We start from the raw sequence: 107,937 nt of genomic DNA on the forward strand, positions 1-107,937 counted from the left end.
TTTCTAATGACTCATGCAGTGGTTAACTACATTTTCTCCTGTCTGCACAGCCACATAAAGTCAGCCTATGTAATGTGGGGGATGAGGAGCAGAGCTGAATATGTGAGTTGTCCCCATGAAAACTTTGCCGAATCTGGTTCATGACCCATGCGGACCGCAGTGCGGTGTGAAATAGTGGTTGGAGAGATGCCAGTTCATCTCCTGGGGACTGCCGACGTCCTGTTGAGCAGGTCACCCAGATTGCTCCCAGTGGGTCCTCTACACGTGTTAAAACCTTTACCCTGTGTGGGGGGGGGGGGGGGGGGGGCTACATGTTTTCAAAAAGTGTGCAAAGATTTTCCTTCATAGGGAGCAATATAGCAACATTCTTCTTCTCCTTTTTATGCCAATGCCACACAGCTTTTCTTTCTACAAACTTGTGTGTGTGTATTCACACACACGTTTATAGTTGGAGGCCATCTCAATCCACAGAGCTGTTTAGATGGAGGCAGTGGCAATCCCATACATGCAGTCTGGGATCAGACTCGATGCTCCAAGTTGAGAACATTCTCCCCCCACAGAGTGGGGCTTGTCGGATACTTCCTCCAGAGTATAGGAGTGGAGATCCTGGAATGACCTGCCAGCAGTCCCGACTTTCAGTCCCCTTTCAACACTTGTGGGATCAGCTTGGGTTTGCTGTTGGTGCCAGAGCGACCGATACAACCACGTTGGATGGCTTTCGACAAATGATGGTTGAAGAATGGGATGCCGTCCCATAGCAGCGTGCGGCCAGGCTGGCGACCTATTGCTGATAGGTGTCGTTTCTTCAAACTTCAACCAATCCACACAAAAAACAAAGGAGTCCACAGAAAAGAAAAGCCGTTAGGGAATGGCAGAGAAGATTTGGCACATTTTTCGGGGGTACATCCCAGAATACTCAGCTCTGCTGCTCCTTCCACAAATGAGCTCCATTTAAAAGGGAAATAAACTGGCTTATCAAACGCATTTCCTCACTTTTATGCATATCGACATGCAATTTTTGCAAAGTTTGTTTTGTATAATACTTGCAAATAACACGATTTATAATATGAATCCAATGGCCTAAATATTAATTATGGACAGCTTAATGTTTTAGGTTTGTGAACTTCGGTTAGAGCGGCTGTGAAGTGAAACTGAGCTTGCTTTTGATTGGGCGGCAGCATCGCTCCACCTGCTGTTGCTGTTGATGGGCAAAGCCCTCAGGATGCGTGAGAGTCTGGATGTTGTTTTTATATTAGTTAAAGGTGCTTTGTATTTGTTTCACACAGTTTTTTAGTGAACCATCATAATGCATTTGTAAAACATGTTTTGTTGTTCTGCATGAAATCCGTTCCACCCGAGCTCCAGCTGCATCTGTTGAACATTTTTATGTTTTTGTGAGGCATTTAGTCACCCAAGGGAGCCCAAACGGTGACAAGCAAAAAGATGCAGAGTGCCAACGACAAAATTAAGTGGGACAAAGACTAACAAAACTGCACTCACGACTCCTCTAGTGAGATTCAAACGTTCTTAAATACCAGAAAAGAAAGCTGACATACAGCACTTACCCCGATCCTATCATCATTCAACACACCATACCTGTATTTTTATTTAAAATGAAGTGTGATCAGAGCGGATGGCTTATCATGGACTTTAAATAGAAGGAATAGCAAATCAAGACTTCAGCAAAATCTCATTTGATTCATGTTTTTGTTGACAGAATACAACTGCTGCCACCTGCTGTCAAGACACTGCATTGCAGTACATACGATATACGTGTAACACATTTTAATTTGTCTTGTGCACGCACATCTACCACAAATGTGGTCTAAAGATTTAGATCCGTTAATTCACAAAGATAAATCTTACTTAAGCACAAGTTGCACTCAGTAGCAGATGAAGACAAGCAGCGATAGTTTGCATACATTTTTATTCATCTTAAATCTTGTAGAAAAAAAAAAACGAGAAACAGACATTCTCTTTTGCTTCAGCCAATAGTGTTTCTCAGTATTCACAATATATAGATAACAAAAAAATTCTTACAACAGCATTTACAAAAGAAAGTCAAAAGGAAACCTCAGTCTAATAGATCATTTCAATAGAAACTCAAGAGTTGGAAGGCTATGAATAATTTAAACACATCAAAATCCTCATAACAAATGTGACAAAAGGAGAGAGAGGAAAAAAAGTCTGATTAGAAGTCGCTCTGTGAGGTGTTCCAGTGGTAAAAATGAGGCAAAAGTCAGACCACAAACACTAAAAAACAAACCCATCCTGATCTCATACCAGCACTAACCGGATCACAGCTGTTTTCAAAACTCTGAACCACATCCCAAATCAGTGACACTCCCAGTTTGAAACTACTACCGAACCAGGGGAGAAGGAGGAATTGTGGAATACGAGAGGAGTGAATATGCATTTTAATGGGACAAGGATGGTGCTGGCGACAGGTCTAGGAACTTTGCCAGAGTCATGACATTGTGGTAAATAACCTGTCGACAAACCCATGAAGAGGAAACCAGACGTCGTCCGCTTGTGGCAGACTTCCCTTTAACTGATACGTCACACGGTTACATTCAATACTGATAAATAACAAACAGCTACCAATAAGGAGTGAGGATGGAGAACTCGACACACCGTTAACAGTTAATGCCTCATCATTTCCACTGTGCCAAAAATCCCTTAAATGTTTCACGTGCATAAAGGAAATCTGACGAGCCTCAGACAGACTTCAGGTTCCTTAATGTTCTGTAGAACAGGCAGCAATGTTCTCCAGCACTTTGAGTCGAATGTCTTCATTCTTGTGCCGTGTTCCTCCCTCCTCCTCCTCAAGGATGGATCAGTTTGTGGTGTGATTTATTTTCTATATCAACAGCACTCAGTGAAGTCATCACTTCAGCTAGACAACAAATAATAGAACTTTTGTCTTTTCTGTACATAAAAATAAATTGAAAAGAAGTGAGGTAGATGGATGGTTGAAGGGCAACAAAACCTTCCGCCCAAAAAGGACAAAAGAACATCACAATATAAGCGAAAAGAAGACAAAAACAACGACAACAACAACTTGTGGGTATTTTTATAAGTTCCACGTCATTAAAACAAAACAAATAACCAAGGAACTTCTCGGCTGGGAACACAAACCTTTTGAGGCGACTCAGGCTTTAATATCTATACCATGTGGGCCTCATCTTCATGTTTTAAGTGAGAAGCGTTTCTTTTGTAAACCTAAAAGCGTTTAATGCTCAACTGTTCAGCACTCGCACCTCGAGTTCGAGTTAACTTTCTGATTTAGTGTTTTAATAATAGAACATGTTCAGAAAAAAGAGCCCCATGAGCATCTATTTAGTGCCATCCCCAGTTGTGAAATCTTATTTCTTTCGAAAAGCATGAAACTAAAAATAAATCTCAGTGCTGTAAGTTCATTATGCTCATTTCTCAATGCAATTTAATTTCAGCAATCCTCTACTACAAGACATGTTGGAAAAAAAAGATCAATAATGTGAATTCCTCCAGCAGCATACAGAAAACTACCCTTGATTCAAGAGAACAGTTGATCAGCAGAAAGTGAAATTATCCTATCAAGGAAAAGAGAATTAGCTGTGAAGGATTGCTGCTGCTTTTAATTAAATTCTATGTTGCATTTAGTTTGCACCAGGAAGCCGGGGTCATCACGCAGCACTCATGAGAACCAGCATCTGACAGCAGGTCAGACAAGTCAAAGTCAGACAAGTCAAAAATAATTGGGATCACCAAATGATCTGCTACAGTCAGTAAAGAGAAACATAAAGCTTTAAATTTAGCCCTCGTAACATTTATTGTCATTCTATTTTAGGAGTTTCAATCGTACCAGAACTGTCCTTTAGTCAGGTGAGAGGGGAAGATCGGAGTGTTTCAATCCACACGGCAAATAGTCGCACCCTTAAACAAACACAGAAATGAAACCATTTCAACTGATCAACTTTACAGAATTACGAGCATTAAAAATGGTCTGTAGTGGAAATGTTCATAGATCCAACCTGAAGGCTTTTTTCTTTTAAACCTCTTTTTATATATAGATTTTAACTATGTTACAACGACAAGAGAAGTAAGGAATAGCAGCTTCTTTCTGTACAAGTGTCTCAAACCATAGAAAAGTTAGAAAAGTGACACGAATTACTGGTGCGCACATAAATGCTCTGCCCACATAGAGACGGTATTAACATTGGAGACAAATGACTAGTCTATAAAAATACATGTGTGTGTACAATGAGGACTCTAAACTTGGAGAAAACCCCGAACGATGTAATATTCATAAGTGCTTTCTTCTTGACTCTGCAGTCCTTCCTTCAAAGATTCTTTTTTTTGCCTCTTAATGGACTAGTTTTAGTGTTTCAATCGTAACAAAACAGCACTTGGTGAGATGATGTGGCTCAGCTTCAGATAAACCGACGTAACCAAGGTCCATGACATGAATCCGATATCTACAGTGGCTGCAAATCGAGAGAAGTCGTTCAGGGCTGCAGAGGATCTTTTTTATCCCTTTGATCACATTTTTCGTTGTTGTTGCATTTTAAATGCAGATAATTTTAGAATTCCGTTGCAAAACCACAGCAGAGAGAATATAAAGAAAGTACAATTTTGGCAACAAATTTGGCAGATTTGTCCATTCTCCCTCTGGTTGTTTTGGCAAATTGTCGGCTGACCCAGCTCCCACCCTGCGGAGCAGAGAGACGACTGACCAGACACCCTGATCTCTCTTAAGTACTTTTTTATGAGATATGCTAAATAGTTTAATCATAATGCCCACCCAAAAGTGAACAACACGCTGGTCATTTACAAAAACCAAAACGCTTTGCTTACTCATTTGGAAATACATATAAAATAGTAACAAACTATTTATAAAATATGTTCAGTCACGAAGAGAGGGCGCTCCTTCAAATGATTTGTATTTTTTCTTTACTTTACCGTGCCGAGTCTTCTCGCTGAGCTGCCAGGGCAGTGTCACGTCTGACAGACACAAACCAAAATGGCAAAAATCTGAAAAAGTGTTTGGAGACAGAGGGGAAAGTTTCTCCACATACTCTTCTTCAGAGTCTGTGCTCCTCTAGCCATGCCCAGCTGGTGGACCTGGCTTTTTTCTCTCCTTCTTCTAGAAAGATGTTGCACCCACGGAGACATCAGGTTCCCCAGAGCAGCAGGTGGGAGAGCTTACAGTCTGGTGGACGTCTCTGTCCAATCAGCAGGCAGAGGACTGTGGGAGAGGCACGGCTCGTTCGTTACTGCTTCCTCCATTCATGTGCGCGTACGGCGGCAGTTCATCCAGAGATGGCCGTGTTGTGACACTTGACCCGGACCCTGCTGCTAGGCCTGATCCTGACAGCCCATTGGCCGCCTGTTGCCCAGAGAGCGGTTTGTCCATGGCAGCAGTTGATGTACAGGGACTGGAGGGAGCGCTGGGGGCTAGTGGCGGGGTGGGCGGAGCCTCTAAACTCGGAGAGGGTGGCGTCTGTTGTGGGACTGTGGTTTGCTGTGTGGATGTAGAGGGGTCCAGGGGAACGTCATCGATGTCGTCCATCTTATCCACGTGGAGCTGCGGCGCGTCGACTGGCTTGTTATTGGAACTGTAGAAGAAACTGACTTCCCGGAAAGACGGCTCCAAGTCGTCCTTTATGCTGCCGATGATCTCGATAAAAGATGGACGCATCTTAGGGTTGTACTGCCAACACATTCGCATCAACTCAAACCTACGGACACAAACAAATGAGGTTAACCTTCAGCGACAACACGTCTTTCACAATGCAAAGTATCCAGAGATACTGCACATTCTTACCAGCAAGCCAATATTCACTTCAGTAAAAGCCTTAAAAATGCACACATGCACGCACAGAAGAAAAGCAAGGCCGACGGATTGCAAGCTTCATATTTTGCATACAAATCTGGCATCGGAAGCGATCTAACAGTTGAGGTCACTGATCACTTGTGATTTATTTAGCAAAGCAGAGCCAGTAAACTGTGTCTTACAACATGTCAGGACAGTTCTGTGGTTTCTCCAGCAGGCCTCCCTCCATGACAAAGCGGAGGACCTGCTCATTGGATAGGCCTTGATAGGGCTGTTCCGCCAGTGAGGCAATCTCCCACAATACAACCCCAAATGACCTAGAGAGGGAAAGTGGGAGGGCTTAAATTGCTTAAACTACCATAATATGGGGATATGCAGAATAAATAGTAATGTTGGCGTCTGTCTGTGTGAGGCACCTACCAGACATCAGAGTTGGTAGTGAAGACTCCATCCTTCAGAGACTCGGGTGACATCCAGCGAACAGGCAGCAAACCTTTACCACCTTTGCGGTAGTAATCTGTCTCATAAATGTCTCTGGTCATGCCAAAGTCTGCCCAAACAGTGAAAAAGTGAAGCATTAATGCCTATAAAAAAACCTGCATTCAAGTAGTTAATGGTTGTTTGGGTCCATATATTCCACAGGAGGGCACTCTGGGATTATAGAATCACAATCAGAAAGATTCTGTACTGGGATTACAGGCAGAGCCACATTTCTACAGCGACTTCCTTACTAATCACTCCATGGCAGAGTTACAGACCATTAAAAAGGCTGTTACAAAATTGGTTGTACCCCCAAAGAAGGGAAATAAATCTGGAGAATATGCCTTATTTGCAGCAACGCTGATTCTTCTGGTTGCAACCTTTTACATTTAATCTTAAAATATTTCCATTCTAATTCATTTAAGTGCTCAAAAACATCTTTCCTTTTTTTAACAGAACAGATCTTCCGTTTTTATGAGCGCAAATTAAATCTAAAAGACGAAAGCCAGGATTTACAAAGAAAGTTGATAACCGACACCCGTCACCTGCGACGGAAATGTTCTCATTTCGGCTTCACGACTGGCCGTAACCTCCGCCCCGCTGACATTCCTTTACCTCCTATCTTCACGGTGAAGTCTTCGGCCACCATGCAGTTCCTGGCTGCCAGATCCCTGTGGACAAACTTGTTGGCGTTGAGGTATGCCATGCCGTCAGCGATCTGCCCGGCCATCTGAAGCATCTTCTTCAGAGGAGGAAGAGACAGGCTTGACCACTGTTGCTGAAGAAAGACAGGCGAGCAGATGGATGAGTCACTCCTCAGAAATGATGAATGCTTGCATAATTAGTCATATTAATTACACGAGGCGGCTGCGACATGAACTGAGGCTAAAATATCTCATCTGCATTCATATTAATCTTACTAGGTGTTAGTTGTGTTTAGCAGCATAACACAAAAGGTTATGGACGGATCTTGATGAAACGTTCAGGAAATGTTGGGAATGTTACCAGGAACAGATGATTATATTTTAGTGATGATCCAGGAGAGATCCTGGATTTTGGATCACTTTGAAATTTTTGTTAACATTGAAGTAAATGGGGCATTAAACTTTGTTCCTCAATACTGTATCTCAGTTGTGAATAACTTAAACTAATAATGATATCAATGTGAATCCAATTTCATAAAGATTCATGGTTAAGGAACCTAAAAATATACCCTAGATAGATAGATCAATACAACTCAGTTAGTCCTATCACAGGAAAGGAATTGGGGGAACAAGCAGTGGGAGGCTACAGGTCAGACAATACCTCTTTAGGTCGGAGGGAGCGTAAATAGCTCTTCAGGTCTCCTTTAGTCATCAGCTCCATGATCACCAGGGTGGGCTGGCCCTGAGAAACCACTCCCAGCAGACGAACCTGCACCGAACACAGCGCTTTACATCGGTGGAAAACTTTGGTTCACAATCTTGTCTTTTTTTTGATGATGAATGTGTTCAAAGAATTACCCATCACTGCCCATCACAGCATAAAATGCAAATATTATTCAAACATATTAAAAATAGTATAAAGAATGACTGATGATCTGATTTTGAAAGCCGTCTCCTTGAATAATTTACATTTACACGATTCAATCATGCTTATCCTTTCTGACATGCAGTTTAGTAACATTGAACCATTAGTTATTAGTTATTCATAGTAAGTTTATAAAACAGCAACATGAGAGTCTAAGGTTGCTTTGTGTTAATCCTACAGGCATGGAAGTTTGCGGTTTCCTGTGACCCCGTTGTGTTGAGTGAAACTAGGGAGGGATAGATCACAACTCTTTTGACAGTGTGTACATACCACATGGTGACAGTTGAACTCCTTCATGACAGACGCTTCATTGAGAAACTCGATTCTGTCCCTCATGCTGGCTGATTCATTGACGGTCTTAATGGCGACACGTATCTCTGGTTCATCTTTCACCACACCCTTTGCCAGGCCCTCATACACCATGCCGAAGGACCCCTGACCAAGTTCACGACTCAGGGAGATTTTCTCCCGTGCCACATCCCACTCGTCCGGTACATACACTTTATAGAATAAATAAGATGCGTATAGATTTTTTCAGTCAGACAACTTATCCCATGTGTTTTTCGTCCTTTCATTTATTCTCACGCCTCACTCACTTTCTGCAGCGCTGAAATACTCTGGGTTGACTGAGGCATACAGGACTCCATTTCCAAGCCGGTCGCTATTCCTAACAGAAAAAAATAAACAAGTAAAAGTTTAAAGACACAAACACGCAGGTTTACTCAGTAAAAAATAAAATAAAAAATCTTCCAAAGAAAATTGTGGAAATATTTGACTATCGACTAGCTGCTAGAAGCATCTCACTTCTGCTTGTGCACCTATCCTTCCTGATGTAATCACACCACTCACTAGCTAAGCTTTCTGTTTCATCTTTTTCTGTATGTTAAGTATTGCTTTGTTTCAATTTATTCTATGCAATTGCAGGGAAACAGTTACTGCTCTAAACACACCTTTTCCTGTTGAAGACCACCAGGATTGAGACGAGGACACAGATGAGGAAGACGATTGCAATGGGGATGAAGATCATTGCGTAGAGAACGGTTTCATATTCTGATGGGAGAAACACTTGGATCACTTTGATTCACTTCAGAATCATTTCTCTGCTTTAGGAAATAAAAAGGGAAATATGAAGGTAAGGGTTTGGATGATCTCGCCCTACCTTCAGCCACGTAGAAATCCAGAGAGCGAGTCCAGGAGCCGTTGCCTGCCAGTGACGTAGCTCTAACTCGAACAGAGTAATTTCCTGGACTCAGATTGTTAAGACGAACTCCACGCTGGGTCCGATAAATTTGACCAGATACACATTCATGCTTCTCAGTCTGACAAACAAAACCACACATAGAAAGAAAAAAAATACATCTTAGATTCAAGAATCACACTGTCTATACTTTACTGAGAAATAAATGGCAAAGACAGGATTGACAAACCTGGATTCACCCTCACTCATAAGTACTAAACAACAGTGGAATATATTATATACTGGAAAGTGCACTTATAAGATCTATTACTGTGACTGCCTAACTTGTGGTTCTTTTGTTTTAATTTTGGCCATGTTTAACACCTAACCACTGCTGGGTCCGTCCTTTAACACAGAACAGTCTGTCGCCTTTAGTCTGAAATGCATAGACGCTGCAGCTGTCAGACAACTAGAACTCACTTTCTGCAAAGTTTGTCCTCAACTAACCCTAAAACAAATTATTACTAATGGAAAAAATCCCAGACTATCATTTAGATTTTTAAGTACTGCCAAAAACCAAGGGAAAAAAAACAGAGACTTAGACTCTGAAACAAATATAACTTAAGATACGCCTAAGGGGGATATTGATTTGTCTCTTCTCTCTTACTAAATGAAGATTTAAGATGGATAATTGTTGTTTATAACTATGAATCTGAATCTGTTTTTTGGCTTCCTAGTTGCTGTCAGAAACAGGAGTTCCCCCACAAGAGAGCAGGTCTATGTATTGATCTTATCTTACCTCAGAAGCCAGTCTAAACTTGATCTCATACATGAGGATGAGTCCATTGGGGCGATGTGGCTCTGGCCAGCGCAGAAACACCCAGTCCTCGTGGCCCTCCCAGGTCACAGGGCCAGGTATGTCATCAGCCTTTTCTGAAAACCACAGGGGGGGGGGGGGGGAGTAAAGCATGGTGAACACAGACGTCCGGACACGCAACAACCTCACGAGTAAAGCGTACTCTTCATCATACTCAGTTTCAACATTCTCCAGCTACCATTTTGGCAGGAATACACACCAGGTGGACAACTGCAATCATACTTGCATTGCATCTGTAAATAGCTCATTTCTCTAACCTGCTGGCTTTGTCCTAGAGAAGACAAACTCCGAGGCGCTGCAGCGTTGGACCTGTCGATTGCAAGCATGAATGTCGATGCGATAAACTGTGAACGGTTGCAGACCAGCGATTTGAAGCTCCCGCTCCACGACTGATTGCTCCATGAACTTGAACTCTCTATCTGCCAGCTCCACATTCATGGTGCTGCCATTTCCCGCAGTTTGGAGAGGAGGAACAACACTGCTGTTGGCGTGCAGCTGGTTGCGGCGGGAGTGAGTAGAGTTGGCTATGCCAAAAAGATCTCTACGGCGACGATCCGGAGGCCTGTGGGTGGGGGAAGGAGACGGAAGACCGAGGATGAGGTTGGGAAAGAGGGTCTTTGTTTTCTTTGTTATCTAAATACTAGCAGCTGCTGAACTTCTTTTCCTCTGCTAAGTGCTTGACAGGACATCTGGCTAAAAGTAAAACAAAAGATGTAACATTAACAGACTCAACAAGGTTTGTGCAAACCAGTGGATGAATCCCTACATAGGACCGTCAAATGGAGGAGTAGTTACAGCCTACAACAGTTCCTTGTTGATCCCAGTTATTGGAAAGCCTTCCTGTTCAAACCTCATTCTTTGACCCATGTGGACGTTGCAGAGCTAAAACTTGGAGTTACATTTCAATATATCATTGTAGCAGTGGGGTTTCGGTTAGCCCTTCATGAGCTGAGGGAGTGTGTTGGATGGGGTTGGGAAATGGTGTCAGGGAGACAGAGCTTATTAGCCCAGGTACTTTGTGTTGAACTGATTGGTCTCTCTCCCTCAGTTTCCCATGTGCTGCCTATTAACTCTGCCCAGAGTCTGAGTGACAGCCTGGAACAACTGGAAGCTGAAATAGTTCGATGTGTTGAATTATGGTGGGATTTTCTGTAGCAAAATCTTCAAAAAAAACGTAGACTTTTTAAGAGATTTACAGACTTACCGGTATTTTAAATGATATATATATTTTTTTCATACACAATATGTGTGGTTTGATGCAAGTATGCAGCAGAAGGCTGACCCTGTAAATTAAGCAGGAGTTATAAAAGGGGCAAAGAGAAAACCAAGAACCACTCACTCCACTGGCACTGATTGATTTGGGTTTAGACTCCTGAGCATAATATTCAAAAGTGAAGACAGACTAACGGCGTTAACAACAATTGCACTAACATTTTGTCTCAATCAGGATCATACAACAAATCACTGATGTGCACCTCGGTGTGAAAATGGAGTTGTGCAGAAAGTTTTCAAAAGCTTTTCGGTAGCGTGCGTCTGCAGCTTCAGCATCCAGGTCCTCAGCTGACTTGGGACAAGGGCAACATGGGCCCTTGTCTGCCCCATCAAGCTCTGGCTTAGTGGGCTTGGCATCCTCTTCATGGTCTTCCACACCTTCTGCAGCGATCCTTATGGGGATCTTCAGCTCTGAAGGAGGAAGAGGCAGAAGATGTGTTTTTTTTTAGGTGAACTCTAACTCAGCAGAATGAACCGGCATGAGTGTGCACCTTTAGAACAGTAGTTGTGCTGATACAGCTCCCGGTCTTCAGCTTGCTGCTGCCATCTGACCAGGTAGTAAGTCTGGTTCCCATTTGGTGAGACAGGGGGTGACCAATGCAGCACCAGCTGTGTGGATGAGTTAGAGTAGGCTCGCACATCCTGAGGCATGGAGGGCACTGAAAGAGAGACAAAGAACTAAATTCTAAAGATCTCACAGCCCCGCTGCGACTCAGAACCGGAGACCTGATTTTTAATTAGGAAAAGCTTCTTACCCTCTGGCTGAGAGGCAGTCTGCCAGTGCAGATGTGATTCTGACATCACAGCAGTGTTACGACTTTACAATGCAGCTGGATTTATTAAAAGCACTCTTCCATTTTGGCTAATTACATTAGTGTTTTTTTTAAATCATTTCCCTCCATCTCTTTGACTTGCAGCTGTGTTTACTAAAGCAATCTTTCTCTCCATCTATTTACAACATGTTTGAATCACACCCATCATGAAACCATTTTAATGCATTTGAAAACAAGTCTAAAAAAGTGGCTTTGATATTTACCTGAAGGGCTAGTGCGGATGTAGACAACCTTGCTCTTGGCACCAGGCATATGTTTGTCCTCCACCATCAGAGTGATCGCCTTCACAAACACAGCATACTGCGTCCAGGGCTTCAGAGCAGTCAGCAGTACTCCGGGGTCTGAGTCCTTTTCTGCTCCAAGTTCCACATCCACCATATTCCAGCTGTTAGAGCCACATCCATCCTGCCCCTCAAACTCTGTAATGTTCTGGAATGGCCTGTGAAGAAGGAGAAAAATGTCAGGGCTTCATCATTAGGTCAACATTTTTGGCTGAATTAATTACTGCACTACTCAAACAGACTTTTGGGAATATTTTTGGAACAGCGTAACATTTTTAAAAAGCAAAAAATCTTGCAAAAAATAGAGGAAATGTTCAGACAAAAACAATGAGGAACTCCCCCAATTAAAAAATATATATAAAACAAACAGGAAAGTCGTATTCCCACCCTGTTTTCAACGACACTGTTGTTACCAGTCAATTGATTAGTCTGATTTATTAGTTGGCAGCAGGATTACACAATAAGATACGCTTTTATTCAGTTTAGTCATTATTGTGGACTCAAACATTTAATGACAGATTTGCACGCAACTTACATCAAAGATAAGAACCTGGGTTGGAAAGAGGTGATCACATTTTATAAAGAACTAGGCTAAAGGAAACGTTGATTACGTACACTGGAATGGCAATGACAAAAGGTGAAGTTTGTGAAATAACCTATAAATCCGGGTGTTAATTACTATTCGGAACATAATTTAGAGAGAGGGACCCTCAGCCAAGTTTCAACATCAAGTCACGACTTCTTCTTGCTTATCATTCATTCATCTTCTTGACTGATAATATGAAATCTGGGTTGCGGGATGTACTGGAGTCTATCCCAGCTGTCTATGGGTGGGAGGCGGGTACAACCTGGATGAGCTCATTTCATTGCAGAGCTTCTTGCTTATCCAAATGAGCAATTAGCACCATGTATTTATCTCATCATGGGAATATGGATAATGGAGAAGAAAATCCTACTTAAATCTTTGCTTCTCATCAGTTTAATATATTTGTACAGAAAAACAAAAATCACTAAGATTCTGAAACACTTACGCCTCCTTATAGTAGAGAATGAAGCTGATGAGGTCTCTGTAGTCGGGAGGATGATAGCGCTGCCAAGTCAGTTTGATCCTAGTACTGCTGGTGCGGTTGGACTTAAACTTGAGGATAGTGCTTTCACCTGAAGAGAAAGAGTGCCGTTATAATGACACTTATTAATAATTATACTTCTGTTGAATGAGCTGCATGTTGACAGATTATTGTGGTTTATCCTGACATGTGGTTCAGAACAACATCAAGCTCAGATACGTTGCTTGCTTGTTAGTAAACTACTGTAACATGTACCGGGCATAGCAATTTAAGTTTCTGTGGTTCTTACAGCTGGCTCGGTCTCCATTGTTTCGGAAATCACTCTCAACAAAGCGGCTCTTGACGCCCGTCTTCTCCCACATCTTGCGGATCTCAGACATACACAGCTTTGGGTTGGCACTGAAGAACAGCTTTCCTGCCTTGATGGTGAGATTGTGCTGCTTCCAGTCCCAAAGATACTGGAGCTGGTGGTTGTCAAAGGCTGAGAATGCATACATGCTAAAAAGCAAAAAGAAGAGAGGACAATTATTCCAGGTTTTACTGTATGAGGCCTATGTGTTGGTTAACTGTGTGTTCACATCAGTCTTAAAAGGGACATTTACTTTTCCCCTTTTTGTACAGTCATATTTTGGTGGTTTCGGGTAATTTCAAACCAAAAAACTGCTAAATTAAGTCAATCCTGTGTAGTTTGCGTAGCTCTGTAATCAAGTATTGGTTCAAGTCTCGGCAGCACTCATTTCATCTGGGAAACAGTGGGGGGGGGGGGGGGGGGGACGTTCACAAGATGTGTGTACACGGTCCCCGTGACTGCGCTCAGCACATCCACGTGGCTTGTGCATGAGTCGTCACGAGTTGCTCAGGAGCCTCCACTTGCTCATTTTTGTTGATGTTGGATTCTGGTTCAAACATGTATGGTTGAATCTTTTTAGCCAAAAGTCACGGGTTACCATGGTAGTGTGCAGCTGCACCCGTGCCCGCTATGAATTTAGTTTCGGTTTCATTTTCAGAGGCGTTTCTGACAGAACTGTTTGAGACAGAAAAGAGGGACGCGTCCTGCAGCATCTGTTTGCTATTTTGACCAAAGACCGTCACAGATATTTCATATAAGTGTCTGGGAACTGCGCTAACTTGTGGAAAAAGGGTATAATATGTGACCTTTAAGGTATCATGGACAATTATTTAATTTCAGTGCATAGTAGAAAATGACCAATCAGGAGTCATGATTCACATATAACTACTTTCTGTGAGTGAAGAGAGGAGAGGTCCTTTTTATGAGTCATTGGATAGCAGACATCCATGAATGACTGTAATGTGGGCTATGAGAGAGAAATTCCTGTGAACTCAAGATAGAACAGATGGAGGTGGGAGTGAAGGCCTCTCCATGACCCTGACAGAACCTTTCCTTGGACTCCTGGATGTTATGCTGCTGTCAAGGCCTCTAGTAAAAAAGAGATTGAGGTTTTTTTCCTTCTTTAGGCAATAATATTACTGTGTACAAAAATCTGTTGGCTGACAACATTAGGCCTGACTGTGAGCTGCTGAGGACTCAAACTGAGAGTTTGTGTCTCTGTGCTGGAGCGTGTGTGGTCTCACTCATCCAGTAGCGTTTCTCCATCGATGTATCTCAGGCTGCGGAGGAAGGCCAGGGAGCTCAGAGTGTGGGAATGTCTGATTCGCACATAACCAGTCACTCTCTGGATCAACCCTGTGAAGCTCTCCAGCTCTGCCACCATGTTGTCTAAACACACACACAAATTACTGTTAGTACTTACATTTCCAACAGTCTTATTAGCCTATGTATTTATACATTTATTTATTTTTTACTGAACTTCATTTATGAACTTTCCTGTCTTCCCTTTGAATTAATTGTCCTCCATCCCGGCTCCATCCTCCTCACTATGTGTGTTTACGATCTTTTAGGAAATACCGGTACCTGAAAATTAGATCCCTTGCAGAATCTCAAGGACTTCTAATCATCCTTGGTCTTGACTACTCCTGATGTAATTTCTGCCTTGCAGGACAGGTTGCTGGTAATAATGCAAAGCCCAAAGCTAGCCCAGTGAATCAGTTTGTTTTTTCAGATAAGGAAATCTGGGACAGATGCCTTATGGGATTTTCCTGGTCATGAGATATCAGAGCGACTAACAACCCTCTTTCCTTTCTGTATTGTGGTAGTAGAGATTAAGTAGAAATGGTAGCATTAACTGCAGTGCAGCTGTGGTACAATGCAGTACTTACGGCCTCTGCGGATGTTGATACACAGGCTGCCTTTAATAACAGTGCAGCCTTTGAGAGACTGAGCGGCAACCACCGAGTCGATGACCTTCCCCTCGCACACTTTATCGCACAGACCGTCACAGGCTGTGCAGAATGTGCTGGAGACAGACAGAGGGTGATAAAAGACAATGTAAACTTTTGTTTACATTCCTGAAAAATCTGTCTTAAAGTACTGGTTAAATGATGTCTTGGAGTGATTCGCATATTTCGTGCATTTCACCTGTTGGGCGCGGTGCGTGTGTACCCAGAAGGGCATTCAGACATGCATTCTCCCCCATGGATGATGATGCTGTCATAGTCGAGGAGGTGGGCTCTGGAGCAATGCTCAGCACTTATGCAGAGCCAGCCCTCAAACCTGTAGGTGTGTGGTGGGCAGTCAGCCACGCAGCGTCCTTGGTGGTAGTAATGCACACATGCTGCGCATGCTGTGTCGCTACCAGGGACTGTACAGCTGCCCAGACACTGAGGGTGGCAGCACTCTCCACCTGCTGTGCATGCTCGCCGCTCACACTTCTCTGGGCATTCTGTTGGGAAGAGAGAGGCGAGGTATAAAACACCTGTGCGGATGATTAAATATGTTGACTATTTTCTGAGATGTTACTTTTTTTTGTAAGCCTTATTCACACACAAAGAAAAGTATACAAAATTCATATCCTATTATGCAGCTCATATTAGGGATGCCTGCTAATTTGTGCTTAATTTCAATCCTATTCTGATATTCACCTTTACATATCACCGCTACAAAGCTCTCTCCGAAAGAGAATAGTCTGATTTATTTTCATACACTGCATTGGATCAACAACCAGTTTTGAAAGCGCATACCACTGACCACGATACGAGTGTGTAAAGGCCCTGCTTATGTCAACTTCTGTATTAGTAGCTCCACTTAAAGGATACAATTCCCTTATCTGCTGGTAGATCAAAATAAAAATAAATACATCAAGAATTTTATGTGCAGTAAGTCATGTTACATAAAACTAATTTTGTCAGTACACATCCAGCCCATTATAACATTAAAACGTTAAGAAATTATACTTCTATAAACATAAATACGGGACGAGAAGCATTTCTATTCTTCTCTCCTTCCTACCAAATTCGTTACAAATATGAATGTAATGGATGCAGAACCCATATGCAGTGCAATCAACTATTCAGCAGTCTGTTTACACTCAGCAGGGGGGAGCCAGAGCTGTGTTTCTCTGGCACAGAGCGTTCTCCCTTGAGGCCGAGTCCCGACCGCCCCCTGACAGCATATCTCCCCTCAACTTCTGCAATGGGGTGATGGCAGCTATGTTGGAAAGGTGCTATTCTGCAGCGTGAAATATATATGGCCTCTGGCCCTTAGTGACAGGAAGCACCTCAAAAATTGTCTAGTGCATAATAGTGTATGTGTGCGTGAGTGATTGTCCCTCTAATGTGGCCCCGTAATGCGCCAGCGACGCATCCAAGATGTACTCCGCCCCTCGCCCATAGCAATATTGGATAGGCTCCAGCAGACCCGTGACCCGGGTCCTTACATGTCTTCCGGGGAACCATAAATACCAGCTCAGCAGGAAGGTGAGCTGGGAAACTTAGAGCAGTAATCTGCCTAATGGTGGGAAAATACCCGGGTTGTTAGTTCTAAACAAATTACCCCACAGCAGCCACACCCAATCAAATAGCACTTCAGAGTCATAAGACGGTAAACATCTTCTTGGGTGGTTTAAAAAAGACAGTGGCAGGTGGGCTGATTTCCTTCCAACCCTCCTGCCTGATCAACTGATCAATTAATAATTATGGCACATTGTGAATTGTTGTCCACCGGTGAGTCTGCCTCCCTACACAGAAAGGGAGGCAGACTCACCTAACGAAAAACTATTATTTTATAATAAACAAATACGCAACAATATTTTTGCCCTATTTGGATTCCCACTAGCACTGTGCAATGGTAGGGGTCACACTGTTATTTAAATATCTTCTCGAAAAACATCTATCTTTTGTCTACTTTTATCAACTCTCCTCATCCACAACACAACAGGAATGAACAAGAAGGATCACCAGCTATTAAAAACATAGCTGCATATCATAAACCTTGGCCTTAACTAAGAGATATGCATCTTAAGATAGCCTAAACACAGCCACCGGATAACCTTGTGGGCAAAACATCTGCCAGATCAGCTGACCCTACAGGATGAGGACAGATAAAAGGAATTCCTGGCATTCTCCTCCCGCCTGACCTGGAGAAGACAAGACAAATCAAATATGTCTGCCCCCTGTGCCTCAGCAGAGCCCAGCCAGTAACAGGGTGGATGAGGCTTACAAGCTGCTATCACGCTGGCTTCTTCCCCGACACCAAGGCTACGACTTCCTTCAAAGGACAGACATCACATATGTTAAAGTGGGCAAAAAGCCAAAAAGGGTTGATGAAATATCTGTCAAAAATAATGAGGTTTATGTCGAGGTCACACAACAAGACTGTGGAAATGTTACTCCGTAATGAACCAAGTCAACTGAACTTGAAGGAAAAGCCTGGAGATGTTTTGCCTCTTATCCAAGAGCTTCTTCAGTTCCGTCCCTTGGATGAGAGGGAGGGGAAACATCTTTCCTATAGTTGGTTATATCCAACACAGAGATCCACCAATACCTGGAGGACTGAGAATCTCAACAGATGACACAAGACCTATATCATCTACTATGAAAACTGGTTTGAAATTGGTAGAAATGATTTCTCCTGTTTGACCTACAACTGTCTCGGGAAAATCGGCAAGTAACTTTCACATTTTGGGAATTATATGCAGCACTGAAAGCACAATACACTGTGATTATTTCAAACCTATTGTGGGTTTTTTAATTCTATTTCACAATAGATGCCAGGGTGACTTAATAGAAAATTAGGCTCCATCAGAAAATAAAATATTCCGACAAGCCTAAAATCCACCAGCAAGAGGCACGTCTCAGCTCCTGGTCACAGCACATCCCATTTTGACAGTGTTAACAGAGCACAATTAAAGGCCACATAATTACAGTAGGCACTTCAACATAGCCAAACCCGTAATATTCTCTTCCAGGAATTCCAGGGATGGGTGTGACTGTTGACTAAAAGTAGTCATGGATGTGCCTGGTTTACAAAGCAGAGTCCCTGTAATTACCAGTCCTGACAGCCTCCGTGTTCTGGCTCAGGGTAAGGGGTGTATTACTAGTGATGGATCATCGTGCATTTTTATTTTTGCTTTGATGACCAATGCCAGATTTTAGAAAGTCCACAATACCTGAAAAACAATGGAAGGGTTCATACAATTCTGTCAGAAAAAGATGACCAGAGTTAACTGTCTTTATGTTTGTCTACTGTAATAAAGACATTTTATAGATTGCTTCAAAAAAAAAAAAAAAAAAAGTGGGTTACAGATCTAGTAATTAAACATGAGATACATCAAGTTTCAAAGTCGAGGACAAAACCACAAGGATGACCACAACAAATATGACTAGTTGTGGCGTTTCCAGCATAGTGATCTTTATATAGCACTGTTGAATCATATAAAAATAGGAATGGCCGTACCCAAGTCATGTACAGGCAACACATATTCTTTCGATGAATGTAGAAAACAGTTTGTTCACACAAAACAAATTCAAGTCATTAAAATAGAAAGGGTTGTGTGAAAGGCAATAATTTAATAAAACATACAAACACAGTGCAAACCTGTTAGGTGAAACAGACGTCCCTCGAACAGAAGCAAATAGAAAGGTAATACATGTAATAACTGCAGTTCTTGGTATAATTAAAGTTATTACAAGCTTGATATTTATTTTTCCAGTGAATAATTTTCAGTAATTATTAAGTTTCCTATATGCACTGTGTTTGGTCCGGTGAGCTTTCACACGGCATACAAACCAAACCAGAGTCCACTTTGAAAGCGACCCGAGACCCACGTTTTCATGCGGCCCAGAGTTTGCTTGTTTGATCCGCACCAAACAAAAACAAACTCCAAAACAAACTCTGGTCCGTTTAAAGCGGGCCAAACAGCTCTGGTGTGAACGTGACTTAAGTCATATTCTGACAATAGATTCAAACAGGCAACCATATGGTCCAAGATCAGTTGAATCCGTTTCATCTGTAGCGTGCGTGTGGAACGACAGAATGGGTGCCTGCACTCGGTACATGATGGTATTGAGCTAATAATAGCAGCGATTAGACAGACATCAACGGGAGCTGGTAGACACTGGGCTTCCTTAAGCCCTCAGCATGAGGTCAGCCTGTCTGGAAACACAGCCTGGTTGCTGGAGCTGGGTACCTCTCTGTTTTCATTGTTTCTAAACCAAATATCTCCATCCTCATTTTCTGATGTGATGATTGTGTATGTGTTCCTCTTCACCTTGATTCATGCATGCAGATACAAAGACATTCGAATGTACTGAAGCATTTTTGGTACCTTATCTGACCCTCAACAGCTCGGGGGGGGGGGGGGGGGCATGGATGCATTCCCTTACCCATACCCTTGATCGTATCGTATCGTATCTGACTTTGTCATGGTAGCAGTGTCAGGTCATGTCAAAATTGAGGGCTCATTGTTTTTAGCCTGCTGTGTGCCAGATGATTCTTTTGTTTACGGTGCTGTGAGTCGTTCTTGTACACTTCTTTATTTATTATGGATGTTTGGAGCGCTTTAATCGGGAGATTTTGTGAATTAATATGACGCCATTGTCTTTGGGATTCCCTTTAGGGCGATTCTTCCTTGACCGCTGTAATCTGCTTTATCACGGGCAATATACTGCATGTTTGATTCAGTTTAGGAGACGCAGCCGAGTCTCTGCAACAAAATTGTAATTCCTGGGTGGTGTGAACCAAGGCAAGGTGAGGGCTGTCTTCCTGGTGTACATTTCAAGTGTTTCCCCTGTTATGCTCAGTGATCTTCCCCCTTTGGGTTTCATCTTGTTCGTTATTTGTGTCGTGGTGACCGTGGTTAGAGCATTTGCTCGGAAGAACATCCGTGGTCCAGGGGGAGTCGCCAGCTTCTCTTTGCTTTTCATCGCCGCTGGGCTAATGTGCATAAATACCCACCACACATTTATGCTGCTCGTTTGATTGTAGACCCTGCTGACATCCCTGTGTGTTACATTGGTTTCAAGAACACTTTTATTAAAAAATTTTTTTTCTAGAATTATGCCAAGTGTGGAAAAATCATTTTCTCCTCCTGCAGACGGAGTCGCTCGATGCACAAAGGAGCAACTGCTGAAAATCGATGTCTGCAATAAACGCTTCAATAGTTAATATCCGTTTTGACATTGGATCTAACGAAACAAAGACTTTAGTAGAAACAAACCCATGTACCAGTTAGGTCTCATGCCGCCCGCTATTGACAGCAGGTTTGCTGTTCAATCAGGAAAACGAGCTTTTCATGTTTCAATTTGAGCAAAATAAATTTAGGTCACCCAAAAATCTAATATGATCAATAGGAGATGGAGAAGGATGTGATAATCAGACTCATACTTTAGATGTGAATCTTTTGTGCAATAACAATTTTTGCATTTTTATTAAATATATAATAAAGCTATTGCTCAGAAAATTGAAGTTGGGAAAACTACATGCATGGGGCAGTGTTTATGCACTCTAGTTTTGTCCTTTAAGAGCTTCTTGAGAAAACAGAATGTTCATTTGTACTTTCCATTGTCCCATCAGGAACACATCTAAATCACTGATCAGAAATGAGCACGCACTGACGAGGCAAGTGCAGCAAATTAATTCAGCAGCAGGCTCAGCGACAACCCTGACGACAATCCTTTAAGTTTAACGTGTAATACTTCAAGTCAGGGGTTAACAAAATATATATTTTTTAAACTTCCAGTAAATATATTAAGACCCATTTAGTACTTTAATGATGTGCTTTCATCTCTTTAGACAATACAAAACACCGGAAAAACATCCCCCATGCTGTTCAGTGTGTGTGTGTGTGAGAATGATGGAGACAATGTGTTTGCTTCCCAGCGTGCATGGACATGGGACTTTTCTTTAGAAGAGGCCTGTGAGCTATGAACGAGACAAAAACACCCAAACCAGACTCCAAAAAACAAACGAGGGAAGTAAACACGAGAAAATGCAGAAGAATCCCCACTTTCCCAGAAAAGCAAACAAGCTTTGAACACTCTTTCTTTGTATTAGTTATATGAATGAGTGCATTTAATGAATAAAATGCCTTTGAATACAAAATTACCATTCATACCAGCAGAGGAAGCCTGTATGAAAGACGCATCAAAAAAACAGGCCCCAGATAAGATCCCTGAAGTTTGATACGGGGCATTATCAGAAGAGAACAACAAACACCATCATATGGGTCAGACTTTCCTGCAACGGGTAGAAAGCAAGTAAGAAACATCAGGCTTCACTATTCTTTCCTGCCACACACACTCAGGACGCTAGCACATGCAATAGAAATGCAGCCTCTTGGGTTTGTTTCCTTATGCTGTTGTTTTAGGCCTATCTCAATCATAGACGACTCTTAAATGATTCAGGCTGTCATTAAAAATAAGACTTCACATGGCTTTCATTTGTGGCTGAGAAAACTGAAACGTGGGTCAAAAAGTTGAGGTTTTTTTGTGTGACTTTATAACATACTAGTATCTACACAGCAGAGACAGATACCCTGTTCACAGTGTTTTCACTGACGGCCTGGAAATGAACGCAACGGAGGAATAATGGGGGGTTCTCCGATTATAATGTGACATTAACCTACAAAGACATGCAGGCCCTAAAGGTTCGTCACATGTCCAGTTAGCCAGGTTCTGAAAGTAAACAGTAAAAATAATTTTAGCTTTGGTAGTCATGGTCAAAATTAGCATTTTCCACTTGTAAAATGTGCACAAAAGTCTAGCCGCCACCAGGTGTCTTTGCCTTTTCCATCACATTTGTTTAGCAGCAGCGCTGCATTCATATTTAAGACCACCAATCGACTGACTGCCACTGCTGTAGTATCTACAATAGCTCATTGTTCCCATGGGTAACATTTATCCATGATAAACAGACAAACAGACAACAAAAAACAACCGACCAGTGCGGTCGTAAAGTCGAACAGTCGTCAGTCGCAAGTCCACATATACTGTAGATCTGTTATTGTGTACATTATACAAGTTCATTATTAGCAATGCATTTCAGTAAAAGCTACATTTGTTTCCTGTTATATTAGGTGGAGTTCACTGAACTATTCTGCACATGACTACAGGTTAAGGATTAATTTCCTTGTCGAATAATCGGCTGAATTCTCAGTCAAACATTTAGGAAATAGAGAGTATTTTATCCAAATGTTACACTAAACACCGATCATTATGTTTGAAGCTACACTTTTGGACTCTGGTTGGCGTTTTGCTAGGAGCAGCAGACGTCCAGAACCGAGAGAAACAGTAGCAGCAGCAGCTGTTAAGCACTAGCACTACTAATAGAAGTGCTACTAGTCCACACGCTAGCTGTTGGCTATTTAAAACATTAAGAATAATGACAATAATAACTAGAAAAGTACTCGGAGAGCGCAGACCTCCGCCGAGCAGTTCATTCCACTCATAAGTATTTTTATACACCAACCATGAAAAGTAAAAGTGAATCGGAGCCGATGTGTATTTTTAACAGATGTTTGAATCGGTAAATTCTGGATCTGATTCAGATGAAACTCGGTGGTAGGATAGAGCTCTCCACCCTACAACAAAACATTGGTCAATAATCAATCGAGATATCCAGCAACACATTTTGATGCTCCATTGACTGCAATGCCACTGAAAATTTCAAACTGATCCAGAGTCCAGGATCTCTATCACCAAACATTAACTGAAAATGTCATCAAGATCCACCCAGAACCTTTTGAGTTATCTTTCTAACAGACGGATGGACAGACAACCCCCGCCTCGGCGGAGGCAATAATGATAATACATTCCTGTTCTTCACAGCACCTGCAAAGTTCTAGCTGCTCAAATGTTAATGTCCTGTAAACTGCACCATATCTGATGGCTGATATTAATTGGACATGATCAACATTAAATCAACACAATTCTCACGTCCTATTTGATTGAGGAGTAGTTGAAGCAAGACAGTAGGTTGTTGTTAAACTCGGTACGCACGAGCATGCAGATGAAGACAGCTGCACGCAGAGTTTCTTGTGGACACAGGAGGTCACGAACCATAAGATGACTGATTAAGTCATCAGGATTGATGATGTGTCTTACTGGATGAAAGCCTCACTTCTCAACAAGCATACCAATTCCCAAACAAATAGAGAGAAAAAAATCCAGATTTTATTGTGACCTCACCACCACATTTTCTTGCTGACCACTCAACACGACAGTAACTCACAGAGCCAACCAGATTCTGTGCATACGGAGATAGCTGAATCCGTGTTTGAGTGTGTATGCCTGCGTGTGCACGGGCATCTTATCCAGGCCACGTCTGCAACAGTTCTATGTCACATGACTAAAAACATCAACACGCTGAGTCTGCAGTGAGGCGCCAGTCACCAGGGAAACAGGTCAGCCAGACACACGCAGACAAAACACATCCTTTGAAAAGTCACTGAGAAAGCTGCATCGTAAACACAAAATTAAAGGGAACGTTCATGCTCACTGTGCATGGAAGAGTTTGATTCAAATCTGAGCTTTTATACCCTTAATTTACTTGATTTAATTCACCTTTTAGAAAGATGAGCGAATATGAGCTGAACATTCACAACACCTACAAATGTCACAGAACATCTTGAATGCATGGTGAAACGGGTGCCGTTTGTATGCAAGAGGTGGAGAGCTGACAAAGTTTTTAAATCCAGAAAACCGTGCTCGATAACCTGGGCTGACTTACTCTGAACCTCCATCTAGAACTTTCTTCTTGTTTCCATAAACCTGAGCTGGATTACAGTAAAGATCTACAGACAAGTCAGTCATGAATGGCACCTCCCCCTACCATGCCCAGGTAGAAGGCCACAACACAGCCATTCATCACACTCCCAGATTACTATCTGCACATGGAGCTGAAGGAACAATCTGCTTGACACATTTGCAATTCAAATTGCTGGACGAGCTCTCATTTATGATGGACAGTCAGCTTACCTTTCTGGCAGTAATTGGAATTCCAGCAGCGGTAGTTGTAGTTGTTGTTGAACATGGTCTTTCTGCACTGAGGGTTGTTCTCCATGATGCCTGGACAAATATCACTACACTCCTTTGACTGCTTGTTCCCAGCGATATAATTGTTGAACTCTGCATCCATGATTAGCGACCAGTCTATGGAGTCCAAGTAACAGAGCTCGGGGTTCTTTTCGATACGGATGGCGCCGCGGGTGACGTTCCTCAGGTTGTACAGGCCTATGTCCTTTAGGCTGGTCATCTCAAAGATCACAAGGGCATAGTTGTAGAAGAGGTTTCTTCCGCGTATGACAGTGAGATTCGGAAAGAGCGTGCTCAGACTGTCAAGGCCGGACACTCGAAACAGCAGCAGGTAGTCTGTGATAATCGTCAGCTTGGGGAAGCTGAGGTAGCGGAAGACTTCCTGGTTGTTGATGTTGTTGTTTTTGTCACCGATGAGGAGGATATGCAAGTAACCCTCGACCACCGTGCAGTTCTCTAGACGTCTGAATTCACTGATGTCATTGCCAATATCAATGCTGGGGCCACAAACTGCAGGGGGTGACAAAAGGACACAGTTAGGGGTCCGCATCAATTAAATTCGACAGTAGCAGCCAACACTTCATTAAAACTGGTCTTGATCATTGGATGTATCCTTGGTGCGGAACAGTTTTATAACCACAACACGAGTTAGATAAGAAAAACAGCAAAACAAATAACAGTTCTCAAAATGACACACTACTTGGTTAACATATGCAGACAACAAATAGATGAACACAACATTAAAGAGAACTAAAATAATGCCCTCCATTGTCTAAATATCATTATTTAATTAAGAGACGTGCATCATACGTATATCAAATGTTGACACTCGAGCTGTGCCATTATTGACAAAGCGTGTTTGCGATACTAAAGTAAACAATGTGTGACAAAGTCAACACTTGATCCGGATTCTATTCAAGCACGGGTTAACCTCCAGGGTTTATATTGATCTGCCTTCGAGCTATTGTTTGTGTGAAGCTAATGTGACCCCAAGTTTGGTTCCACTGTTTGGTTTTGTCAAGCTTCCGTAACAGCTATAGCACTTTGAAGAAAAACACACTGGACTAAACTAGAAAGAGAAGAAGTCTCTTGAATGAGAGGTGAAACATCGTGAAGATTGTCCTAACAGTCCAGTTGACTTTAGTCAAAATGAAATCTACCATGATGGATGACTGAGAATCTCCATACCCATCCTACAAAGAGGAGTGACAAAAGTTCTCCTCTGAATTATGTGTGGGGAATAATGCGAACCCTCATCAGGAACTTTGACCCACCATGATGGGAGGAGCGCTTGCTTTCCCGACATTTACTCTCACCTGTGTGCGGTGCTCTGAAGAATGCACTCACAGAAACATGGGGAATTGTCACACACCACTGTGGGGAGGATTTAGACTTCAAATGTCGGAGGGTAATGAGTCCTGGAAAACTCACACCAAGCAGCTAGCAAGTCATCCCTCTGCTTCTTTGATGCTGGTCGATAAAGTTTTACAGTATGAATGTGATGGAGAAAGGTTTGGAGAAGTTGATTCAGTCCCAATAAATCATCTTTCTGAATTTAGACATTTCATAATTACAAATTGGGCCTGATGAAGCCACATGAATGCATATAAATGAATGTATACTTATGATGTTTGCAGCTCGATCAAGAGCTAAAAACATCACTGTGTGAACTAATAAAATAAATTAACAAATTTAAACAAATAGAATGTTATTTCCTTTTTAATCACATTGTTAATGTCTAATACATTTATGATACTGAATGTAAATGGTAAAGATTGATTTTTTTCCAATGCAGAATGTAATGAAATCAGTTACAGAGAGTTCTACTAATACAAAAAACTCTTGTTCCTGACGAGATATGCGGCGTTCTTCTAGAAAAAAATAATGGCACTGAGGCGGAATAAAGTCCAATTTCCAAAAGAACACGACGGATATTTCTGTTGGCAATGGAAGTTTCCCTCTGACCTCTCAACGTGGTTTGAGATCAGAGTACAACACGAGGCTTCACATTGCATGGTCTCAGAAAAGAAAAACCAATGTTCAGAGATGAGCTTTAACGGTCATTCAAAATTATCTGTTGGCGCAAAACAATAAAAAGATATCTAAACGTTAAATTATGGTTGAGGCCAAATATGACCACAAAACCATGTTTTCAAAAACAAACAAATCGCTATTAGCCATCAAATAAACAATAGTGTCAAGTCAGTATTTTTGTCATGAAGCGTCGTTGCTCTAAAACTAACCACAGAAAATGGTCAACAAAGGTGGACTCACATAGCTGGATCCAGTGTCAGTGACAAAGGGACTATCTCGTATAGCATCAGCGTTTTTATATACTGGGTAATAGAGTAGCTGCTCCCTGATACTCTAGGTGAACACAACGACTGCTTTTCCACAGTTCCGTTTTAACATACAAATTAAGTTTCCTGTGCAAGACTCACACCTGTTCAACGTGACCGAATGCAGCCAATCGCCGGCTCCCGTCCAGCCTTAAAAGATTAATGGTGTGTATAGGAAGTAGTATAAAATGAGATTTTATTGAGTCAATTCATAAAGTATAACTACCGGTACATAGAAAGTGGTACATTTCTATATTTATTTTTGCAGGCTCTATTTCTAATATTTAGGGAGTGGCACCAAAAAAAAAAAGAAATGGGAAAAACAGAATCTAAAAAACAGTTTGTCGAAATCAATTTTAAAACCATTGCATAACTTTCAGATTAAGGATTACAAAACACAATATTCATTTTGTTTTTATTGAAATAAGGATTTTTCTGCAGATTGTTCAGTACGACCAAAAAGCATGATTTATCGCCGTTAACTCTTTCAACCTTCAAAGTTCACTAAAGCTCATCGTTTAACTTGTAATACTTTGAATTCAGCATTTTAATAAAAAAACAGTTTGGTTCTGAGTGTTCCTATAAAAAGGCTTAAGAACTGCATGCTTCTCTACTAAAACTGCGGAACGTTTTCGTTTGGCGGATTCGATGAGCCGTTTGAAAATGTCTTTGGTGTTATTTAAAGCCAGCATTGTGCTCGTGTGATGGCTCCATTTTTCGCTATAATCTGCTTGGCAGTGCAAGCAGCCCTCATCAGGCTCCATTCCCGCTACTACGATCCCAACATACAGGACTGGAAATACACAAGACTTGCGTCGTTACATCACCACGGCCTCGGCGCCTCACCTTCTGTGGCCTCCCTTTGACGCCAGCATGCTTATCTTTCATGGGAACTGCTCATGAACTCGCTTGTGAAGATACTAGATGAAGGTTCCTGATCTGAATGAGTGTCTTGTGCACCACTGGAGTGAAAATGCCGTACCGTTAGCAGGTGTAGCCGCTTAACGCTCCGCTCCTCGTGCACCGACACATTTTAAACAGCTGAGTCCACAAGCCTATCGCCGTTGCTTTGATGAGCCTCCACATCACATATTTACTTTTGATAATGGTTTCCCAGCTGGTCGCAGCACCCTGACTAGTCACAGACAATCAGAGGAAATCCACAAGGAGAGCCATCAGAGAAAACACGGGGCGCAACACGTCTGCTAAACTGATACATCATGCACTGCAACGAGACCGCAGCAAGTCTGCTTGCTCCTCATTCCCATCACAGTGAGGGGGGGGGGGGGGGGGGGGTGCTCGTAAATATTTTTCCACATGACAGATGTGGTGGGAAGAAATGCATTGGGAAGCCTTTCTCTAGGATCTCTAGAGGATTTAGAAGGATCTTTGTTGGCAGGTAAAAGGTGTTTAGCTCATCCAGGTCTGCAGTATTACAAGTGAACCTGGTTAACCCAGACCAATGGTTCCAGCTGCCCTTTGGTCACAACTGATATAGTAAGCCAGCAGGAATGCTCCGAGTTTAGCCACACAAGGAACCTTCAGACAGCTCCCCACCGGAGGGAGAATAAATGTAGAATTTTGATGGGAGCACCTCTCTGCTGCTCCCAGGTTTGTCCTGTCACCACTGGGGCTAACAGTAAACCCCATGACACGCAGCTCACAAGCTCCTCACTCTTTCCAATCAACAGAACTTAGTCTGTTTTCCTTGCGAATGTACTTTGGCTTGTTCTATTTTAAAACCCAGACCCTGGTTCAAGCCCCCACGCCACCCCTCCCTAACGTTATAATGAATGGGATGAATCAGGAAGCCAAGTTTACAGGATAGATGGAGACATGGAAAATGTTCAGATGGCAACCCCTAAAAAGACCGTCTGAATAAACACAGGGGCTTTAAACTGATTAAAGTTAAATGTTTACGTGCTTATAGAAGCTACGGGCTTCGTGCTATATGCAGCAGTTAGTCATTACTTTAACATTCACTCAATTTCTTTCATAATTCAAATAAGTATAATTTAGTTCAATTAATATTTCTGGACTACCATTTTAGAGCCCCAGCACTTCTGGACTATTTTTCCAGATGGGAGACAGTTGCTGTGCCCCGATCAACTGCTGCTGCAGCCATGAACAGATCTCCAAGTTTGTTCCTTAAAGCAGAATTACCGTAATTAGCCCAAGAAAAACGCACTGAAACCTTTGCGTAAAACAGGAATTAATGATGTGATTTCAGCCAGTCTTTACAGAGAACATGCTTGCAGGGAAAAAATAAATCCTGAAATGAAAGTCAAGATCGTGTTAAATTCACTAAAGCCCGGCTTGAAAAGTGAGAGGACATGACAAAATAATAAGTCTGAAATTAAATGTAAACCCAAACCTTCACTGTTGTTACTCCACTTATTATATGATGATGGTCAATTTTTATCCCATCTGATGCCAAATCACAAATTCACTGAAATTCTTTACGTGATCTACATCCATCAAACAAAATACTGTGTTCTGTTAACTTTGTAAATATGGCGTCTGCCAGCTGATGCAACACTAACAGTTTACGGTACCGCTTCCTCACCTCAGCATCAATACATCGGATCTCAGGATGCCAACGAAGACAAGCTCAAACAAACTAAGTGAATTACACAAATCAAATATTTTTGTCAGACTGACGGATACTTTCCGTGTTTCCTTCATCATAAATGCAACACACTGTGACTAAGAGTTGACAGTGTGGTATGCAGAGCATACAGAGCTTGGTCGACTCATGCTGATGTATTTACAGACACAGTGACTAATTTGTGTGACTTATTTTAAAGCCAATTTACGTCACAGCTACTCCTAATCTGACCAGTGGAATTCATCCAGACCAAGTTAACTAAAGCTCATTTCACTTCTAGCACAAACATGTATCGTTTCCTCTTACATATGAAAATTAAAGTGACAAATCCATACATCATATTTAATGTCTTCCATTATCGTGTAACCACATAACTACATTGTCATATGTCTTATTTCTTAATCTGTATTTTTTTTTCCAGATATTTTTACAAATGCAGAAAACGTTTTTTTTTTTTTCCTTTTTAAACTGCCACAAAATTTGTTGGCCTCCAGTGAACTATAGATCAACATATGACGGGAAAAAACATTCATGCATTAACATCACTCCCGTAACGGAACACATTTGTGGAGGCGCGTTACTTACTCTCTGCTGCGGCGGGCCGGAGGCAGGACGACAGACCCAGCATCAGACCCCAAAACAAGGTCAAGCGGCTCCTTCCCGTGCGAGACCCCATTCCTGGACCAGGAATCCCTCCAAAATCCTGTGAATAAGTATGTCGAGGGTGAAGAGCCGTATACAAAACCTGGTCAAAATGATGTTGTTACCCCCCCCCCCCCCCACCCCCCAGCCTGCACAATCTAGGCTAATGGGGCTAATGGCTACTGCGCAGCGGCTAGCCGGATAGCTCTCCCACGGGTTCTAATTGGACTCTAATCCAAAAATCGCCGATTAAAAAAAAATGTAAAAAATAATCTCAGATAATGTGTCGCGGTTTAGTCACGCCAAAGACGACACCGCAACGAGATGAAAACCGACGCAGCTACACTGACGGCGGGGATTCCTCCGGAATCTTCTTCACGCTCCATGTCTGGAGGAAAACAAACATTGGACGTCCCGCTGCTGCTGTCGGATCCACGGGAGACAGAAGGCAGGTCACCCCGAAAGGAGATATTCGATCAATGCACAGTCCCCCTGAGTGCACAATACAACGGCTACTCACGAATTACCCAGGATAAAATCTGGGTTCAGACCGCAGCAGCCTCCTCCTCCTCCTCCTCCTCCTCCTCCTCCTCCTCCTCCTCCTCCTCCTCCTCCTCAGCCGCGCGTAACGCACACACACGCAGCGTTGTCGTGATATCTGCAATTCGCCTTCATATCAACGGAAAATTCAGCATTTCACCCAAAGGCTCCGGGTCAGATCAACCAAACGTGTCTTCGTTGACAGCTAGCCGAACAGGACGCCTGTTTGGGTATTTATTTGTACATGTAGTCCCCTCCGGCCAGTCTGCAGCCCGCCGTGTTCGTGTTCACTATAAACACGGCGCCGTACGCAGAGATCGTCTCTATTTGAAAAGATGACTCACTCCAGCTTCTGCCCCGCCCTCCAGTCTGTGACGGTGTGTGTCCCTAATGCAGGTTGAACAGTTACCATAGTGACTGCTGGTTTGCCCGACACTCGTCTTAAGATCAGCCTTATCGTTCTGTTTAAATATTGAAAGTAGTGTAATGATCCTTAGACGCTAAACCGTGTCGCACAGTCTCCATTTTTTATCATTTTCATTGCCAAAGCATAAGATGTCGCAGCGTTATTTTTCCTCCCATGAATACCAGAGGTAAATGTTATTCAGTGGGCCAGCAGCCAGTAAACACAATTGTTTACCAGTTTCACGAAATCATTAATTTGTAATTTGTCACCTGCGACACTCCAACGCGCCAAAATGGCATACAAAATCTGTACAGAGTGAGATGTCGGAGCGCCAGTCTCCTCTTTGATCACAGCCGCAGAGACTCTGTTTACGACGCGGTGCGAAGGAAATCCGGGATGCTGATCCAGGACCAGGGATGTTCGGCCTCACGAACACACGGCTGAAAGGCGGCGTCCGTTCGGGACTGCTGTAATTACACTCTTAATTTGTTACAGGCGTGTTTTCATATGATGCGCTGTCTCGTGTTTTAGGCCTGTCATCAACACATGTTGTCCACAAAGGCTATTGCAAGGCTATTAAGAATTTAACCAACTGCAATAGAATTCAATCAGATAATTAATAAAATAAAATAGGATGCCACTCGGAACAAGCCATGCGTTCTCTTAAATCCGGAAGGGTTCTTTAATTCACTCTTTGGCAGAGGTAACGATCACATTTTTTTAATAATCCCTATTAGTCCAATCAATGTTCTACAATTTGACCACATCAAAATGTGAAATATATGGAACATTTTCACAGAAAAGAAATCAGAAATTTGGGGAAGTAAATCCCTCCTCCCGTGTGGTCGTGTCTTGAGGAGCTTGGTAAACACCAACTCATGCGACCCGAGATCCTGGAAAGGAACCAAAATGCTGCCATCTTGAGGGGGGTGGAACCAACTGCTGATTTATAATCTCCAGCATAATAAAATAATTAAAGCACGAGTGAAACGTAGAAACTACACTTTTTCCCCCAAGGAAACTGTGAAAATAATAATATAACACTAAACATAATTTTTTTCTATGCATCTCTTGTTCTCTAGAAGGCTGCACCAGATATACTGAAGGTTCTGTCATCCTGACAGTTTTGATGCTTTGTCTGATTTTTCTTTATTTCTTTTTTCTTTTAACCCTAGGCTTTGTTTAGTTTGCTAAGATTGAAACAATTCTTAAGACTTAGGAGAAAATGAACATCATATTACAGCCTTGAGCTTCATAGATATGGAGAAAAGTTGCATTTGCACATGTCATATATGGGCGTTTTACACATTGTCACATGACTTTAAACTTTTCTTTGTTTGAGACCTAGACAGGTACAATTGCAATTATTGCTTTATGTCTTAACCCTGTGCTCAAAAAAATAGTTCAATCAGCATCCTTTGATGCTCTGAGAGAATCACAGTAAACAAAACCATCCATAGAACCCCCCTGATGGTTTTGATTATCCCTGTAATTACAGGCTGCTTTTATCACATTACAGACTAGAGCACAGAAGCATTATTTGAACGCCGCACATTACCTCATCTCTGGCAGACAGCATTTGGGCATCCGTCACAATCCAACAATTAGCACTGAGAGGAAAAAAAAATTCACATTACAAATGAAGTGAATATCAGTGGCCACCCAAGAGTCCACATACAGTGAGTCACCCACAAACAAGTGCTCACTGTACCAACCTGACCTCCCTGTTCCAGAGAATGTTGTGCCTGTCCACTTGCATTTGTTAAGTCCCTATTAAAGTCCCCATGAAGGCAGCCGACGGGCCCACCTACCTCGACTGTCCTGGTGGAATCCATTCTCACACTGCACTCATGTGGAAATAAGCCTGTTTACCACCAACCGGTCACACATGCTAATGAGCGTCTGTTTGTTTTCCACCGTGCTCATGCAGGAGGAAGGGAATTTAGAGAGAAAATAATAGGTGATATGCAGACAACAGCCCAGGTGGCTGTGCAGCACTAATGACGAGAATTACCGGTAATGGACATGGAATCAGAGCGGGAAATGTGGCCTGACATTTTGATGTTGCTGAGTCGATCACAATACAGGATGTCAGTTGGCCTGTTTTGAAAATTAGTTCTTGGGTTGTTGCTCAAGAGACCCCAGATATACTGACAGCAGACCACACAGCAGCAAGCTTACGTTTGATGAAACAACAACTGACAAGTTGGGCATGAAAGAGTTGTTTATATGATCATACAGTGATCTGGGATTAGAAAACCTATTTGTATCTTCCCCCTTTCAAAAGTATGCAACTACAATTGAATTATACAGATGCCAATTTTTATTACGTTAAGAAATAATTAGCTTATATAAATACATTTTTACTGTTATTAAATTATGCACGTGTGGTTTTTGGGAACCACCCCTACAGTGCATCATATAAACTTAAAATTCTGCATTGACATGCTGTTAATGATAAATTCACATTCATTATTTTTGCTGTACTTCCTGACAATTTGTCAAAGTAGGAAAACCAGAGGTGTCAATAATATCACAGGACTGCTGTGTTCTATAGTGCCGACGATCCAGTATGCTGCATGTATGTCACAGTAAATCATCTGATAATTCACGTGTGATTTTTCCACTGTGCATATCAAGTAGTGTTTATTGAAAAAATAATTGTGAAATAATATGACATTTTTATGTCAGCGGGCAGAAGGTTAGGACTCCCGTAGTAATTTCTACTGTATTGAATACAGCTGCTCTGAGATTTCAAGGCAGCCTGAAGGTGCGAACAGGCGTTGAGCAATACATGGTGCCTCAGATGCTGGTGTACTAATATAGAAACATTGTGTCAGATATTAAATAAAAGACAAAAAGAGAAACACACTCATCATTGTAGAAATTTGTGGGATATGAACTTTATGATGCTACATATTTCATCTTTAACAAAGTGACACAAACCCCAGGTAGTCTGAGACCCTCTATTTATTATGCTTTCCAAAATAAAGACAGAATAAAGAAAGATTTTTTTTAAACAAATGGTACACATTACAGACAATGCACTGCCTGTGTTCTATGAGATTGATTTGAGGGAATTTGTCACAATTTATGTTACAAATTTTCACGTACATCCAGCCACATCTCTGCCCAACACAGTATTTTAAAATAACTTTTTGCCATTTAACGTTGTTAATTACCACCCCAGTTTCGAGCTCTCTTCTGGTTTTGATCTTATCGGTACATTTATTTTAGAAACCAGCATCTCGGATCATTTATGGTGATCCTGGGTGTTGGCGTCTTACAATATCAGTCACCAAAACGGAATGGTCAGAAACCGAGACGAAGGCTTTAAATTCCACATCACTGTGTGCCAATTTCTTTCAACACGCTCCAGTACTTTTTAGAGCATCCTGAAATCAACACATGACGTTCACCCGCATTCTACTGGAAGACTGATCGTAATCAGTTTGTGAACACACGTGATTGAACTCGATGACCCTTCCGGAACTACGATTGGAAGTGTTTGTTCAGGGTCGGCTACTCGGTGTGGCAACACAACCGGATGTAAACTTGAGACATCCGGCAGCTGGAAGAACGAGAAGCGCAGCGCTAAAACCACTAAACAGACAGTCTCGATATTTTAATCATTACGTCACACTGCGACTTGATAAGCCCAAGAAGTAGACATGATTAAAGCCATCTTGATATTTAACAACCACGGAAAGCCAAGGCTGATCAGATTTTATCAGTATTTTGTAAGTACTTTTGCTATTTGATTATTAACATTCGCTTTCCCTGTGATCTTTTCTTTTTAGCTAGCTGTGTTGGATGATTGTTGCTAATAATTATCCTTTAACTGTTAAGTCATCAAGAACAAGACAAGTGCGTTGTCTATCGTGTGTGGCAGCGGCCTAGTTCCAACTCAAGAGTTAGTTGTTGCTCGTTTTGAGTGATTGTAGCATAAGAGGAGCGATCCAGATAGTGTTTTATTTCATCTTCCTCCCAGTTCAGGTAAAAAGGCATTTGTTAAGACCGCATATAATCCTATGCAGTATAAACCAGACTAGAGCTAGTTAGGGTTAAACATTATCTTCGCAATATTCCATACCTGTCTTTTTATCTTCAGACTGCAGACACAAACCGTTTAGGCCTTTCAGAATCCATCAATTCATCCATTTTCTTGTAGACGAAACAATTACAATTGTCTGCTCTGTGGGTCATGGGTCTGCTGGAGCCTATCCCAGGTCAAACAACATGTATGCTCACACACACACCTTCGGACAATTTGTTGTCGACCAATTCACCTAAGCAGTTATTGGAGGCGGGAGGAAGCCGAAGAAACCACGCAGACTCGGGAAGAACATAGAAACGCCTCACAGAGAGGAATCGAACACGGAACCTCCTTCCTGGGTGCTACAGCACTACACACTGCACCTCTTTGCTGCCCAGTCTGAGCACAAAGAGTCAGGATCATAACAACCTGATTTTATTACATTTCTGTCTGGTGAGATACGTCTGCGTGAGATCTCTAACATTATTACTGTTTGTTGGTTTAAATGCATTAAGTACAGGTGGATTGTTATGCTTTGTGACTGTCAGAAATCTTTATTTCTTCATTTTAATTTCACTTATCAAGGATCTTATCAATCGGATCTAAAAATGAATGAGGTGTGTCTGTTATTATGTCGCTCACCTGTGAGAGTTTCAGAATGCATGAAAGGAAAAAATACTTGATAAATGTGAGACATGTTTCCGGCTCATGGTCTCAAAAGGTTCCTGTGCAATTTGCATGCTACTGTATTTTTCTCTATCAACTACCGGTAACTAAAAGCAACACTGACTGTAAATAATGGTTTGGTGTCTGTAGAGTCTACATTTCCTAGAATTGTTGACGTGTTTTCCTGCAGGCGGAGGACATGCAGCAGCAGATAATTCGGGAGACGTTTCACTTGGTATCTAAAAGAGATGACAATGTCTGCAACTTCCTGGAGGGTGGGAGGCAAGTAAAACTTTTTGCTCTGATTGTATGAATAACACACGAGTAGTATTGATCTTGGGAGGGGAATTCTATCCCTGAGGAGCAGTGGGCAGCTAGGCACTTGGGAAGTAAGCTGGGGTCAAGTATCGTGATCAAGGGTACATCGGCAGGTAGACTGGGGCTGTGGATCAACAGCAGAGAATAAATATGTTTTTGGTGGCATGAATTACTCCCTTAATTTCATGTTGACAAAGACGTATTAGCGCTATGAGCTTTCTGTAAGCCACTGTGAGCCACTTTTCTCAATTTGGTGAAGTCACCCATCAGCAGCTGCCTTCAGAAGCAGCATCACGTATTTGACCAATAGAGGGAGGCAAAGTCCCAGAAATTAACTTCATAGCATGTAGTCATTTATTTGTCAAATTTAATCTAACTCATTTGGAAACACGACACAAAGCCAGACCTGCGTTTTCCTCTAAATGAACCTTTTTTTTTCCTGCTTACAGTCTTATAGGTGGCTCAGACTACAAGCTGATTTACCGACACTATGCAACTCTTTACTTTGTCTTCTGCGTGGACTCGTCTGAGAGTGAACTTGGCATCCTGGACCTCATTCAGGTCAGTTTTATTTTTTCTACTGCTTTATTTACATTTCTGATTTGTAAAACAATATTTCCTCTTTTCCACAACAACCCTCTGTTCACGCAATGGTCTAGCCTCGGAAGAAGACACCTTTTCTTTCCTTTGACGTAATGAAAACCATTCTTCCCATTACATTATGCGCTATTCATTTATTAATTTGTTGGGGAAAGCTTTTAAGATTTGTCTTCTTTTAATTCATTGCCTCCTTACTGCTTCATGTCAGCACTGCTGATCTGAGAACTGAAACCTGCTCTGCTGTGGAAAACGTTCTAAATGAAGCAGATACAGATAAGAACTCATAAAATGTGAAACAAGGAAACACTGACATCATGGATGCTGGCCATACAGGCAGATAAAATGAAGTTATCTCTGGGAGAGCTGATACGTCCTTTTTAATCTGAACATTGTGCATGTGGGGACATTTTGTTGTACTTGTACTTTTGGCAGCTCATGAGAAACATAACTCATCCTCACACAAAATAGTTAGTTGCCTTAAAATGTTAAGCAACATCAGCTTTATGTAGCAAGCGACTCGGCATGCTCAGTTCTTCCGCTCATCACCGACGTCAGGTCTTACCAGCAGTAAAGGAGAATTGTGGTACGCAAAAACGAGCACATGCTTGGTGATAAAGATTGAATATTACTCTGAAGTACTTGGTACGGTTTCACAAATATGTCCCTAACACTCCTTTTGTCTGCATGAAACCCAAATGCTTGCGTTGATCCAACTTTATCACCTCATCCTTATTGTAGTCAATACTATAGTCCAAAGTCGGTCACCAGTTTTTCGTGTATGTATAAAGCTTAAGTCAAACAAACCACTGACTATTAGCAGGTTTTCGTCGTCATCATCTTTCGTCACTTATCTCATAAGAACTGTTTAGACAGCTTCTTGACTACATTCCAGCATTTGTTATGTCCTCAAAGTTCATCGTTCGTCTTAATCTCCAAAATGCTTCCCATGGACATTTATTTGACAAATGTCACAATTAATCGTCCCAATCCTGTCCATTGCAGGTGTTTGTGGAAACGCTTGATAAATGCTTTGAAAACGTCTGTGAACTGGACCTCATATTCCACATGGACAAGGTGGGTGCAGACTGGTTAGAACCTTTTCTGTTTGTTCCAATCAATTGTTTCAGGTTTTCCGTCTTGATGCTGAATGTATGCTTTAACTGTATTTGAACTCCAAACTGTTTGTCTTAAGTGATAAATAAAGTTGTGGTGAGCAGAGTTTTATGTTTAGAGATAGAGAGAACTTTATGAATGAGCTGCACGTTGACGGCCCTTTTCCGGTGATCCTGCTGCCTTTCAGGAACATCTGCATTCCCGTTATGTGTCTCTTCTGTCTGTGTCCTGTGAGCAACATTTGTAACTTTGACTGCCTATCATACATGGCGCCAGTCCTGAACGTGGCTGACAAATTCCACAGAGCTGAAATACTTCATTTACTTTTTAGCCTCTGGAGTGAAATCTACACCGTCGGAGGGATGTATTTAGTTTGGAATGTATTCAAGGAATGATGGAGACAAGAAGTTTCTCCTCTAGGGGCTTTTATAGGATAATTAATTTAGAAAAAGGTTTTTAGCTCTGTCGGTTTCAGGCTCCAACAAGGTCTCCTGAGCTGGAGCTGGAAGCATTGCTGGAAACTAATCGGGGCATCTACGGCCATCTTGATTGAATTTTCTCAGCAGGAAATCGATTTCATGTGGTGCAGCGGGGCTTGGCCTGAGGAATGTTCCAAGATGAACCGTGGAAATATTTCTACTAGACCGAAAACCCTTCACTCTGAGGATGCTCCTCGAGTGCAACAAAACTGAACACATAACAAAATTTAATTTTTACACAGAGATTTAAAATAGATTTACACGGACATGAGAGATTTAGGCAATTTAATTCTTCTCATTTCTTTGTTTTACTTCATGCAGCAATTGCTGCTATATTCCCCCCCCTTAAAAAGAACATTTAAGAATACAGCGTTATGAATGGAAAAGTACACAAAGTAGGGTTGCAACAGAAGAGAGACTCATGATTCTCACAATAATTTACAAATCTAAACTTAAGAGAGAAGTAGAAAGTGTTGCCCAGTGGGTCCTAAGAGCTGTCCTCCAGAGAGGACTGCTCTTTGTGACTTGTGTCTCGACTGTAATGAACACAGCTAGAGAAGACATCATTTCAAAAATGCATCACGAAACTTCCCACTGCCTCAGACAATGAACTCTGATCACAATTGGTGTTTTTTTATAATCCATCTTTTTTTAATTGTATGTATTATTTAGTCTTCTCTCTGACACAATTGTCTAGCATTGAGTAGTTTCCTCTGAATGTTCATTGGCTGCAGTCAGGCCTAAACTGACTGAACTTGCCAAATACTGGTGTATGTGTACTTGACTATATCAGCTGCTGTTTTGTGTTTGTAGGTCCATTATATCCTGCAGGAGGTGGTGATGGGTGGCATGGTGCTGGAGACCAACATGAATGAGATCGTAGCACAGGTCGAAGTGCAGAACCGCATGGAGAAGTCGGAGGTTAGTCTAGTGGGCACATTTAAAGGCCATGCCATTGTTTTTGCGTGTTTTGGGCCGTAGAGTGATTTGTGTGAATGCGCCGTTGGTGTGGATCATCTTGTGTGTGTGTGTGTGTGTGTGTGTACACGCCATAGATTCTCAAATGGATGAATGTGTTTATTTTCCTTCCCATGCAGCTGCACCGGTCACCATTCACTTTGTAATTAAAGTCAGAAAGTTTACGTGAGAGGTCATCCACCACATATACAAAAAACTTTCAAAACAGGTTGGTGTCATCATTAGACACATCATTAGATAATTATTAACTGTTCGGAACTTTACAAAGTAACACTCTGCTGTTGCGATGCCAATTTTCTTTGCTTATGGCTCACAATCACTCACAGTGAACACAGGTAAACCCCCCCCCCCGTGCAGCTCCCACGCACCACCTTGTGACATTTGACACGTGTCCTTTTTTCTTACAATGTATCCTCCTTTCAAAACAGGTTGGTGTCATCATTAGACCTTAACAATGATAATTATTAACTATTATGAAATTTACAAAATGCTGTAAAATGTTGGCCAGCCAACTGAAGACACTCTGCTGTTGCGATGCCAATTTTCTTTGCTTATTTGCGTGATGCCGGATTTGAGATAAAAATGCTATGCAATCCCGCACGATGCGGGACGACTGGCCACCGTCCATCAGAGTCTTCCTCACTAAGGCTCTGAAGCAAGGCTAAAGCCTCCATAACTTTCGTTTTATTTCTACTTGTCATTTTTGTCTCTTTTGGGTTAAGAGTGAAGCTATAACGAGGTTTTAGCTTCACAGAGCCTAAAAAACAAACAGACAATAGAGCAGGAGAAAGAGCAGGACTATGTAGCAAAGAGTGACACGTGACGCCCTGTAAAACGCACGCAGTCAATCTGACTGCTATGGTCAGTCGAGGTAGTATAAAACAATGTTATAATAATATATACACACATTTAGGAAAAGTCAGGATCCCATTGGTACATATATTTTTTTTTAATCCAAGTTATAACGTTGCAAATTTTGAAAGCAGTCCAAATGACTGCCTTGGTCGTTCTAGTGTTAAAGAATTGCATCTCCTTTTCACTCTGGCGTGCTGAGATGACCTCACTGCCCGTTTGTCTTGTAATTATTATGTAAATAAAGGGTCAACATCAGCAGCACGTCGCATCATAAGCGCGTCTTCACTCCTCATCAGCCACGCCGCTTTGTTTGCTCAAACACCTGTGGCGGCGGCGCATGAGGACGGCCGTCGATGGCGTCGATTAGACGCACGTGACTCTCATCGTTAGCTGCAGCAGCCGGTCACCGGTCACTCACTGGCTCACATTGAAAAGTAGCACAGGATGAATTTTTACGTGTTTCTTTTATTTTCAATTCAGGTTGGATTTTGTTTTTGTGCGCTGCGCATCAGCTGTGCGCTCACAACAGCCTCTCTGGCACCAACAACCATACCGTATCCCAAGTCACCTTTCTCCTCCATTCTGATGCTCAGTTTGGACGGCAGCTTGATAGTCTTGACCTTGTTTACGGGCCTAAACAGCAGGGCATTGAGTTGCTGCCACGTGATTGGTTGATTCCAAATATGCTTTTGCAAGCAGGCGAGCGATAAAGTGGCCGATGAGTATATTCTCTTTTCTGCATGAGTGGGTTTCGAGAATTCATGTCTGTACAATAAATATGACGCAGGTCTGGACTGAAGTTTCTACAAAAGTGAAAAAGCACATTTTCCAAAATGTTTAATCCTGTTAAAGTCGAGCAGTCAAATGTGTGTTACATGTCTTGTTTAGACACTTTTTGAGAACATAGAACACACAATGTACTATGGAACGAGGCAAGTTCTTAATTTCATGACATGCTTTCGAAACTCTGCATTGTTCTTAAACGCCTTCTTTCTTAAGATAAAGACAAAAACAAAGGTTTCTTCCATGTTCTTTTATTTTGACAGGGAGGGCTATCGGCGGCCCCCGCTCGCGCCGTCTCTGCCGTGAAGAACATGAACCTGCCTGAGATTCCCCGCAACATCAACATCGGAGACATCAACATCAAAGTGCCGAGCCTCTCCCCATTCTGAGGAGCATTCCAGCGGAGCAGGGCTGGTGTGCTACTGGTGCAGCGCCCCTTCACTCGCTTCTGTTTTTAACGTGGCGAAAACCTTTTTAGACGTCCATCTTGGAGCCGCAAAAGCTCGCTCTCTTCTCATCTTTTCACATGAACAGGAGCTCAGCTGTGACCTGTTTTAGAGTTCTGCTTGTGAACGATGTAGAGATGACTAAAGTTGAAAGATTTGCACAATAATGTAAAGTAAATTCTGTAAAGCATCAGTGGGAATATTTACATCCGTGTGTATTATGCTCTTCTTGCTGTCTTTTCTTTCCAAGTTGATTTCCAGATTTTTCCAAAAGAAAAACAATCCGTCGTTCCGGTGACTGTTTCTGTCCAACACCTCTGACTTTCCTTCAGAGTTTGACTCGTCCAAGGTTTGAAAACGCTTCCTGGCCACGGAGCTTTCTCCTTTGGCATCTGCATTAGGTCACAATTATTCAAACTACTCTGGGTCCCGTGTTCCCAGTGTGTGTCCGTATAGTCTGGGCTTCGACTCGCTTTTCTTTTTCTTTCTCTGATAAATCATGCCTGGGATCGCTGTAGCCTTTTGGGTGATGCTGTTCTCCTGAGTGCAGAAATGGTCCCATTCAACGAATGTTAAAGATGTTCGAGCCATTTTAATGTGCTGTGACGGTATCTTGCTACTTGCAACACTCAGTTTGAGAGGCTCTTGTTCTCCTTTTCGTGTCTTTATTTGTTTGTGTAAAGTATTTTTGTGTCTTACTTGGTGTTTTGTAGTAACGTGTGATAGGATTTGGTTAAGCCATACGCTGCTCCGGGGTTTTCCATGAAGTTTGTTGATTTCCTCAAGGAAATATGTTTCAAAAACATTCCTAAATGAAATAAAATCAAATCTCCTTGACGTTGCCTTTTTTGTCTAACAGCTCAAATCAGCTGATATCTTTCCTCCTCATAAGTAGTTTGGTTGTGACCACTCAGCTCTTTCTGCTCTGCCACGATGGGGTTGCAGCCTTGTTGATAAACCCACATTCTTTCAAGCCCCGTCCTTTCCAGTTTAAATATTTCTTTTTTAAAATATTTTTTAGGGAAGGTAGTCAAGGCAATTGTTCCCTCCCTACATCCCCAGAAAAACCTGTGGTGAGTATTTCCACCTCCCAACTCCGCCCTCACAGATGCAGCCGATGTTTCAGATCGGCCAGGATCATTCCAGCTCAACTTCTGCATCTCATTCAGACTAAAATCTGAGCTTGCTGATGACATCCAGCTGCCCAAGTTCTGGTATGTACAGTTTCCATCACGTTTGACACTTTTATCAAACATGCTGCATGGCGGAGTCTCTTCTTTTGTGTGGTTTCCTACAAAACAAAAGGATTTCTAATGTCCCACAGCAAAGACCGTATATTGGCTCTACAACATGTCTAGCTTTTCTATCGGAAATGATTACTCAGATGTCATCTGTGTCAAAAATGTACTTCCATGACAGTTTGCAAACTGATTAAAAATGCACTATAGACAGAATAAACCCTCTGAAATACAGTTCATGCAAAGTTAGCAGTGCAATAGGTAACACATTTTTAATTCTTGTTGCTTTAACCAGGAGATCATTCATGAGGCCTCGGAGTGACTTCTTGGCTCTTGTGTAGATTTAGTGCTTGTCTGTCATCATGAGTGTGTTTCTGGTTCTGGCTCTTTGGCTTGTAATTTCTGCACTTCCTTCAGCTGGCTAAAACTAGAATATTCAGGATGGCGCTGACGCCACACAGAGCGGATGGTGAAGGTAAAGTCATTATGTACAGGTAGAATAACTCAAAAGTTCATTCATCTTCTGAACCGCTTTGTCCGTTACCGGGTCTGGACAGAGGCATGGTACACCCTGGACAAGCCGCCAGTTCATCGCAGACAGATGATCATTCACACACACACACACACTTATGGACAATTTAGTGTAACAAATTAACCTAATGTGCATGTTTTGGTGGGAGGAAGCCAGAGAACCCGCGCAGACACGGGGAGAACATGCAAACTCCTCACAGAAAGGCCGCAAGTTGGATTCAAACTGTGGCCTTGATGTGAGGCAACAGCGCTTACCACTGCGCCACCGTGCTGCCGTAACCCAAACATTTGTGTGGACAAATTCTGAAATAAGGATAAATTATATGTGTGCATTTAGAATGAATATTCCCATTTGCAACATTTTCAAAACTGTTTTAGATCAGTTCAGATTAGTTGGTAATGACGTGTGGATTGGAAAACACTTTTGAACGTTGGTGTGTTTAAGATTTAACTAAATCCCACAAACTGTGTGGCACCTCATGGCAGAGGCTCAGCTTGTGCCTTGTGGTGTGTTTGCAAAGTGGACCCAAGTGCAAGACAAGGACACAAAGGTGAGGCGAAGCTTTATGAGCTTCTATTGGAAGGCGTTGTGGAATGAAGGTGTGAAGACTGACCGGGTTAGGGGCAGCGCCGCCGGCTGGGCAGGTCGGTGTGAGGTCATACCAAAGCACACAGAAAAAGACAGCAGTAGGAAGCAACTCCAGGACTAGTTCTGAGGATAACTACGCACAGCTGAGAATATACAGGGGTTTCCATGTTTTGGATGAAAAGCGCTGGTAGCTGGATTCATTCATGCGTCATGAACCCTGGCATATAATAAGAATTGTCTGTAATTCATTGAAAGATGTAAACTTTATTATCCTCTCCTGTGACTTCTATTGCTCTCAGGCCATATTTGCTCCTCCCAATGACGATATGGGGTTGACGGAAGCGTCCAATGAGGTATCTACATTGCTGTACCCTGACAGCATCAATGTAGACTCCTTTGTTTGGTCTCATAACCCACTTTCACTCCAGTGTGATGGTCTGGGATGTCACTTAATGTGGCGGTGCCTCCCGTAGGGTGGGGGGGTGGCAAGCATGGAGGATAATTAGTTTTCTTTTGTTGGCGCATGAAGGATTCATTGAACTTTTCATCTTTGGAGTCTTTTTTCAATAAAATGGTAGAAAATCATGAGAAAATGTGTCTTATAGAAGCTAGAGCTCACGACACATAATATGTACAACATAGGTGGAGAAAAAAAGGGGGGAATGGGGGCAAGTTAAGGGGGATGGGGATTGATTCGGAGAGAGTCGTGGTGACTATCTCTGTTTCTGCCCCCCTGAAAGGTGAATTTTCAGGGCTGTTTTAAAGAAGGCCAAAGAGGTGTATGTTTTGAGGGCAGGAGTCAAGCAGTTCCAGCCTTGGGTGGCAGTATTGTAAAAAGTGGTGCGTTTTAACCATCTACGAGTGATTTTTGTTTAAAAAAATAAATGACATACACACAAGAATTAAGACAATTGAAAAATGTGTTACAAGGAAATATACTGCAGGACAAAAGCCTGCAAACGTAGCAAAGAAAGACAGACCTTCACTAAAAAATTCTGGTTACAATTAAATCCATAATTAGTTCATGATTACAAAAGTGCTCCGTGAGCTTTGCTGGATCCGTTCTGGACAGCCAAAACGATATACAGTACAATTAGCAAATATTATTGGTGCCACATAATGGAAATTGTGTGCTTTAGCAAATTAAATTAAATTACTGTGATGTAACAATGAATTCACTTTAAAAAGTACTGAAATTGTTTCCCCTTGTCACAATAAAACTTAAACTCTAAGCCAATATTTAGTGAGTCTGTTACTTAACCTGTACATATTTAGGAGCTGCAGAGTGACCGACCAAAGTCTTCCTATCTGTTTCGTTTCTCTTTAGGTGCTATGAAGATGTGTTTTTTGCCACATTAATAGCTCAACCATCAACTGGGAAGGGAGCAGCCCTGCTGTCCTGGACAAACACAGACTCAGACCCCACAGTGATCTAGTTCCAGTGGACATGGGAAAAGTCTACTATCTCAGCAAAAATGTGGTCATCGGCCTGCTTGTATTGACGACCATTTCTCTGGCTACAATTATAGGTCTGTCCATTGCTTATGACAAAGAAAAATCCAAGGATCGAGACAAGCCTGGGGGTGGGGCACCGGACAGCACCACTACCATGCACACTACCATGCCTACACCTGGCTCCATCCAGAAGGAGCCGTGGGACCTTTACAGGCTTCCAGACTCCCTTGTTCCCGTCTTTTACAATGTGACCCTGTGGCCTCGGCTGAAGTCCAACGCGGACGGCCTCTTTATCTTCACTGGGCATTCGTCGGTGGTCTTCAAATGTGTGAAGGAAACAGACCTAATTATCATCCACTGCAACAAGTTGAACCTCACCAACCTATACGGGCACCATGCTTATCTTAGGGGTCTGGGTGAAGCCGCTGCACCCCCTATACGAAAGGCTTGGCTTGTTGTGAAGACAGAGTATTTGGCTATTCAGCTCGGCAGCCCGCTAGCTGTTGGAGCGTCATATGAACTACACACTGCATTTCAGGGGGAGCTGGCAGATGACCTGGAGGGCTTCTACAGGAGTGAATACTTTGAGGATGGCGTGAAGAAGTAAGCAATGACGTAATAAATAAAAGTAAGGCATAAATAGGTGTGCACTGTCATTGTGGTCTTGCTACTTGGAGGTCATTTCCCTGACTGGAGTTCATTTTGCATGGTTGATGTTCATTTTGTGCTAATGTTTAACATGAACACTTCGCAGAGTTGTTGCTGTCTCACAGATGGAAGCAACATATGCCAGGAAAGCCTTCCCCTGTTTTGACGAGCCAGCAATGAAAGCTATCTTCTATGTCACCATCATACACGACAGAACCACAGTGGCCCTGTCCAACGGCAGGGAAATTGGTTTGTTCTTGAAACACATAAATTCGCTCCTATCAAACTTTTTTTTAATCTCTAAATTTCCATCCCTTCTTATGGAATGTGGGATAAAGTAAAACTTATATGATCAACAACAGGATGAGCTATTTAAATTTTTGACTCCATGTTTGACTGGTTTGAATTTAAAAAAGATTTTTGTGAAAAAAATTGTGTTAAGTAACAGATGGGTCCACTATAAAAAAAAAAAAAAGATAAATAACCTACTTCCTTTTAATATTCCGAGTGTCAACCTGTACCTCTTCGCCTTTCTGGACAGACACAACAAGTGATGTCATTGACGGCGTTCCTGTCAGACTGACTGCATTTGAGGGCACACAGAGAATGTCCACGTATCTGCTGGCATTCATCGTCTGTGATTTTGTTCATATTCAATCAACCCAAAACAACAGTTTGTTGGTAAGAAACGTTCGTTCCCTCTGTCTGTAAACATACCAATATAGTCAGCTTACAGTTGAATTAAGATGAAAGCTCAAAATTAGTTCAAATAACCTGTATAAAAAAACAGGTCAGAGTCATTCTGATGTACGTTTTAGGAATATTGATCATGATCAAACGTGCAGAATTGGGTTTCCAGGAGTTAGTACGTTTTTACTGCACAAGTAGACGACTTAACTTGTGAGTCACCAAAATTAACATTTTCCATTGTGCATCTGTTGGGTGGCAGAAGTTTAATTGTGTCTAAAAAACCTATAGTGGTTCCACGCATATAAAACAGTTTCTTTTCACACTCCCCAGAAAAGAATCTCCATTTTGAAACAGCTTACAAAGCAGACAATGTGTTACCACCAGCTGTAAGCAAAAAATGATTATGTAACAAGGCATACATTTTTTGACACTCCAAAATTCCAGCAGTGAAATGGCTATTTGTGCAATAGTAAAAGCTGTTGTTTTGATGGGAAACGCTGGTGTAGCCACTTTAACAGCAGCAATAGAGAAGGTCTTTGAAAATAAGCACCAAGTTCACCGAGGCAAAAGAGAAAACAGGGTTGAACTGACTAGATAGTAAAAATAAAAGCTTCCATGATTATCCACATATATTTAACAATGTTTACTTATCCACGTTCATACTACTTCTAGAATCAATCTGAAGTAAAATTCTTTGCAGGTCCGAATCTGGGCTCGAAGGAAAGCCATAGATGACGGGCACGGTGATTACGCTCTGAGTGTCACAGGGCCAATCCTTCACTTCTATGAACATTACTACAACGTAGCATATCCTCTCTCCAAGTCAGGTACATTCACTCTGTATCCGCATAATTAGAGAAAATGTTATCCTGAGAGCATGGCTATAGTTCCTACTTTGTTGGGTTCCGCTCAAGGTTTCTGCCTGTTGAAAGCATTTTTCCTCGTTGCTGTCTCCAAGTGCTTTCTCATTGGGGATTGTTGGTATAATGTACACCTGTAAGTTTTGGAAAGTGCCTCGTGATAATGTTTATGTTTTTTTTTTAATTATATATAATATGGTGCTATGCAAATAGAATGGACTTAATTTAGAATGTTGTCATGCTAGCATTTGCTATTTAGCAAAAACCAATGCGGACAAAAATCATAAATTTAGCAATAAGCCTAATTAAAATTTGTTTATGGTGTTATTTACATAGCTAATTAGATAAATACAGTACCTACGTCGATGGGTTAAAAGATTCCACTTGTAAATTACTCATGAGTCATGACTAAAATACAAACCTCATGTCTTTCCTCACCATCATTTTAAGTCATTTACACCAAATGGACAACCAAACATTGACTTGACTGCTTCAGTTCTTTAAAGACACGTCTGATTTACCATGAATGTCCTCACCAGATCAGATCGCTCTGCCAGACTTCAATGCTGGGGCCATGGAGAACTGGGGTCTGGTGACATACAGAGAAACGGCCCTGCTTTATGACCCCATCTTATCCTCCACTGGAAACAAACAGAGAATTATAGCCATAATCTCCCATGAACTTGCACACATGGTAGGAATATTACTGTCATTACACAAATTTGAATAATGGGGAGAACAAGACTGTAGCGCATGTTCGAATGAAGGGTTCTAATAAGTTTGTATTCAATTTTGAGCACACTCAGCTAGGTCCTCCCTTGGGCATTGAGACGAATACATGATGTATTTAATCAGCGTACTCCCTTTGCAAAGCGGAAGACAGATAATAAAATATCTAAATCATTTATAGAAACGTGTTTTTAGATGTATTCAAAACTTGACATCAAAAGTGATCTAATACAAACATATTACAATATCCAGTTCTTTGGTTCTTTTGGATCCTTGAAGCCCCGGCTAAATCATGTATTGGTACTTTATAGATAATGTTTGCCAGAATCTTAACATGCTCTTTCATAACTATCTATCCTTTTTTGTGTGTTTTTTAGTGGTTTGGCAACTTGGTGACTATGAAATGGTGGAATGACCTGTGGTTGAATGAGGGGTTTGCATCATATGTAGAGTATCTTGGAGCTGACTATGCTGAGCCCACCTGGAACATTGTAAGAGCCACGCTAGAACCGTCATAACCACCGATCAACGACTCCCTCAGACCTACAGATCAGAAGCCATGTGCTACCTCATGTCTCTATTTGGCTGCAGAAAGACCAGATCATACTGTATGACGTGCACAAGGGGTTTGCCGTGGATGCCCTTGCATCTTCCCACCCACTGTCCCGCCGAGAGGAAGAGGTCAATGATTCTGCTCAGATCTCCGGGATGTTCAACGTCATTTCGTACAGCAAGGTCTGTCTGACATACAGCACATGTCGACCTTTATAGGTGACAGTAATATTCTGCATATTATTTTGACTATTACATTAATTTTTTTTTTACTCCATGAAAAATGAACGCAAACGCAATAACTGTGAGTCAGAGTGGATTTAAAATCATTTCGATTCTAGTGGATTCTGTTCATGTAAATTCCATCTGGGAAAGCCATATGAGATCTTTTGGGGGAAGCGAAGGCTTCCTTTTGGTTGGATGCAGACTCTTGTTATATTATAAGATGCTATGGGATGTTGACAAGAAGCAACCAAGCGCTGGTGGTTTCTGTGTTATTTTCAGGGCGCAGCGGTGCTCAGGATGCTCTCAGAGTTCCTCACTGAGCCTGTGTTTGCCAAAGGACTTAGTGTGAGTTGTTCTCACTTGTAATGCCACTGTCTGTGTGTATGAATACGTATTGTACGATGAATTAAACCTATTTTTAATTATAGTAACAAGGGTGGTGTGTTGACATTTGAACAACTTTATCTTCCCAGTCTTATCTCATCACATTTGCCTTTGAAAACACAGTGTACACGGACCTGTGGGACCACCTCCAACAGGTCAGTGCAGATAACTACAGTCTGTGTGTCGTGCATGGTGCTCATTCATAGATGTGTGTGTGTGTGTGTGTGTGTGTGTGCTTCTTCTTAACATTTATTGACGCTCTGTTTATTGTCAGGCAGTTGAAAACACACCAGATATACGTATTCCTGACACTGTCCACAACATCATGAACCACTGGACTCTTCAGATGGGCTTTCCACTGGTCACCATTGACACCCGGACCGGACGCGTCACCCAGAATCACTTCCTACTGGATCCAGACGCTGTAGTGGACAGGCCCTCTGAGTTCAAGTAGCAATCAGTTTCACCTTATCCTGAAAGTTCAGTGTAAACGATCAATGCAGAGACTGATTCCTTCAGCTCTTCTGTACTGTAGTTGTAAACAAGCTCTATCAGGCTCTGCAGTGGTGCCTGATGCTAAATGCTAACATTGGGAACCCAACACGCTGACGTTATCACGTGCAATGATTTTCATGTTTAACAGGATGATTTAACGTATTGTTTTGTTTTATAATTGGGGTAGTGCTAGTTTCAAACCGAGCATGCCACCCAAGCTGTCACCATTCATCCTGATGACATGAGCTTGTTTACCAAATTCCCTAGCAATCCATCCAATAGCTGCCGGGAAAAATGTCATGTGAACCTGGTGGTGCTAGAAGGTATGCAAGAGGGTGATTAAAGTCAGTAGGGTCGTCCTCTTACGGTCATAAGTACACGTAGCATAGTTAATAATGATCTCATCAATAATCTAGTCAAACCACCGGCGTGACAGAAAACCACTGTCCCACTTTTTCACTCACTGCCTGTTTCTGCCCAGTTACACCTGGATTGTCCCAATTAAATGGATGAAGACAGGTGTGGAGCAGGAGCAATACTGGCTCCTTCATAAGACAGGTATGGTTACAGCATGTATGCTGCATATCGAGGGAAGACAATCACTGGTCACAGCATCAGGTGAGTATACCAGTTATCCGTATTCCATATTTTCCAGACATTAACAGTGGGATGAGAGTGTCAGGAGAGGAATGGTTATTGGCGAACACCAATGTATCCGGGTACTTCAGAGTGAACTATGACCCCAGCAACTGGGATCGACTCCTGTCTTTGCTCAACACCAACCATAAGGTCAGCCACATTCCCTCTTCTGCAGAGAGTTTTCATTCGGTGTGTTTACGGTACTCTGAAATGTAGCAGTTTTCACAAATGATATCCTACATATTGCATTTTCAGTAAGTTTTAAATTTTAAAGTCATTATTCCACTATTAAATGTGGGTTTCTGAAACTACAGACACCAGGATAGTATATGATGCTTGTTTTTACAGACGTTCCGGCTGTTATGTATGTAGTAATACGATTGGAGTTTTTTGTATGACGATCTGAACATTCATATATTCATGTTTTTGTGTGTCATTTCTTTCAGGCTTTATCAGTCATGAACAGAGCACAGATAATAGACGATGCGTTCAACCTGGCGAGGTGACAAATAATAAAAGTGTAATACATTCCATTCATCAGTGTGTGTTGAACACTGTGGTGTACCCCCCCCCCCCCCCCTCCCCCTTTGTGTAGAGGCAAAATAATCAATACAACATTGGCATTGAAAACAACCAAGTATCTGTCCAAGGAAAGAGACTACATTCCCTGGGAGACGGCGCTGAGAAACTTTGACTTCTACATCCTCATGTTTGACCGCTCCGAGGTCTATGGCTCCCTCCAGGTTAATGCCGCTTCACTATGAATACAAATACTGCTCATCCTGGTTCTGAGAATATAACACCTGGACAAAGAAAATAACTGCCAGTATTTATTGTAGGCATACCTCAGGAAACAAATCCAACCACTCTTTGAGCACTTCAAGACAATAACAGCAAACTGGACCAAAGTACCAGCAGGGCACACCGACCAGTAAGAATTCTTATCGTAGATGTGTTTTTACAACTTACTGGTATCTAATTGAACTCAATTCAATATTAGATTCAGATTCTTAATCTTTCCACCACATATCAGTTGCTGCTGCGTCAGCGTGTGCTATGTTGTTCTGTACGAACCCTCCTCAGGTATAACCAGATAACCGCCGTTGGACTGGCCTGCAGCATGGGTGTGGAGGGTTGCAGGGTGCTGATCGAAAGCTGGTACAGGCAGTGGATGGAAGATCCGCAACGCAACCCGTGAGCACCGACCAGTTCAAGTGTTGTTTTGTGATTTAGGATTGTGTGGAGCCTGTCTTTGTCCCTTTTGTTTGGCTTCATCTGACTAGGATTATTAACTATAAATCATTCTTTACTGGCCATATTTTAAGACCTCAGATGTGGGAGTGTGAGAATAATTATCTTGTTTTAAAAGTTATTTTCCACTTTTTATTTAATTCTTAACCATTTAATTCTTAATTCTAAATTGGAAACAAGTTATTTTCTCTTCAAATTGAGTATATTTCTTGCATTTTTTCTGTTCTTTTTTCCCCCCAGTGTACTTACTCACTATATTTCTCATTCATTTCTTTTATTCTATGGTTGTTTCACTTGATTCTGACCAGGATCCATCCCAACCTGAAAAGCACAGTTTACTGCAGTGCCATAGCCTTTGGCGGTGTGGAGGAGTGGGACTTTGCCTGGATGATGTTCAAGAATGCGACTCTGGCATCCGAAGTGTCCAAGCTCAGGGCGGCCATGGCCTGCACTAAAATACCCTGGCTTTTGAATAGGCATGTTCAGCATCCAAATTTATGGAAACATCTTCATTCAAGCTTTGTGAATCAGTCACCTGTCTCTGCGTGTGTGTGATAATTTACGGGAACAGTGAGATACTACTGGACAAGTTCTGATCTGTCCTGGTTCATGTTTTGTGTCCTTTTAACGATGCAAATCTGTTTTGTTGATAGACCTGCTGGACTGTTTGTCCAGTAGGTCCATCAACATCCATTCCAGCTGTGTGTTTTTGGCAGCTGAAATCAGATGACTGTAGTCATTGTTTTAGCACAAACTGTTTTGGGGATTAATCCATACAATATGGACTCAGTTTATACAATCATCCTAACATTATCTTCATCTGAACAAACATTCAGTCTCAACTGACTACTATTCCAGTAAATGTAATCTTACTGTATACCAAGAAACATAAAACACTCTTTACATGCTCCAGGTGTTTAAAATCCTAATTTCATCTTCTTTCAGCTGTCTTACACTAAGTTGTCCATAGGTGTGACTGTGTGTGTGTAAGAATGATTGAACTGGCGGCTTGTCCAAGGTGCACCCCGCCTCTCTCGCCCGTTGACTGCTGGGATAGGCCTCCAGCATGGCCTACGACCTGGTAACGGGCAAAGCAGTTAAGAAGATGAATGAATGAATGAAATAATATTTCCTAAACAGAAAAAATAGAAAAGAATGAATGAATATTTTTGTTAACCAATCAAAACTTTGATTGGTACAGATATCTGGAATACACAGTGGACCCAACTAAGATCCGCAAGCAAGACACCACCTCCACCATCCAGCATGTTGCCCAAAATGTTGTGGGGTTGCCGTTGGCCTGGAAATTTGTCAGAGAAAGATGGAGCTACATCTTCCAACAGTAAGATCTCACTCCTTGAATTAATAAGGGGAAGAACATATTTAATACTCTGAATTCAAAGCATTTATTAAATGAGAAGAAAAACTCAAAGTACTGAGAAATTTAGCTTGAAATATGTCTTTCCCAACGCACATTAGTTGTTCTTTTCTGAACAAGAGTGAACTCATAAGATCTTCAGCAATAAAGCATGAGTAATGAGTTATTTTTAAGCCTTCCCATAAAGGTGCAATAAACTTTTCCTTTACTTGGAGGACCTTGTTATTTCAAGGAATTTTATCGGATGAATTATGTTCATGAAGGATAACCAAGTTTGTCCTCTGCTAATCACCGCCGTCATATCAAATTTCTGTTTCAGGTATGGAAAGGGATCATTTTCCGTCTCAAATCTCATCAGTGGAATCACAAAAAGATTCTCTACAGAATTTGAATTGCACGAGGTATGCGGCTCACAGGAGCGCAACCACACTGCTCTCCATACTGGTATATACTCAGACACACAAGACAAGGACTGACCCTAAATCTTTTTTTTTTTACTCTGCAGCTTAAGAAATTCAAAGAAGACAACCTCTATGTTGGTTTTGGCTCAGCGACGGGCACCTTAGAGCAGGCTATTGAGACGACCACAGCCAACTTCAAGTGGGTGAAAGAGAACAAAGCCCACGTGCTTGCGTGGCTGACTGAGGAGTCCGCATGAGAAGACCGAAACGACACGCTTTCCCTTTTGTACTACAGTATTAGGATGTATAATGACAAGAATCGTCTGGAACAATAAATGACTACCCCTTGTTGCAAAGTTGCGCAAACACAACTGATATGACTCGGGACATCGGTGGAGATCAATCACAGAGCAAAGAACAAAGGGATGGGTAACAGTGGGTCACGTGTCATTATATAGCAGCACTTTAGCCATGGCTACTAGACAAGCACACCTCTTGTCTGTGATTGTCGCTGAATTAAACATTTTAACGAATAACAATAGCTTTTACTTTCGTAACATTTCTTTCACTTTCAAAATAAAATAATGTAATTATCTTTCTGTCATAGTTCACATAATTTTATTCTTCCTGCTTTGTATTATTTAATGCATTCATATCATAAATCTCGGACATTTATCTACTTGTAGAACGGTTTCAGAGTTCACTGACATTACTTTTACAAGTGGCTGAAACCTGTGAATGTAATTAGCCACCCTGATCCTGATAGGATGTTTGCTTCATACTCCATTTCCATTCAATTGCATATACAGATGTGTTCATTCTCCCAAATGACTGCTTTGTTAAAAAATGATAATTTCATATTTCTATCAGGTTTCCTGTTCAATCGTTCCTTAGCATTGAAGGACTGTATAATGAGGGTCAGTCCCTCTTCAGTGAATAGACGGAGACATATTAGCGCTTTTTCTACATACATTATCCTGACCGACTTTACACTGAATTGACAATGATACTTGATCATCTGCAGAATAATGAACAGAGGTGTTATAGGGAGTGTTGCTGTAAGACAAACTGTGAAAGTGGTCATGTCCCTGACTTTCTTAGAGAAGGTCTGAAGTGACATCACCCTCAGGAAGTGAGCATAGAGAATGAAAGATGTATGCGTTCAGGAAGGGAGGCTCTAATGACACATCATGTTTGGAATGCATAGGGTTCAGTGGTTTTGAGTTGCTGCTGCGTTTATGACCTTTGTAATTTATGTTGTACCCTCCCTCCCTTCACTTTTTTTTTCTTTGTGTTTCTTGCATTACAGCAGGAAAACTGTGCAGTTTTAGAAATAAAAGTGTATCAAAAAGTGTTGTATGTGTGTTTGTGGCAATAAAATACAATTTGTGCATGTCAGTAAATTACAAAAAATATATATATACATTTGAGAGAAAATTTCAACTTCGCCATGTGGCCGTTTTAAAATGGGATTCAGGTGATTGCAGGTGAAAGGCTACCTCAACATTTGAGATGAAAATAACTACATTTAAGGTGAAACATTTGCTTGAGGGAAGGTGGTAATTTGGTTATTGTGTGTATGCATGTGCTAGTGGCCAGAAAGACAGACCTGTGCAAAAACCCAAAAACAAATGTGCGTCAGAATGAATGCTGGTTCCAATGAGACCAGAACAGTCAGTGTGGGGGATGGGTCCATGAGTTTGAAGTTCTATCTCAAATATTTGTATCCTTTTTCTTGTCAATCTGCAAGATAGACACTAAAATAACAACAATCTGATTAGGAAGGAATCCCCACAGAATTGGGAGAAGCATGTGATTGATAATTGATTACAATGTGTTTCCAAATGTTGCAAATTGGGACTTTTTTCCACATCATCATTTAAAATTGATACCCTTCTGATCAACATGACATTGCCAAGTCTTCAGTGTAATCATCTCTTGCAGTACCTTTTGACCTTATGATTATTTAACACTACTCCTTTTTTTTTTACTCTGCTCACACAGATGCTTCGGTTTTCCTTAATTAATTACATTTGCGAGATGAACCATCTCTTCTTTTCATTCAGTTTGCTGACCAAAAGCCATAAAAATATATTTCTTTGCTGCCCGAGAACAAACTATGTGTTTCTGTTTCAGCATTGGCTTGGAAGCATTTCTTAAAGCCACAGTTGTTTCGGTCGACCAAAGAAAATGTCGAGTTTGCAACATTTGAGACTAAATAAAAGTTGATCCAGTCCCATAAACATCTCTTTAGCCCATTTCATTATGCAATTCTGGCTTCTTCACTGTCAGAAAGTCAGATCTCTCTCTCTCTCTCTCTCTCTCTCTCTCACACACACACTCACACATATGCAGACACATACTATATTTCTTCTGTTACACAATTTACGGCATTGAATAAATAGAGTAAAGACAACCGAGCTTCCAACAAGACTCTTTATTCTGGGCTGTGATGCAGGTAGGGAGTTTAGCGATAGGGAGGATTCCCTCTTATCTCAAGGACTTTTTCAGCTCAGTATCGTACTTTCAGCTGTTTTCCCCCGCCCAGAAGATGAACCATTAACTCTGGGCTGAATCTAACAAGGCAGAGCATGAAAGCAACCACTCTCGTTGCTTCTGTCTAGTTGTTCTCGGTTGGAGTCATGGGAAAAGGTGTCTACATCAGCAAGGCGGTGGCAGTAGCCTGTGCGGTTGTGGCTATCGCCGCCGTCTCCACCATCATAGCTCTATCTGTGGTTTACTCTCAGGAGAAGTCCAAGAATGAAGCGACACCTGCAACCACAACCGGCCCCACCGTCACGACCACCACGCCCTCCACGCCGAAGGAGCCCTGGCAGAGCTACCGACTTCCAGAGTCCCTCGCTCCCGTCTCCTACAACGTGACCCTGTGGCCCCGGCTGGAGACCAACAAAGACGGATTATTCATATTCACTGGAAACTGCACTGTGGTCTTCAGATGTGTGACGGAGACCGACCTCATCATCATCCACTCCAACAGGCTGAACCTCACCACCTTTGATGGATATCACGGCAAGCTCAGGGGCCTCCATGGAGCCACTGCGCCCGACATGACAATGACATGGCTGGAGGTTCCCACCCAGTACCTTGTGATCCAGCTCAGCGGCCTGCTGCAGCCCGACAGCACGTATGAGCTCTACACTGAGTTCATTGGGGAACTGGCTGATGACCTCGGAGGATTTTACAGAAGCGAATACATGGAAGATGGAGTGAGAAGGTATGATGCTCTTAATTTGAAACTTTATTAGATTTATTCAAATGAAAGCGAAATCAAATTAAACAATTTGCTGAATATTTCTAGTTAGTTTCACGAGATAAGACCTAATGTGTAGTCGTGGAACCGGCCTTAAACCCACTGACCACTTTACAGACATTGAAAACATGGGTTTAAACCAAAATTGAACTTTTCTGACATGGTTGTTCATTCAGGGAAATGTACTTATTGACTGAGAGTAAAATGAGAAAAGCATTGAATCCTTTATACTTTTACTGTAAATTCAGTACAAAATAAAAAAGATTGAAATGGAAAGAACAGAAAAATGAATTGCATACTCTGTTATATTTAAAACCACTATGGGATGTGATGATTTAAAATATGTCCTTTTTGAGACTCCTAGTGGACGTATTTAGAGACACTGTGGTAGACAGCTCTGTGAAAACCGTTCCTGAGCGCTGCTGGAACGAACAGCCACACTGCTGATCGGTTGCATAGAAACATTTCAGGTTTCCTGTTAGAAAAGCAACAGAAAATAAATTACAGGTATTGGTTTCTTTTCCTCAGAATCAATGAGCAAGAGCTTCTATTCTTACTAATGCATGGACTTCAACAGAAGTCAATCGTACAGTAAATTCAAACAGAACTTCTGACAGGAAAAACATTCTCAACTGTATTCACGAGTTAACACACAGCTAAAAACAACACACTCGCGTATTCCGGTGTGTTACTGAAATGTAATTGCTGACAGCAACGTTGAGAGAGATGTAAAAAGGTGAACATAACATCTTCTAAAACACAGACTTTATCTGAGCCTTGAGCATTCAATAAAATGGCTTTTTATCTGATCTACTGTTGCCAGAGTTTTGGCCACGACTCAAATGCAGCCAACGGATGCCAGGAAAGCGTTCCCCTGCTTTGATGAACCGGCCATGAAAGCTGTCTTCCACATAAGCCTCATACATCCCAACAATACGAAGGCTCTTTCAAACAGCATGAACTATGGCAAGTCCTTGTTTCAGTGTCCAGGGCAACATTTACATGTGAACTATCCATGTGTGTGTATACTGTATATATATATATATATATATAACTCTTACTACTGTGGCTACAAACATACAGCCTTCTGCTGTGACACATTAGCGCCCAATGAGCCTGCAACTCCGCATTTATAATAATTATGCTGTTGTCCTTTTCCACACGCAGAACCAGTTAGCATCAGTGTGGATGGCCAGGATTTACTCTACACAAGATTTAAACCAACAGAGATTATGTCGACCTACCTGCTGGCATTTGTTGTGTGTGACTTTGAGTTTGTCGGGACAGAACCTGGTGCAGCTGTCATGGTAAGTATTTATTACACCTTACTGGAACAACATTATATATGGATAATTGGCTGCATAATATTCAGTTATAGGTGGTTATTCAGCATTGGAACTATTTTCCTGTATATGTTTATATTGTAAGAATTTTGAATATTTAATAAACAAAATAACATTATGAGCTGCTGCATATTCGGATGTCTTGATCTCACTAAAGAGTGTAACCAGCCCCCCAAAAAAGTGATCAATACATTCTCTACATGTGTCTACAGTACTGTAGCGTCCGACTACCACTGCTACTAATACTGCTTTTTGTCCTCCTGTTCCGGCTGTTATAGTACCACTGTAACAACTACAGCTTGAATTATGATTGAAACTGATGTAGCACAATAGAACCTGCAGCTGTGTGAGAGAGCCCCTTTTTTGAGCCATTGTGCATGTTGTGACATTAATTAAAGAAAAAGATGATCACTCAGAACCGCAAGATTGATTGAAATAAAATTACAGTCAGTTGTTAAAAATGCATATACTGCTGTTAAAGCCATGATCTATAAGTAAATGGCACTGAGGCATCAAATGGATTCAAACAGCGGCTGGTTGCTGCTCTGTCCAGTCAGTCCTCTGTCCTCTCTATGCTGCCCTCTGCTGGACATTTGCTTTGTTGGATTGGTGAAGCAATGTTTGTTTTCCAGATCAGGATCTGGGCTCGCAGGAAAGCTATTGAGGAGAACCAAGGAGACTATGCCCTGCAGAAAACCGGACCGATACTGGCATTCTTTGAGGACTACTACAATTCTCCTTACCCCCTGAGAAAGTCAGGTATAGATGATGCATCCACACAGACAAAGATATTTATTTTATTAATCAATATCAGAATCAGAATACTTAGGGAAATTATATCAGCAGCAATGCTCCACTCAACAAAAAACAGAATAATTAACTGTACATAGTGCAGAAATAGATAAAGAAAACAATAATATATACAAATACTTAACAGTAATATAATTTTACAATGATGCATTGAATAAATTAAATAACACAGTAACAAATTACCTTCTAAGGCAAAAAATAGCAGTCACAAAAGAAAAAGAAAGAAAATTCCCTCTTTGTTATTTTTCAGACCAGATCGCTCTTCCTGACTTCGGTGCTGGAGCCATGGAGAACTGGGGCCTGATCACCTACAGAGAAACTTCCCTTTTATATGATCCTGCCATGTCATCCAATGGAGACAAGGAGTGGGTGGCAATAGTCATCTCACATGAACTTGCTCATATGGTATAACACCAAAGCACATTCATACCAGTTTGCAGTAACCGGGTTTAGTGTTGAAGAGTGCTAATAGGATGCTGCTCTGTCCTGCCAGTGGTTTGGAAACTTGGTGACCATGAGGTGGTGGAATGACTTGTGGCTCAATGAGGGGTTTGCTACCTACGTCTCTTATCTCGGAGCCAATTACACTGAACCAACGTGGACTATGGTGAGCTCTGTTCTTACCTGGCAATGCCTTGTTCTAGCTGAGAAATTGAATGCTGAATATAGGATATACTGAAATCCATCTTCACTGGGAAAGTGTCCAGTCTCAGCCAATGCTACAAACGAACGTGTGTTTGTGTATATTGCAGCCAGATTTGATCGTTCTGAATGAGATTATTGGTGTGATGGGTGTGGATGCTTTAGCCTCCTCCCATCCCCTTTCATCCAATGTGGAGGACATTCAGAAGCCAGAGGACATCAATCAGCTGTTTGACTCAATCACATACAGCAAGGTGCAGTATTTTTTTAACTCGGGAGTCTAGATATTGAACTGTAAAAAACAAAAAAAGAACTAGAGAATAACAATTTTAAAAAGCTCTATCCCACTGACATGGTCATTTTCCTCCCATTTTTCATTTCAGGGAGCTGCAGTCCTGAGGATGCTCTCAAACTTTATCACTGAGGACGTCTTTTCCAAGGGACTCCATGTGAGTACAGCTAATCTTTACCTGGTCTTTTATTTTGTTCATGGTGTTATATCCACACTACTGACCTGTATCTCGTTCCCCCACAAAAGCACAACTACAGTGTATCAGTAGATTTTCTTTTTATCTACAGTCATACCTGGAGGAGTTCAAGTATAATACTACGGTCTACAAGGATCTCTGGAGACACCTGCAAATGGTAAGATATCTGTCGATATAGGAAATGCCCGCTCAAAACCTTAATTCAAAAGTATTAATTTTCTAAAAAAGCCATAAAAAAGTAACGTAGCTAAATTGAATGCAAATAGAGCAACATTTAACTTGTGTTTGTCGCATCAGACTGTTAACGTCTAATCAATGCTTGTTCTGTATTTAATGTACGGTAATTTGCAAACTGAATATCGAACTGAATTGATCCAATTGTGAAATTGAAACTAATCACTTTGGAACTACAATTAGAAAAATATCATAGTCACTGTTTTACAGTTGTTTTTTTCTAATTTCACGCTTATGGGAAAAATATTCCCGGACCCACGTGCATCAAATGGCATTGGAGCATCAAAGTCTGTTTATGTCACATTTGCTTTCAAGCCCAATGCTCTTTCTAGGGGGCTTGGGTCACCATCAGAAAAATTTAAGAAACGCTGTGCAAAAATAAATAAATCACAATACAACAATTAAATCCTTTGTAGGCATTTATACAACCTAATTTGCATGTCCTGTCCCCAGGAGGTGAATAAAGCTGGCATAGAGCTGCCCTTCCCTATAGAGGACATCATGAACCGCTGGATCTTACAGATGGGTTTCCCAGTCGTCACCATCAACACCCAAACTGGAAAAATTACCCAGAAACACTTCTTGTTGGATCCAGACTCTGTCGTGGACACGCCATCGGAGTTCGAGTAGGAGCTATTTTTAGTTCAACACCAACAGGCTTAATATACAGAACAAGGTGGCATTAAACACGAGTCAAACTCGTTCTGTCTTTTTGAATGGTTGACTGCAGCTACAAGTGGTTTGTCCCAGTTACATGGATCAAGACTGGCGGGGCTGAGCAGCACTACTGGCTTACGGACGGTGAAGGTAGGCCATGTTGCAGGTACTCATGCTGAGCTAAGAGCGTTGAAGGATGAACTGAACGCTAAATATTTGACTCCTCACAATCAGGTACAAATCCGAACATGACACTTGGTCTGAATGACTGGCTGGTGGCCAACGTAGACATGAAGGGCTTCTACAGGGTGAACTACGACTCGGAGAACTGGGAGCGTCTCCTCGCCAAGCTGAGCTCCCGACACCAGGTATACAGGTTGCACAGGTGCACCATCGAGGCTGCATGGCCTTTTAAATCACTGACAATGGCCCACGAAGCCATTCATTTTATTAACTGCTTACTTTTCAGGATATTCCAATCATCAACCGAGTGCAAATTATAGATGATGCTTTCAACCTTGCAAGGTAAGGCCTTTTTTTTTTCTTCCTCTTCAAGGCGTTTTTGTTGAGAGCGTATTTGCTGCTTTCAGGGCAAAGCTGGTGAACACAACTCTGGCTCTGATGACAACCAAGTTCCTAAACAAAGAGGTGGACTACATGCCCTGGCAGACAGCCAGCCATAACTTAGGCTACTTCTTCCTCATGTTTGACCGCAGCAAGGTGTACGGCCCGATGCAGGTTTGTACAGGATCATACGTCTGTATGTTATATGTTGCTCTACTGTGACGCTTTCGTTGCTTGGTGACACGTTGCCATTTTAAAACAGATAAATGAGATAATAAAGTGTGTTCATTTGCAGGCCTACATAAAGAAACAGGTCACTCCTCTGTTTATGCACTTCAGCGAGATCACAGCAAATTGGACAAAGATCCCAGAGAAGCACACTGACCAGTAAGGATGCAAACCGTAATGTCCTTTATTACATCCTAAATCATCCTTAGGGAAAACCACTTTGGAAGTACCAGGCTCAGCTTCCTCTCTCTCACTGTTACCGATTTTATTCCATTATTAAAACTTGTTAAAATTATATTGTAGTATTTATCGCTTCGACCCCCATCTGTGCGGAGCCCAACAAAAGCACAATTACAGCTCAATGCATTAATGCAAATCAGAGTATAATTACTCATTTCTTTCTACGGTAATTCAATGATGTACCGTTAACATTTCAACATGCACAATCTGTGCACATAGATCCCTGAGATGGATCGCACAGAATTAATCTGAATCCCAGGTGGATTATTCTCAAACACTCTTCCGTCCCCATCCAGGTACAACCAGGTGAATGCTATCTCCTTGGCCTGCAGCACTGGAGTGGAAGGATGTGCGAAGCTGACCACTGGTTGGTTCAGCGAGTGGATGAATAACCCGGCTAACAACACGTGTGTTCACGCTCCACTCGTTTCTTTCATGATTTCATTCTTGAAAATAAATTACATTCAATGCTTTTCTTTGTCTTTGAGCCCTTATCGTCCTTCACCATTGTCATTTTACTCTTTGTCATCTCCGTGATTACTGCAGGATTGATCCCAACCTGAAATCCACGGTGTACTGCAATGCAATTGCTGCAGGAGGAGTGGCTGAGTGGGACTTTGCTTGGCGTATGTATAAGAATGCTACCATTGCTTCAGAAGCTGATAAACTCATGCATGGTCTGTCCTGCTCCACACAGCCCTGGCTGCTGAACAGGTCAGTAGCACTGACTTAGTGTTGGATTACATTTCAATGTTTGTTCTTTGTTAGGCTGCTTCACGTTCTGCAGCGCCCTCTGAGTGCATCAGGCTTTTGTCCTCACTTAATGTGTTTCAGGTATCTGGACTACTGTCTGGACCCGGAGAAGATCCGTAAGCAGGATGCCACCTCCGCCATAACTTCTATTGCTAGTAACCCCATTGGTCAGGCTCTGGCATGGGATTTTGTCAGAGCCAAGTGGGACTTTATATTCAATGAGTGAGTTTGTCGTCATGCCCGCATGTTTGTGACATCGAATGGTGCTGCTGCTATAGAATACCTGAACGAGTAGTGCAGTGTCAGGCTAGGCCTCCTGATAGAAACGTTAATTAAATATTGGATATTTGTCTCAGATGTTGTTGGATGCACAAATTAGTCCAATATTCTATCTTTGTTCTGTGTGAATCTTTATTTGCTTGAACATGTAAGAGTTGGAGGGCAGCACAGTGGCCCATTGGTTAGCGCTGTTGCCTCACAGAAAGGTCACAGGTTCGAATCCGACTTGCAGCCTTTCTTTGAGGAGTTTGCATGTTCTCCGTGTCTGCATGGGTTCTCTCCGGGTTCTCGGGCTTCCTCCCACCAAAAACATCAAATTAGGTGAATTGGTGATGTAAAAATTGTATCCCGCCTCGTGCCCGATATCTGCTGGGAAAGGCTCCAGCATGACCCTTGACCCGGTTAGAAAAAGTAAAATATGACGCTGAGAGTCTACGTGCATTCATGCAGACATTAGCATTTAATATACAGCACCAATTGGAGAAAAGAGCTGACAGAGATAACAGCATGCAGAGTGTGAGTTTTGGCTTTGGTTATTTGCAGTGTAATCAAGGCCTGTCTTGTTTGTGTTTTTCTTCAGCTATGGTGGTGGATCGTTTTCCCTTGGAGGTTTAATTAGTGGAGTCACCGAACGATTCTCCTCTGAGTTTGAGTACAACCAGGTACAGCATTTAATATGTCTTGTTTTTTTGTTTTTCCTTCAGAGTCTTCTGACCTTTTCCATTTCACGTTCTCAATTTGCAATGAAAATAATATTAATTAGACGGACATTAGTTCTTGCTCAGATGCTGTTACATAAGTGTGATGGCAAAGACAATCCTCTTCATGCACAGTTAAATCACAGTTAGCATTCTCATCCATTCTCTATCAGTTACTGCAGTTCAAAGAAGACCATGCGGGGCAGTTGGGCTCAGCAGCCATGGCTCTCGAGCAGGCGCTGGAGAGAACCAAGACCAACATGAACTGGGTGGCCGTGAACAAGGAAATGGTGTTTGAATGGTTCACCAGTGAATCATCTTCTCCAATTTAACACTTCTTTCTAATGTAAATCCTGACTGTTATAAATACGCTGCTTAATATGATGAAGCCATTTTAAATGCAAGGCTTTGATTAACCCTTTTTATAAACAAAGATTCACAAACCAAGTGTTGTATTAGGATGATGCATTTTAATATTGTATGTACTTAGTAACATTTACATTTTTATACTAATTTAACACAACAAAATTGGATATTCTGCACTTGATAGGCTGCATTCCTATATATATTTTTGCAATATTTGATGGATAACATGGAAATAAAATCCATATTAAACTGGAACATTTTGTATCTCCATATTTAAAGAATGATTTTTATTTAATTGGATATTTAGCTAACCTGACAGACAAGTGAGAAGTCCTGAATCATAATGAATTATATATTATATTTATCATGCGCTTACTTATTTTCGAGTCCTGAACCACCAGTCATGTTTACACAGGGCAGAAAAGTTGGCGCTTAACTGGTCCTAGCTCAGTTGTCACTGGTCTTAGTGGGAGTCTTTCCTTAAGGACTTTAGAGGGGATGTGATGCCTGTTCAGATCCTAAATGTCCTGCTGACAGCTGTTTGTGTAAGGAAACAGGGGCCAAAAGCCAAGTCTGCGTGATTCATCTGTCGAGTGTGTAAAAGTGATCATAGCACTGGAAATCCAGGAGCAAATCCTTCAAAATAAAGAGTCATTTTTTTTATAAATACATTTTATTGTGGTCACATAATGAAAGCTTAATAAATACACACTATTGCAAAAAGTAACACAGATCTTATACATATTTTGTTCAAAAAAACAAAGATGAGAAGCCTTGTTCATAAATGTTGTTAGAGTTCATTGTTGCAATGAAAATGGTCGAGTTGACTGATGGAACCTTTTTCAACAGTGTCCAGAGAAGGAGTTATGTTGTAGTTGCTGTGGCATCCAATGCTGGCCGCCATTAAAGGGAACTCCACCACAAACCTGATGGCAGAAACAATATATGCATCAAAGCTAGGAAAACATTGTGAATGAAAAAAGGAGACCATTACAAATGTTATTCACTTTAAAAAGTAATGAAACACTGAAACATTACAACCATGATGTGAGCATACCTGGTATGAGGGCTGCACAAAGGACAGCTGCTCGGTGTTCAGGGTGCTACAAGCTGATTCTTGTGTGCTGTATCTGGTTACTGGCTGATCCAGGTACTGATTTAGAGTTTGGGGCTTCTCCACAAAGGCAGAGGATCTCCTCTGCTCCAGCGCCTCTTCACTAATGCCCAAGTGAGCCGACAGGTAGGAGATGTAGCGGATGGTGAGGCGCAGCGTCTCGATCTTGGTCAGAGTCTGTCCAGCTGGTGCAACTGAAGGGGGCAAATATGCCCGAAGGTGATGCATGGCTTTGGTCAGATCCCTCATCCTCAGCTTCTCCCTCTCGCTCGCTGTCTGGCGCTTCTTCCCCGGGTATCTGGACCTGGATTTCTTTGCGGTGGAAGTGGCCGTGGAAGATCTTGAGTGCGGCAGACACTGTGTCTTGTGGGTCAGATGAGATTCTGAAGGGGGGTTGACGATTGAATAGTCAGAAGAGCCTTTTTCATTCCCAACAGCCTGGATGGAATTGGGGGAAAGGCAGAAGGAATCCACAGAAGAGGTAGGGGACAGGCTGCTACCAGCACTAAAGTAACCAGTATCTGAGGCTGAATCGAAGGCAGGAGCATCGCAAAACTTGTCTGGCAGTGACTCGCAGTCAAAGAGGAAAGAGCTGTCCAGGAGTGGGAGAGCAGAGCAGAAGGAAATGTCCATAGTTGCAGTCGAAGATTGTCCTCGAGCAGTAGGCTGTGTTTCTGGTAAGGCAGAGGCAGGAGAAAGTGACGAGGGCCAAGGAAGCGGCTTCATATATGTGGTGAGAGGTGTGAGGTTGCACCTCTGGCAGCCACCTCTGGTCCTGAGAAGCTCTGGGAGCAGAGCTGACACCTAAAGCAGGGGGTCCCATGGGAAACTGGTCAGCCCGAGGACAAGGTGTGACCTGGCAGCTCGCATCATAAAGAAGGCGAACTCGCTCTCCTGCCAGCCTGGGAACACGAGGCTGCCAAGAAAAGATATGACATAACAGTGACAGACATCCATGCTATAGTGCAGCATGCTGCATCACCATCCATACATGCTGCACTAGTGCTTTAATGAAACAGTGAGGCTGCGTGTCATTCATTGTGCCCCTGCTGGAGGAAGTGTGCCTCTCTGGCTCTGAGGTGTAAAGAGTTTACACCTCAACCTGTTTAGACAGCAGTTGGCTCCACTGGCCTGGGACTCCCAAAGAAAGAAAAACACATTATATATATGCAGAAGTGGCCTGAATAGATATTATTAATCAGAATTAACAAAAGCGATCAGGTCCAACCACTGTGACCAGATCTCCATGAGGGTTACTTCCCCCTTTCAGACCAGAAAGCAAGAAACAGTTTAACCTAGAAGATGAATCAAAGAGTTTTAACTTTAAACAGAAAATAAATGTAATACATCATCTGCTGAAAATGAATAAATCAATGTAGTAATGTTGACATGTTGATCCATCACTGAATCACTCTGACAATGAGAGCTAAGATAATCTCAAAAATAATTTTCAAATGATCCTTTTCTTTTTCTTTTTTCTTTTTTGCCAAGATCAGCAGATCGCTGGATTCTTCCTACTGTTTCTGTGAACTTGAATGACCGTGGATCTGGGCCCTGAGCAGCGTTCCCACAATCCTCCGCGTCACATTTGACTCCTGCTCTGAAGCAGAGGTGCAAATCTGTGAATGACGTGCTAACCAGTCACACACCTGTCCACCACCTCCATTTTGGGAAAAAAAATCCTTCTTTAAAAAAGACAGGATGCAAATTCTTTGGAAATTTAAATTGTAAAAATTAAATATCTACATGCCATTTTAAATATATTGTCGGAGCGGGTTTATTATAATATTTTTTTCCATTTTATCATCTGTCTAGAAATATGTGAGGTGACACCAGGCTTAACAGCTCCACTAGATCCACTGTGACATGACCCAACTTTTATATTTTGTCATACCCGGTATTAATCTGCTTTTGCACAAAAGGCTAGGCAGGTCATCTTTATCCACAGCTCAGTGTATTATTTTTAATGTATGTTGCTGTGATTCCATTTGCGTGCTTTAGTGAAGAAACTATCCTCTTTATTTTACATAATATTTAATTAAGTATTACTTTGAACCTTCTGCAGAATCTTCCCAGCTGTCGTCTTCTCTCTTTTCCTTCCAGGTGGATGATAGAAGGAATCTTTCTACTCTTAATCCACATTAGCCTGACGGTGTTTACTCACATGTAATGAGAGAATAATCAGCACAGAAGTGCTAACCCTTTCATCCCAGACTCGTTTAGCTCCCAAAGTTTATTAGCCTTTCTGTGATAAAAGTGAGTATATTAAGTCTCTGTTAGGTTCGCAGCTTGCATTTCAAATGAACTGCAAGTATGTGGGAAGCTAAACACTCGGGCCTAATTCTCCAGCCTGCTATGCAGAGCCACTCTTCTTCGTGAATATTAAAGGCCTCTCTGTTGGCTTTAGCAGGTAATTAGGGTTGTAGGTGAGAAAAAGGGGGAAAGAGTAAGAGCGCTCTTGGTCTAGACTTAGTGGTGCCACGGACCTCTCCGTGTTTGTAGAGTTTCATTAACAAAGATACTCTAAATAAACTAGATAAGCTGCCCCAGAAGCTGATCTCCAGTCTGCAGGGGATGAAACCTCAGCTACTGACTTCTCAAATGCTTAAGACCATAAGAGGAGGTTGTTATAATGTTCCTAATGTGTTTCTGTGGCAACTAACTGCAAATGTAATATATGGAATTCTATAAATATTATATACACATGTATATATGGATGTGTCATATGGAATTACATTGCAATAGTAGGATGAGCAAGACATGGAAAGCATGCAAATGCAAAAGGAAGTTTTAGGCTGCTATAAATAATATTACCTCCGCCAAGGAGGTTATGTTTTTGACGTTGTTTGTTTGATGTAAAAGAATAATGGGTTTTGGTCTAATTTAGATCCCATTAAGAGCAATCCGGATACCCATCTGGATTAAAATAATAATAAATAAATAAAAAACTTCCGGAGGCTTTTTCAAACAATCATATCTAAAATATTCATTCAATTCACTCACCAAAAATCACAGTCATAGAGGGGTCCGATATGAACTATCATGCAAAATGTCTTCTGGATCTTTATCCAGAATGAGGTCAGGATTAACATTGAAAACCCCATTTATCGATTCAAAAATCTGTTAAACATACAACTGCCAACCAACCAGTCCTCTTGCCCCACTCTCTCCCACAAAGCCCCTGTACCTAACAACCAGTCCTCTTGCCACACTCTCCCCCACATAGCCCCTGTACCTAACAACCAGTCCTCTTACCACACTCTCCCCCACATAGCCCCTGTACCTAACAACCAGTGCTATTTCTTGCAAGGAAGGAGGCAACACGAAAACAACATGACACTCTCACATGTTTTACAGATCAGTGAGAACAAAAATGGTTTGAACAATGTCAATATTAATTTGGGAAATGTGATTGTACACTATTAGCCTCTAGGCTAGCGGCAGTGATTCAAGATGTGAGCAATATAGGAATGACACAGACAAGTATGCTCCTTTAAAATGGGCGTTTGTTGCTTTAATTTGAATTCTGAATGCATCCAGTAAAGTCATGGGAAATGTAATTCTGAATTAACATTAATATGATTCATATAAATCAATGTACGATTCTCATCAAGAGTCCAAACACAAATACATACAAACTACTTGATTTCCACCCACGGCCTTCAAAATAAAAGCACTTCAAAAATGTCACTCAGCACTGGAAATGAAGCGACTGGATGCGATCACTTAGAACACAACTTCCAACACTCCACAATATCCATTATGACCTGTTTACCACTGATAAGAACATATAAATGAAGATGTGATTCTGTCATATTGGTGTAAGTGTCGGGCATTGCATTCCATGTTTCAAATACAAGTTTAACCAGTATTACAATCTCACTCCATTTATATTTTATGTCATAGCTACCATGAAGTGTAGCTTTTCCAACCACTGTTCCTGCTCAGGAAAGGTGAGCCCTTTGCCGCCCAGGAAAGTTCTCACCTCTTCCAGACATGCAGCGAGGCGTTTCAGCACCTCCTGTCTGGACAGTCGCCGGACTTTGTTGTGGAGGAGATCAGAATGCATGCTTTCCACCTCGTGCAGTAACAAATGAAACTTTTACCTGTTACCATTAATTTGTTGACAGTCTGTGACAACATTCATGACTTCTGTGTATTCTGAAGGAAATGTTTATGCACACAATGCCTCTTGGTGTAGGGTGCAGTGAAATGTCATACCCCCCGGTCACTTATGCAGATTCATTACTTTCGTGTGGCAGCCTTTGATTTTTACAAGGGAGGAAAAAATCACTTGTTTCTAACATTGTAAGATCTACTGTAGCAGCAGTAGATCAGTGGATTGGGAACTGGAGGGTCCTGGAATACGGGCTGGTGACTGGAGAGGGGCCGGTCTTCCTCCCAGCTGCTCCTGGCGCGCCTATACCACGGGGGGCACCCCTCACCCTATGCCCTCCCCACATGCTACGAGGTCCCTACATATATGCATGTGAGTGTTGATTGAACCAGTAACAATTGGAAAGAGCATTCTTATGTTTGGTGAATGATGTTTCATGAAGGCTTTGAATGATGACAAAAATATATATATTTTAATATTTTAATATAAATAGTGGTATAAAGAAATATAAAAAAAATAATTGTTAGATATCGATATTTACATGGAACATTTCAGCACATAAAATAAATACAATGTAGAATAAGATATATTTCCGATAAATTACTTGTTTCACAGTGAGGCAGCAAAAACAACGAAGTAGTTTCTGTCTGTTGTTGGAAGATCAACGCTTGAGTGTTTAACTCCAGTACTCCATGGGAACCAACGGCATGCAGAAGTCTTCACCAAACATCTGTACCAAAAGATCAAAAGGATATTTGATGAGCATTTTGTACATTTTATTTCAAATCAAAAAGATGAGTGTTAATAATTCATGTTCAGGGGTAAATGTTCACCTACCTGACATGAGGGCTGAGTGGCTGGAGATGAGTGCAGCATCGCGTCCAAGCTCAACTCTCTCTGAGTAGCTTCACTGCGCTGATCCACTCCAAAACTACTGCTCCCAGAATGCATTGTGGTGTTCTGGTTTTGACACTGGGTTGAATAAAATCCCAGGTTCTGCAGCTGGACATTCTGGCTTACCACAGAGGCTTGCTGGAAATAGCTGAGGATGTCAGGTGAGGAGGTGTCACTGGCAGAGGTGTCTCCTTGTTCCCTTCGTTGGAACAGCACCTCCTCACTGAGGCCCAGCTGGGCTGACAGGTAGGAGATGTAGCGGATGGCGAGACGCAGGGTCTCTATCTTTGTCAGAGTTTGTCCAGCGGGGGCCACCGACGGTGGAAGGTAGGACCTGAGGTGATGCAGAGCCTTGGTCAGATCCCTCATCCTCAGCTTTTCCTTCTCGCTGGCGCTCTCCCTCTGCTTGCTACGGATCCGAGTGCCTCGGCTCGACTTCCGGCCGCGGACAGACAGGGAGCAAGATGAGGACTTCAGGGTCTTGGAGTATTCCATCGTAGCTGCCGTGGGAGTAGGCTGCGGCTGTTTCTGGTAGGAAGGTGAGAGGCTGGAGTCCATAGAGTGTACAGGAGAGAATGTTTCTGCAGAGGAGCTGCTAGAGAAGTCCGAGTCAGAGCACCACTGGTACTGAAGGCTGTAGTTCAGGAGAGAGACGGAAGAGGTATCCATGTTATGAGAAAGGACTCGACTGGAGAGCCAGGGAAGCTGTGAATGCTGCTGAGCTCTGCTGCACTGGTTTATAAGTCCGGAGGTGCGGAGGTGCGAAGTGACACCTCCACAGATTCTCACAAACCATCACTGTCCAAAGCATAGGCCCCTGAAAACACACACACACACACACACACACACACACATTGCAGAACCTCTCTCTCTCTACTCTCTGTCTGGGAAAGTTCAGCTACTGTAATGGAAGTGTGAATTTTGACTCCTGCTCAAAACAATAAAGATTTTTTTGGTCTTGCTTTTGCCGTTTTTGTTTTTTTTTGCTCCTGCAGGAACCCAGATGCATTTTGCACATGTGTAATGAAAGGCCAGGGACTGTTTGGACATGTTCATTTGCAAAGCCAAAGAAATAGATCAGGTATTCGCTAGATAGAAGAATGTGTTGATGCATTAAGTTAACACTGCAACAGTCTTTATGCTGAACGTTAGTCACAATTCATTCTTTCCAACTCATGAACAAACATAAGCTTCACTCCATTATGCAGACGTGTTCTTTAAGAATCTCAACTGAGCGATGATAAAGGCTTGTGACGATACACATCTTAGGCTGTGCAGAACAATTATTAAACAAAGTGGGACCTGTAGAAATCAGTGTCAGAAATGATCCTGTTCTCCTTCTAGACTGAAACTCTCCTCTTGACCCTTCTTGTTCACCTCACACCAACCTTGAACCTGACATCAATGCGTTCTACCTTTCTCTTGCACTCATCCGCTTTATATCCCACTTCTCACCAACACGATCGTTTTATAGACATAACAAGCCAGGTGTGAGCCGTGATCTCCAATCCTTCACTCTCCCGGACCTCAGAAGTGAATCCTCCCCCTTCTAATGTTCCTCTCCTATGAGCTCCTGAATATGAGCCAATCTCCTGTAAAATTACTAAATGTAAATAGATCTAATGAAGCATTATGGGCCTGCATTATCCGGTTAAAGCAGAGGCGTGATGTTTTCACGCTGATGTGAACTGATGAGTCTGGAGGCGTCACTTCACACCTCAGCTGTGAGAACCAGGAATGCTGGAAAAATATGGTTGCTTCCGTCCTCCCTCTCTCCTCTGTCCTCCTCTGTCCTGTGTGTTCCTCGGGTAGGACGACATAAAGGGTATAATATAAACTTCTGAGTGATGCATTTTTGTACCGGCTTTGATAGTTCTACACTTTGTTTTTTTAAAGCATATAGTACTGATCCCCATTGTAAAACTTGAACAATGTTTGATTTGATTGGTCAAATTAAAGCATATAAGGGGCATATTTTTGGGGTGATTTGCTGAAATTTAATTCTTATTGCAATATGTTGATATTTTATCCTATTAAAAATACTAAAAGGGTGAAATAATGTAAAAATAAATAAATAATAATAATCGGAAATCTTTTGGCAAGGCTTCAGCGGATTTGCCCAAGTTCAGTGCTTGAATGGTATGTTTAAACTAAGACCTCTAAGCAAACCGATGTTGTTTTTTAAATCATTGTAAATTAATTCCTCTGATAAAGAGTAGAAAATTACAAAATGATCTCGTCTCTGTTTCAAATATATTCTCGCAGCATTTTGTCATTGTTCTTTGCCATCCGGATGGAGAAACGGTTCAGCAGTGTGGTCAGGTGAACGGACTGGATCGTGCAGCTCAGTCAGTTCGATATACAATATATGAGTTTCTCAACAAGCTATGGTGCCATGTATGCTGTGTCAGGCCGAGGGCAGACTGAACTAGGTTTGAACCCCCGAGCGACCCTGCCAGTCACCCTGACAGAGGTGAGGCTGTGGGAGCTCAGCTAGAACTTTGGCACCTCTGGGTGGATGAGCACCCACCCACTGCTGGCTCTGAGGCTGGGCCACCTGCCACCTGTCTGGGACTCCTGCATCCAACAACCCCAACAGGACCTCCAGCGTGGAGCTTCTGCTGGGAATAAAAGCTCATCTCCATGATTCCTGTATTAAACAGTGATGTAACAATGCTGCACAAAACATGTCATGGTACTAATTAGAAACATAATAGGTACACAGTATATACAGCTCATTTAGAAAGGTGGGGGACATTGAGGCGCGCTGTCTTTTTAGAGACACAAAGGACACACATTGCTTTTATTTCAGTTGGGTCCATATGGGATACAAACAAGTACTGCAGTTTCCAGATCTTATAAGCGGTTTGCACAAATATTCTCTTGTTGGTAGTTTTGTTAATAAATCATCGTGAAATTAATTGTTTCATTATTGATTAATAATATTGACAGTATTCTTTCTTACAGCTCAGTGAGAATAATTTCTGCTTTCATAAGTTATGAGAACATTTAAAATAAAAAGTTTTTTTGAACCTTGTGGAAGGGAGAGTCAAAATGGCTCCTTTAGACCCGGAGTCATCAGTTGGCCCTCGGTCCTTCCATCCCGATGACTTCTGACATGATGAGAACAAGGACTGGCCTGTCATTACACCGATTATTAACGTTCCAATCAATAAAACTTTGTCATCAAAAGAAGAGGCAATCTAATAATAATATTGTTTTTATTTCAGCCCAAACCTAATGGCACTTTTCAAATCTTTGAAAATGAGCACTTAAGTTGTTGTGGTGGTGCATGGGTCACACAGAGTAGAGAGAAGACAGCAGAAGTGCAACTCCAGGGTTTCTTTCAGAGGATATAAAGGCTTTAAAGTTTCATTTTAGTTGGGTTGTGAGGTCTTGATGATATTTCCTAAATTGATGTTATTTGGGGCCCAAATTGTCCCTTTCAGTGCAACAGTGTGTGAGTGAATGTAAAGTCACACAAAGTACTGGATCAAGACTATAAGCCTCTGATTTAACCCCCGCTGAGTGAAAGCTATTTATTTTTTACAGAGTCGCAGCAACATTTTAACTCTGGTGAGTCATGGACATCAGACTTTCCCTGATAAAACAGAATAATGAATAAAATCAAACTGCACGATCTCATCGGGAATGCTTTTACATGCTGTATATTTGCATGTGTTTTATGTGTGTGTGTGTGTGCGTGTGTGTGTACACATGTGAAGTGCCAGGTGAGGGAGACACATTCTGCACCCCAGGTGTGAAACATAGCTGGAACTGCAGGGGTTACACAGAGGTGGATAGTAAATTTTCTTCTAATTGTGAGAGATCGACATTTACAGACACCGATATTCAGTATGAAAGTAGAATCTATGGAATGTAATTTAATTGTTGAAACAGGAAGTGTTAAATTAGCTATTTTATTACAGAACATTCAAGTAGCAGAATCCAATCCATCATGAATTTTAGTTGCATTAATAAAAACAAACTCTCAATTAAAGCATTGATTTTAGAGACACGTGTCTTCTGTTCGCTGCCATGCAGTCTGACATCCAGATAAACCTGGTGTACACATCAGCAGTGTCTTTCACACCTTTGTCAGAGTAAACACATCCTCCTACAACTGGCACTTGCTCACACTTATGTTCTGCCATGTTTTTACAAGCCCTCCTCACATAGCCCCCCCCCCCCCCCCCCAACAAGCATCTGTTGCTGGCATGGGAACAGTTATACCCAACTCCTGTTCACCATCATTAGGATTCAATGCACGTTTCTATGCTACCGTTTCTAATGTACCTCACATTACTGGTTCAGAGTGCCAGAAAAGATTCAGATTTGTCTTGAAGGAAGTAATTCAGAATATAATCAATGTTTTTTTTAATTATAGAACAAAAAAATATTCAAATCTTCTTTGTTTAATAATTAAACATATAATATTCTAAATCATCACAATAGTATTTGTGTCTTTCTCATTATAAATCTTAATTTTCTTTGATTTTTAAGGTTCTCTGCTTACTTTTCACTCGGTCCACAGTAGAAACTGACAATCCTCTAAGATTCTGTTCCAATATACTGTATTCTAATGCGTAGGCCAACATTATTAGAAATACAGTTCTTTGCTTTCTTGCCAAAATAAATATGTAAAATATGTAATATATAAACATCATCTGAAATAGGAAAATATGATCATTAGAACAAAATACGTAATTTCATTGTTTAATATCTTTCTCAATTTTAGAAAAAAGATGACAAATAAATTAACAAACAGAACAATTCCTTACAATTTGTCATAACAAGATGTGACAAATACAACTGTTTCTACATCATCACCACCTACAGAACACAGCTCTACAAATCAGAAGGGATAAAACGTGTCAGTCGAGGATAACCTGGGGGGAAATCCAGCTGCTGTTCAGGTTGGAAGAAATGGGAAGCTTTGGAGTCGGCTAAAAATAAATACAAAATACTCCTACAATTGATAAAATGGTTAATCCATGTTTATGATTAGAGATAACAAACCAAGCAACAACAAGAGGACTAAAGAGGATTATTTACAGCACAGGACAGGAGAAAATAAAGACTCGGCGAATGAAATTAAACAGTTTTCTTTGAATAACGACACCAGCAGAGCCGATGCCGCTGAGCCATGGCAGCAAATACGACAGGAATAAAATCAAATTCAGGCTGCGACTCGACGACCTCTCTCTCTCTCTCCAACAGGGAATGAACGCAAAGCACAACATGGTCACATGAACTACATCACCTTTCAAATACAGACACATTTTCATCTCATATTAATCTTTTCTTTACACAAAACTTCACACTAAACAAATGCTGATTGTGACAGGAGGATAGGCAGCACCGATAAAGAGGAAATGACAAACACTAGGTTTTCTACGTTGTGACAGCGATGCCGGGCGGCCTGAGGGAGCGGAGAGCAACCACAGTTCACATAGGCAACCAGACGGGCTTTCAAGATTTTTAATCAGACATAACCAGAGCACGTCCATAAACACAGCCGGCACAGCATGACCTTTAGCCCTCAGCTTTCCATTTCTCATTTGTCAGTTAAAGCTTGTATTTCCCAAGAAGCTCTCCCCACAGCTGCGGTAGAGGGAGCCTGCAGGCCGCTGCAGTTTGGCGATTCAAGAGAGGATTTTCTCCCGGGTTTCGGGCAGCTTTAATGCTACCATACCGCCGCAGACGAGGGCAGAGAAGGCCAGGAAGATGGGAACAATCTTTGTGATGCCGATAAAGGCTGCGAAAATGAAGCTGGCGACGACGGCCGCAAACTTACAGATCCCGTTCAAGATGCCGAATGCCGTCCCTCTGGAGATTGAAAAAGACAGAGAGAGATTAGATCCATCAATGTACATGACTGAATGCAAAGCACCTTGCAATGGGCAAAATCTTTTTCTTAATGAAACTCAGTTTCTATTCTCGCTATCACTGGAGAACAAATAAAAAAGATATATAAAACGTTATAAAATGGAAATAAATTTCAGATTTTAAGCATTAACATTCAATATTGTTGGGATTTATGACAACTCTCCAGCAGATCATCCATAATTGCTGCGATATCATTGCTAATTCATATCTGCTAATGGTGTTTGGTTCGACGTTTGTGATTCCAGGCTGGCACTGAGGTTTGATGCTTTTGGTATCAATATGGTGAAACAGTATCTTTCACTTTCCCAAGAGAAGTTTGAAGGTTATCATGCCTCAGGAATTTAGCTTCAGCTGGTGGAAACGGAAACTCTCAAGAGAATACACAGTTGGAATGTAATGAGCTGCTAATGTGGCCTGAGCGCTTTCTGATTTAGCCCTACAGATATTAAACATTGTTAATTATTGCTGGGATTCAATAACAAATAACCATGCGATTCTAGAAATGTTTAATACAAAATCTGTTAATCAAAGTTAATCAAGTGTGGTGTGAAGCCAAGGCCAATGTTTTTCCACACTCAACAGTTTGATTGGCAAGCAGCACACTGAGAGCTCTCACTGTACGTGTGAAATAAAACTGTGGGCTGGTCTGTCTACGGAAAACTGTTGATGCAGTTTCATTTGAAAGCTCCACTGACAGACCTCACCAAAGAAGAGGTGGGCATTTGTTTTTGGGAAAAGTGTTGTCTTCCCTCGCTGCCCCCCCCTCCCCTCCTCTAAACTCTTGCTATGCATTAGAGGAAAATGCCCGGCTCAAATTAGAGTGATATGATTCGGTGTTTAAAGTGAAGGAGTCTGCTGCATGGTCGGGGCCACACGGGACCTTTCGCCAGTGGTGCAGAGTTCGGCTGCACCTTTTAGAGGAGGGGTAGAGTTCAACAGAAATGACCTCCAGTCCGTTCCAGGCTGCTACGCTGGCGCCATAGAAGAGGCACTGCCAACATATTACAGCTCCTTGGCTGAAACTGAGTAGCAACAGAAACGTGCAGGCGGACGACACCAGCATGGATCCACCTAGACAGAAAGATAGATTGCGGATCAATAGATCAGATGCAATCGGTTTGATCGGTCAGAGTTTGCCGCACAGGCATTGCCGATCTCACCTATTATTCTGATTCTTCCTATCTTGTCCATGAACAATGCGGAGATGATGTTGCCAGGCAACACTGCCAAACTACCCAGGAAGCTGACCATGTAGATGACAATGTCGTTCTCCTCCTGGAAGTTTAGATGACAGCCTTTTTTCGGGTGGAGAAAAGTGGTGTTCTCCATTTGACAGTCTTTAAACTTCTCCTGCCAGAGATCTGCAGAGGAAAGAGGGTAATAAAAGGATGCAACTGCAGCAGCTTTGATTTATGGTTTACATTTGGCTGCAGTATCATTATCCTCTCAGTGCTCGAGGATAAGCATTTTGCAAATACATAATTAATGCTTTCACTATATATATATATATATATGGTAATTAGATTAAATAGCTTTTATTGATCTCTAAACTTTATGGAATCAGCATTATAAAGGTCCTATAATTTTTGTCCCATACTCATTTTTCTTGATACCTGTGTTATAGAAGACGGTGTTTTTGATGGTGCAATTCTCAAACAAGGTGTTGGTTGATTTGATGTCCTCAAAGTAGCAGTTTTCAAACAGAGAGTCCTCAAACTTCACAGATTTAATCTCAATGTTGGCAAATCTAAATGAAAGAGAGCGGTGCATCATTCAACACTGGTGTGGACTTTAAATATAGCATGAATGTGCATGTGGGGTGCTGTTGAGGAAAGTTACTTGTCATGGATGTACTCTCCTTCACGATGGATCTGGTTGATCAGAGAGAAGTTGAAGTGGAAACGTTCGACCCGTTCTCGGTGGAAGACTCTGACTTTCGACTCGTACTCCTCGTACTGCATGTATTTGATCATATCAGGGAACCACACTCCCAGCCCGTGGTAGCTGATAGACATTAAAGCATACAAGTCCGGGCCCATTAAATGAAATGATATGCATGATTAGATTTAATCACAGGGGTAAATTTCTTTTTTTTTTTAGCTTTTTGAAATGTTCTAAAAATGCTTGATTTGGAAAAAATTACCGGCATGGTTGCAAAAGCATATATTCTTTGAAGGTTTTTGACTTAAATTATTGACGCAGTTTGGACAAGATAAATGATGCTACCTGAATGCCAAGCAGAACCAGACAATAACCAGGAAGAGCCCTTGCAACCTGAGCGCAGGAGCAGACAGGGACATTATGTTTGCCATCACCTGGAAAGCAGACACACAAAGCATAAAGCCACTTTTCACATATTGATTTGATTGATTGAGTGGGAGTGATCTGCAGACCTGTTGCAGCACGGTCATGTGTCTGACGGTCCAGCGCTGGAAAGCAGTTCCAGTATCACTCTGGATCTCTATGAACTCATCGTCTTGAGTTTGTGGAGTCTTAATATTGGTCACCTTGACAAAGACACACATTTATACAAAAGGTATGATAAACATGCTCTTCCCTTATCTAAGTCCCTTTTCACTGAATACACAGAAGGAAAAGTGGTTGTGTTACTACGAACATTAACAATGACTCAGCAAGTCCTGACGATGTGACGGCAAGGCAGCATGACCGCATCCTGAACATGAAATGGATAAACGGCTAATTCTGCCATCGTTCATTTCACTGTTCACGCCTACTCGTCTGGTTTAATAAAGGTTATACAGCTTTTTTCTTATAAGAATATAGCATGCTATTTGTGACCTAAAATGAATGATGTGCAGCATGTCTGGCACAGACAGACATCAATGTGATGTTGAAATTGTACAGCCTACTGTATATATTTATTTTATCTTTTCTATGCCGAGACTTGTAGTCATGTCTCAGAAGTGAATAGATGAATCCAATCATGTTATTTCTGTAAATTAGATCTAATAATCTGTAGTTTGATGCATGTGTTATTGTAAATGAAGACATACGGTGAAAACTCTCTCCGGCTCGCCCTTCGCCTTCCAGTTAGTGTCATGAACTCGTCGAAGGATCATCCACGCCTCATCATGTCGGGCATTCTGAACAAACAAACATGCACCTACCAACTTACAATACATTAAAAACACTTCAAGCGCTTTCTGTCACACCTCTCAGAATTTTGGACAAATTTATTTCCCTCATGCAATTAACAGTGTTCTCGTGAGGTCTGGTTCTTATTGGATGGGGTCATAATTCAGAGGCATCCTAGCAGCCCTGCTGTAACATACAAGTATAATATCACACGTGGTTAAGGGTCTGACAATGTTGCATTAATTAAACATAGATGTGGTTTTTTTGCATTTGAAGCAGACTGTACTGTAATATATGTTTTAATCCTGCACATTTTAATCTGATGATGCTTTATATGACCTCCAGGAGGAAGCGGGGACTCTCTGGCATGAAGATGACTCCAACAAGTGCAGCCAGCGTCGGGAAGAGACACACAAAAATAAATAATCTCCAGCTGTGCATCTGGAACTCTGAACCGATGGCAAAGCCCCAGCCTGCAAGACCATAAAGTAAAGTCAAATGAAATGTTAATAAGTCAAGAAGCTTCGTAGCTGGCAGATTTAGTGTAGTGCCAGAAAAATGTTGTTTGAGTCTTTTAAAAATGGAAATATGACATAGATTCAAATTTGGAAATTCAATTTTCACAGAGGTAGCTGTATTTTTATTTTGACCTTCCATAATATATAATAATTCTCTAATGGTGGCAAACTTATGTCATATTTTATCATGAAGTGCTCATGCAAACTGAGAGGAAAATAATCCCGTATTTATACAGTCAAATCCTTCTACAGTGAATAATTACTCAAATCTATCACACGCTGTTGTAGCTGTGTGTAGCTGCATGTCAGCGTCTGTTACCATAGTGAGGAATGATCCCCCAGGCAGTGAAGGAAGCATAGAGGCCTCCAAGCATCCAAAACATGCAGAGCCAGCTGAGATGCTCGCCACGCTTATCCAGCTGCAGGAACTCTGTGAAGTAGGTGTACACTATTGGGATGGAGCCGCCGATCCTAAGGGAGGAAGCAGCAAGATAGGAAGCCTTCCTGTTAAAATGTACAGGAGGGAGTGGTTGACTTGAACTCTGCTGTTTGATGTGGACTATTGGTTAGAGTTAAATGATGCGGGATTGTACCTTAGTTTCAAAGGCCTACCCACAAAAGTGGATCTAACGTTAGTGGCCTGTCAGCCAGGGCCTTTCAGGCAAACTGAAACTGTCTGCATTGTTTCTCGCATTTTTAAGAAATGTAAGAGATATATAGTAAAAAAAATTTTTTTAATTAAGATAATGGCCATTGTCATTTGTTATTTGTGTTTCTATTTTTTATTATGATGATAAATCTTATTCAGGGTTGAGGAGTCTGCCTGTTCTTTGTGCTTTGTGAAGCCAGCAAAAGAGAGTGTTGATGACTAACATGGGGCTCGTTATCCCAGTGAATCGGCAACAGCTGAATGTTTTATTATGGTGACCTTGTATTATTATTATTTTCTTTAGCTTGGCAATAAGCTCTGACTTCAATATCGCAGGTCTGAGAACACTCGTGGCGCAATCATTATCAAAATGAATGTGTCTTTAAAAACTGCAAAATCAATCTGTGCATGGCACCGAGGTGCTGAGGACAGCAGGAAGCAAGCAATAAATCCCAAATGAAGCTTAAAACAAGCAAAGAGCATCGTTCACTTTTTTAATTGGTATAATAAAGGCACACTCTGTTGAACTTAACACAAAAAACTCTCCTTGTGTGCAGGATGCATCTGAATGTTTTATATTTTTATATTAGTAGTAGTATATATATACTATATATTATAATAAATATAGCAGCTAACCAGTCAGTGGATGGGCGTGGTGAATTCTGATGTCCCCTCTGCATATATTTATGATGCCCTCAGGCTGTTCTTTAAGCTGGTCTAAGTGCTGCTGAATTTCTTTCAAAACTTTTGCTACACAAATGCAGATATGTAGTCCCCCCCCCCCTAAAATGATCGAGACATTTTTTAATACAATAATTATTTATGGAAAAGGTCAGCTTTTACTGAATAAAAAATATATAGATACATTATGTAAATCTGAGTTTTCATTCTTTCGGTTTAAGGGATGAAAATGTAAATGTGTTTTATGTGTCTCACCCGAAACCAGAGCAGAACCTAAAGAAGAGGAAGAAGCCGTAGCTCTGAGCGAAGCAGGAGAGGAAGGAGAAGAGCAGGTCGATGGTGAGGACGTAGATCAGACACTTCCTCCTCCCCATCTTGTCACACAGACCCCCCCAGAGCAGTGCCCCAACCATCATGGCTACATACACCAGCAGACCTGTAAATGCACACAAGGTCAGAAACATTATGTTGTGACATTTAATCTTTACAATCCAGAATGTCTTGATGTCCCTGAAACACACAGTGTGAGCTCTCTGCATGAATTTTCGAAACACTTATACCTCAGTAAAGGAAAAAAAGGAGTATTAATCTCCACTAGGGGGCCCCCTTTACCTTTGAATCACCACACCATCAGTGTGTGCCGCTGCATCCTCGCAGAAGACGAGACCGTCACGTTATTCAATCAGCTTTCAGCTTCGTTCAGACCTGCTTCTGCAGTTTCCTTTTTGACATGTTACATCCTTTAGACCTGGACACTATCCCAGGATGCATTCTTGATTAGGTCACCGCTGCCATTTATTTCCTATGTTAGGTCTCAACAGTGACCAACTGTGCTGCCCACTATTGCACAAAAAAGATGACAATGTTTATGTGCATCCTTTTTTATGCACCTAAGGAGAGAAATATGCCCCCCCCACACACACACACCTGCTGCCAGGGTCAGGACCCAACGTCGGCTCCTCACTTCAGTGCATTGTTTAAACCTGAGGATCTGTACCTTCTGCCTGCTTTATGTTTTTACTACGGTACACACACCCCTAATTACAGCGGGGACTAAGCAGCTTTACAGCCTGTGGAGCCACAGTCTGCGCCTTCCCTGTGGATTACTAGACGATCCAAATGCTCACACGCCCAGCTACACATCCCTAAGTCATGCAACAGGAGACTGCTCGGGGCATCAGGAGACAGAGAGTCAAGGCTGACATGCCACCTACTATCATCGCCACGTTGTTGCTCGAGGATCTAAATGTGCATAGGCAGGGTGACAGAGTAGTCGTGTGAACTGAAAACCTGTCCTTCAGGCGGAGGCCCAGGATCATCCCCCGCAGCAATAGTAAAGTGTCCTTGAGCATGGTGAAGACAGAATCCCTGGAGGGGACAGACTTCGCCTTCTTGGAGTATTAAATGTGAATGTACTGCTAACACCTTCACCACTTGGCAACAAATCTAAAGTGCAAAAACCTGAAGAAGTATCCACCAAGCGTGAATATGTGACATTTAAAGGATGATGCCCCCCCCCAACAGATGTGAGGTTTCTATGGAAGTGCAGATGGCTTTGTTTAAAAACTTGTTTTTTATGACAGATATTATAAATTAAGCTCCCCGTGTTGTAGCTTCAGCCCAGAGTATAACGTAAGTTATATGACTATTGAACAATGGACAGCCGGTGGCGTGGTTCCACGATGGCTTGTTAAGTTATTCTCCATTTTCATTGTGACTCTCTTCTCTAACTCAGAGAATCAGACTAACTCGACAACGCTGACTGAATAATGTAGAAAGAGGTTGACAGTAGCTTGTCAGGAGCGTTTGCACCGCTGGCGCACAGTTGCTCTGCAAATGCTTGTATTGTCGCATTTTGCAGGGACAGGACAGAACAGGACTGTTTCCATGGGAACCCCAACACTTTGGGAGTGGCATCTCTTCATCTTCTACCTTCATAAAATAATGAACTTGTAAATAAGCAATGGTGCACGTAATAGTTCCGACATTGACTGATGTCATTACTGACATTTGCATTCCTGATCCAACAAACAAAACTAGTACCAGATCGCTAACAAATAAAAAACGCTTTGATGTAAGAGTACAGGTGGGAAACTAATGGGACATTATCCACACATCAGATTTGACATTTCATCAGGGCTTTGTTTAATGATGTTGTAAAGTGGAAAGGTGTTGTTAATGTTGGCTACAAAAGCCAACAAAGCAATTTCGGGAAGTAATATCCACACCAAAGAGGATGAGGCACGAGACATAGAACAAGCGGGTTTGATTGGAGGAAATAGAAGAAGAGATGGATAATGTGCATAAACAACGACGCTGACGTCGCCCAGCAGACAAAATGTAAAGCTGATGAAAGGAGGGGCTGCATTTAGCTGGACATCTTACTTGACTGACATATATTGTTGTGCAAAAACACGACTGACTCAATTTCTTTAAGAGAAAACTTTAAATTTAATCAAGCAGAAGATTCAAACCCTGGTAGAATTTTCTCTTTTATTTATCCAACATTCTACATCCCATCAAAACATTCCTGTTTCTCTCTCTCTATTGATTCAATTATATAATAATAATAATAATTATTATTATTATAATATAATAATAATAATAATAATTATTATTATTATTATAATAATAGCAGAATTAAGTGCATCAAACAGCCTCCTCCTTTTCAGAAACTGTTTTGTAGTCTGTTTGCTCCCCCAGACACAGAGGGGGAGATTAAACATGTCTGCTCTTGTGCATCTGGTGAACGGAGCATGAGTGTGAATCAGAGTGGATCATTCTGCAGAGCTACTTCATATTCCCTACCAATGATCAGTGTTCGCCTCCCTCTCTGCAAAGACGCTGTGATTTCACTTTCACCGGGCCCTATTCCTGCTACCACAGGCTGTGAGAGGCCTGAAGCGTGTCTGACAGCTCAGCACCACGCGCTGCAGCCTGCAAGGATCTCTGACGGCTGCAACATGCTGCCTATTAGCCTTGGAACACACTCTGAATGCAATCATCCCCAGGCTCTTCATCAGCATCTCATGAAGCTTCATCCCCAGGAGTGTGGCGATAGGCAATCTACCACAGTGGACACACGCAAGGCCTCAGAAATAAAGGACTTTAATTTACAGCTTTGTTTTCACAGCGTTAGGAACAGAGCTGATTGCCTAAGATCGTGTGTTTTGAGCCTGTTAATTGCTGTCATGCCATATTTGGGGGGGGGGGGGGGGGGGGGGGGGAATCAATCAAGATAACTGAACAAAAGGAAACACTATTCACATTCTACTGTTCTTTTGGCTTGTCTCATTGGGGGTCACCACAGCAAACCAACTTTCTCCACTTCACCCTGTCCTTTGCATCGGCCTCCCCAACACCAGCCACTCTGAGGAGACAGGTCCAGTCGAAATTTCACAACAAAGCGAAATTTCACAATAATATCTCTTACCTACACAAATGAGGTTCCGTTTTTGCTCGCCTTTACCAACACTGTGGAATTAGGAGTGGGCAAACAGATTTGTTGTATCTTCAAAAGCTATGGATCTCGATGCAGAAGAATCCGCCATTACTTTACCAAATGTGTGCTTTTTGTGAATAACTTCTAAACTAAAAATGATATCAAATATCACACGTGGTTAAATAAATAAATGTAGGACCTTATTTTGGGTGTAAATCACAATATAGGGGGACCAAGGTGCTTGGCGGAGGTCTGCGCTCTCTGAGTGCTTTTCTAGTTCATCTAATAAAATCTTGTCAAGCAAATGTTTTATCACTAAACCACATAATCTTATAGAAGCCTCGGTTTTCGCATCCTTCCTTTGCTGTCACTTACCCAATAGTCCTTTGCCAGAGTTGGATATGCACATGTCTTTCTCAGCACTGGGCATGACAAAGCCCACCACAAAGCCGTCCACGCCATCAGCCATTAGTGCCAGTCCCAGCACGAAGAACAGCATCCACTGGAAGCGTCCATGGCCGCATTCCTCCATGATGGCCTCATACTGCTCTGGCAGGTTTTCCTCCTCCTCTTCCTCCTGTTGGCCAACCAGACGGGCTTTCCTTCTGGCTTCCGTCCGAGCTGCCCGCCGAGCCTCCTTGATCTCGTCAGGGTGGGGGATGCCCTGGTACTCTCCCTCATATATCTGCTCATCATCATCTGCACCCTCAGTGGCATCACTGGCAGCATCATCGTCCTGTCCAGTGTAGTCCTTCTGGTAAGGGTATCCACCCTGACCGCCGCCATCCTGGGTGTAGGTGTATTCTCCACCCTCGGTCATCTGCTGGTTCACGTTGTTATGATAAGTGTCATCCATGGCTCCTGTTGGGGGGTTTGAGGAGCAGGACTGACTTTGCCTTGTAGCTGTCGTACTCTGAGGACGCTCAAGTCGTCAGCTATGATGAAACAATCGTCCAGGAAGCTGTATTGCTGCAGTCTTCTGGGTGTTCTCCAAGTCGACCTTCTGGGGAATCGCTGCTTCAATTTTTAAAGCCTCAACAATTGTAAATGACTATTGCCTTTTTTGGTTCGTGGATTGCTGCATGCTGAACCTAAAACACAATGCATTAGAAATATGATGTCAAAGAGCTTCACAATATGAAGATATTATAAAAGCATGAAGGCCTCAGCATTATCTCGACGCCTGGAAAAGCATTTCATGCACTCACAGAAGGGCAGATTCTAATTTCCCTTCATCTTATTTTGCTTTGTGTCGCTGTTTAACAGTTAACTTTTTTTCTAACTTTTGAAAATTTGATTGTATTACCAGTTCCCTATTATGACAAACTGATTCATTATAACTAAATTGCCTAAATACTAAATATTTGGGTATTTATAAGTGCGGGTGTTATAAGTGTTCGGGATCTATCCCTTGTATGCCTTGAATCCCTCGTCCCTCCTCACAAGCAGATAATCCATTCATCTGGCTTCCTGCTAAAACACTCTGGCGCCATTTTGATCCATCGCACGGCACTGCTGCAACTATGACTCAGACCTGCCTTGATTTCTGCAGAGGCCAGAGGCACCAATTCTAGTCTGATTGCATTTTAGGGATTCAGCTGGCTGCCACACACATCTCTGACATAATGAATGCATAAACAGTGAAGTCAGGGACACGTTCGTTCAAATTCAAACAACTGTTATCCCAAGGCTGGACCCTCTGTAACTTAGAGATAACAAACGATGATGCACTGGAAAATTAACGGCTGATGACCAAGCTGCATAGCTGAACATTAGGGAGAATTTAACTTACTTCAGAGCGGCTCTAATAAGATGTGAAATAAGACACATCTTGATTGAACTTTTGTGTGCACAGTCTGACTCAAAGTTTTTGCTTCTGTCTGATACAACTGCTCTGTATTCATAGTGAAATGCCTCTGTGACTCTTTCAAGGGCTCCCTGACCCTGACAGTAATGCCTTTAAAGCTAGGTAAAAGGTAAAATGACCTAACAATGGCAAATTCTTAAATGGAATAGTAGATTGAGAGAAGTCATAAAATCAGTAAACTGATTTGTGGGACAAAATCTATTTTTATAGCATTATAATTATAACTTTCATCTGTAAGGAAAGCAAAAAAATCTTTTAAGATTTATACTAATAATCGACATGGTCCGGTCCTGGAGATGCACAGCATCATACGATCTGTCCTACATGTTGTGGAAGATTAGTCAAGGAATCTGACTCCTCTTTAAAGGCGTGTAATATTTAAAATCTGTATTTCAATAAATACAAATGAGAAATGCTGCTCAGCTGTTCAGAAGAAGCTAATGTTTGTAGCACTTAATATAATTTGAAACTAATGTTGATAGGAAATGAAAAAGCAACAGGATTCATGGGACATGATTATTTTCTTTGTTTTCTTTTTTACTTCTTACATGTAAAAAAAATAATGGATCGCTCCAGAATCTCACAGGCACCAGTATGAATATCAATTCAAATTTATGTTAATTCATGCCAATTATCCCCCCCCAGACAATTCCATTATTTCTGGGATGTCACTTTCTTGTTCTTGTATCATCCTCTAGCATGCGGATGGCTGGTTTGTCGAAGTCTGTTTGGGACTGAAGCTGCTGCAATTTAATCCAGATTAGGAGTTCAGATTTTTTTTTTTCATTTTGTCCTCATTGCCTCACATTATTGTTTCATTTCAAACCTCGTAAAATTGTCTGATGGTGGTGGTGGATTATGGAGCCGGGATTGAAGCCCTGAAATATATTTGCTGCTCCTGGATGCGTGTTTATAAACGATTCCACAGTTAAATGTCAAATGTGCACATTATTTACCTTTATTTCCGACAATAATTGTGATATTTTGGTCCTAGTACATGCTGTTTATTTCAGTTTATTTGAGTAATGTGAATAATACAACTTGAATAATTCAGGAGAGGGCGAGAGAGCGGGTGGACGCTTGGTCTGGTTGAGCGATCGTGTGTTGCATCCATCATCCAGCTACAGCACACACAGCTGGTGCTTACATAACAGCCCGGCTGCCTATATTAATTTTCCTCCTTCTCCCTCCCTCTTCTTTCTTTTCTAACATATTGATTCATATTTGTGTTTGTCAATGTACCAACCTGAAACCTTTTACCCCCAACAAGCACAAAGCCCCAGTCTGCCCTCCGTGACGGCGCCCCTTTTATTAAAAAGTCAAAGATCTCGTTTGACTCGTGAAAATCAATGTGAGTCTGAGCATTAACAAGAAGAGGAGAGGTTGCACGGTAATTGATCAAAAGCTAGCTCAATCTCACAAGTGACCTTCTATTTGCTCAGAATCGGCTTGAGAGACATGAAACTGGCACCTTCACCAAATACAACTTGTTCTGTAGCGACAAACAGAACCACACACAGACAGATATTAACGCGTGTAGTAACAGACTTTGGAAAAATAGTTGGGCATATTCCGCAGAAGCAGCTGCTGCTCTGGGGCGAGGAGCTGCAGACCTTTTCTTTCCAGCTATGGTCTGATCATCAGTCATCCAGCAAATTGAAATACATTTAGCATGAGTGCAAACTTCCAACGCCGGTCACAGTGCAGCTCCAAATGTTTTGCTCTGCCTTCTTTTTATCAGCTGTGAATGCATTGCTCAAGGGCACACCATTGGTAGTCACTCATAGACAAGTGTGTTTATTTATTCATGTTGTCACTCATCCAGAAACCTGGATATAAGATATATGTATTAATTGCTATTTATGAATTTTGCTCCCCCCCCCGGCCCCCGCCCCCACAGATGTGTTATTTATCAGTTGCTCAGGGCAGCATCACATCCGCACAGTCTATACTATTTGTTTGTTTATCATTCTGCTTGAATCAATTCTTTATCTCTATCAAACGTGGGTATAAAGCAAAGAGTAATTCTTTGCTTGGAAATGATGAAAATTGCATCGTTACCATGTATATACATACATATACATATACATGATATCGTATTCCCTCAATAATGGCAGACATTGTCGAGCGGTTAACCTCACCTAAACGCCACTAATCAACAGTGTGAGATGTCTGGCTGCTCGTCAGGACAGATATATTGAGTTAAAAACATGCACAGACATCTTTTAATCTTCTAATTCGTTACATGTATCTGCTGGTGGAATAAAACAGTGAGTTTATTTTCATCTCAGCTACTCTAATATTGTAATATGTAGTATTGAAAGGTCAAATGATGATCCGAGATGACTCTTGGACAGGACTTGTCTGCAAACCTATCAAATGTGTTTCACAGTAAAACACTATCACAAAGTTATGGAGCAAGAATTGCTGATCGAATATGTCGGGATGAATAATGTGATATTTTCATGTCCATAGCTTAACAAAATGCTACATTGTCCCAAATACAATGGAGGGCAGTCAAACTGATTAGAGACTCCTCTGTCCTATACGTTTCTGGACTTTGACTTTAATTGTGCAATAGGACGACTTAAACTTGACGAAATATTTAAAACAAATCCTTGCTATATGACTTTTTAATAATGTTAATAGTTAAAAAAAATAATGCTGTTGTGGGAGACAATAAAGAATTAAAGCATGGCACCACAGGTATTATTTCAGCCTACATTATTTCTCTCTTGTCCTGTTAAACAGATCAAAAAGGACAGCATGGCCAATATTTGAGGGGAAAAGGGGGTTGTCTTACCAGAGGTGTCATCACTTGTAAAAAAAAATAAAAATAAAAAATCTCCTGGACCAAAAAGACTTAAAAAACTAAAGTCCAAGTTGTATATTCATCTGCCCAAACCCTACATGTCGGTTTATCCTAAGGCCGTACTGCAGCCAGGGCTGAGGGATTAGGATCCAACCTCACGATCCCCCCCCACCCCCATCACCCCTCCCACATCAGGGCTCATCTCTATAGGAAACTCCCCGGAACCAACCCCCACCACCAAGACACCATGGTACAGCCTCTAAAGTGTAAATAGCAACAGGCTCTGCTGCAGTGAGAGTCGACTGGATCCAGTCCACAGGATTATTTTTGTGATACTCTTGATCTCTGAATCAGAGGTCATTCTTGGCTGGCAGCGCAGCAGCCTTGGAGCTGGTGGAGAGATTTTTCCCAAGGACACTTCAGAAGAGCAAATGTTAATATGTGCCCAGTGCTCTCTGTAATCAATGTCAGGAGATGTCAAAGCGTGTGCACAACAAACAGGAGGTGCCCGCTACCTGTGTCATTGCAGGTCTGAGCTGTGATAGCATTGGCTAACGCTCAGAAACATCAGCCAGGCTGTGCCCTTCTGCAGCAACAGCTGCGGGCTCCATTTATATGTCCTTGAGTTAGAAATCGGTCTGCTGCTTTGCTGTGTTTGCACATTCATCCCAAGTGTCGACAAATGTGTTTTGAGAGATGGCTGAACTATTTGTCTTTCCTTGACGCAGGACTGAAGACTTGATGGTTCATTGAGAACATTTTGATGATGATCCAGATCACCATGTCGCTGGTGTAAATGCAATTAAGAGTGAAATGAGCTGCTTGGCGGAGGTTTGTGCACTGAGAGTGCTTTTCTAGCTGTCCACTACACAAGGTAAAATATAATAACTGACACTCTATAGACAATACTGTGAAATAATGTCCCCACTAATGTGCTGTGCCGTAAATTATTTTAATCTATTAAAACAAAGACTTTATTATGACAGCAGCCAGTCCACCAACTCATCCACCCCCACCAGGGGACATGGTACGGCCTGCAATGGGACATCATTTTAGAGAGTAGATGTCTTGCATAGAGGCAAAGCTCTCTAATCCAAAAACCAGATAATTCGAGCGCAAAGAGGATTAGCTCCACCCCAGCCGAGCCATTGGATAAATTTAGCCCTCATACTCTCTGTCTTCGCCAGTCTGCATTCATCCCCTCCCCCTAGTCCCGCCCTTGATAGCTTTTACCCGTCTGTCCAGACACAATCTCCACCAATCAAACGCTGCAGTTTGGGTGCTCTCCAGCATCATGGCTCTCTTTTCAGGTCCGGTCTCTTGTTTGTGTTCGTGACAAAGAGTGAAATCACACATGATAATATAGATGTGAGTCATCCTGAGAGAGAAGTTTAGACTTTGGCTAACATACAATTTGTCCTGATGCCTCTGCCCTTCATCTGCAGAGAGTCTTCCTCTGGACAATGCTTTGATATTACTGCTGATGCTGCCTGCTTGAGCTCCCTCTGGAGGAGGGGTCCCGTTCTGCACCATCCCTGCATCACAGAAGCATCGAATGTAAAACTCCAGGAAATCAAAAGTTGAATAAAACCATTCGACCCACACTCTATATTCTTCTTCATACTGGTCCAGATTGGAACATTATTATTATTTCCTCCAGTGAAAGCCATAGCTGTGTGTCATATGTTTATTTCCTCTGACATATGAAGTCCATGCATTGAATGGCTGATTAACATTTTTGAAATAGCATGTTAGCTTTCTCTTCTTTCCATGACAATAATACATTTGATATGTGTTCAAAACGTGATAAGTGTCAGAGTGTTTTGCTTTAAATTCAATTGATCTGTAATATTGTTTTAAGTCCCCCTAGGATTTCTATATCACATACTCAACTTTCTCTTCGTTTTTCTTGATTTTAAGTGCCTGTTTTCTGTATGGGCATGGAATAATTTATAGATAACAAGGCAGAGTCAGGAAGCAAAGCCCTGCTGGTGCAATTACGGCGATATCGCTTTATGCTATTTTTCCTCTGGTGAGTGCTTCTTTAAAAATAGACTTTGTGCATCATGTTGGATGTCACTATGAAGGTAAATTTCATAGCCATCCTAGATTTTCATTTGCTGCTCATTTCCCTTTTTGGCTGTCTCTTTGATGCATATGGTTAATTTTTTTTTACAAATATATTTCAAATTCAAATTGCTATTTAATGTAACTATCACACTTTAGCGCTAATAACTTTATTACATTGCAAGGATACTGATTATCATGATGATTATGTGTTATCCACAAAAATTCAGGCCGTCTTTTTTCCAAACTGTGCTTCCTTCGAATCCTCCTGTTTGCTCCTAATTAAAGAGGAGAGATCTGAGGGAGTTAATCTTCTGTGCTTTTGTTTAGTGAATGGAGGTTGGATGTAAAGGTGGGTGGGTGTGTGGGTGGGTGGGGGGGGGGGTTATCGTGGGCCAGACCTCCTCAAATCCTTGTCCTTTGGTTGGACACACCAGCTTGCCTAAAGTCACCTGATCTGATCTCTGCTGTGCGTCGATGACTGCACACACACACACACACACACACACGTACACGCACACACACACACAGTGATTTGTATTATGGTGCGTTTAGACTACAGAAAGAGACTAAAGCCCAGACGATGGGATCAAGTGTATTTTATGCCCTCGTGCATCAGAGACACTGACATCTTGTGGACGTGACGGGGACCAGAACGACCCATTAGTGGTGTTAATTAAAAAAAATAGGATTGATTTATTTCACAGTTCTGCATTGAGACCTTTCACTCTTTTTTAGTTGCTTCATAAAATATAGTTTGCAGGGAATACTTGTACAGTTCAAAGTTTGATCACCAGTTTACTGCACATATTTAACCAAAGGTCAGATGATACAATCAGGTTAGTTTTAAAGCCTTAAGGTTAAAATGTTTTCTAGAATTGCAATATTCTACCATTCACCTATTTTCGATGCAAGCCTGTTAGTTATGATTGAAGGAGTGAACTATATATACTGTATATATATATATATATATATATATGTTGCATTTGAATCAAAATATTAAAACATTCAAAAGAGATAGGGTTTAGAATTAAAAATAAACAATTGCAGACTTTCAGACGTCGACAACTTAGCTCATACTTTGTCTACACATTTTACGTAAAGTGGGGAACAGCTTGGAGATGAAACTTTTCCCTTTGCAGCTCTAAGAAAAACAACTAAAATCTCATGACCAAGACTGAGCGAGAAGAAATGTGGACGGAGCTGGAGCGTTTCCCCTGAAACAGAAGACAATGAATGCACTACACTACAGGCCCTTCAGCCAAATGATATGCCTCTCACTCCTTCCTCCCTCCTTCAACGTCTAGTGTGTTTTTGTGTTTCTGTCCAAGTGTTTACTCTGGCCGGAGGTTTTTCAGTCGTCTCTTCCATCCTCTTCTATCCAAGTTCTCCAACTTACAAAACCTCCTTTTATCCCTCGATAAAGGCAGCAGTGTACTTTTTTGTGTCACGCTTGTTTCTCATGTTCTGGTAGTCTGCTTCAACATTCCCTCCGTGTCCCTCTAGTCCTCCTCCAGCTGCAATAATATGTGTAAGTGCTGCATGGCATGGCGGTAAATGGGTACTATTTTCAATACCACCTGCTATTTATCTAGCCCTCAGCTCGTTATTGGGTGTGGAGAGAGAGAAAAGCTCTGAGCTCTAATGCTTGTGAGGAGGAAGGCCCGGCTGCCTGCTGGGCCTCCCGAACGACCATTCTGCAGTTCAATTTCACCTGGAGGGATGGGAAATATATAAAGCATTGCAACAGTATACTTAATTTCCTCTACCTTGATTGCAACACGGTTCCACGCTTGCTTTTCGCATAATAATTGCTGAATATAAGCGCTTTGTCATAAAGTGAAGTGTTTTTGCTGCATGAGATGCCACTGTGAGGTTTTCTGCTTGAGTTTGATTCTGCACAGAATCTCGATGAGAAACACAAAACTATAGTACAACCCTCACCCTAAACATTCTCAGGAGACACTTTTGCTGAGCTGGATGGTGTACTTTTTTTTTTTTTTACCAAGTACACCCTCCAGTTTAGTACTATTTAACCAGAAGCATTTACTTAACCTTAAAACTATTAAGATTCGTCAAAACCCAGTGGATACCTGTGCTTCAAGCAAAAAGGATGTTTCTATTATATTATTCTATCCATTATATCCAGCCTTCCACAAATACATCTATAATGGTGGCGGATGTTAGCACGCAGGACTGCACCTGTTTATCATTACTCATGCAAACGCACACCCTGTTGTGTTCAGTATCTCGCCCAACAAGTCACGCACACACACACAACAATCCAACGTCTTTTCATATGTTGATCGAGGGCAGTTTTATTATTTTATATGAGTATTTATTGAAACAGCATTATGAAGGCAAACAAGAAGTCAAAAGTAAATTAGTCAAAGGTATGAACACACAATACTAACAAAAAAACAACACCCTGTAGAGTACTTATTCCCAGCAAGGTCTTTGCTTTGCCCATACCCTACCTATATATATATTCATTTACAAAGTTATTTAAAGGTGATATAATTATTTATAGTCATTAAGTTATCATCTCAGTTATTGATAATAACTCGAACTTGTAAAGGGTATTAAGTTTATTAAAATGAACGATTGGGGCTTGGTGAGATCCAAGAATTTTATTCTCATTATGACATTAAAACTTTGTGTTTTTCAACATTTTCTTTAATTTGTCTGAGAATAATACCTGAATTATGATGGAGAAAACACATCTATGTGTTTTTGCAGTTTGGTGTGAATGCATACAAGTGCATCTGGAAAAGAAAGCTGGCATTTGGGCCAAGTATAAACTCTTATGTACGATCTTCAAAAAACCGCTGATTATGACACGACTGCAAGGCAATCAGACGACTGTGGTTACGCAGAGTCATGAGCTAAACATAGTAGATTTCAAACAACGTAAAGTTGAAGGACATGATTGAATCCATTTCAAAAAGTAAAAAAAATAACAAAACACTGTCAGTTGCACTCGTTCTAAAGGCTGAATTATTGGTCCAGAGACTGGTACCGTTAAAGTGTGTGGGAATATGGCCTTTATTGATTGTTTCTCATTTGCATGTCTACTGTGATTAATATTATTTTTGCCTTGATTGTTGCTTTCGCTGTGGGTTTTTAGTTTTGTTAGTTTGCATGTATTGTGTTTTGTTGTGCAGAAACCTTTCTTTTCTTTGATTAATTATGTTCAGGACTCACCCACCACCTGATACCCAAAAACAGAACGCACCTGCTGTCAATCACAATGCAGTGCAGGAATGAGTAGGTCAACGCGAAGGAATAAAAGGACGAACACAGGAGGATGAGGAAAAGGAGGAGGACAAGAGCGAAGGTGAGGGAAATAAGGAGACAGGGTATGGACTTTAACCTATGGACGTAGAACAGGGAGTATGACTTCTTTGTGGTACTGCAAACATTGCTTCCAGGATGTCTTGTGAGCTCGACATAATGCATATTAAAAATACATATTGATTATAACAACACAAAAAAATATGTTTCTGTTGCCTAATCAGACTATACTGTTTGAAGCACCAAATTGGTAGATTGTTTCGTAAATACTCCTTATGTAAAAAAATGACATGTTCCGGATAGTTTATGTTTTGAAAAAAAGCTGATTGATGATGACAGAAATGCAAGCCAGTCTGAACACTGTGCTTTTGGGCAGGGTCGTGAGCCAAAACCGACATTGCTCTCTGAAATACTCTTATTTACATTGCACACATTCAGAATTGTAAAAAAAACATCCAATCCAATCAATCCTATTTTATTTGTAAGCACTTTTAAAACAGCCACAGCTGACCAAAGTGCTGTACAGGATACAAAAACATCATAAATAAAAGACAAAACAGCTCACAGACGACATGTTACAGCAAAATAAGTTAAAAGACATTTAAAAGTAGCAGTCATACAAACATGTCAGATCTGATGCCATACTGGTTCAAAAACAAAATAATAATAAATATAATAAAATAAAAAAAAACAGATTTAAAAATAGCAACACATTTGCTTCATCTGGTGGCTGGGTTAGAAGCATCCTCTATTGGCAGAGTTACAAAGTGTTGCAGGGCTTGTTGTTGGGTTGTTGAAGAAACAAGAAGCCAAGCGCCTTCAAGCATTAGTTGGTCCCCTGCCGGACTTATTATGACGCTGTTATCCTACATTAGCAGAGCGGAAAAGCGTGCGCCATGACGCGCTTTTATTTTGAAAAGCGGCACTCTGGACGGCGATAGATTTTGGGCAGCTTTGCTCCTGGAAGCCCGACCGCCACACACTTTGTTTCTAACTTGAGCAATCACAGTTTACCCCCCAGTTATCTATAAATATGAACTCCACTTCTTCATCTGGCCCAGAGATCTACTTGTGTAAACGTGACGCCAGCGCCGGAGCTCCACTGCCCCGGGGCTTATAATAATAGCCCTCCTGCGGACTCCTCCCACCGAGTTGTCCTGGGAAACACTAACAACTGGAAGAAAGTGCGGCTCCGACACTCACAAGTTTCTCCCAGCTGTACTAAAGTTGTTCAAACATTTTCAGGGCGTTTCTTTCAGCCTCCAAACACAGATTGTCCCTCCAGTTCATTAGGAGGATTACGCGTCTGAAAGCGGCTGCTTTTCCACACTGAGCCGCATCTGCTTGAGGTAAGTAAGGGGACTAACTGCGCTCTAAATGATTCCTGTAATCGGCTCTGTGCGCGTATCTTGTGCCCATGTCGTGTTTTTACGCAGACCGAGGTTGCCAAATGGCTCCCGGTCGCCGGGCTGGCTTGTTGCGCGGTCGGCATGATGACATCCTCTCGGAGCGCTGGAGGGCCGATGTGCGAACTTCTCACGTTTCTGTGAACTCGACGACGGCGAGGAAGACCTCAGCTGTCCTTTTAGAAATGTAAAACGATACTGTTCAAAAGGAGTGTACGAAATACTCAAAGCAGGGGGGGGGGGGGGGGGGGTCGCACATGCTTCCAGTTTGCGCGACTTATAAAGGCCACATTTGTGTTCTTTTATTGTTATAAATGAAGTATTGAAAAAACAATTTGAAATTGGATATGAAAGCGAGCACAAGTTGTCTTTTTTTTTCTTTTTTTTTTTTTAGAATAGCCAATTTCTGTACCACAGTGCGCGTAAAGAAAGGATTAACACGCACCGTTGAGTCACTTCTCTTTCTGACAAACCGGAAACGCTTCAGAAGTCGCACTCACGTCCGGGTATTGATTCCTCAGCCGCAGACTCCATTCTAGATGATTTTGTTGATGATTCTTTGACCCCGGAAAGCTTAACATATTCGGTTGGAGTCACGTGTTTGTCATATGTGGACGCAGTTTCTTATGCAGGAAGGTGTTTTTATCTAAATATAACTAACCTCACACAGATACTGGTACACAAAATCCAATTACATGACTAGAATAACCCGGTTATTGCCGTTGGTGCTGTGTTTCGGCCCCTATCATACCCGACTGTGACTCATATTCTAGTCTTCCAGATCCAAAACTGTGATCTAGATCCAGTTGCACACAGCGATGAGTTATCTGTTGTGGAATATTTATAGTTTCTGTTATTTTTCACAATATTTCTTAAATGTAAAAATAAAAAAAGTAGTTAGAAGTCTTGTGATATTGAAAATGTGACTTAGAATCGGGATCTGTTCTGCTGCAAATTGTAATCAGTTCTTCTTTGGTCCATCATCCACTAACGCTCAATTTCATAAATAAATCTGCCCGCAACCTTTTGAGATGTCTGGCAGACAAACACACCTGGTTGATTGCCAGGTTATAATAACCACTAAAACATTACTGTTCGGCAGCAAACCGTAATCTCGCATCACCATGGGGAAGACTATCATGAAGGACGTTCTACTTCTTAAGCTAACGAGAGGTGAACTCAAACGGGAATGGCCTGACCTTGCTCACTGAAACACCAGGAACAGGTGAATAAACGTGGCCACCCTCTGGTTTCTAGTGTCGAGACACACCCTTAGATTTGCTCTCAATGCTCGTATGCCGCTCACTTTCTGACACTTGCACTGATCAGTGACCAATAAACCTGATTTAACCTAAAGACGGACCTTGAGACTTGAGGGATGCTCCAAACATTCTGATCGTTTACGTCTAATATGTCGTATCTTTCTAGTGTCGTTCAAAATGATCTAGTATTTACAGGCTTTTACAGACCAACACCTGCCATAGTAGCATCGGATCCTTTGTGTTGAGATGCTTCTACATGGTTTGTAGAAATGACAAAGACTGAACTCGCTTGTTAACACTCCACCCGGGTGGCCGGGCGCTCGCCATCACTGGGTTTGCCTCGTTTGACAAGCGTTTACGCTTCTTTCCGTCATTTCAAAGACTTCTTCCAGGCTTGGCGCAGTGTGTCTGACTCTGCAGCCTCGGCGTCAATCTGCACTCTGCCTTTCCCTGTGGGATTAGTGTGCCATTGAGTGCAGTGATTCAGCAACCTCATATTAAATTCTTCAGAGGGTGTGACAGCGTGAAAGAAGGCAATAATGCTGTTCTATCTCACTCCTAAAGCCTCTCACGGGTTTGTCTTTTTTTTTTATAACAAGAGCACTTGAATTATTTGCCAATGTTCAACTTTCATGTCGTAAAGGATCACGATTTGGAATGTGAGAGGTTTATATTTAAAATTCTCTTTTGGCTGTCCCAGTCAGAAATCTGTATTTAGCTGCAGTGCGAGAGACAAACGAACGAGGAGTTGGCCTCCCGTTTCGAGTATACTGTAAATTACCGTGAGGATTGAGCTGGCTCCAAGCTGAACCCAGCCAATTTCTCATCCTCACAAACCCCTAATTTAATGATGATGGAGGACACACACAGTGTCAGCCTTGTAATTACACTGCATTTAGTATCAAATGGAAGCATTAGAGGACGTCTTGCAGGTACCAGTTTACGATGCCGCGCTGTCTCAGGGACATGTTTTGAATGCCTCGGATGGCAGCTGCTGACTTCCCTGCTGATATTCACAATAAAGCCTTGACTTCGTTTTTGTTAAGACTGGAATTGCTGGAATCCCCTCAGCACACCAAACAGCAGCCGTCTATGCTGCGCCCTGCAGTAGTGTCTCGCTCTGCCTGGGACCTTTCTCGAAGACTTTGTTGCTAATTGTCGCAGTGCCTGTGGTGCCACCACATGGTATGACAAATAAATGCTTAAAACCTTGTCAGCATTCAGTTTGACCTAAAGACATGCCTTGTTGCTTATAAAGCTCTCCCGTGGAAATGTGGAGTGGGTTGATAGGATTGTGTAATACCACTCCATCACTAAGGGAAGGACAGGGTGTCATGACATTTAGGTCAATAGTACTAATTTAGACGTGTGGCAATAATACCATACATTGGTGCGAATCGCCTCTGGCATTTACTGCCGGGTTCAAAGGAAGTCCTCTCTCATGAATCAGATATCAACGCAGTCACGGGATGTTTCCTATTGGTCGAGGTGATTCAGCTGAGCGCAATAAGACGTCAGTCAGGTATAAAGCAGGACATTTAGCCCGTGTCTACTCATTGACCTTTTGTGCTGAGCAGAACTCTCCTGCTTTTCGGTGGAGCCTCAATAATTTTTGTAGAATATTCAATTTAATATGTGCAAAGACCTGTTCCGATGTCAGTCAACTGGCCGATGGGAGCCATTCATTATAGCGGTATCGTTGCATTTACACATCTGCATAAAGACCCATAGTTTGTTGTTGACATATTATTATACCCCAGCCAACAAGGGCATCTAAAGGCTACTCATGCATCCATTTACAGGAATTATTTTATTAATTTATCAACATCTCCTCAAAAACTGCTGATTTGAAGGAATTGCAAACATGGGGGGGGGGCTGTTAGATGCCATCATTCATGATCATAATTGTTTTCAATTGGATTATTTTTTTATTTTGTTTTGGCACAGTTGAAGTAAGGCAGTTTTCTTGGTAGTTTGGGTGGCTTTAATAATCCACATCGACACAAATGAAGATTACACAGTAACAGGAGCATCTGTGTCTTCTATGTTGTTTTACTTCTGCTCGCTGAAACCCTCTCATTTTAGTACTATTTAAGTATGTAATAATAAGAAATATGTAAAACTGTATAACCTGGTGATCATCAGTGCTTTTTGCTGACATTCATTTTTTTTACTTGGTACTTGTGTTAGTCCTTATTTTCTGCCATCGTCACCAGCCACTCCTCAGATGCTGGGAACTGATCGGATCACGGGCTTGTGTGAGAAAGTAGCAGCCTATGAAAGGGTCAGTCATCATATCCATTTCAGTTTTAATCAACTTACTTGATCTTCATCTTGATATTGTAGGATTTCTTTTCTTCAGTGACTGGATTTTTATATATATAGGTCATTTTGACTAAAAGTGCTTGTAATCATGCAAATGCTCAAATATGACAATTCCCATCGGCTGTTTGAGGAGGGTCCAGTGCAGGCCTAATGCAAAGCTGTGATTAGTGAGCTGTGTTCATGGTTTAAAGAACATATAAAGGCCTATTTTTTGACTGTTCAGATTCAGTTCTTGACTGAGAGAAGGGGGTACTACTTTGTCCCAGTAAACCACGCGGCGCTAGACAGTTCGCTGGTGTCTCCAGCCCCTCTGCAAGGCAACATGAATCTTTATTTCAGGAGACTAGCAGCTTTAATAAATAGATCCATTATTTTGAAAGCAAAATGTTCAATTTGCTGCCTACTTGAGAATCAAACATGGTGGGAGGCCAGAGTGCTCCGCAGTGTTATTGATGCCCCGTGTCCAGCAGTGGAAGGCAGCCGCTCTGCCGCAGCATGAGCTCGGGGGACAGCCATTGCTGTTCCAGCACTGAACAGACTGAGGACAGTCATTTTTCTCACCATAGAGTTCGTTGTTCTGCTGGGCTCATTTGTTTCTGCTGGAATTTGCTGCTCCGCTAACGTTACTCTCTGGTTGATGACATGGAAAGTTCACAATATACTTCTCATTACTCTCTCAAGGGTAATTATTGAGTGAGTAAATCAAAAAGTGCTAGCAGCCCCTTGCGTTCCTTGATGATGAATTACAAGCCTTGTGTGTGCCTGCTGTACCCTGTCTGTGCTGCACTCGTAGATGAGTGCTGTCTTTTTTTTTTTTTTACTCCATCATGTCAGCTAACATTTAGAAAATGGATTTTCCTGAAATTCCCAGTGCTTCACTCCGGCGAGTCACGAGGACTCCTCCTGTGCTGCTGATAAGAAATGTCTTCAGCCCAGTGCACTTCACTTTAAAAAAATGATATGCCATTAAAAAAACAAAAAAGCAGGAGCAGGGATACAGAAATGTAGGGAGAGATGCCGCGAAAGTGCCGGCCAAATTCAAACCGGGGACATTGTGGTTCATAGTCGTCATCAAACCGCCAGAGAGGTGCCACATTTGTAAGTAATAATTATCGACTCACGCACGCCTGTGAGGCACAATGATGAGGATTAGTTTTCTTCCTCTTTACTTCTTTTGCCACCACATTTATTATGGAATCAATGTATGTTTTGCTTCCCACATTTATCCGTTCGTTTTTTTTAAGTTATAAGTAATACATGTCCAAGAACATTCTGCATTCATCTTTCATAATATTCTGTAAGTATTTAATGCTGCTGTGTGTTGGTTTGACAAACCAATGTTCAGAACATACAGGATTATTCAACGTACAACTATTTAAAGACAAAGAAATGCAACAAATTCCTTTATTTGTGAACCGATAAGTCAGACTTTTGATCTTTTATTTATATATATATATATATATATATATATATATATATATATATGAAAAATGACCTAAATAGCCCAGTTTTTATGTCATTGCCAATCATTTAGAGGTTTCACCAAAACAATTCCAGTCCATGGCTTTAACGTGAACATGAGTCCTCTCGGTGTTTGGGAATGATACTCTCTCTAAGGTGTTGATGCCATACGTTTACTTCCCTACTAATGACCTGTTAGAATAAAAATTCATCCTCTTATTGTCTGACAATATTTCAGCGAAACATGGAAATGGCTCATCAACCGCAAGCACATTCTTTATTTTCCCTATAATGAAATAGTCGAGGTTGAACTGTTCACCATTTTGTCTAACAGAGGTTGTTTGCATGTGCACATGCTCCAAACTACAAACCCCGAGGTTGCAGCAGACACCTGACCTGTGGCCTGCAGGCTCCGCCTCTCTCCTCTGACATCAGATTTGATCTGCCTACTGGCTGTGTTAGCACAAAGCCATATTTAGCCCAGTGTAATCAGTTTGGTTCGAGCTCCATGCCTGCTGCAGATACCTCCCTAGCATAAACACACCTGCTCTGCGTGATGGACTTTAAATGAATTCGAGGTGCACCTGAGTCTGCGCCCAGCTGCGGGTAAGGTTTCCACCGATGCCTTCATTTGCTGCTTAGTTGGCTGAGACAAACACTTTGAATATTGTTCTCTAGTTTTTGGGTGATAACATTCGAAAGAGAAAGTCGGCACTCAGCTTTTAGGCTGTGCTTTGTTCTTTATTGATCCACAAAGTTATCTTTGTGTTGACTCTGGAGGTTTTCGTCCTTGCTTGATGATATTCCCCAGGGCAGTTTGACTGTTCTGCACCTAGTATGCACAGCAACATGTGCTTCAGTGATAAAGCCTAATTGTATAACCAAGGAGTCTACTGCTAAATTCAGTCTGAATTTGGCTCATATTTCATATATGTGATGGCACTTGCTGGAAAGGCAGCGCTTTGTTAAAGAAAACTGCTGGTAAGATCTTCATGAAGTCTTTATCAGGATGAATGATTCCTCATTTGATTGAAAGTTGAAAGTCTATCAAAGCTTGCTTCAAAACGCTGCTTCGGTTCTTTGAAGGTGATCAGTCTGTTTCTGTTTCCTCTTCATGTTGAATGAATGATTCGTTTATTTAACAGGGACAGCGCACATTAATAAACATTTCTGTCAATGTGCCAGAATTAGCCAAAAGGCTATTTTTCATCTGTTGTCCCTGGACAGAAATTTCATAGCCCCAAAATATATATACATATGAAATAAAATATATGTTAATTGTTAACTTCTAACTCCTCAGTCATGGCTTATGTATGTATCAAACGCTGTCCCAGGTGTGCGTGACACACGTACATACGGGGATCTGAGTGTAGAAAGTAGAGTTGTTGAATGCTATTGCAACGGAGTCGAGGTCTGTATAATTGTTAGCTGAAGTGTGGACGCTCCAACTGGACTTTTAGGAAAGGCCTGAAGGAGCTTTGCCTCAAATCCAAGAGGCAGAACAGAAGAAGCCTCTTGGATGACAGGTGAAACTTTATCTCTGCGACTGAGAATCTCTGCAGCCATATGGGTATTTCAAAACGTGTTTGACGTCACGCGTCTGAAACGATACGATTTCCTTGAAGGTCCTGAAGCGATAAAACAGATCCACTGTCAGATTCTCAATGCAAGACACGGCTGCTAATGGTTTTAGGATTCTGTGTGTGCAGTTTGATATAGACAGGCAATAAAAATAAACCATTTGATGAATTATGGCATTATGGGATAGATCTTTTTCTTATACTAGTGTAATGAAGGTTCAGTTTGATGATTTATTTTAATTTTAAATGATTGATTTCACCATGTCAGAATTGTGTATCAAGTTTCATCTTATGAGAAACTGACTCCAAATGGTTAAAAAACAATGTAGCAGAGGTTAAAATTTAACCCCTAATATAGGTCAAGTTGAAACCGCTGAGTCATTCATTTCCGATGGTGCAACACAGCAGTATCTTGCTTCGTGCTTTAGTCTCTGCCTTCTTGCCCACGTGTTTTGGATTCCACATCTCCAGGATAGAAATGTTAACGATGTCTCAAGTCCAAGTCGAGATAATTGTGATGACATCATAATTTAGAATATTCAGTTGGCTCATATGAGGGCTAGAATGATCTTCATGTGTAAGTATCCCTGCAGTGTCCCTTTTTAAGTAAACAGTAATATGTAACTCAAGTGTTAGAACTGGAACATTTAGGTACACCTTTAAAGTAATAAATACTTGTTCTGTTTTTTACATGGAGCATTTGTGCGTTCTGAGATGTTACATAGAAAGGGAACCGATGAGGGGAACTAAGTCACGCCAACTGCTGGCAAAACAGTTCCCAAAAATCACTGCTGTTTGCTTTAGTTTCACAGTTTTTCAGAATTATGACCAAATTCTGAAGATTGAGTTGGTCTGTGAGCCTTTTGTCTGTTGAAGGGACTCCTGAGACGTCACCAGTGCATTACTGGGTAAAACACACACACACGAATACTTGTAGGCAATTTAGAGTTTCTCATTGAGCAAGCCTGCAGGCTTTAGGTTTACATAGAAGGACCCGGAGATGAATTGTAAACCTCAGACCGCGCCAGTTTCATTGATGCACTGTTCAATTTAAGTAGGTCTGTTTGTTAAAAGAAGCCCAACAATACCCATAAGCCACTACTGCGGTGTACCCACAATGCAATAGTGGCTGAAGGGTTGTTAATGTTAATCTTATCAGGCCAGCTGTGACACTGAGGTTTGCATCGCTCCGGATTCCCCAAACTAAACCTCTTACCTGCCAAATTCGACAAACGGCCACATTCCTTTCCTGAATCTGAGTCCCCCCCCCCCTTCTACCTGAGTGCTTTATTCGCACATCAGCCCCTAGTTTGTCTTCTTTTCATTGGTAGATTATTTTGCACACTGCGAATGAATGAGGTAGTGCAGTTTGTTGGCATTTCTGTTTCTGTAAATGTCAAATCCACGTATATTGCCTGGCAAAGCACCCAATACCGCTTACATTTCCAAGTGCAGGTGAATTTGATTTGCAGAAACTGTTTGGTTGCTTATGCTGAACAATTACTCAATGTAAAGGTAAATAACATGTATGTTCTGCAGGTTCCTGGGCCATATTAGATATTGTAGTGCAGCACATTTGATCAGAAAGCAATGACGCCCTGCCAATCCCTTTAAATGTTTGAACACTTTTGTTCTTTCTGAAGGAGATTTAAAAAAAAACCCCAACTAAAAACAAAATGGCAGCAAAAAAACAACAGAACCTTTCTACATTTGCTGATTCACTCTCATACCAGGAGAACAAGAAAATTATTGCTAACAAATAAGACTGGAAATAAGGCTTAAAAGCGAGTCTGGCTTTGAACTAAAGTTAAAACATCTAAAAGCAAATGGAAAGCACTAATTATGTATGCAATTTTTCATTTGTTGATGATGTGGAAATAACAGAGTATTTCCATATATGGAAATACTCCGTTAACCCTTTTGATTTCCACATCATCAACAAATGAAAAATTGCATACATAATTAGTTAACGGAGTATTTCCATATATATATATATATATATATATATATATATATATATATATATGGAAATACTCCGTTAACCCTTATATATATATATATATATATATATATATGGAAATACTCCGTTAACCCTTATATATATATATATATATATAGTTTGATATACAGCATGACGGCATAGTGGGTAACGCTGTCTACTCATAGCAAGAAGGTCCCATCCTTGAGTGTGTGAGTGCTTGTCTGTCTCTATTGGCCCGCGAAGCGCCGGTAACGTGTCCGAGGTGTACCCCCCCCCCCGTGACCCGCAAACCAGAAACATTGCTGCAAATGCTATGATCGCCTCGTCTACAAGAAAATGGATGGACTTGGTTTGATATGTGACTGGGTATTTTCACTTTTGACACTAAGATGCAGTGCGTAATGGACACAATTAAAAAAAAAAAAAAAAAAAAAAAAAAAAAAAAAGATGTAAGTCGACTAATATAACTCACTGGCAAAGTGAGTTTGGAAAAGAAACAGCAGGTTCTCCAAATTGTTGAACTTTATCTTTTCAGAGTGTCTACAGAGCACCTCCTGAGCTCATAGTGTGGAAATAGAGTGTGTTTGTGTGGGGGGGGGGGCATCAAACCTGGGGAGGAGTGCTGATCAAGGCTCAGGCCGTGATTACAAGCCAGCCCCCAGTGTGCCTCACAATAAGATAATGCTATCTTGGCCCACAGGTATTTGGTTTCAGTGGAGAGGGTAATAACTGTCACCAAACACTGAGGAGACCTTTCATCCCACAGACTTGTGCTCTCAGCCAGCGTTTGTGTGCAGTCTCTGCACAGAGGCCGCTTTTGTGTGGCTGGACATCACCACGATGGCCTCATATCTGTCCACAGACACAATGCCTTGGCTGATTAAATCAAACAGCCGTGACTATCTAAATGGTAGCCGACATGGTGCGTCCGAGTTACTGTGGCGGTGTTGCTGAAGAGGTGACGTAGCCGCGGACTAATTTAGCCACACACCAGAAGAGCGGCGCTGATACTGTGAACTGTAAAAAGAATTGTACGGGGGTTTAACACACAGCAGACGCACTTTGCGCTGGAGGTTTGTGCTACAGTGGAATGCAGTCATCGCACGACATTTTGTGTTGATAGACCAGAGGAGAAAAGCGCAAGAGGTTAAACAAACACCCGAGTTAAACATCAAACCCGGCTGAGCCTTAATCCTCCCGCAGTTGGCCACTTTCGAGGTTTGTGATTGCAAACGGTTTGTATTCGTTGCCGGGACGAGCCGTTGAACGCTTCATGAATTTGAGTAATTTTCTCATTGTGTGTCAGAATTTTATCATTATGAGTCAGACCTTGTTCAAGTTTGGAATTAAACTTTAAATGGACAGAATAGGGTCTAAAATGTCATCGGTGTGAAAATTAATTTCATATCATTCCATTCCTCAAGCGCTTCCAAACCTAATAAAAAGAACATGGCATGGGAAAAAAGGCAGATTGATAATAAATGAATAAAAAGAGGTTAAGAGCAGTCTGGTTGATTAACTGCTGGAAAGTTCAGCGTGCACCCTTTCTCCTCAACTGGCCTCAAAGCTCTCCCTGGCGTGCTTATCTGACATTTGGTAGAGGCTCGTATCCAAAGCTCCCTCAAACTCGAGGTCTTGCATCCGAAGCGAAGCAAACCCTGAAACGTAGCAATGTTTGTCCGAGGCTCTTTGTGTCTTTGCTCATAATTGGAAAGCTGGAGATTTTACGTGAAGACAAATGGGTCCCTCTTGGTTGTGTTTTTTTATATTTGTCATATAAATGTATTTTTTTGGGTGCAAAAAATAAACCACCCGGAAAGCATGCAGGCCAGGTGTCGTTCTGCAGGGGTGGGCTGCAAACCCAGTCCTTCCGCTCCCTGTGATTTGCGTCCTGCCTCTGTTGTCATTATGGAGACCTGGTGTTGGATCACACCATAGGCCTTTATCAGGCTTCTGGCCTTCTTTAAAGATGGTTCCATGTCCTTGGCTGCAGCTCTCCATGTGCACATACATTCCGAAAGCTTAACGAAGAAGCAGCCGTAGGTAACACACACACACATCTACATCGACTTTCTTCAAGTTAATTAATGGCCAATGGGAGGATTTTGACCTACAAACACTGAAGTATAACGATCTGTGGTGATATTACACTGCTGCAAATGTGCCAGTGGTAAATTGAGTTCGACTGCTGTGGCCTGTTTTGTTGATGTTGTTGTTTTTTCTATCTGCTCTGGATTCTATAGAGCGCACATCTGAGCAGCTGCTTCCTACTACTTACTGTCTGTTACCAGGAAAGGAACTCTTCTTCAGACACGTTTTTGTTTTTGTTTGTTTGTACAATCACATTACTTTCTATTCAGTGGCAGCTGCTGAAAGTGTTGATTATTATTTAATCTTTTATAGAAGTAAGTGGTTTTCAATGGAATGTTGCCTCTAAGGAGGGTTACTGAACCATGTGTGATGCCAGACTGGTGAACCCCAGCTGGAACAAACATTTCACTCTCCATGGGAGACTTTATAATAGACAGAAGCAACAGATTTATAGACCGATCTGCCTGAAGAGTGTTTTGAATTAGGTGTCATAATCTCTCTCTGTCCAATGCATGTGATTGTGTTGGGGGATCCTCAGCTGATTGGTAAGGGCATAGGAGACGGTCTGATTAATGAGCTGTGAAGTTAATCCTATTTATCCGCCCCCCCGCCCCCCACCATTCACGCTGCAGTCACATGGCTATCATGGCTTAGTCTGAAAGCAATGAGACCTGTGGAAGCTCCAACAGGCCCATTCACAACACTGATCTGGCACGTCGTCACTCCGAGCCCTGCGCTGAGTGCTCTCTGATTTGTTGGTCCATTTGTGATTACTGTGCACGTGGAGGTGATGATGCCCAGCTTCTTCCTTCAGCCTCTGCTGTTTCAAGCAGTAGTTGAAAGGTGGTTTCAATCATAATGGCGATAATGAGGAGCTGGGATGAAGGCTGGCAGCACGCCGTGTTTTAGATTCTGGTCTGGTCGCTGTAGCGTGAGCTTAAGGGATGCTATTTCTTGTGGTTCTTCTCTTACCAGAAACTTAGTTTGCTTTTGCTGATGTAGATGAATGATGTTTAGGTCGTTGTTTTTTTTACTTTCCTTTTTTGAAGGAATTGGAATTGTCAGATCAACAAACAGTCAGTTGCTCTCTTATGATAATGATGGTTCCTCTTTAAAACTGAGATGCATTCCTCAGTTAGCAAAAGTCCAACTTACTGTTGACGTCTGCTGATCTTAATGATTAAC

The 107,937-nt window shown here is 41.7% G+C and overlaps 5 protein-coding genes across 5 annotated transcripts; 3 read left to right on the forward strand and 2 right to left on the reverse strand.

Moving 5' to 3' along the window:
• Positions 1–5,212: 5,212 nt before the first annotated feature.
• LOC137912621 (insulin-like growth factor 1 receptor) lies at positions 5,213–30,400 on the reverse strand. Its single transcript, XM_068756758.1, has 21 exons — positions 30,292–30,400; positions 24,703–25,269; positions 15,869–16,172; positions 15,610–15,746; positions 14,965–15,109; positions 13,661–13,869; positions 13,336–13,462; positions 12,227–12,462; positions 11,682–11,849; positions 11,394–11,601; positions 10,176–10,480; positions 9,841–9,974; positions 9,024–9,183; positions 8,815–8,914; positions 8,461–8,531; positions 8,135–8,364; positions 7,601–7,708; positions 6,911–7,073; positions 6,236–6,365; positions 5,998–6,132; positions 5,213–5,720 (listed from the first exon to the last, which is right to left on the reverse strand). The coding sequence occupies exons 1-21, from the start codon at positions 30,380–30,382 to the stop codon at positions 5,213–5,215; spliced, it is 4,236 nt and encodes a 1,411-aa protein (XP_068612859.1). The 5' UTR covers positions 30,383–30,400.
• A 4,565-nt stretch (positions 30,401–34,965) lies between these two features.
• LOC137912624 (AP-3 complex subunit sigma-2) lies at positions 34,966–42,346 on the forward strand. The gene is made up of 6 exons (XM_068756762.1): positions 34,966–35,034; positions 36,187–36,278; positions 36,764–36,875; positions 37,917–37,988; positions 39,320–39,427; positions 41,386–42,346. Exons 1-6 carry the CDS (start codon positions 34,966–34,968, stop codon positions 41,509–41,511), a joined length of 579 nt encoding a protein of 192 aa, XP_068612863.1. The 3' UTR covers positions 41,512–42,346.
• A 3,027-nt stretch (positions 42,347–45,373) lies between these two features.
• LOC137912637 (aminopeptidase N-like) lies at positions 45,374–53,890 on the forward strand. The gene is made up of 20 exons (XM_068756774.1): positions 45,374–45,984; positions 46,136–46,278; positions 46,571–46,710; positions 47,420–47,546; positions 48,119–48,273; positions 48,686–48,799; positions 48,900–49,043; positions 49,365–49,430; positions 49,559–49,624; positions 49,744–49,919; positions 50,446–50,522; positions 50,620–50,753; positions 51,050–51,105; positions 51,199–51,346; positions 51,443–51,534; positions 51,687–51,797; positions 52,163–52,330; positions 53,056–53,196; positions 53,552–53,633; positions 53,738–53,890. The coding sequence occupies exons 1-20, from the start codon at positions 45,374–45,376 to the stop codon at positions 53,888–53,890; spliced, it is 2,904 nt and encodes a 967-aa protein (XP_068612875.1).
• A 2,385-nt stretch (positions 53,891–56,275) lies between these two features.
• Positions 56,276–64,172, forward strand: LOC137912607 (aminopeptidase Ey-like). The gene is made up of 20 exons (XM_068756744.1): positions 56,276–56,868; positions 57,728–57,870; positions 58,072–58,211; positions 58,880–59,006; positions 59,308–59,462; positions 59,551–59,664; positions 59,810–59,953; positions 60,083–60,148; positions 60,279–60,344; positions 60,875–61,047; positions 61,152–61,228; positions 61,313–61,446; positions 61,548–61,603; positions 61,669–61,816; positions 61,938–62,029; positions 62,407–62,517; positions 62,657–62,824; positions 62,945–63,085; positions 63,723–63,804; positions 64,014–64,172. Exons 1-20 carry the CDS (start codon positions 56,276–56,278, stop codon positions 64,170–64,172), a joined length of 2,889 nt encoding a protein of 962 aa, XP_068612845.1.
• Positions 64,173–75,976: 11,804 nt separating this feature from the next.
• On the reverse strand, positions 75,977–85,462 carry LOC137912618 (synaptic vesicle glycoprotein 2B-like). Its single transcript, XM_068756756.1, has 12 exons — positions 84,982–85,462; positions 81,420–81,600; positions 80,154–80,305; positions 79,656–79,789; positions 79,235–79,324; positions 78,614–78,727; positions 78,447–78,535; positions 78,060–78,224; positions 77,834–77,967; positions 77,381–77,581; positions 77,132–77,291; positions 75,977–76,160 (listed from the first exon to the last, which is right to left on the reverse strand). The coding sequence occupies exons 1-12, from the start codon at positions 85,460–85,462 to the stop codon at positions 75,977–75,979; spliced, it is 2,085 nt and encodes a 694-aa protein (XP_068612857.1).
• Positions 85,463–107,937: the final 22,475 nt, after the last annotated feature.

The sequence above is a fragment of the Brachionichthys hirsutus genome, unplaced genomic scaffold (assembly GCF_040956055.1).
Source record: "Brachionichthys hirsutus isolate HB-005 unplaced genomic scaffold, CSIRO-AGI_Bhir_v1 contig_202, whole genome shotgun sequence".
Classification (NCBI taxonomy): domain Eukaryota; kingdom Metazoa; phylum Chordata; class Actinopteri; order Lophiiformes; family Brachionichthyidae; genus Brachionichthys; species Brachionichthys hirsutus.

What these genes read in the sequence shown, in the direction of transcription:
- LOC137912624 (XM_068756762.1), top strand. Translation starts at nt 34,966, where the DNA reads ATGATTAAAGCCATCTTGATATTTAACAACCACGGAAAGCCAAGGCTG. An exon ending in AACTTCCTGGAGGGTGGGAG is followed by an intron (nt 36,279 to 36,763) that starts GCAAGTAAAACT and finishes TCCTGCTTACAG; the next exon opens with TCTTATAGGTGGCTCAGACT. An exon ending in GCATCCTGGACCTCATTCAG is followed by an intron (nt 36,876 to 37,916) that starts GTCAGTTTTATT and finishes TGTCCATTGCAG; the next exon opens with GTGTTTGTGGAAACGCTTGA.
- LOC137912621 (XM_068756758.1), bottom strand. Translation starts at nt 30,382, where the DNA reads ATGGGGTCTCGCACGGGAAGGAGCCGCTTGACCTTGTTTTGGGGTCTG. An exon ending in AACTCCATTTTCACACCGAG is followed by an intron (nt 10,481 to 11,393) that starts GTGCACATCAGT and finishes CCCCACCCACAG; the next exon opens with GCCTCCGGATCGTCGCCGTA. An exon ending in AGTTTAGACTGGCTTCTGAG is followed by an intron (nt 9,184 to 9,840) that starts GTAAGATAAGAT and finishes TTTGTTTGTCAG; the next exon opens with ACTGAGAAGCATGAATGTGT.
- LOC137912637 (XM_068756774.1), top strand. Translation starts at nt 45,374, where the DNA reads ATGGGAAAAGTCTACTATCTCAGCAAAAATGTGGTCATCGGCCTGCTT. An exon ending in CCCAAAACAACAGTTTGTTG is followed by an intron (nt 46,711 to 47,419) that starts GTAAGAAACGTT and finishes AATTCTTTGCAG; the next exon opens with GTCCGAATCTGGGCTCGAAG. An exon ending in CCCATGAACTTGCACACATG is followed by an intron (nt 48,274 to 48,685) that starts GTAGGAATATTA and finishes TGTGTTTTTTAG; the next exon opens with TGGTTTGGCAACTTGGTGAC.
- LOC137912618 (XM_068756756.1), bottom strand. Translation starts at nt 85,462, where the DNA reads ATGGATGACACTTATCATAACAACGTGAACCAGCAGATGACCGAGGGT. An exon ending in ACATGACCGTGCTGCAACAG is followed by an intron (nt 78,536 to 78,613) that starts GTCTGCAGATCA and finishes TCTGCTTTCCAG; the next exon opens with GTGATGGCAAACATAATGTC. An exon ending in AGGAAGAATCAGAATAATAG is followed by an intron (nt 77,292 to 77,380) that starts GTGAGATCGGCA and finishes CTTTCTGTCTAG; the next exon opens with GTGGATCCATGCTGGTGTCG.
- LOC137912607 (XM_068756744.1), top strand. Translation starts at nt 56,276, where the DNA reads ATGGGAAAAGGTGTCTACATCAGCAAGGCGGTGGCAGTAGCCTGTGCG. An exon ending in CTGGCTTACGGACGGTGAAG is followed by an intron (nt 61,229 to 61,312) that starts GTAGGCCATGTT and finishes CCTCACAATCAG; the next exon opens with GTACAAATCCGAACATGACA. An exon ending in CCAGAGAAGCACACTGACCA is followed by an intron (nt 62,030 to 62,406) that starts GTAAGGATGCAA and finishes GTCCCCATCCAG; the next exon opens with GTACAACCAGGTGAATGCTA.